The 144,179-nt window shown below is 40.8% G+C and overlaps 8 protein-coding genes and 1 long non-coding RNA gene across 16 annotated transcripts in view; 4 read left to right on the forward strand and 5 right to left on the reverse strand.

Annotated features, from left to right (window-relative positions):
• Positions 1 to 10,129: 10,129 nt before the first annotated feature.
• Positions 10,130 to 25,376, reverse strand: ercc5 (excision repair cross-complementation group 5). Of its 3 annotated transcripts, XM_048235383.1 has the most exons (17): positions 25,010 to 25,376; positions 24,683 to 24,788; positions 23,725 to 23,900; positions 23,412 to 23,527; positions 22,973 to 23,071; positions 22,759 to 22,819; positions 22,119 to 22,262; positions 21,154 to 21,349; positions 18,640 to 19,728; positions 18,013 to 18,269; positions 17,586 to 17,705; positions 14,722 to 14,935; positions 14,016 to 14,160; positions 11,938 to 12,138; positions 11,587 to 11,671; positions 10,765 to 11,139; positions 10,130 to 10,722 (listed from the first exon to the last, which is right to left on the reverse strand). In XM_048235383.1, exons 2-17 carry the CDS (start codon positions 24,768 to 24,770, stop codon positions 10,492 to 10,494), a joined length of 3,597 nt encoding a protein of 1,198 aa, XP_048091340.1. In that variant the 5' UTR covers positions 24,771 to 24,788; positions 25,010 to 25,376; the 3' UTR covers positions 10,130 to 10,491. The 3 variants fall into 3 exon arrangements, with proteins under 3 accessions (XP_048091340.1, XP_048091339.1, XP_048091338.1); XM_048235382.1 differs by having other exon boundaries at positions 10,130 to 11,139; positions 18,652 to 19,728; XM_048235381.1 differs by having other exon boundaries at positions 10,130 to 11,139; positions 25,010 to 25,375.
• A 3,242-nt stretch (positions 25,377 to 28,618) lies between these two features.
• Positions 28,619 to 33,759, forward strand: tmem19 (transmembrane protein 19). 2 transcript variants are annotated; one of them, XM_048234848.1, is made up of 7 exons: positions 28,619 to 28,782; positions 29,426 to 29,576; positions 30,318 to 30,431; positions 30,570 to 30,707; positions 31,771 to 32,043; positions 32,391 to 32,600; positions 32,921 to 33,759. In XM_048234848.1, the coding sequence occupies exons 2-7, from the start codon at positions 29,435 to 29,437 to the stop codon at positions 33,082 to 33,084; spliced, it is 1,041 nt and encodes a 346-aa protein (XP_048090805.1). In that variant the 5' UTR covers positions 28,619 to 28,782; positions 29,426 to 29,434; the 3' UTR covers positions 33,085 to 33,759. The 2 variants fall into 2 exon arrangements, with proteins under 2 accessions (XP_048090805.1, XP_048090806.1); XM_048234849.1 differs by having other exon boundaries at positions 28,629 to 28,782; positions 31,771 to 32,025.
• Positions 33,760 to 34,513: 754 nt separating this feature from the next.
• Positions 34,514 to 37,460, reverse strand: LOC125288154. Its single transcript, XR_007192459.1, has 2 exons — positions 37,273 to 37,460; positions 34,514 to 37,162 (listed from the first exon to the last, which is right to left on the reverse strand). It is a non-coding gene; the product is annotated as an uncharacterized LOC125288154 (long non-coding RNA).
• Positions 37,461 to 39,520: 2,060 nt separating this feature from the next.
• Positions 39,521 to 51,979, reverse strand: LOC125288153 (putative ATP-dependent RNA helicase an3). Of its 5 annotated transcripts, none has more exons than XM_048234275.1 (16): positions 51,601 to 51,978; positions 49,280 to 49,328; positions 49,083 to 49,130; positions 45,784 to 45,840; positions 44,715 to 44,885; positions 44,463 to 44,586; positions 44,220 to 44,327; positions 44,002 to 44,101; positions 43,734 to 43,869; positions 43,359 to 43,456; positions 43,076 to 43,174; positions 42,817 to 42,977; positions 42,545 to 42,689; positions 42,306 to 42,450; positions 41,780 to 41,830; positions 39,521 to 40,331 (listed from the first exon to the last, which is right to left on the reverse strand). In XM_048234275.1, exons 1-16 carry the CDS (start codon positions 51,643 to 51,645, stop codon positions 40,075 to 40,077), a joined length of 1,794 nt encoding a protein of 597 aa, XP_048090232.1. In that variant the 5' UTR covers positions 51,646 to 51,978; the 3' UTR covers positions 39,521 to 40,074. The 5 variants fall into 5 exon arrangements, with proteins under 5 accessions (XP_048090232.1, XP_048090231.1, XP_048090234.1 ...); XM_048234274.1 differs by having other exon boundaries at positions 45,784 to 45,843; XM_048234277.1 differs by lacking the exon at positions 41,780 to 41,830 and having other exon boundaries at positions 45,784 to 45,843; positions 51,601 to 51,979.
• A 1,789-nt stretch (positions 51,980 to 53,768) lies between these two features.
• Positions 53,769 to 60,642, reverse strand: LOC125288221 (dTDP-D-glucose 4,6-dehydratase-like). Its single transcript, XM_048234398.1, has 12 exons — positions 60,086 to 60,642; positions 59,933 to 59,999; positions 59,753 to 59,815; positions 58,889 to 58,979; positions 58,513 to 58,655; positions 57,961 to 58,059; positions 57,750 to 57,809; positions 57,435 to 57,478; positions 56,295 to 56,460; positions 55,599 to 55,654; positions 55,157 to 55,254; positions 53,769 to 54,205 (listed from the first exon to the last, which is right to left on the reverse strand). The coding sequence occupies exons 1-12, from the start codon at positions 60,127 to 60,129 to the stop codon at positions 54,099 to 54,101; spliced, it is 1,038 nt and encodes a 345-aa protein (XP_048090355.1). The 5' UTR covers positions 60,130 to 60,642; the 3' UTR covers positions 53,769 to 54,098.
• A 179-nt stretch (positions 60,643 to 60,821) lies between these two features.
• gpr180 (G protein-coupled receptor 180) lies at positions 60,822 to 64,560 on the forward strand. The gene is made up of 9 exons (XM_048234397.1): positions 60,822 to 61,029; positions 61,266 to 61,406; positions 61,767 to 61,967; positions 62,331 to 62,511; positions 62,619 to 62,668; positions 62,927 to 63,084; positions 63,324 to 63,515; positions 63,642 to 63,719; positions 63,812 to 64,560. Exons 1-9 carry the CDS (start codon positions 60,888 to 60,890, stop codon positions 63,962 to 63,964), a joined length of 1,296 nt encoding a protein of 431 aa, XP_048090354.1. The 5' UTR covers positions 60,822 to 60,887; the 3' UTR covers positions 63,965 to 64,560.
• abcc4 (ATP-binding cassette, sub-family C (CFTR/MRP), member 4) lies at positions 64,552 to 119,581 on the reverse strand. The gene is made up of 30 exons (XM_048234396.1): positions 119,317 to 119,581; positions 117,967 to 118,077; positions 111,044 to 111,164; positions 100,461 to 100,685; positions 98,233 to 98,322; positions 96,292 to 96,455; positions 90,767 to 90,892; positions 87,981 to 88,230; positions 85,853 to 85,954; positions 84,506 to 84,595; positions 83,937 to 84,128; positions 83,743 to 83,837; positions 83,067 to 83,153; positions 82,065 to 82,161; positions 81,729 to 81,950; positions 81,289 to 81,426; positions 79,717 to 79,754; positions 79,440 to 79,555; positions 77,580 to 77,726; positions 74,963 to 75,042; positions 74,225 to 74,375; positions 73,434 to 73,553; positions 72,845 to 72,955; positions 71,295 to 71,395; positions 70,876 to 71,067; positions 69,346 to 69,591; positions 68,730 to 68,902; positions 67,732 to 67,837; positions 67,375 to 67,509; positions 64,552 to 66,624 (listed from the first exon to the last, which is right to left on the reverse strand). Exons 1-30 carry the CDS (start codon positions 119,388 to 119,390, stop codon positions 66,541 to 66,543), a joined length of 3,984 nt encoding a protein of 1,327 aa, XP_048090353.1. The 5' UTR covers positions 119,391 to 119,581; the 3' UTR covers positions 64,552 to 66,540.
• A 17,831-nt stretch (positions 119,582 to 137,412) lies between these two features.
• Positions 137,413 to 140,362, forward strand: cldn10a (claudin 10a). Its single transcript, XM_048235016.1, has 5 exons — positions 137,413 to 138,022; positions 138,906 to 139,067; positions 139,197 to 139,278; positions 139,371 to 139,475; positions 139,906 to 140,362. The coding sequence occupies exons 1-5, from the start codon at positions 137,803 to 137,805 to the stop codon at positions 140,042 to 140,044; spliced, it is 708 nt and encodes a 235-aa protein (XP_048090973.1). The 5' UTR covers positions 137,413 to 137,802; the 3' UTR covers positions 140,045 to 140,362.
• Positions 140,363 to 142,880: 2,518 nt separating this feature from the next.
• cldn10e (claudin 10e) overlaps positions 142,881 to 144,179 on the forward strand; it is a 2,212-nt gene continuing 913 nt past the window's right edge. The window contains exons 1-4 of the mRNA XM_048235303.1: positions 142,881 to 143,202; positions 143,414 to 143,575; positions 143,696 to 143,777; positions 143,887 to 143,997. Of these exons, the coding sequence (XP_048091260.1) occupies positions 142,971 to 143,202; positions 143,414 to 143,575; positions 143,696 to 143,777; positions 143,887 to 143,997 (587 nt within the window). The 5' untranslated portion in view covers positions 142,881 to 142,970. The remainder of the gene's footprint in view (positions 143,203 to 143,413; positions 143,576 to 143,695; positions 143,778 to 143,886; positions 143,998 to 144,179) is intronic.

Below are 144,179 nucleotides of genomic sequence, written 5' to 3' on the forward strand. Positions count from 1 at the left end.
TTTTCCTTTCCTCTCCTCCCCTTTTCTCCTCCTCTCTCCCCTTCTCCTCTCCTCCATTTCAGCTCTTTCCTCTCCTCCCCTCTTCTCCTCCTCTCTCCCCTTCTCCTCTCCTCCATTTCAGCTCTTTCCTCTCCTCCCCTCTTCTCCTGTTTTGTACTCTCTCTTCCCTCTGGAAAGTCATCACAAGGATGCAGCCTGATTGGCCTGTGGAATCCTTTCCTCTTCTCCTCTTCCCTCTTCTCCTCTCTCCTCTCTCCTCCTATTCTCCTCTCCTGCCTGTGAAATACTGTTTGCATTCCATGCTGCCCTGCACTAGACTGGGTAAACCTAGCCTGATCTGCCGGCGATTTATTTTTTCGTCCTGGAAACTGGAAACCTGTGCATCTTTCTCTGCTGCTTCCGTTACAATTTTGCCGGGACCAATCACAAACTGGCTTATCCACCTGGCGCGCTATTGGTAGGTTTAAAACGATGACAATAGAGAAGCGACCTTTCTCTCTGTCAATCCAATTCCCTTTAACGGTTGTTTTATTGTCTTATTAACCGTCTTTTTTCGGTTAGCAAACAAATCGATCGAGTGGGTGGTAATACCATTCACTTTCATGTTTTTTTGCAAAACCTGCAAAAATCACTCGATGCCATTGTTGCTTCTGCAGACCGCTGATAAATGCTATGGAACGTCACCTATTTCGGCCCTTTTCCGTGTATGTGTCACTTAATATTCATTTCTATACAAACCAAGACGGCGATCTCTAAAGAAACACAAGCCCCCACCCCATAAGTGTATCTAAATGAGCTATGTACCAAAAATGACATTGTCATAGGTTTTGCCATCAGTGGCACAAACACGCTGGAAGAAGCCATGGCAGGTCCAGAAGCCTGAGAAGTAATTGTCACAGTAATCCTGAACAGAGAGAAGAGTGACATATCATACACATGCATATGCACGTATATGCATGTAACCTGCATTGTGTTTCCACTGCAGGTTTATCCCTGCATCTGCTCTGGCTCGAACCTGAACAATAACAAGGTTCGTGTCCGTCACTCACTGTACACATACCTCAAGGTGTGGAGAGCGAGGTTTATCTACTTATTCCAAAGCTACTACCCACTGGCTACCGTTACACATATACACACACATAAAAAGAAATATACACACAAACAGTATAATCACACTCACTGGAAAAACCAACCCTTTATCCATTCTCTGTTTTGACAACATAAATATGACCCATTACCAGATTTTATTTTTGAGTGGAAATCGTAAATTTGTGCCATTTTTAAATCCCCATTCTGCTGTAGTTTTTAACAGACATTAACACGGAGGATGCTACAGAATAGTGCAGAGGAACAGGTGATCAGAGGGAAAAAAAATCAAAATTAGTGGACATGTTGACTTCTCTTCCCGGCAGCCATGACTCCGCTGCCGCCACTGGTCCCGGTGATCCCGGGTTCAGTGGTAATACGGCGAAAGCAGGACCTGATTTGCAACAGAGAGAAAAATAAACAAGAGGAAAGGAGAGGAGTGTGGGTGAGAAAGAGAGTGAGAGAGAAAACTAGATGTACCGCAGAGCGGCACAAAATATGACCGCAGCCCAGTCCTGCACATTCTCTCGACAAAAATAAATCATCCTGTCAATCGAAATGACATCTCGTACTCCATCCCCTACTATGTGGATGTGTAAATGAGTGTGTGCATAGTGTGTGTTTGCTTCTGTGTATATGTGTGCTTCTGTGTGTGTGTGTGTGTGTGTGAGAGAGAGAGACAAAGAGAGCGCAAGAGTATTTACCAGCGAAGTAAAGTAGAGCACAGAGGGCGATGGTGATGCTGAGCTTCATGGTGCCTTCAGAAGGAACAGCAGTGTTGTGTCAACAGTATGGAAACTTTGTCCCCCAGCTGCCCTTAAATAGCCTCCTCATCTCTTACTTTCTGCTCACACCCCTCAGTGGACATCTTGTGTAAGTGTGAGTGTGGGTGTGTGTGGGTGTGTGTGTGTGTGTCTTGTCTGTATAGGAGGAACATCAGGGTTTAGCAATGCCTGCACTTTTGCACTTTCAGTGTTTCAAGAATTACACAACACACAACACCACACACACACACACACACACACACACACACTCACACACACACCACGCTCCTTCAGTGTTGCACCTGCAAGAATCACCTCCATGTGGCATTTTAGTTTTGATGGTTTCATGCTCTCATGTGCCAGCAATTCACTGCACACCACACACTGGGGTTTCTATCCAATTTTGTCCTCAATTTAAGTGAATCCATATCTTACTTCTAACATTCAGGGTCATAGCCTAGGCCTACATTTACCACTAAAATGATGTCTAACATGACCTGTCACATAGACATTGTCTACTTCTATGGCAATGACTGACATACAAATAAAGTCTATTAAAATAAAGGTCTGATATTAGATCTGATAAGGAAGCATTTTAAATGGGCGATTTTATTTTTCACCAAAAGCTCCGTGACCAACCCAGAACGATTCCGCGACCTACTTTTGGGTCCCGACCCACCAGTTAAGAAACATTTAAAGGAACCATATGTAAGATTGTGGCCATAAATGGTACTGCAATCACTTTCAAATTACTGTAGAGCGGTTTATCCCCTCCCCCTCCCCCCCTGACTCGAGGTTGCCAACCCGGATGGTGAAACACTACTGACTTTGTGATTAGTAGATAAGTGGAGGGTGGCGCATCAGGCCAAAACACAACATGACATGACAAAACACAACATCAACATCAGTTGAGGGCTGCAACTTCACTTTTTAAATGACAATATCCTGGCCAGACTACTGTACATTTGAAATGAACATGATTTCTTAAACGTCCCACATACTCGACGCACCCGACCTGTAGCGCGACAATGTGACGTCACAGAAGCGCCGTAACCATTTATACTCGCGCGTGGTGGTCGCAACACTAGTTGCAATATTCTCCTGAACAGAGGTGTCGCTGTTGTGAAAATATTAACGCTAACTACGTTACACAGCAGAAGAAGCTGCAGTAAGAAACACTAGTAGCTAGCCTCTGTGATGGTACTTCAGACTTTGGTTGCTACTATTCACAACTACCACCATCATTATCATCTAGTTTCCAAGGTGTGTGCACAGGTAGATAGATAGATAGATAGATGGATATATAGATAGATACTTTAGTCATCCTGAGGGAAATTTTAATCATTTAAACAGTTAGCTGGCTAGTTAGCAGCTGGCTGAGTTTGTGTTATTTCCTGAAGTGGAAAGATATTTTGTTCAGGCCTTAATAGATATCCTTTGTTTGAAAATAAATAATTTCTATTCTTTCCTCTTAATTCCATGTGTTGCAACTCTCGCTGGTAACTTTGTTAACTTATCCAGCAAACTATTAAAAATTTGCACATGATGGTGTGTTTTCACACTGCTCAGATGATAATCTCAGTGATGATTGGCAACTTTCAATGTGTGTGTGTGTGTGTGTGTGTGTGTGTGTGTGTGAGTGCATGCACACAAGAGACAGAAAGAGAGAGAGAGAGATGTCAATGTTGCTTGTTACCACAACCTCAAACACACACAAACACACACACTACAGTCTTCACACAAACCACCTAAAACATACACAAACACACCATAGCCTCACACACACACGCGCACACACACACGCACGCACACACACACACACGCACAGCATAGTCTGATACCACTCACAGTCTTACCACACACACCCCACCGCCTCACATAAGCCTGCCTGTTTCAACTGCCAGATGGTAACTGAGCTTGCACTTGGTCAGGATTTGCCTTCGCTTCGTATCTCTAACAGAGATGAAGCGGTGGTAGTGTAGTGGTTAAGGAGCTGCAGGGCTAGCGTGCAATAGCCTGAAAGCTGTGGAGTCAATTCCTGGCTTCCACCGTTGTGCCCTTGAGCAAGGCAATCCCTTAAACCCAATCCCTTGTATATTAGTTGACGTATGTAAATGACTTTAGACAGTGTCTGCTAAATGAATAAATATAAAAAAGAGACTCTGCTAATTCATATTCTCTTGGGATATATTCTGCTTTGGTTGGAAATTGTGTTTTTGTCCAATTCTCTAAATATACTTATTTTGCTTGATTCATTATTTTGTTGACTCTAATTAATGTTTGGGAAGCGAACTGAGCTTGATATTTGGGAGCTGGACTGAGCTTGATGTGTATTAGTTGTTGCTATTGAGTTAGTTAACTTCAGTACCAGCTGGCTCAGAGGACTTTTCTCAGGATTCAACTCCTCCTTATCAGTGCCTCAAACTGGAGTGTGTTCTTGGGATGTCTGTTTAGACCCAGAATTTTAAGATTCTTTTGAAAAGGTAAAGCCAATGACAAATGGCATAATTCTGCTGTTTGTAGAGAAGTGGTGCACACATCCAAAAAAGTGTTCACAGGTGGCAGATATGTGTCAGAGAGCGAGGGAGAAGGTCTGCTTGTATAGGCTTCAAAAATATACTTTATGTACCTCAATAGGGGTTGTAAACTCCTGAAGACCCAGCTCTTTAGAGAACATCTCCACATGGGGCAGCCGTGGCCTACTGGTTAGCGCTTCGGACTTGTAACATCGGTTCGAACCCCGACCAGTAGGAACGGCTGAAGTGCCCTTGAGCAAGGCACCTAACCTCTCACTGCTCCCCGAGCGCCGCTGTTGTTGCAGGCAGCTCACTGCGCCGGGATTAGTGTGTGCTTCACCTCACTGTGTGCTGAGTGTGTTTCACTAATTCACAGATTAGGATAAATGCAGAGACCAAATTTCCCTCACGGGATCAAAAGAGTATATATACTTATACTCATAGCACCACTTACAACAAGTCTTGCTGATCCTAGCACTTACCACCTGTCTTGAACGGACACTCAACTGTTTAAAAACAGCACTCACTGATGCACTTATTCTTACTCTACAGTTTTTAAATTGTCCTAAAATTGTTGAGAGAATTGCTTTAAAACTTAAACTGTTTACCATGTTGTTAGTCGCTTTGGTTAAAAATGCGTCAGCCAAATGTAATGTAATGTAATGTTTTAATTGATTTTTTTGCATTGGCAGAATTCTGCTTGTTGGGTTTAAGTTGGATGGTGGTGCCGCTTTGTGGTCAAACTTCACTTCCATATAGCACAATAGATAGATATTTTGCTAATTGCAATTGGGATGTTTATTTTGTGAATTTTTCTTTTTGTATGGTGTAGAGTGCTTTTTGCTTTGCTTTTGCTTTTAGTGTATTCACTGCCATGTTGAAACTTCCTGATGTGGTAATGCCAAAATAAGTATACTGCATTGTGAGCTCTAGGGCTGCCTCGGGTGAACATGTATCTCTCTCTTTACCACAACACACATGCACACACAAACACACATACATACCAGATCACATTACCACAACACACACACACATACACTATCGTCACACCACACACAGACACACCATATAGCCTTCTACACACACATACAACACACACAGCATAGTCTCACACACCAATACCTACACACACACATACCACAGTCTCAGACAAATTACAACAGACGTACACGCCATATCCTCACACTCACACACACAAACACACACCCACATGTGCAAATTCAACGAGACGACATGGACACACCTTTCAACAAGACAAGCACAACAGCAGAATCAAACGACAAGGAAGAACGACATGAACGACAGCAGAATCAAACAATACAATAAACAGATCATATCAAACAGAATAAACAGTTTATGGGTCCAAATGAGGTGGAATTAAAACTTGACTTGACACAGATGATAGTTTTGTAAGGTGAGTGATGACATACCCTTGAACATTTTATCATGTCGGTCATAAAGTGAGTGTTGCATAGACAGACAAATGTTAGGCCACATCTTCAGTGGACATAAGCAGTCAACAAAATAAATGATGATTGACATACCTTTGGGGTGTGCATGTGTCTGTCTGTGTGTCTGTGTGTGCAGTTTCTTAGGGCCTGTCCACACGGAGACGCTTTTTAGGTTAAACGCAGAGGTTTTGCTTCGTCTTGGCCGAGCGTCCAAACGAATTCTGTAAACGCACTGCCCGAAACCGCACTTTTCTGAAACCTGGTCCCAGAGTGGAAAAATCTGAAACCGTAGCCCGTTTGAATTCGTTTAGACAGCGAAACCGCACATCCTGCTTGCGTATCGATGATGTCATCGCCACACCTCAGCTGCCCTGGACAATACTAGTTTTCATACATGACATTACCTACGATTACACTCCGTAAGATAAATATCACAACTGGTGCTGCGCAGCGCCGATAGCTTATGACTTGGTGGACTGAACACTGTTTTTCCCTGTGTTTTTTTATGCATTCTAGCTGTCAGTGACGCGAGAGAACTTAAGTTATTAGGAAAGTGCGGTGTAAGTTTAGGCTACATTAATTTGTGCGTAGTGCCAGTGTCATTCATTTATTTTACATGTCTTACAACATATATACATGCATTCACAGTCAAGTGAAATCAGATATAAGCATTGCAGGGCTCTCAAGTTTTGAGGACAGGCAAGAGTGACATAACCTGACCCTAGCCAGATGAATTTCGTTCCGCTTAGCTGGGACCTCTTCCATTGAGAGTGATTTCTGCAACCGACTTTATGGTTCAGCCAATCAGGACGCAGGGCGGGAGTTTCATAGATGTGACATAGCGTAGAAGCGACTGTGAGACTGTTATTAGCGTCACGGGTTGGCTTCGATGTGAGTGGTTGAAGTAGCACGTCAATAGATGACGGACAAGTGGCTTATTCAATCATATGCAAGCATTTTTTGATTAGGCCCAGCCTTCTGAAGCAACACTTTAATGGATCGGTTCCAGATGGATGAGTGGAGCTAGGCGGAGCGAAATTCATCTGGCTAGGGTCAGGTTAAGAGTGACATTCCCCGTCGACAAATCCGTCCGGGGGATAAAGGGGTGGCTGGTCAGACGGGTTGCGAGAATGGGGGTGTTTCATTAATAATACTACAACTTTTTGTTGCTGTTATTAATATGCCTTCAGATGTTCCAGTGTAACAGAGGTCGTTTCGTCCGCCGCTCACGGCCCTCGAACCCGCCACCTCAACACACACCGGCATGGGAGTCGAGCGCTCTAACCACTGAGCTAAAAGCCCAAGCTTCCAACTCAGCGGTTAGAGCCGTTCTTAAGGTTAGGGGTGTGAGGAATTACACACACAACTAGCATCACCAGCTAGCATACACCAGCCCCAGGTCGGTTAACAGTTGATCCAATATTAGTTGTGCAGAAATATAGCCCATCTTATACACACCAATTGAATTGAAATAGAAATGGTAAAGATTTGTTTTTTTTGTAATTATTCCATATTTAGTGTAGTTATATCAGAACCTGAAGTAGCCTACAATCCAAATGCAAGCATGAAACTTCAGAGTATTACCTTTCATTTGAGGCCAAGATTATGCTTAAAAGGGGTTCATATGCAGAAAGCATTTGATTGCCAGTATACATTTTGGATAACCCAAAGTCCTATGGGGAGTTTTCATAGGGCATTTTACCAAATGCATGAGCATATCTTGGCAAATAATGGTCTAAAGTACTCATGTTGTCATTCTATATTGATCTACTTTTGCACACAGCATGACAAGACCTAATGCTAGGACTCAAGTCATATCAAGTCAAGACCTAGAGGGCTGAAATGTGGTCAGTTCAAAGATGCTTGTTATCCAGTAGAAAAAGATAATAATAATCTAGCCTTTGTAACTTTGTGTCAGTAGGCTACATCACGCAGTTATCCTATTTTTTCCCAACAGTGTCTTAGCTTTCCAAAAGAGAGCAGGCATTTGATTATTGGCTACAGTATGTAGGAGCAATGCCCTCCTAAGTCAAAATGGGGCAAAAGGAAACATTCTGGGAAACATTCTCTAGCAGCAGTCACGTTGACATTGTTTGTGTCAAACTAGTTGTGGATTTGTTGTAACATTAAAAGATGACTTACTCTGTGCTGAAACCATGAACTGATGCTCGAAGCTTCAAGGTGAACGAAACTTGGAAGAAGTAGGTAACAGGTTCGTGTTCAATAATTCACGTTCAACAATTCCAGGACACGCGTTTTTTCATTGGTTGTTGCGTTAAATCTTACCCAGATACAATAGTGCTATTTTCTGATTGGCTATTGTGTAGCCCCTCTCGTTATTTTTGATTGGCTGATAAGTGACAGGCTCAACTCCAGGGGAGACGCGCTTGATTCGGTTCCATAGTGAGAGCGGCGCGGCCAGACATTTTGGGCGCTACGGTCGCATAGCCTACTAAATATTGAAAAAGTTTTTCTGTGTGGGAAATACAATGTGTGGCGGGAGAGCGTGACAAAAGACTGAAATGAGTGACACTTGAGAGCCCTGAAGCATACAAAGACGCTTAGAACTGCAAATGAGCGATTTGATGTAGGCAAACGTATTGACTGTTACTAACGAAGGTTTTATAGCAATATTATAAATGTGGCGACAGAATAGCCAAGAACTTAGGTAAGCCTTGCGTTTAGTAGCTTAATTGCGGTGATAGCCAAAACTAATGTGAATCACGGACTATCCTACAACCAAAGAAAGTAAAGGTGATTAGTAGGCCTACCTGCGTTAGCCAAATAAAGGACGGGACTGCACCCTTCACAAACCGTAAAATAACGTTTATTAGTTTTACAGTTGACTACAGTTGACAGTTCACTATCAGTCCACACAAACAATTCTGGTTTCCTTGCACTAGCCATTTCGTCGTAGCCTATTCTGTCTGTTTGTAAAGCGCAAGTTTTGGTCAATTTCTGTAAAGAAACAGTGCCACCTATAGGCCTGGGGTATGAAGTAACGTGTTGAGTCGTGTTGAGATGGATCCGTTTGGACGCAAATATTCTTGATACGGTTCCAGAGAAGACGGAGGAAAAAAAGATCGGTTTGGTACGTGTGGACTAGGCCTTAAACACAATGTTCTCACACCGTGCATAGATGGCAATCTCTATGATGATTGGCACACGTTTGGTGTGTGTGTGTGTGTGTGCTAATTGTAATTGGGATGTTTATTTTGTGCATTGTGTGCTCTAGGGCTGCCTCGGGTGAACGTGTTATCACTTGTATATGGGAGAGACTGCTATTTATGGGGTATTTATTGTGCTTTTAAAATGCTGTGAGTGTAATTTATGTCATGACGGATGGCTGTGAATGTGTGCACTTTTTGTATTTTAGATGTTTTAGTACTATGTATAACATAAGTGCTGTGTCCTGTGATGTCTTTTGTATTTTATTGCAGCTTACCCTTTATCCAAAACAAATCTCTCCATTGGGAGACCTAATAAAGTAACCTTGAACCTTGAGCACTGTGTGCTACTGTACTGTAACAAAACAACAGTGAAACAACATACAGTATCTCTAAGAAAATGTAATTGTAGAAAATACATCCTTCAACTGACCCCACTTCAATGTCTCTGCTTGCGTTTTCCATTGTTTGTTAGAGGCAGGCAGGCAGGGAGGCATGTGGCAGGTGATCATATCCTTTCCATTGTCACGCTGAAAAGAATTCTTCAATAGGTTTTTGTGTGTGGGTATTTTTCCAATTACCAGATCTGTTTTGCATTTTCAATAGAAGTATTTTCCCCAAAGATTGCAAGAGATTTAAAGGAACCATATGTAAGATTGTGGCCAGAAATGGTACTGCAATCACTTTCAAATTACTGTAGAGCGGTGTATCCCCTCCCCCTGCCCCCTGACTCGAGGTTGCCAACCCGGATGGTGAAACACTACTGACTTTGTGATTAGTAGATAGGTGGAGGGTGGTGCATCAGGCCAAAACACAACACCAACATCAGTTGAGGGCTGCAACTTCACTTTTTAAATGACAATATCCTGGCCGGACTACTGTTGTCAGTGATATAAACATTTGAAATGAACATGATTTCTTAATGTCTAGTGACATATCAGGGCCATTTTATGATTAATTGAAATACATTTACATACGGTTCCTTTAAGTGTCTATTGTAAGAAACAGTATACTGTTTCGCAATAATTGTGTTGCAGAATTGCAAACAAAGTTCAAAGCAGAAAATGTGTTTATGGTTGGTATGGTTTAAGGTATGTTACACTGTGTTTAAGGTATCGTTGAAATAAAAGTTCAGGTTTTGATACTTTGGTCTAAGCATTCATTTTTAATGTGTAAGCAATGGGCAAAAATTGTAAAAGAACAAATCATTACAAAACTATTGTAACCTGGAGCTGGAGATACGTGATCATTCTGACAATATGGTGTAAACGAGTCTTATATACTAAATAAGGCCGCATTTACAGATGCAAAAGATGACAGACGAGGGGATTTTGACATACAAACACTTATGGGGCAGCATTGCTATCTCCATGAAACAAAATCTGACAACTTAAAGCAATGACAGTTGTAACATCTTAAGAAAGCCCTGAGATATTTTTTTTACAGATAGATGTCATGATGATCTAAATGTGGTGTGTGACTGTGTTGGTGTTTATTAATATAATTCTCAGTGCGCGGTCCTGCCTCTGCCACGGCCCCCTCTTCTCCCTCTCTTTTGTGGTTTGCTGTTGAAGACAGACTGTGCGGTGACCATGGCAACGGCCTGACCACTCTCACTATCTGAGTCCGAGCTGCTGCTGTTGCAGCAGTCTACCCGGACTGCCTCCCGAGCACAGTGTTTCGGTGGGGACTTGACCCGGACTGCCTCCCGAGCACAGTGTTTCGGTGCGGACTTGACCCGGACTGCCTCCCGAGCACAGTGTTTCGGTGCGGACTTGACCCGGACTGCCTCCCGAGCACAGTGTTTCGGTGGGGACTTGGGAGTTTCCACTTTCTTTTCCCTTTTACACTCCGTCGCCACCACTGGCTCTTCCTCAGGACCTCCCATGTAAGCAGCAGCCCCTGGTTCCTGAGACCCAAGAAAGCCTCCCTCAAATGCCCCGACAGGGCGGCTGACCGGCTCCTGCATCTGCTCTGACCGCCCGGTCCTCCCCTTTTTCGTGTCTTTCAGCTCATCTTCATCTTCATCTTCGTCGGGCGCTTCCCCACGCTCCTTCCTCTTCATGCAGGTGACGGCTCGGCGCAGGCGCTGGCTTTGGATCGTCTGCCTGTCCTGCTGCTCCAGACGGAAGAAGGAGTCGATGCGCAGCTGCGTCTTAAAAAGAGAAATGAGGAAAGAGAAGCCAAAGTCATCAGAGTGCTCTCGTCTAGAACAGTGGTTCTCAAATGAGGGTATGCGTACCCCTGGGGGTACATGAAGGCACTCCAGGGGGTACGATTTTGAAATATACATATCGTTTGCAAAATATACAATCATTTGCAATAAATTTAGTCATGGATTATTAAAATTTAAAATGCTCAAAATATTTTTGTATGTGTTTATCAGTTCCAAAGTTTAATAAATTAGACACTGATGGCACAGTGCTCTGTTTTAAGTATTTTTTTCTCAAGTAAAAATACTTTGTGCTGGTTAGGGGGTACTTGGCTGAAAAAATATTTCACAGGGGGTACATCACTGAAAAAAGGTTGAGAACCACTGGTCTAGAAGATGTGACTGTATGTATATGTGTACTATACATGTGTCCATATGTGCATGTAATACTTGTTGCGAGTTCAGCTGCTTCAGAACAGGCTGCAGAGTCTCCTCAGTCTTTCTACGGGTCCAACCGAAACGATTTTGACAAAATGTAGAGGCCTCAGTTAAAGATTTACAACGTGTGGTGACAAACAAACAGAACTCAACACCCACATCACATGTTATAAGGGAGGAGGCAAAAAACCTCAAAGAATCTTCCATAGAAATCTATGGGGTTAGGTCGTAACGGCAATATGGCAGTTGTCTACACAACAACTGCCATATTGGTAAGTAACCATGACGTTTTGCCTTCTGTTTACTTCCCCGTCACCATGGTAATATATATGCAAGTAACACACAAACACAGAGGAAGGATATTCCTTGAGGAGATCCAGGTGTGGGCGGCCCCAGCTGAAGGATCCTTCCGATGGGTCTACAGCTGGATGCAGGTACGCCTGAGCGACCGCTGGGTTTGGGAAGCCTGGATGAAGCTTCAGGCCTCTCAGCTTCCGTTTCACTTTGGTGTCTTTGGGGTTGGACACCAGCTTCTTATTCTGCTGAGCTTCTGCCCACCACTTGCTGAATTCAGAAGAAACAAGTTGAAAACAATACATCTGTTGTTTATGCTTTCAGACTAAGACATATTCTAATATAATTATGAAATCTCTCTATACAGTACAACCTCACTACAACCAATTACACTTGGGGGAGGAGGGGGGCTAACATTCTGTACATATCTGTCTTTATTTTTCATACTGAATATCCACATTTATTCTGTTTTCTTATTTTATATTCTGTTAATACACTGCATATATCTACATTATTATTACTACTATTATAATGTTACTGCTACTACATTGCACATATCTGTACATGTTGTGCATACATTGTTCATATTACATAGCTATATTTATTCTGCTCTTAAGGTAACTGCTAAAACATTGCGCATATTTATATTTAATTTATACTAGTCTGAACCACCTTCTGTAAATCAACTGTATACTACTGTCTACACTGCACTATATTTATTGTCCTGTCTATGCCCCACCTGTCTATACTGTGTACATCACATTGCACTTTTTTGCTTTTTTGCACTTCTGGTTAGACGCAAACTGCATTTCGTTGTCTCTGTACTTGTACTCTGCACAATGACAATAGAGTTGAATATAATCTAATCTAATTAGAGGGCCAGATAGAATGAACCAGATTGCTCATTTTAGCCAAGACACCAGACAACCCCCTACTCTTTGTGAGAAGTGCCATGGGATTTTTAATGACCTTGGTGAGGTCAGAACCTTCTCGTCTAAAGGTCGGCATCTCGTACAACAAGGTGTTTTCGTCATTGCACTGGAGTATTGGGATTGTTCTATGACCATGTTCCATGTTCAATGTTCTATGAGGGATGACTGCCCCAAACTAACCCACCAACACCACCTCCAGCAGCAACTGAATTTGCCAGGAGGTCTCCCACCCAGTACTAACCATACCCACACATGCACTTGTACAATACATGATGTATCAATACACTGTCTGAAAATGCATGGTATAGGCTACGAGCATGAAAGGCTCTGTGAGCTTGTTTGTTTCCGATGGAGCCAGGTTTGAACCTGCCGCTATTGTTAATGCAATTAGTGTCTACACGGATCCAGTTGGGTGTTGCACCTAGTGAATCAGCATGTTACGATAAAAAAGGATTTATGAGTTTTGTTAAAATTTATATTATTGGCCCCAGCCTGCACGTACACCCGTGACCCGGGTTCGTATCCCACCCCTATCTCTCTCCCGCTCGCTTCCTGTCATTCTCCACTGTCCTGTCTCATTAAAGGCATAAAAAGGCCAAACAAATATACTTTTTTTTTTTATTGGGCAAACAAGACATTCAGAGTGAAGATGTAAGGAGCCTATCCTACAAATCTAGACGCACCCTAGCGGCAGCAAATGTAATAGTCTAGCAACTAGGGCTAGTCTAGCAACTCTCCGTTGGCTTGCGAGTTCGAAAAATTAAACTTCTATCAGGCCAATATATAGAGTATGGAGTCGTTAGGTGGGCTTAACATAATGATTGATGGCAGAGTTGCAACGGTTTGGCTTGAATTCCCTGCTACTTGAAAACAAAGAAGATGGATGTTGCTGTTGGCGAACAGTCTGACACGAGTTAAGCTTTTTTTAAGTTGGCAAAAGTTTGAACTAGCCAACTGTCTCCGCTGGTGGGAAAACGCATGGGACTCATAGCGCTGTCCTATTGTGTGCAGAGGGTATTTGAAAGACAACCGATTATCCCGCCCCTCGGACAGAGCACTGTGAACGGTGAGTGCCTAGACCCTACATTTTAATGTGGGTCTGGCTCGTCAGGCTATAAGGAGCCGACTATAACAGCCAGGTTTGAACCTGTAACAGAAGATGCTGTAACAACACAGCTGAGGAGCCTTTCGTGCACGTAGTCTATTATGTCTGACCTGAACTGCATGAGTGGCTCCATTGCAGTGCCTGGAAATTCATTGAGGATCTCCATCCCTGTGACATAACCAACCCCAGGAATGCCTTCAGTATAGTCACTGCCCAGAAGATAAGCCAGGTGTATCAGCTTGGTCCGGTCTAAGCCTGTGTTCCAGCAATTAAAAAAAGAAGGGAAAAAAAAACATATCTCGTTCAAATGTTTTCTTCAGTTCATTGTCAGTTCAAAGTCAATTTTGCCAAATGACTAAATGGTACAGTATTTTTACATTGTGATTAAGCATTGACTGCATATTTGGGTTCTGAAAGTCATTGAATGACAACTCTGTTTCCAGTGTTTAATTGCTTTTGGATAGTGTCATCAATCAGTGCAACAACTTAAAATAGAACTGCGGCGATTTTTCACATAGATCTTCATTTCTCGAGGTCACCGAGTACTGTCAGTACGAAAAGAAAAAAAAAAACGAAAACAAACGGTTTTATCTAGTTCGAGTTGCTACAGCCAACAGTTAAAGTAGCCAGGCAGCTACAGCACTACACTCTGGGGGCCTGAACATGGGGGCTCATGAACATGCCCCCAGAGTGTAGCACTGTAGCATATATACTGACAGTACTTGGTGACCTCAAGAAACGGAGATCTGTGTGAATTATCAACAGAGTTCTCCTTCAAAAAGAAATAACAAAGGTATTCATTTGTTGTCAACTCACCTAGCTGGTTCTTAAGGTCCGTAAACTGGTAGTGTTCCACATACTTGTTCTGGCTGAAGAAGTTTTTGTAGACGTGGCGGCCGCCAAAGAGCCAGATATCACTGTCGTCTGTGATAGTGCCGTGGGTGAGGTCTGCGCGGTCCAGCGCAGCACACTGGGCCTCAGCCTCCATCGGTGCAACCAGGAAGGGAATTCCAAACAGTCGTAAGAGCTCCTATAAACGTGGAGACATATTGGGATGTGTCATTTGTTTGATATACAGCGGGGAAAATAAGTATTGAACACGTCAACATTTTTTTCAGTAAGTATACTTCCAATGAGGCTATTCGCATGAAACTTTCTCCAGACATTAGTATTAACTTAGGTAATCCACACATATTAAAAAATCCAAACATTAATGGCCAAGTAGAGTTATGAGTAAAAAAGTGGAATGACACAGGGAAAAAGTATTGAACACGCTAAGAAAAAGCAGTACACAAAGGCACGGAATGGCAAGGAACGAGCTGGAATCTATACGTAGTTAAAGAGTAATTATCCCTCTTATCTGTGCAAATTATTATAAGCTGGGTTAGTACATATTGATGGGCTATAAAAAGGTTTTTCGTTACCAAGATGTCACACAAGAAACATTTCATGATGGGTAAAAGCAAAGAGCTCTTCCAAGACCTTTGCAACATTATTGTTGGAAAACTTATCAATGTAACTGGTTACAGATGCATTTCAAAACTTCAGAATCATCCAGAAAGCAGTATTGGAGCCATTATCTGCAAGTGGAAGGAACATCACTGCATCATCAACTGGCCATGCACAGGATCTCCTTGCAAGATTTCTGACCAGGAAATCAGAAGGATAGTCAGAAGTGTAGACTAAGAGCCAAGGACCACTCGGAGAAAGCTCCAGAAAGACTTGGAGGCAGCAGGTTCAATTGTTAGAGAAAATAATCGGTAATGCACTCCACCGCCATGGCCTCTATGCACGCTCACCCCGAATGACTCTATTACTGAAGAAAAACATGTCGAAGCTCGTTGAAAGTTTGCGACACAACATTTGGACAAGCCTATGAAATACTGATAGAATGTATTCTGATCAGGCGAGAGCAAAATTTAACTTTTTGGATGTCATACTACACACCATATTTGGAGAAGAATTGGCACTGTGCATCACCCTAAAAATACCATATCAACTGTGAGGTTTGGAGGTGGAGGCATCACGGTGTGGGGCTGTTTTCCATCTCATGGTACTGGCAGACTTCATACAGTTGAAGGAATGATGAATGGAGCCATTTTTTCTGGGAGAATCTTGCCATCCACCAGGATGATGAGGATGAGACATGGCTAGACTTTCCAGCAGGACAATGATCCAAAGCATTCAGCAAAGGGAACTCTCAATTGGTTTCAGAGAAAGGAAATCAAGGCCCTGACCTTGAATCCAATTGAACAGTTTTGGAAGTTAACTAAAGATCAGGATTTACAAGAGGGATCCCTGGAATCTTCAATATTAAAAGACTATCTGTTTGAAAGAATGGGCCAAAATCACACCTGAATACTGCAACTGATTAGTTTCGTAATACAGGAAATGCCTTGAAGCTCTCATTACAAATAAAGGCTTTTCCACAAAGTATTTAAGAAATTTCAATAGTTCAATACTTTTTTCCTGTGGCATTCCACTTTTTTACTCATAACTCTACTTATGTACATTAATGTTTGGATTTTATATGTGTGGGTTACCTAAGTTAATACTATTGTCTGGTGAAAATTTCATGCAAATAGCCTCACTGGAAGTATACTTACTGAAAACAATGTTGACGTGTTCAATACATATTTTCCCCGCTGTACACAGGAAGGGTATTACATTGCTGTAAGTAGGGGATTTCCCACCGTGACCAATCAATAACCAAGCATATGTACCATCAAAATCACCAGCGTGTGTATCTCTGGTGTGTGTGTGTGTGTGCGTGTGTGTGTGTGTGTGTGTGTATCTTTTGTGGATGTGTGTGTGTTGGGTTTGGGTGGGTTGTTAATATTTTATATATATTGTAATTGTTTTATTTTTGTTTTGCTTGCTTTTTTGCTGTAATTTATTCTTATAATGAATAGGTAATGTTGCCATGTTCCTTCTGGCAGGGGGACCGATGGAAACTAGCCTTTTGGCTATAACTGGGTGCATTTACATTTTCTTTGTAAAATGTCAATTAGTGTACACTGTCCCTCTATAACAAATAGCGTTAATAATAATAATAATAATAATAATAATAATAATAATAATAATAATAGTAAATAAAGGCAAGAAAATAAAGTATTTTGGACTGTTTCAAAAAAGAGAGTGCCTTGGAGTTTTACTTGTTTTGGATATTCTGTCTTCAGGTCTTTCTTAGTGGAGGGTAATATATGTATCTTACCTGGCTTAGTGGAGGACAACGTATGACTTACCTGGCTTGGGTGAGGATAACATATGTTTTTTATCTGGCTTAGGTGAGGATAACGTATGTGTTTTACCTGGCTTAGTGGAGGATAACGTAAGTGTTTTACCTGGCTTAGGTGAGGATAACGTATGTGTTTTAGGTGAGGATAACGTATGTGTTTTACCTGGCTTAGTGGAGGATAACGTATGTGTTTTAGGTGAGGATAACGTATGTGTTTTACCTGGCTTAGTGGAGGATAACATATGTGTGCAGAATAACGTATGTGTTTTACCTGGCTTAGTGGAGGATAACGTATGTGTGCAGAATAACGTATGTGTTTTACCTGGCTTAGTGGAGGATAACGTATGTGTGCAGGATAACGTATGTGTGCAGGATAACGTATGTGTTTTACCTGGCTTAGTGGAGGATAACGTATGTGTGCAGGATAACGTATGTGTTTTACCTGGCTCTCCTGACACATCTGACCAGTAACGGAGGCGGCTATTCTCTCTTGTTGCTGCTGCTGCCCTCTCAGGCTGTGCTGCTCCTCCTCCAGGGAGCTCTCCAACTGCCTCAGCTCCGTCTGTAGGAATACACACAAAGACAATAAAACAAACCAGTAAGCAAACATTCTCATAACATGGAGACAAATGGACTGACACTGAATGTTGCTTTCTCTTTTTCTGCTGGTTTGTCAACAATTTTGAATTGTTGCTTTACGTTTCAAGTGAGCACACAATGTACATGATTTTGACAGGTCATTGACAGGTATTCTTTTATACTATGGAAGTCTTCTCTTACACTTAGGCATTTATTCACAGATTTCATGCGTCTCCCATATCATATATCCAACTAGTAAAAATGTTTATATAATTGCGAGGAGGTTTTACCAGGTCTATGTGGTCCCACTCGTTAGCTGCAGGTGTCGAGCTCAGTCCTTTCTCATCTTCATCCTCTCCGCTCTCTTGTGACGGGCCTTCTTCAGGCTCGTTAATCATCGCTTCCTCCATCTTGTTGGCTTCCTCCTTATGGATCAGGTCCTCAGGTTGAGCCACAACAGACAGGGAAACGTCTTGCTTGAGTTCAGACTCATCAGGGTCAAGCTCCTCACTCTCCTCCTCTCCCTCGGACACTTCAATAAAGTTCTCTGAAACAGGCCGTTACGGTTCGTTATACATTGCAGGAAAGTACAAAACATTCCATTGCTTGAAGAATATGTGATCCGATAAAATGTTGTCAAATTCAAAAGCAATTAAAAAAAACGTTATGGACTTTGTCAATAATTATCTATTTGTATATAATTATCTATTTCTGATCGAATTTGTTTCTTTCAAAGTTACTTTCTACAACGCCTTTTTAAAAAAGCTGTTGAAAACCAGCAAGATTTTTATGATCTTTATTACTACTTTTACATTATTATTGAGAATAATAATAATATTAAGACAATAATATTAATACTATTATTAAACCAAGTCATCTCACGCCAGCAGCACAAAGAATTGTAAAATCAGTCTTACGTTCTGTGCTACCTTCATCGCTAGTCTCACTCTTATAGTCATCTTCGGAAGGTCTTTTCTCCTTCTCCTCAAATTTGATTCCTTGTCCATTCCCTTGGGGGACATTAGAAAGAAAGCTCTGCTTCCCAGGATTTTCCTCAGGGGTGGTTTGTACTGTGGAGATCACTTTATGTCTTTCAGATGCAGTGCAGGGCTGCAGTGATTTTGACAGAGTAGTTGATTCTAGTTCACTAGATTCGCTTTCTGATGACGTGGTGCTTGTATCTCCTGCATCTGAAGGGATTCTGATGACTGATGCATTTGTGCTCACCACTTCCCCCTGCTGGGCAGCCTTAGCAAGCACACCCTTATCCTCACCCACCCTGTCATCGTGGTCCTCTGCCACAGGTGAACTTCTCTGGGCTGTACACAGTGTTTTCAGAGACAGACCCTCACCCTGCTCCTGACTCTGCATGTTCTTGTTGAGCTGCTCCTGAGTGTGCAAATTCTTGTTCCCATTTAAGATGTGAGAGTCATCGGCTCCAGCATCCTCCTTCTCCTCTTCTGAACTGCTGATGACTACAGCGCCACCGTGTGGTAAAAGACTGCCATGACGCTTTTCTGTGCAGAGACTGCTCCATTCAAGGGAAGGCTCCGTGTTTAAACACTGAGGTTGCTTGGAGGTGCATTGTGGGAAGTCCATCGAGAGCCCTTTGCGATCTGGCTCTAGCATGGCGTTCTGCACAGCCAACAGTGTACGAGGAGACATGTCACCCCAGGCACCTCCTGGGAAGTCTCTTCGCTCCGCATCGCCCTCCTCCTCCGAACTGCTGCCCATCATAGCAGCCTCTATGGCCTTGAGGGTCCGCGGCGAAGGGGGTTGAAAGTCTGATGTGGAGGCCCGGTCAGGCATGGGGGGTTTCAGAGAGGAGGGACAGTCAGACACGGAAGGTTTTGGAGAGGAGGGATGGTCCTCTTCAGGGCTCTCCTCTGATATGGGCGTCCAGAGAATGTCGGGTCGCCTGCCCTTGTGCTTCCCATAGTGGCCCAGAGGGACTGAGGAGGAGACTGCTGGCTGGCTCTCAGCAGGCTTGGTGCTCCTCTCAGACCCTAGGAGCATAGGTGACAATGTATTATAAATGTGTTATATATAAAAGTATTACACTGCTCAAAAAAATGAACAGTTACAGTTTTTCACATTTTTTTCAAGCTGTCCACCCTTTCCTTCTTTCTCAAACTACATTTCACAGAACGTCTGACAGACAGTTCTTGCAAAATCAAACAATCGGCACATAAAATGCAGGTTTGTACTTACTTAAAAGTCCAATGTGTGATTGAAGTGTTCCCTTCATTTTTTTGACCGGTGTATTATTACATATTAAAGGTCAATTTTAGTAGCAATGTTAGGAGTTGGAGTCTCAATTCACAAACCTAGAAGAAACTGGATGTGCGTCACATGTCCCTTGTGAGACGTTTCCAAGTCTCATGACACTAAGTCAGTGTGAATGCATGAAATTGCATTTTCTCCAACAGCCACAAATCTGTCATGCACATCCACAACATATACCCGTATGCATATGGGACAGCAGCGCGTAGAGAAAGGTTACTGCAATAAATAATATATGATATTTTCCAGAAATCAAGAGTTGAGTTTTATAACGATTTTAAACTCAGCAGTCTTTGGTGCGCTCCATTCTGCCCGTCACTGGACAGAACTAAAAAAAAAAAAAAACAGAAATTCTGAGGCTGAAATTCTCAAGTTCTAGAAGCAGTCATATATAATTATCCATTTTCAGACATGAACTGGCACAGCACCTGAAAACTTTAAAGTGTGTGTCCACATATAGACACCGACATGAGTGGGATGACACTTTCCGTCTCGCGCACACCAGTGGCGAAATGTTCAACTGACAAGCTCTCGATAAACGATGGATTTTATTGAGAGACGCCGACAAAAAAAGAACCGAATCATAACGTACACAGTAGCAACGTGAACCAAATCCAAATGAATTTCATGATCTAAATGAAACCAAATGACAGTCCCCTTGGAGTAATAGGGTTCTATGTACATTTAGAGTAGTTCTGAGATATAGAGCTTCAGAGTTTTAAGATTCCATAGAGTTATACTGATAAGCGGAACAAACCTCTTTAGATATAATGTTAAAAAAAGCATCTACAAGAAACACCTCACCTCACCTTCTTAAGTCGTCACAGAATAAGAATATGTAAATAACTCAATTTGGCCAAAGATGTCAGATAGAACCTTATAATTCTAAGGGGACACATTGGAAAAAATAGGGCTCCACACACTGTAGATGGCAGACACACCACACAGTACACACTATCTTTCCCTCTTTCTAATATGAGTCTGCAGTGTGTGTGTGTGTGTGTGTGTTGCACCATTTTGGTGTGTTGCACCATTTTTAATGAGGACTCTATCTAGTATTGCAGTGTGTTTGCAATACTAGACACCAATATTTAAGTATGTATACTATACTAAATATAGGTATAACAGCCACATGCATGAGGGCTCACCCTTGATGAGGATATAGTGTGAGGAGTCTTCTGAAGCAAGGCGCCGCGTCTCCACGCTTTGCTGAGAGTCTTGGGGGAGCTCGAGGCCTGCGGAGGCCTGCTGATTCATTTCCTGCTCCACACCCTCCAGGCGCTGGTTCAGACGCCGTCGCTGCAGCAGCCCAGCCAGCTGGTACTGGGAGAAGTCACCTGCTTTCTGCAGGAAGTAAGACGGAGTCACAACACTGTGTGTGTGTGTGTGTGTGTGTGTGTGTGTGTGTGTGTGTACATATGTACACATTTATGCAGGTTTGTATAGTGCAACTGAAAAAATGCAAAATGCTGCCTTCTGCAGGAAGTAGGGCAGGGTCACAACAACACTGTGTGTGTGTGTGTGTGTGTGACCTGAAAGTGAGTGTGAAACATCTCCCTCAACACATACCACAGAGCCGTGGCCAGCGGAGTGGCGTGAGTACCACAGGCTACCCCTGAGGAAGAGCCAGGGGCTCGAAACGTTGCACGCAAAATAAAAAACCTTTCGAGGGAGCTATATGGTGTGCAGATCACTCTCTCTTATTTTACTTTTGGAGGGATAGTTCAAAGCCTCTGAAAACTTTATCTGTATCCTAACCTGTGTCTTTCCACAACTTTATCCCAAAGCTGCTTTGACGCCACCTTTCCAACCATCTGGTGTGCTGTGGGGAATGATTTCACCCGAGCAAGTTTGAAATCAGTGCTCTAAACAGCATGCTTCAGAAATGAAAAGTAATATATTTTTTTCTTGTTATTTTAACTTTGATTTTGGGGGGATATAATGAATTATGTATCAATACTGGTAGGGGTTGGTTTCAATTTAATTTATTATGCTCAAAAGCCAAGGTATGATGATGACATACTACTGTAAAGGTGTAAATGTTTGGCTAGATGGACAGATACCCAGTCAGCCCTAATGCGTATTTGTGTAACAAGGTGAGTGCTTGAGCTACCTCTGGTGGTTTCTGGTACATGGTCCGGCGTCTCTTGGCAAACTCCTTCATGTCTTTGAGAATTTCATGTTTCATCTCCGGGGGTAACTGCGAGAACTGCTCAGAGTTTATGTCCACTGAACTAGGGTCTTCATAAATGTTCTCCTGTCACAAATACAACCATTCAAATCAATAAAAGTCATAGTAACAAATCTAATACACTTACAAATGAATCATTTGACTGAGATATACTGCTCCATCCAGGAAATTCTAGAAAATCTAGCAAATAATTTAATTTTTACATTACACAAATAACTTCATTCAAATTATGAGTTTCATCCTACATTAGACAACTAAATAGTGCATGTACTGTAACTTAACACTTGCAAAAGAACACAATGTGAAGCAGGCTGGATTCTTTCTAGGAAACAAAGTCTTATGGTACAGATTGAAAAGCATGATTATTGGACTGGCCACAATAAAAGAATTTTGAGAAAAGGTTGAAGAAAATCTCTCATAGTTCATTATGAGTGTCAAAAACCTCTAGGGATCAACAAATCAACAGTATTAAATGCATTTAACTAAACATACATTTTTGTCCATATCACCTACTGTAACTAACTACTCATCAATAACAAAGCAGCTGACAGACTGAACTTACTTGCCAGCTGTTAAGGGCCTGTGTAGACTCCTCCCAGTCTAGTGCCTCTTCTTCATCAAGGCTGGTAGGCCAAACAAAATGAATGAAATCAACATGTAAGCAAGTAGTGAGTTATCCTTAAGAGATACGCACAATGTATAACATATGAAATATACAGTAGTACAACAGGCAGAGCACAGTCATTTACTGCAGGAAGACTGTTTCCAATGCACACCTGTTCTCCATCTCAACTGGTGCCGGTAACGCTGGAAGGACGTACATGTCATCAGCTTCATCTCTCCTCAGAGTAGAGATGCTGGGCATGGGTTCCTGACTGATGGGAATAAATCATGTAAACATGTAAGAACAGCTTTTCCGGCATGTCATGGTGATTCTATATTTGAATGTTTTTTTAATGTATTTTGAATGTTATATCTTGAATTTTATTCCTCATCTTTGAATGTAATTTCTCATTTTGTAAGTCACTTTGGATAACAGCATCTACTAAATGAATAAATGTATTTCCCTGCCATACCCAACTTGAGGGTGTGACTACCTGATGATCTCTGGTACCGTAACAAAGCTCTCTGTTAAATTCGATACATCACCAAACAACTGCTGTAGTAGTCATTTGGTACATCATAAGTAGCTTTGGATTTCCCTGACGTCCCCACCTGGTTTCTCCCAGTGCGGCTTTAATGGCGTGTCTCTTAAGAAGCGTCCTCAGCATTTTCTCATGTGTTTGTTTAGACTCCTTGCTCATCTCCTCTTTCCGTTGTCTTCTGATGGCCTGAACAACACACAACAAACATAAATCAATCAATCGGCAGTTTCTAAAATAAAAATGAATATATCGCAGAAAACAGGAGCACATGCGCATTGTTGAGCAAGGGGGAATGTGGGTACAAATGGGATCCTTTGTTTGTAAATGATTATCTAACTCAAGATCTTTTTTAAACACAGAACATCTACAAAGATAATACAGACCAGAGTCTGCTTCTTGAGCAGAGGTGCATCTCCGTCGAACACAAAGACAGGTCTAACGCGAAAAAAGAGAAGTTTGCAGAGACGATGGAACAGAGTGAGGAGATGTGCATTCTGTACTGTGTTGCCATCACGATCCCTGACGCCCTTTAGCGCCTGGTTCAGCCAGATGCTGATGTCTGGGAGGAGGTTGTAAAGGCATTTCAACTCGAAATAATACATTACAACTGACTTGGCCAAATGATCATTCTGAGTCGTATAACAGCATGGAAATGAACTATCAAACCGCCTTCAGATGCTACAGCAGCTCAACATCAACTAATGCAAAGATCTTCAACCGGCCTGTGACCACCATAGAGGGACCAAGGAGTTGCTTCAGGGGTTCCACCAAATTATTTGAGTCTGATTTTTTTGTTCTAAAAAAGAGCATATTCTATACACCAATGGCAATAACTAATATTTTAATGACGCTGTCACAAAGTGCTTCCATACACATTATTGTTGGTCCCAATTCAATAAGCAAAACAATTTTGTACGATAAGGGGTTCCCTCTCTCTTCCCTCTGAACTAATGTATGGTCCTTTTCTGTGGTCAGAGTAAGCTGTTTACAACTAACTTTGATATTCATATTGTCAATAATTTAGGATATGGCTTTCCAAGCTTGCATGCATGGTTTTGTAGCAGTCAGAGTTGTGGACTGGGGTGTGCTACTTCGGCCATGGAAGGCAGATGGACCCCCAAGGCAGTTCAAACCCATGGTGCTGTCTGTCGGTCCACCATATCTGATGTCTTTGCTTCCATAAAAGTGATAAAAAATAAATGCAAATAAATTACCCTCAGTTGATAAAAAGCACACGTTTCATCCAATAACCATGTCAAAATGTCAAAAATGCAAGCAGAGACACATTCTGTATTGTCCCCTTCAATACGGTACCCTATTCAATTGATGCCAAAAGGATACCAACAGCCAATATTTTCCCCTCCAGCGTCTCGGGGTTGATGGGCTTCCCGGTGCTCTCCAGCAACTTCCAAAGTCCGTGTACTCCCATGGCGCTGGTCTACAACACCTGTTCAGACACATAGCCTACACAATTACACTATCAACTTACAACTACTACGAATTACTACGCACATGTGTTTAGAAGAGCAACGTGATGTAAAGTTATAAAACGAGGCTACAGCCTAGTAATAAACTGATTAGGTAACGACAGCCGGTGGTGGATGTTTTGACTATAACGTTACCAACATAGGTTAGGCTACAGCAGAAAAGTAGAAATACGAGTCGTGCCTTTGATTGAGAAGACAATGGGCTCAACGGGAAGATGGTGGCAGAGCCGCTCATCTCACAATACCACATTTCTGAAGAAGAAAGGCAAAGCTGTCATGTGCTATAAGCATATACAGTAAGCCTAGTCTGTTACCCTCGGCGTAAAACTTTTCCTGTTGGTGCGTTCGGTAGGGTACAGTTCGGATAATGTTCGGACCACATGCGTGGTTCATCAGTGAATTTTCTGTTCAATTGTTGGCCACCAACGGTTATGTTGCTCGTTTTGAAACACTGCCTCCTCATCCGTTAAAACGCAATCTCAGATGTCAAGGTTAATCGAATTCCCTCAGGTTTTAAAGTTGGAGCTCCCACTTCATAGTGGCTCTAGCAGTTTTCCCCATATAGGCTACATGTAGGGGTTTTCCCAATTTGGACCAAGGAAAATTAACTAAACCTGAGTTTTCTCGAACAAACCAAATTACCACGTGATTGGAGACGTCATTGGAAGAAAGGGGTGCGTTCGACTTGACGCAATCCTGCGCGGATCCAACACCGCCAGACTTGACATAATGGTCAAAGTTTAGACATTATTGTTGATTCCTGAAGTCGGTTGGTCCAGAGTAAGTGACATTGACCAAAGCTATGTAGGCCTACACTACATACGATCTGATTCTGTTTTACGTTCAAGTAATAACTAATACAACTAATAACTAACAACTAATAAGTGCAACTTAGATAGATAGATAGAAGTATCTATCTATCTATCTAAGTGGCACTTATTAGGCTGTCAATTGCAAGCATAACAATTGGGGGAAACAAAAAGGAGACATCCCAGAAAAATTGGGAAACACTTTTTATAACATAAATCAAAGAAAGAGTCAAAGAGGCTTTTATTTCAGTTCCTTTAAGCACTTTTTGCCTTGCACATGATTGCTAAGGCTGATGACACAAATGGCAGGCCGCAATTTGGACGTAAAAAATGCTTCAAGCTATGCGTGCCACTGTTTGAATCATTTCGTTCATTGAAAATGGGCAATGAATGGAGTCACAAGATCAAAATCAGCTTGGAAGATGTGGGTGAAAGCCTCGAAAGCCTGTTTCTAGGTGATTTTTCTTCATCCTACTAGTTTTCTCATACTGTCTAAGAGAAACATGGAGATAACATATTACAGCCTAGAAGCAAATAGAACATAAAGTACAACTCTGCACACTGTACATCCGAGGAGTGTATCCCAAAGTTAACGGCTGTACCAATCAAGATCAAGTGCCCACCCACTGCCACATGTGACTATGAATGGAGTGACTGTGGTGAAGTGGGAGTTAATAGAGTTCTGTGTTAGAAAGGCCCACAAGGAGGATTTACCAAAACCTGACACGGGTCTCTATAACAGCCACATCAGATTTTACAAAGAATTACCCTATACTTTTTATGTTTCTTGGGATATTCTTTCTCTGAAAGGTTGATTAAGCTACTCTAGAGAAACACTGTGAAAATGCCCTCAGAAATAAACAGAAATCACCATTCCTAATCGTGGGTGGACAAAAAACAACTTGCGTCATGTGAATTGATAGAAAACTGGAATTTCCCTAATAATATGCAATGGATTTAAAGTGACTTGATTTCAAGACCGGTGTTCATATTAGTCAAACAGCAAAAATAACAAGGATTAACAGGATCTGCACAGAATACAAGTAAGATCAAGGTCTGTTTTACTTATTTTAATTGTCAATGATTCATTGTAGAGGATAGGATGCACTGACTATTCAAGCAACTGGGAGACTTTTCAAATAAGAAATCTTAATTCTCCTTTTGTGATATTCTTTCACGACAAGTTATGAGAACAGCTGTAGAAAAAAGGCCTAAAGCAAATCACTGGCTGGCTAGATGGGCATATTGCCATCACAAGAGGTTTGGAAGGGCCAGTGCAGTTTTAATTTTATAACGCAATATTACCGGGAACTAACAGTGCTGTAATGCAGTCACTATTCCACCATGCCACTTGCAAATGTTGAGAACAGAAAACCATTCAGAACCATTTAACCACCATAAATCAAGCATGCTGGAGAGCAGCTTATAGACCCATTCAGAACCATTTAACCACCATAAATCAAGCATGCTGGAGAGCAGCTTATAGACCGACTTTCATGGAATGTTCATGTGTTCTATTATTGATGTCAGCTAACTTAGCCAACTGTAGCTGAGCTGCCAAAGATATGCACAATTTGAGTCAAAGTCTTTGGATCCTTAAGCATGATAAACAAATTCCATAAACAACTCAGCTCAGGTGAGAATTAAAATGTCATATCAAATACTGTTGAATTTAATGAACTTCTGCTTCACGGTCCTTAAGCTGGCTGTCTGTGTGTGCATGCCAAATAAAACTGGTGCTAGATAGTAAGGCGGCTTGGACCAAATAGTCTAATTGTATTGAGTTTAACAAGTACTAAGTGAGTAAGCAATAATGTAGTACGGAACCCTGGAGGGGTCATTGCAAGATATTGTTTGGTATATATCCAGAAAACGTGCACTTACTTTGCTAAATTGTGTGCACGTTTTAATAAATAGTGTGCACGATTTAGTAAATAGTGTGCTCATTTTATTAAATCATGCTCTCAATTTAGTAAATCATGCGCACGTTTTACTATTATTTTACTAAATTGTGCTCTCATTTTAATTGTAGTAAATTGAGTGCACAATTTATTAAAATGTGCGCACAATATAGTAAAACGTGTACACAATTTAGTAAAAAAAATGTTTTCAATTTACTAAATTGAAAGCACTATTTAGTAAAATGAACACACTATTTAATAAAACGTGCACACGATTTAGTAAAATGAGCAATATACTAAATTGTGCACACAATCTAGTAAAATGAGACCACAATTTAGTAAAACGAGTGCACAATTTACTAAAATGAGTGCACATTCTCTCAAAACACAAAAATATCTTGCAATTCCACCTTCTGGGCTCCATAATAAATGGGCACACTATATATACTAAATGAGACCACAATTTAGTAAAATGACTGCAATTTAGTAAAATGAGCAGACTATTTAGTAAAACGTGCGCAAAATTTACTAAATCGTGCACACAATTTACTAAATTGAGAACACAATAAGCGCACTATTTAGTAAAGCATGTCAATTTAGTAATATGAGCACACAATTTCACAACTTCACACGTTTTCTGGATATAATATAATATCTTGCAATGGCCCCTCCAGAGTTCCGTAGGTGACAGTATGATAGTTGGCACCATTTGCCAAATCTGCCTTTACCACTTGAACCATAAGAGGGGAAAGAACGTGTCTGTAAAGGCAGTGTAAAGGCACTGCAAATAGACTGATTCGACTCCATGTTGCACAGATTTGGCTGCTGCGGGAGTCCGGACTTCTTTGCGTTGCGTAAAAGTCCAGTATGCACCGCGTTCAGCCAGACCACGCAGCTTAATCAAAATAAAGGTTTGCAAAAAAAGTAAACCTAAAGCATTAGGTTATTTTTTTTTGCAGTTGGCCTACATAGAAATAGCATGCATAGTCTATCGGCCTTAGCCTATAGCGCTAACTCCACCTTGTTAGGGCTACGTGTTCAAGAAACCAAGAACGCAGGGCTTTTCTTTTGACGAATATTGCTAGCTGCTACCGTCGTAAGGATTGTAATTGCGCTGTCTACTCGCAGCCAGGAAGAAGCTGGACGTGTATAGATCTGTACAGAATTTCAGATTGGGAAGACATTTATAGTAGAAATCAAGATGGACAGGCCAACATCTAAATATCACAACTTCATATTTGGAGGTAAAGAACGTTATTGACCAGCCATCTTAGCCGCCAATATTGTCAGCTGAAAGTGACAAAACAACCCCAACCCGATTAGGCAAACAAAACTAATTGTGGATAGCTGCCTACTACTATTTAGACCAGTCAAATAGCAAACTACAGCCTTGTTGGGAAGGCAAAGGTCTTGGGGTGTAGTTCTAATCAGAGATGGGGAAACTTGCTTCAGTAACGCTAAGCCATGTAAGCCTAGGACTAGGGTGTAGCGGTGCACTTTAACCAGTGTCTGTTTAGCCCATCAAGTGAGCCAGACACGCTATATTTTAGCTCTTATTTAAGGTTATGAGTATGGTGTAGTGTTCTGTGTTTAACCCTCCTTAGTTCTGCCTTTCGTGTAACCCTCGTGTCGGCGTAAGTGTTACTACCCTGTCCCTGTGCGTGTATTGTGTGAGTGTTAGAAACTACCCCTGTGTGTTCCTTGTAATGCTTTTAAGTGCTCCCTGCTTCTGACATGATTAAAGTTGCTTGAATGATCCACGTGTCTCGGGACATCATCACTATATAATGCCATAACCTACTCCCCTCTATTTCTTAGGCCTCCCCTCTTCTTAGTCACGCAACATGACGTGAATTAAAATCCCTAACACAATTACTTGTTTTACAGGTGTTTACCATGTCAGGGATAATTCTGAATGAAGATGAGCTGTTAATCAAAGAATATTCCAAAATGTTGACGGATATGATACTACTGTGTTTTACCCTGGGCCTCTCCCTGATGTTCTGGATCATTTCCATAATTACCAATTCATACTCAGGTAATTATTGACGGGTAAGGTATAGTAAATCGTTATAGGATATGTAAAAACAATATCATCCAAAGTACTGTACTGAGGGATACAGTAGTGAAGTAGGTTACAAATCTCAGTGCTCCCAGTCTTTTTCTCTCAAATTGAATATTACATTTGTCGTTTTTCTTAGCCTTTTGTGGGATGAAACAAATCCTTGTTTAAAAGTTTTTTTTATTTTATTTTAATATATGTCATTAATAGTGTGGGGGCAGTTCCATGCAAAACTGTCACGTCCATAACGGCAACTAAATGCCATGGTATTTATATGATGCGAATGATTATGTGAAGAGTTTTCTATGTTCTACAACTAAGAAGAATGAATTATGCTAAAATTCAAGTAATCATCATTCACATCATACCATACCATGGTATTGTGTTGGCATTATGGACGAGACAGGTTTGCATGGAATTGCCCTGGGATTTCCCATGTCAGCCCTCATCATGATGGTGATTATCTTTAATAAAATTATTGAGCATTATTATTAATAAAAAAGAATTGCAGCATCACAGAAGGAACTGTAACCAGCACCACATTATTCATGTTGGAACCACAATTATGCTGATATATTTCCCATTGTAAATATATGCAAGTCAATGCTTGCCTAATATTATAAGTATCATAGCATCATCAATCATAATAGCCCCAGGTATTCCTAAACTCTTCAAAACACGACCTGGGCAATGCCTTTGCTTTACTTTTGTCTTTAGGTACTGGGTACCCTGTTTCAGCATGGAGATGGCTCTTCTCTGTGTTACTCCCTCTCACGCTTACTTTGCGAGCCGTGAAAAAGCGAAGCCTCGATTACACAGGGGCCCTTGGAGGTAAGTGCGTGCATCACTGGACTCCCTTGCTACCTTAAAGGTATAAAGATAATCTATTTGCTAATACTGTCCCATTCCTTTCTCTGAGGGGTTGGTTTGTTGTTGCATTAAGGTTTGATTTTGTCTTTTTCTCCACAGCGATGGTTGTTGGCGTCATTCTCACCGTGGCCAACTGGAGTTTCCTTTCCGCACTGTTTGCTTTTTTCATCACTTCATCCAAGCTGACAAAATGGAAGGGTGACATTAAAAAGCGTCTGGACTCAGAATATAAAGAAGGTAATTGTAAGCTAAGGTTCACTGCAAATAAAAGCTTCTGTATAATTTTATGCAAATTAAGATTTTTTTCACTGAGAGAGGCACCTACGAGTACTGGGGGAGCTGAGCTACAATAGCCACTGCTGTGCCTTTGTTTTCTTTTAGTAAAATAGCATTGAAATACAGGGCCTCAAACAGGTGTATAACAAGCACTGAAGGCAGGTAAGATGAGGCAAAAGACAATTTAGGCTGAAAACCTCTCTAGTTTTATCAGGTGGTATGAAATCAAGCTTAAGTAGCAATTTCAGCATCTTGTCAATATCCACGTCTCATCTTAAAATGTTGCTCTATGAAATTGCCTTTGGTTCAGAAATGCATGCAACTTTTAAGTTTTTAAAAGCCACAAAAGTTGTTGTAAAAGATTCTAACAGGGAGGTTACACAGGGCCTGCCTCAGCAATTCGCTTCCACTGTAATCAATGGGACTGGCTACACCAGACATGATAGCGGTGTGTACGTTAAATAAAAAAACAGACCAATCTTCTAAAACTATTTTTATGCCATGTGAATGGAGCGCCTCAGCTGTGGACCTGGTGTAGCGCGGGCTTAATAGATTAGGGAACCACTAATACATTGATTCATGTATATTTGAGGTTTCATGACTTATCTTGCATCTGTACATCACATTTCAAGACCAACCTCTGGTGGCCTGTGCCTGTGGATGACCTATACCTGTTCCTCTCTTCCATTGCCTGTTGCATAATCTCTTGTTTTACTATCTATTCTTTAATTTTCATCTTCAACCCATGAAGAGCAAGCAAAACAATCTGTTTGTTTCATGTGATCCCCACTTGGGTTGTGCCAAAGATCCTTTGAATACCAACCTCAGTTGATGTTTTCGGGTTGAAGTAATTACAATGTCAAAATGACTGGTCTAACACTGTTAACAAATGAGCATTGAGTCTTCAAATGATGTCGATGGATTCTGTTTGTCTTGTCTCTTAATGCTGGCCAATCATTTATTTTGCGGACACATCACATTGAAACCAACCAATAGCGTCAACCGTCTCTGGTTGTGCTTACAGGTGGGCAGAGAAACTGGATTCAGGTGCTCTGCAATGGTGGCATTCCCACGGAGTTAGCCCTGCTCTACATGATCGAGGTGGGGTCGGGGGAGATTCCCGTGGACTTTGGGAAGCAGTACTCGGCATCCTGGATATGCTTGTCCCTTCTGGGAGCGTTGTCCTGCAGTGCAGGGGACACCTGGGCATCAGAGGTGGGGCCCGTCCTCAGTCAGACCAAGCCCAGGCTCATCACGACCTGGAAGGAGGTGCCAACAGGTGTGCATCGACCCCAAGGTCATATTCATCTCTACGGTTTTTCATTTTCTATGGCCTTTTTTTTTTTTTTTTTCAAATAAGGCCGGGTTCAGCGTAAGGTTTTGTCTCAGGTTAAAATGAAAGTTGAAATAAAAAATGAATGAGACCTTGTAAGATGAAGGACAATATAGTTTCTATATAAAATATAGAATATAAACTACATTATGGGTAAATTAAGATCTAGTCATGGCCATGTTCTACAGCTATAAGCAGTACAATTGCATGTGACTCATTGACAGATGAAGGAGCCACGGGGGGTGGGGGGGTGTTGGATTATGGCTAGCAACATAATGCCACTAGTACTAACTAATGTCTCTTTACTGCAGGAACAAATGGAGGAGTCACTCCGGTGGGATTAGTGGCCAGCTTCCTGGGGGGATTAACAGTGGGCGCATCTTACTTCATCTCCCAGATTCTGTTTGTAAGTGACTTGCACCTGGCTGTTCCCCAGTGGCCAGTCATCGTCTATGGAGGAGTGGCGGGCCTTCTTGGATCAGGGTTGGACTCTCTTCTGGGAGCCGAAATGCAATATTCAGGTAAGCCTAGTACTAACATATCAGCCAGAATGTTGGCAATATACTAAATGACGAAGTGACTGCGTCAACAGGATCTGTATAAAGAGGCTCATCTCAGTTTGAGAAACATGAGGAGAGCAGCCAGGGGGAAAAAAAAACTCTAGATAATTTTAACATCAGCGAAATGCGGTTGGACACCAGTTATAATCATTTAGGCATCCCACGAGTCAACAGGTGCATAGAACTGTCCAGTTCATCTGTAATATATTGATATGACAATATGTCGTTGATGTTGTCAACATTGTAACACTAGGTAAACAAATGTTCTTACATCCTCACAGGCTATGACGAGAGTACTGGCAAAGTTGTGAACTATGAGTCCAAAACCACCAAAAGAATATGTGGGAAACCAATCCTGGACAACAATGCTGTAAACCTCTTCTCCTCGCTTCTCATTGCCCTATTCCTGCCTGGGCTCGCCTGGGGGGTTTGGCCCCGACTATAAACGTTTTGGAAACAGTTGTCAGGATGTTTGTTATAGTTGGAAAATGGTATCAACTTGGAAATAATCCCACCATGTGTATTTGTGTGTGAAGTAAGAATGAGTATAATGGTGATGGCAGGGTGTTAATAGATTGAGATAAATGGATTTTAAATCTGGAATGTAGGCTCTGTGTGATCGTACTGTTTGCGGTTATGCAAATCTTAATGACAGTTTCACATAAGATGTTTGAAGTCCAGAGAGTTTCAATTTAATCATGAATTGCATTGAACACAATGTTATAAATATTGTAATTTTCTTGTGCCGTTTATGAAGTGTTTTCATTATGTATTCAGGGAAGAGTGAGCGCTACACTGGTATGCAACCTGTACCTGTTAACACATCTCAAATTACACCTGGTAGCAGTATTCTATACAGATAGATTGGTCATTTTTCTGTTATTGTCATTGTGATGTCAAATGAGTGCGCTCCACTAAATGTTCTTATGTCTGCTTGCTGCCCACCTACCCATGTCACTGGAGCCTTACCGTGTTTACCGTTGCTGATCAGGAACAACCACACCCTTTGCAGTTGTCAGTGCTCTGGCATGTTGACCACAACAAACTATATTGCTGAATTGTTAGTCACCCATGTATATTGCCATTGTAGGCATTGCAAAATACAAGACTTATAGGTTTAGTCAGATTTTTTCTTCTTTTTCGCATGTCCAAATGTCCGTCAAGGATTCCCGGGACACTGAAAGACCGGGGTACACAAAACTTGGTGGGCATGTAACCCCACATGGATAGCATGGAACCATCGCTTTTCGTTTTGATCTGTAGCCCCCCCGCTGGACTGGACCCCCCGAAAGGAGGGTAGGGCAGACACAGTTTTCTGTGAATATCTTGTGAACCGTAGGGCCTAGGATGACCAATTTTTTCCGTATGTTTGCCTCCAGGGGTCATGTTAACCCATTCCATGTGCACACGTGCATAAACAGATACACACGCACACACATACATTCACAGTGATCATACGTGACACATACTCACACAGTAGACATATGTACGCATGCATGCACACGCACACACACATTTCAAGAATTTCTCAGAATTATGAACAGGCAAGATGGGGGTGGGGTTGTATAAAATGATTTTTACATGTGAAATCTATGAACTAATCATGTTTTGGTACTTGTTATCTAGCAGATACCAGTGAGAATTGAGTGTGGATAATGCAATTTAGTGAGACAGTTAGAATCATAGGCCTTTCAGCGTGATTTATTTTTGTGGAAAAAATGTGCTGGACAGGGCGGCGGTCATATTTTGTACCGCTCTGCGGTACATCTAGTTTCCAAATGTATTATGCTTTGTGTGTGTGTGATGAATTAGTACATTAATGTGGAATTTGTGGAGACAAATGAGTCAGGAGGAAAAGAAACACTTCAACAGTATGCATTTGCAATGTCAAAATTTAATTTGGTAAAATCTTACAATTGACAGTTGTCTTCATGTAGTGCATAGTATCTACACTATTCCGTAAAGCAAATACTAACCTCTACAGGGAGTGAGAAGCCCAATAAAAAGTCTCACTTGGCTGCTAGAGTAGCACACACATCAAAGAGGGCCTCCTCCTCAGGATGCCCAAATAATCCATCTGAACATTATAATACACCACATGTAGGATGCTTTCTTTTATAAATTTCTCATGTGCCAGTTATAAAGGGTGGGGTGGGGGAAAAGGGGCTAAAAAAACAAAACAAAACACTATTTACTGACAACAATGTACTGTTATTTTTTTTTTCTTTCCAAACCTTGGCATGGTGGTAAGCTTTCAAATTTTGACAGCCAAATTGAATTGATCCAAATGCACACGAGGCCGATAGTTGACACTAACAACCTCACACTATCCCAATAAACAACTTTCACTCAGGTGACAAACATTCAAGTGCCAGTGTTTTTACCGTCTTTTGGTCAAGTTAATTGAAAGTATCACTTTTTAGGCATATAAAAATAAATACTTTTCAAAAATGCTTAATAAATTACAGTCTAGCAGCAAAAGTAGAATCTAGTAATCTGTGCAAATGGCTAAATTCTCCACTGCCAATTTCCTGGTCCCAAATAAACCCAGGTAAAATACTGAGAACCCTTTCCCCTTTTGTAAACAAGCTGCGTTTTAACAATCTTTACACATAAGGACATGTACGAGACATCTATAAAACTGCACACGTGCAATCAATAAAATAACTTTAATAAAACTTGATGGGTGTAATGTAAGAGAATCTAGACCCAACTTGTAGCACCACACAACTTCTGTTACCACAACACTGTCAGTGCATTGGTATTGGGCTAAGAATTTGAAATATATCAAGGCACAACACAGTTGAAAGTGAATATATTGCACTTCAGTCAAAAGACTTCTCATGCCCACTCCCAAATGACTTTCTCCTTGAGAAAAAATTATGCCGCCTGCCTAGGGGGGGACACCCCTCGACGACTCGGCCACGAACCACTGATATAGTCTCCACAGTACACTAACAGCAACCCAAACTCTAGATTTCCTCACATTAGCTGCCAAAATACACAGTCAGAATGGAACAAGCATCGAACAGCACCCAATCAGATGGTAACATTAGTTGTATCAAAGAATGACTACAACAAAAACAAAAAAAAGTAATTATGCTTCAAAAGCCACACCTTGTGAAGCTCCTATGTTTTTTGATATCCTACCATATTCTACAGTTAGCCTCAGCTGACCGCTTAGCTTCCAAAGGGGAACAACACCCAGCCGTGAGTTTAATGGCGGGTGGAACTGTGCCTCAAACGAGTTACGCCTTACGTCTGTATGTCTTTTTTAACGCAGCTTGAAAGAAAAAAAAAGAGACCAAGAAAATTAAGTGAAAAAAAAAAAGATTGTTTTATGATTTGCGTGAAAAAAAAAAAAAAAAAGCCTTCTGTAGATTTTGTCTCCTTGACCAAAACAAAAAACACTAGCATGGGACCATTGCAGTGGTAGCATTAACACACACTCTACTCCTGTGGTAATAATGTAGCCATTCCACTTTTGCAAATGCTGCTTTTGTACAATTCCAATCTCACATTATGATTAAGATAGACATTTACTCGATATCCATCCTGTTTCCATACAGTTCAAGTAAGAATGCGCTAACATACCATTCACATGCTAGTCTCTCAAAATCAACTAGCTGCCTTTGCAGATAAGCTAAAATGAATGGCCTTTAAGTTGAAGCACCAAGTGCCTTTGCAGCTCTGTAAACACATTCTGAGAAAATTAAATAATGACTGAATATTAAGATTATGCACTGGAATGGCTTGATCAACAAAATCCAAAGGGTACCTTTAAAGAACTAGTGAACAGATCACGTTTTCATTTGAAATGCATTTTTTGCCAGATCATTGCTTCCAATAAAGGAACGCAACCTATGATCAGGTCACAGGATGGCTGGTGACAAAATTTGAAAAGTTCAAAATGGAATAATGACTGACAAGTCATTATTTCTCAAGACATTTGCCAAGGTTTGATTTAATCTGAGCTCAATTATTTGCCTTTTAAGAAAATATAAAACTTGAAGTTCATGGCCTGGTGTCAGTAAGTACATTGCTTTTTAAAAAAAGCAAATGTAAAAGGAAAAAAAACAAAAACAAAAAAAAGACAGTACATTATCAAGTGATTCTTTGTTCTGCAAAAGATAAGTAAGATGCAAATAACATAGTCTTTGACTTGGTCATTCATCTTTGTGTCACAGAACAAGCAGTAGACAGTAGATGTTTTCTTTCTGTCACGTAAACTGTGGATATGTTCTTGTGATGCGTGCCACAATTTTTTTCCCCCCAACCAAGTCATCACAAAGAATCACAACTTATAATGTACGGATAGGGTCCTCAAGCTACATATGGTTATTCAAACTGGCTAACATGTGGTTCTCATTCAGCAAATAGGGCTGTATGAGCCCATCAACATGTATCGAGTGGAGGTCTGAAAAATTCGGGGCATTTGAATTATTAATTGCCCCACCAGTCCACTTGCGAGTGAGAGTAGCTTCCTCCATATCCGTCATTGCCGTAGAAATTCCCAAAGCCACCTGAAAATGAAGACGACAGTCTGAGGCCTTGCGCCGACATAACTGAACAGTGCGGTCTCTTCAGACGCAACAAAAGAGGATTTGATTTGTACAGTGAGACCGACACTTACCACCACCACCACCAAATCCACGATTTCCTCCGTGGCCCCCGGTGCTGCGGCCGCCTCGGCCTCCAAAGCCGCCGCCGCTGCCGGCGCTGCTGCCTCCGGTGCCGCTCGTCTGCCTGTAGTCCCGGGCTCCGAACCCTCCAGAGAACCTACTGTAGAAGCCAATCAGAAGCTGTTAAAATGCACTCCAGAGAACCTACTGTAGAAGCCAATCAGAAGCTGTTAAAATACACTCTAGAGAACCCAGAGAACCTACTGTAGAAGCCAATCAGAAGCTGTTAAAATGCACTCCAGAGAACCTACTGTAGAAGCCAATCAGAAGCTGTTAAAATGCACTCCAGAGAACCTACTGTAGAAGCCAATCAGAAGCTGTTAAAATGCACTCCAGAGAACCTACTGTAGAAGCCAATCAGAAGCTGTTAAAATGCACTCCAGAGAACCTACTGTAGAAGCCAATCAGAAGCTGTTAAAATGCACTCCAGAGAACCTACTGTAGAAGCCAATCAGAAGCTGTTAAAATGCACTCCAGAGAACCTACTGTAGAAGCCAATCAGAAGCTGTTAAAATGCACTCCAGAGAACCTACTGTAGAAGCCAATCAGAAGCTGTTAAAATGCACTCCAGAGAACCTACTGTAGAAGCCAATCAGAAGCTGTTAAAATGCACTCCAGAGAACCTACTGTAGAAGCCAATCAGAAGCTGTTAAAATGCACTCCAGAGAACCTACTGTAGAAGCCAATCAGAAGCTGTTAAAATGCACTCCAGAGAACCTACTGTAGAAGCCAATCAGAAGCTGTTAAAATGCACTCCAGAGAACCTACTGTAGAAGCCAATCAGAAGCTGTTAAAATGCACTCCAGAGAACCTACTGTAGAAGCCAATCAGAAGCTGTTAAAATGCACTCCAGAGAACCTACTGTAGAAGCCAATCAGAAGCTGTTAAAATGCACTCCAGAGAACCTACTGTAGAAGCCAATCAGAAGCTGTTAAAATGCACTCCAGAGAACCTACTGTAGAAGCCAATCAGAAGCTGTTAAAATGCACTCCAGAGAACCTACTGTAGAAGCCAATCAGAAGCTGTTAAAATGCACTCCAGAGAACCTACTGTAGAAGCCAATCAGAAGCTGTTAAAATGCACTCCAGAGAACCTACTGTAGAAGCCAATCAGAAGCTGTTAAAATGCACTCCAGAGAACCTACTGTAGAAGCCAATCAGAAGCTGTTAAAATGCACTCCAGAGAACCTACTGTAGAAGCCAATCAGAAGCTGTTAAAATGCACTCCAGAGAACCTACTGTAGAAGCCAATCAGAAGCTGTTAAAATGCACTCCAGAGAACCTACTGTAGAAGCCAATCAGAAGCTGTTAAAATGCACTCCAGAGAACCTACTGTAGAAGCCAATCAGAAGCTGTTAAAATGCACTCCAGAGAACCTACTGTAGAAGCCAATCAGAAGCTGTTAAAATGCACTCCAGAGAACCTACTGTAGAAGCCAATCAGAAGCTGTTAAAATGCACTCCAGAGAACCTACTGTAGAAGCCAATCAGAAGCTGTTAAAATGCACTCCAGAGAACCTACTGTAGAAGCCAATCAGAAGCTGTTAAAATGCACTCCAGAGAACCTACTGTAGAAGCCAATCAGAAGCTGTTAAAATGCACTCCAGAGAACCTACTGTAGAAGCCAATCAGAAGCTGTTAAAATGCACTCCAGAGAACCTACTGTAGAAGCCAATCAGAAGCTGTTAAAATGCACTCCAGAGAACCTACTGTAGAAGCCAATCAGAAGCTGTTAAAATGCACTCCAGAGAACCTACTGTAGAAGCCAATCAGAAGCTGTTAAAATGCACTCCAGAGAACCTACTGTAGAAGCCAATCAGAAGCTGTTAAAATGCACTCCAGAGAACCTACTGTAGAAGCCAATCAGAAGCTGTTAAAATGCACTCCAGAGAACCTACTGTAGAAGCCAATCAGAAGCTGTTAAAATGCACTCCAGAGAACCTACTGTAGAAGCCAATCAGAAGCTGTTAAAATGCACTCCAGAGAACCTACTGTAGAAGCCAATCAGAAGCTGTTAAAATGCACTCCAGAGAACCTACTGTAGAAGCCAATCAGAAGCTGTTAAAATGCACTCCAGAGAACCTACTGTAGAAGCCAATCAGAAGCTGTTAAAATGCACTCCAGAGAACCTACTGTAGAAGCCAATCAGAAGCTGTTAAAATGCACTCCAGAGAACCTACTGTAGAAGCCAATCAAGCCTTATGCTGCTTGCACATTTTAAATCTAAAATAAGGAGGAATATGAGGAGCCCTGAAAGGCTGCTTTTAACTGTAAAGAACGCATCTGCAATCAAACCTGACTCAAATCAAATAGCCTGCATAATGTCCTTTCTGTGGATGTCTGATTTATTTGTTGACAGAGCGGTCTTTGAGATCTAAAATGATGCATTTTAATTGGCCAAGCTGAGGAGTGATGTCTGTTATCGTTCATGTAAATATAGGCCGATTCATGTCCATTGCATTATCAACGGCAAAGTCCATGGCATGCGCCCCACAGAAATATTGTTTCATTATGCGAGTGAGATGTCCGCGCTCTCGCGTCCCACTCACAACATGTTCCCGCCCCAGCAGGGGGCGCACCCCCCAGTTTGAGAACCACTGGCCTAAATAATACAAAAATACCAATATTAGTAACATACTAAAATGTTTACAGAAAATTATTATTTTTTAATACCAATAATTCTTTTTTTTTTATAGATTTTCTTAATGAGCATACAAATAATAACCTTAAGGGAAATACCAATAGTAATAAAATGTTATTTATAAAATATAGAATAAAATAAAAAATATAATATATTAAATAAGATTTTTTTTAAAAAAAAAGAACATACAGCTGTGGCCACCAGAATGGGGCATCTTCCGGAGCGGAACTGGTGAAGTGCCTCCTCGCGGTCTCTCTGTGAGCGGTCACCGTGAATGCTGGTGCAGCCGTAGCCCTCCCGGTACAGGAAGTCTTCCAGGGCATCAGCACCCTTCTTGGTCTCCACAAACACCAAAGTGAGGGATTCCTTGCCTGAGACAACACAAACAAGTAGTTTGGAAAGAGGCACCAGGTGAAATTAGCAAAGAAGGACAAAAAAGGCCACAGGAAAAAACGGTAAGGGGTGGGTGGGGTGCACAACCAGCCTAATCTTGGACAGGAACACAAAACAACTCCAAAATTAACATGAAGCCAATGGCACACATACTTCTAGTATACCCAATGGCACATTCCCCGTGACCAAACATGGGCTCAGAAGACCATGTTTGCAAATTCCTGAGAAAGATTGGTTAATGAAATCGGTAAATACTAATAAAGATTAATGATTAATGGACGTCATAGCTGACAATGAAGAATGTGATTGCTTCAAACTAAACAAGTTTTCTGATACGCAGTGACTTCATTCCCACGTGGTCGTCACAACTGCCTCAAAGTAAATTTTGCGGAAAAGACAAGAAAATGGTTTGAAAACAAGACATCAATTGTTATACACTGGAGTATGGACCCATAGTTCATAACAACAAGGGTGTCACGATTCTCAATTTCATTTTCAATTTTAAAGTCATGATTCAATTAAATTTTTGATATTTTTTAAATTATATTATTAATGCATTTCTTGTTGTTTACTTTTCTTGCCGTATTTCCAGTTCTGTTTTGGAGGCTTTTATTTTGAAACCACGTTTTTATTTTGAAACCGCTCCTACAGCAAGCTACTAAACAGAACAGACAAACATGAACATAGTGAAATTAAATAACACTGAATAATAATTTGATTGTTATAGCACACTCCGAAGAGACACAAGGTTAATGTTCACGGAATATTACACTGATAATGTGCATTTTATACCTTAAAGTAATTTTGGACTATCTAGAACTTCACTTGCAAAGTTGAGTAGCCCAAGTTAGTGTTAACTGACATGAACGAATGAACCTCAAAATACGTCCACATTGGTGAGTTCAGAGAAGCAGGAGGGGGTTGCAGTTTGATTGATATGCTTCATAACTGGCTATATCTTCAAATTGAGGAGAATGTTGACAGGCCGCACTTCAACACGTGTGTTTTTCCCTCTTGGCATCCATGCTGGACGTGACATTGGTGGTGTGGCTGCATCGTCAATTCTACCTATGATTTTGACGCTCGAGATTGTGATGTCATATCAATAGATTTTCAACTTAAAACCGAGATCGTGACACTCTTAAACAACAATAATAATGATAATAATGGTTCCTACAAGGGATGGTATGGGTTGAGAGGAAGAAAGAGGGATGGATATGAATAAACATTCATCATGTGACAAAAAAAGGCCAAAATACATAAAGCTTTACATATACAATAGATCACCACAACCAAAAATTGCATAAGAGTAGGCACTAATCTAAACTGGTTGGTACAATGTTCACAGAAAATGAAATGAAAACAGGGTATGACTATGGGCTGGGAATTCTGTGTCCACAGGGTAAGGAGAAATATTTCAACTCACCAGGCTTCCCGAGGTTTTCAGCAGTTGGTTCCTGACCCTCGCTAGGCATAACTTTGAATAAAACCAAACCTTGCAATAAACTTTTGAATTTTTAGCCGCCATCATTCCCCACAACACAATTAAGACACATTTACAGCAAGTGGACAATTGTTTGTCACTGTATTATTGGTGTTTTATATAGTAGGCATGCCCTTCAGACTAATTTTGAGAAACTTAAAGTCTATTTAACGATAAATCTGATATTCTACAAACTAGGGTGTATTTTTAGATGGTCTAAATTTTCATCGGGGACCAAAAAGACCTTGATGGAGCAGTTTTGCCTAAGACAGAACCTCTGTCTTTGCCTCACAGGCATGCTATATGCCATCTTGTTGTAAATGCATATTCTGGTCTTACTGCTTTGATTAACATAATTTGGTCTCAAACAAAAATGTACACTTTATCATCCAAAAATACACCTGCCCATCTTGTAGAATACTGGATTTGGCCTTGAAACAAAGGGTCAGAACAGGTCATGACTGCTCACCTGTAGCGTTAAGAAGATCCAGCAGGAAAGACCTCTTATCACTCTCTTCAACCCAAACCACCTTCTGTGTAATGTTCTCTGAAGTTGAGCCCACACGGCCCACGGCAAGGAAGATGTAGTCCTCCAGGAAGTCACGAGCCAATATCTGGGGAAAATCAGTTAAAGGTTGTATTAGCGATAGCTAATACAACCTTTGTTCGCTACTCCCTCACCCTCCCTCCCGTGCAATAAAACCTCACCTGGATCTCTTTGGGGAACGTGGCACTGAACATCATGGTCTGGCGCACGCCTTTGGGTGGCATAGTGTCCTGCTCAACGATACGACGAATCTGGGGCTCGAAACCCATGTCCAACATACGGTCAGCCTCGTCCAGGATCAGGTAACTGCAAGCAGGACAATGCAGCATTTATCCAACAACATATTGGTGATGAGTTATCTTTTTACTCTAGTTTTTACTCTTTATTTTTAGTATGAGTTTTTTTTAGTATGTAAGGGCCATCTTTTTAGTACCAGCAGTGGTCCATGCCAATCTTGCCCCTCTCCATCATGTCTACCAAACGTCCAGGCGTTGCCACCAGAAGGTGACAACCGCGCTCCAATTCACGAATTTGTTGGCCGATGTCAGCTCCTCCATACACTACACATGGACGCACACGGGATCGATATGCGAACTGAGGACAAAAAAAAATAAATATTCAAGACAACAGAAAATGAATAAGCTTCCAACACATAACATAAATAACATAACAAATAACTTCAGCTTAGTTACCTTCCTGGCTTCATCATAGATCTGCAATGCCAACTCTCTTGTTGGGGCCAAGACCAGAGCGAGGGGATACTGCTTACGGCGGCCATATCTACCATTGTCCTGTCAACACAACATTTTCATGTTACTGAAACAACTATTGCTTCTTAAAGTAAAAGTTTTTCATTTAGCAGACGCCTTTATCCAAAGAGACATGGCCGTGTAGTGACGTGTTCGTGAATTGAACCCGAGTCAACATATACCAGTTACCACTGCTAACTCCTAATACATGCTCATTCGGCAGTACCTGGGCATTGTTCTTAGCGGCCTGTAGGGCCTCTCCCGGTCCCTCTGTGTAGATTTGGCTGAGCACAGGCAGCAAAAATGCGGCTGTTTTCCCAGAACCTGTAACGAAATTCACATGGCAAACAAATTATAGCATATTACAACAACTTGTTTTATTGCTTTAGAGAGTGTAACAGGCAGGCTACACTAGCCACATAACTGAAGTGTTTGGTTCGCAAAAAATTAGACCAGTCTTCTAAAACTATTTTTACGCTCCTCGAATAGAGCGCTTCAATTGTGGACCTGGTGTAGCCCGTTTGTAAAGGTGGCTGTGCAAGGGGCATGCGTCTAGAGGTGTGTGGGTTTACAGGTGTTTGGGTGTACAGGTGTGACTCACCTGTCTGAGCACAGGCCATTAGGTCTCTCTTGGATTTAATGATGGGAATGGCATGCTTCTGCACCGGAGTGGGACGTGTGTAACGACTCAGTGCGATGTTGCCCATGATGATCTCCCCCATATCAATATCTTGAAACTGCCAGAGGATGAAAAAATGTCCATAAGTATCAACCCTTTCAAATAAGAGTTCAAGCACACACAAAAAGGGACTAAATGGCATTTCAAATTGTATACTGTTGTTTAAAACAAAATAATGCAGTCAACTTACCATATCAATGGGAGAAGGGCTGTCGTGTCCTGTTGCCTCCACAGGAATGTCATCATAATTATCAAAATTGATTCCTGTGTTGCACCCGGCAAACAGTTCGCTGGAAACAAAAAGAACATTTTAAGTCTCCCAACTAAGAATGGTCACAGACTTGTTAAAAGAGTAGAACAGAGCTCTGTTCTTTTTTTTTTGTTAAGTTTTGGGTGATGTGAACTCACTTCTCTGTTCGCTCATTGCGGGACAGAGGTTTGGACCAATCTTCCTCCTCTCTCGAGTCGTCCAGCCAACGACCATTTCCTCCACCTCCAAAACCTCCACGTTCATATCTACCAATCACATCACAAGCGAATATGTAACTGATCTTATACAAATACTAAGACTTGTTCCAGTAATACCAACCTACAGAATAGGAACATGATTATTGTATCTGGCCAGTAAGTCATGTCATGCAGGTAGCTCACCTTCCCCTTGTAGAGGTACGATCATAGGCAGATTTGCCTCGGTCGTTACGGCTGCCAAAGCTTGTGTAAGCATCTTTCTGAACATTCCAACCACCGCCATTGTCCTTGGCTTCATACCCAAATCCTATAAACAAAAAAATGTAAAAGTAAAAAAATAAATAAATACCAGATAGGTATTTCTTGAAGCATGAGGAGTTCATCCTGTACTACAATATAACAAACAAAAAATTAAAAAAAAAATAATATCCTCACCTGGATTCTGCATAGGCTGGGCAGGGTTATAGGAACTTCCACCTCTACCACGGAATCCTCCGCGACCACCACCACGGTCCTGGCGAATGCCGCCACGTCCGTTCATGCCATTCGCATCATTGTATCCATTCACAAAGCCATTATTGCGCCCACCATCCCATCCTCCAGCATCTGTGGAGAAGCATGTGAATAACACAATTGAGACATTTTTATTTACCAGCAAGGCTGCTTGTAGGCCTAGGAAGCTTGAAGACTGCTCCCAAGTATAGCATCATGGTGTAATAGTATAGTCACATAGTATAGTCACACAAATGAACCTCTGCCTACCAAACCTGTTCTTAGCAACTTCAAGCAACAATTTGGTTGGGACACTTGCGCTTGGTCGTACTGGTCAAAACCATTTTCAGTGGTAGTGGGAGCCACTGTTGGTTCGCCCAAGTTCGTTCATCTTTAAAATGAGTGAGAACAGGTTACATTTACACGCTTCTCCTTTTAACATTAGCCCTCACAAGCAGAGGCGCAACGCCACAAAATAGACCAATCAGAAGCAAGAGATTCATTTCTAGCTTATTTTCAATGATTAAATTAGTCACAACACAAATCTCAGGGGTAGGATGGTGATCAGGTTTGTACCATGTATTTGCATATGTCACCCAACACATAAGCAGAAGGCTACATTTACACTGGCCAAAAGACTAATAATCATTCAACCTCCAAGTTAAGATTGCTCCACTGCTTACTTGAAATTTAGAAAGTTGGAAAACAAAGGTTCTGTTTAGAAATGGGTTGAAAACATTGCCACCAAATGGTAACATTATCTGTAGAAGTTACAAAAATACAATGCTGGAGTGGTGGTCAATTAGAAGGAGTGTTGTATTTGGGGAATGAAAAAAAAAGTGTGATTGTATCCAACAGCAAGACTCTGTATTGACACACAAGGGATTTCACAACTCTGACTGGACGTGTCTTGGAAATAGTGGATAATCATGCATTAACATGAACATACACCTAACAAAGTATATCTCTCTCTCAAAAAAAAAAAAAAAAAAAAAGGCTGTGATACACTTACAGCTGTTCCCAGGCCCAACTGAGTACCCGCTCTGTCTACCAGAGGTAAATGCATTTCCTGCTAAGAGAAGAAATATGTAATCAGGAAATATCAGAGCAATCAGCAATGATGCAATGATGATTAAATGCAGCTGAGACTGTAGAAACGTCAGACCTGCTCTAGAAGGGTGATGGTCAAAATTCTATGCCATGATAGAGCCTGTCTCGACCTGCCCGAGCTAAGAGAGGGCGTCATGTTCTTATTTGGTAATGACGTCTCTTTCTTTTGTTGTGTTCTAAGAAGCCGAAGCAGCAGCAGTAGTAGCAGTTATGCAGCGTCAATACTAGGTTGGCAGTGGCTGCCTCTAACAGCAGCCGCAGAATCATAAGCAGCCCTAATCCACCAAGACTAAGTATACTGCTTTGCATTTACATAAATAAGTCATGTACTAAATGTCTTAAACCTATTCTGAGGGTTTCCTGTCTGAAGTTCAATCCCTTCCATTTTAGGCAAGTATTGCCTTTCCTTGGCTTTGAACACTAGATGCCATATTGTGCGTCATCACAGACACCAGGCACACCAGGGCAGGAATCCATATTATGAAAAAGTAGCAAAAGCGAAACCACATCTCTTGCGATCGCCCATGAGTTGGACCTGCTCCAAAATGGAATGCGTTCATCATTAGACTCTTTCCAGAAGTCTCACGAAAATTGAGGTAGCAGCTTACCACACTGAAAACATAACCTACATGGCCAAAGTGACCATCAAACTCATACCAAAGGATGAAGCTGCACAAGCACCATGAGTGTTTCTAGCTTTTCTCACTAGAATTGTATAAATTAAAGGATCTCAGTTAAATTCTGTAAGATTCAAGTCGTTTTCAATGCACCACTACAGTGTCAACAGTGCTATTTGACTTGTACTGTAGAGTGATGCCTGATTACTAGTAATCGGGTTTTTCAGCAACAGAAGACCCAAGTCCGCCTAAGATGGCAGACGGGGCAGATGACAGAGCTAGACAGAGCCATAGATACAGTAGCAGCATCAAAGACCTGTAGCTGGAGAGAGAAAAGTGCATATCGAACATTGTGTCTACATTACATTAGCCTGATGCATTTTTAGCCAAAGCGACTTAACATGGCAAACAGTTTAAGCTTTTTAAAGCAATTCTCGCAACAATTCTAGGACAATAAAAAAAGGTAGAGTTCAACATGAATAAGTGCATCAATGAGTGCCGTTTTTAAACAGTCATGTGTCAGTTCTAGTCAGGTGGTAAGTGCTAGAATCAGCAAGACTAGTTGTAAGTAGTGCTACGAGGAGATGTTCTCTGAAGAGCTGGGTCTTTTTGAAGATGGAGAGGGATGTCCCTGTTCTAGTAGGAACTGGTGACGCGTTTTACCAACGAGGAACAGATGAAAAAAAAGTTTGGATTGGCCTGAGTGTACCGGTGGCAGAGCTAGACATTGTCTGTCTGAGGAGCGCAACGGTCTGGAGGTAGCATATGCCTGTATGAGGGCATTCAAGTAGGTGGGAGCAGAACCAGAGACTACTTTGTAGGCAAGCGTTAAGAGATTTGAATTTGATGCGGGCAGCCATAGATAGCCAATGTAGCTAGATGAGGAGTAGGGTAACATGTGCCCTTTTGGGTTGGTTAGACCAGACGCGCCGCCGCATTCTGGATCATCTTTAGGGGTTTTACTGTGCAGGCTGGGAGACCTGTCAGAAGGGCGTTACAGTAGTCAAGTCGTGAGATAACTATTGCCTGTACCAGGAGTTAAGTAGCATCTTAAGTCCGAAATGGCGCGACCAAGGCAACATGATCAGAGAAGGTTAGTTGGTTGACGAGAACGACTCCTAAATTTCTTGCAGCCCTGGTAGGTGCAACAGAGAGTCCATTTTGATGTTGATGTCATGATGTATGGTAGGTTTAGCTGGGAGGACCAGCAGTTCAGTCTTTCAGAGGTTTAGTTTGAGGTGGTGTGCCTTCATCCATGTAGATATGTCTAAGAGGCAATCTGAGATCCATGCCGAGATCAAGGGGTCATCAGGTGGAAAGGACAGATAGAGCTGTGTGTCGTCTGCATAGCAGTGATATGAGAAGCCATGCGAACGGATAATCCGTCCCAAAGAGGTGGTGTAGATAGCAAAGAGAAGGGGGCCCAGCACTGAGCCCTGGGGGACCCTTGTGGTGAGATAGTGAGTTGTCTAAGCCATGATACATTAAACAAGTCTCTACTGCCAACTGAGTTTGGTACGAGGCTAACGTTAGATTGCAGAATTGCACCGTACCCACACCATATTCAAGTACTGAATGGGTAACTATGCTAACAGAAATCCAGTCTACTTGTTAGACCAGTTTGAAGAACACTAGTGCCTGTTAAAAGAGTTGTGAATCACTCATTGCTGTATATATGAACCTGCCGTATATTTCTTATGTTTATCAGCCATTTCAGTGTTTCCTCTAGATTTTTTCAGTGGCGGCAGGCCATTCGCTCTTGATAGCGCATGCCACTAACGTCTATAAAAACAATATATTTATGGAATAAAACTAGACGTGTATCTCGGATTAGCATTGCTGTTTATTGTTAAACTGCAATTTTCTGCAGCCAGCGGAGGGCATTTAGCCTACTATGCGGCCGGACAATATTGTGCATCTCCCCTAATTCTGAAGCAGTGGCACCACTAAATGAAGAGGAAACACTGAGAAGAAAGTTAATGTTTTAAATAGGCTACATCAATACAATACAATACGTACACTTATTGTTAAATTAGTAATGTGAGTGGCAGCCAGCAGGGGAGGATACGTCTGCAGGATTATTTAAAAAGCAACTGCAACTACATTGTGCGTCTGCCCTGATTCTGATACCGTGGCGGTATTAATTTAAACCGTGGCGGGCCGCCATGCTAAAATAAACGTAGAGGAAACACTGGCCATTTATTTCTCTTGTCTATAACTTCCTTTAGATATAGGATTGAAAGGAAGACTTCTTGAGCACCTCTGCTTACTCCCAGGTGTGACCTTTTGTCTATAGAAACTAGGTGTGCAGGGATGGGTGGGCTTTCACACCTCCCATTGTCCCTTATGACTGCTCGAAGTACTCACACTACTAAGACTGGAATTGGGAACAGGTCAATTATGCATTTATTATATTAAAAATTACCTTACACGCAAAACAATGATAAACTATCAAAACATTACAGAGCAATTGGAAGGGGTATTTCTTGATGCATTATTATTTCATTTGTTTTAATTAAATAGAAATTGTTTCCAAGTCACCTGCACTATTGACCTAGAAGGCCAAAGCTAGAGAACTCCTTACCATTTTTGGAGACTTCTTTGTTCCTTAGATGAGGTGGAATGTAACGTCCTGGTGGTGGTACAGTTAAGTCAAAACATTAACGGCATGTCAATTACCAATTATTATAATCATAATTATTATCAGTTCTTAAAATATAACAACTTTTCTGGCAGACTGGTAATATGTGTGAAAAAAAAAAAAAAAAATCAAATACTTACGGCCAGTACCTCCGCCCTGCAGGTCTGGGTTCAAGTCTAGAGCAGCCAACTATAAAAAAAAAAAATAATAATAATAATGAATTAAGAGAGGAATAAATGGGTTCTTCGACAAGTATTACAAGACTTACAGAGCAGAATAAAAAAAATGTTGATGCAAGGAACGATTCTCTAAATAAGTGGGCCTCTGCCATGAACACATTGCCTGCGGCAAATTGTGATGTGATCCCATAGACAAGTGGGTAAGTCAAAACATGGCTTAGAACAGAAAACCTGCTTAGGTTACTTTAGCCAGATTTGGATGAGATTTGTTTAGCTGTGCTAAAAGGTGCCGCTTCAGAGAGGCTTTAGTGTGTCAACACTGATTTCTTAGCAAAAAATACACTACAAAGGCTAGATGCACAGATTAGGTAGTACTCTACTTCATAGGGTCAAAGGTCAAGGTCACATGGTCCTTCATGTCATATCTATCAAGTTGCTTGACAGATATTCATCAAAACTTGCATAGTTAACTACTGAGATCTAGCACTAATTACATGTTATTCAATACAATATTTAGATAAAACAATGTTGCCATGTCAATTTCTACAAGGGCCAGTAGAAAGTACTGAACAGTAGCTACAGTGAGTGAGACAGATCAGCAGCACAACTGCAACACACTAAACTGCCCTCATCTCAAAGATCTTAAACCATCTCTCCACTAGTTTAAATTAGCTAGTTACACCTGTGACTGCATGCAACAGTCAGGCAGAAGTCACAGAATTCACTCTCCTCCATGTCAAGTAACAAACACTCACATGCTAAAAAGTGGTAATACAATAAAGGCAAAAACTCTTAATTTTGAGACTAGGTCACTGTCTTCATTAGCACAACCCTTAGCACTTACACCACACTGTGCTATTGCATTAACATCTACTCTGCTGGTTTTTGTAGAGGAGTCTCTTTAGAAATAATTCATAGCTTGTATAACAATTTATCCTCAAGATTTGTTTTATGACCACAGCCTATTTTCTGGTTTATGGAATCATAAACTTTCAAAGTCCCCTCTAAAACGTAGACACCAAAATGTAAACAAAATGAAATCACAATTTTAATTTAAACATGGCTTCATCCAATATTCAGATTTCAAGTTTTAACATGCGTGTATGTTTAGGTAGATATAGACCCATTTGCTAATTTAAACATAAAATAAAAAAACAAAGTTTCATTATAGAATCTATTTATTAGTATTATAATTATTTTTTTTACAAAATGCACCACTGTTCCTGCTTACTTTATTTACCTGGTGCCTAAAACTCAAAAAAAAAAAAAAAAAAAAAAAATCATGCTCAAATACAGTGGAACCTATCTCCGTTTGGATCTTTAGGACCCAATGTGATACCAAAAAAAGGTGTCCACCCCAAAAAGCTGTAACCCGACTTAAGACCTTGGGATTCTATGGAGAATGTACCTTTATGAGATCTGACTGCAAGAATCCTCTGCATCTGGTTAGCTAACGTTAATCCAACCTTCATTAACAGATGCATGCTCTGCTAAGTTAGTAACTGATCCAACGTTTGAGGCAACAGACTGTCAACAGTCTGTAGATTAAACAGTTACATCAGAGATCTTCTCATGTTAACATCGTGTTAGAAGCTATCTGGAGTTCTCAAAACGTGCAATCCTTCTCAAGTGTTGGTCGGCCCGTTTTTCAAGTTTAAAGTACATCTACGTTGGCAGGCAAGCGCTTCACTGCGATCGAGTTTAACAATCACCAACAAGATTGTTTTCTTACCATGATACATGGCTATATCGACACTCGTTATATGTTAATTAACTCATACAAGTCAAACTATTTGAAAAGTTTGTGTAATTTAAAACGTTTCGTAACATCGTAACGTTAAGTCGTCAATGATAAATCCAATAGCACGTGAAGGCAGCACAAGACTAACGTTAGGCCAGCTAACCTACGCAGCTAGCCTTGCTAGCTAATTTTACAAGTCGTTACCCGGCTTTATACGTGGCTAGCATTTTGGTGACATGTGACCTGAAAATTAGACAATTTACTTGTTTTTGTTGAAGAGTCGTGAATAACCTAAACATCTACACGCTGTAAAAGTACAAAACATGGGAGTTCAGCCATCGTCGCCATTAGAAACCATAACTAGCTTCCACCACCAACCTCCATTTTAACCAGCAGATTACGACGACACGCAATAAGCTAGCATAGCTAGTTAGCAAGATGACTGAACAGACTGAACAATCCAACGCTTAATACTTTGTAACTCGGCTTCCCGAGGAAATAGTACATCCAAAATAACAATGAGGACCATAAGTAAACCCACCTGCTGATCTAGACCGTGTACATTTTCAACGGCCACATGACTCATAGCTAACTAAAGAGAAGAGAGAAATTATCTGAAGGAAGGGTTCTTTGTTTGCCGGTATGCAGTCGTCCTCTTGGTCGTCGACGTCGTTTTCAATCTCCTCAAACACTTCCAAAACCTGGTGAAACTACACGAGTAATAAGAGTTTCTTGAATTAATTGGTTAATTTTAAACATATATCTATTGATGAGTTGTCTACAAAAGAAAAATCCGTCCAGAGTCAAGTTCTAAGCTTCGACGGCTTTAGTCGTGGCGGAAAAATAATCTAGGCCGACAGGAAGGAAATGTATTGGTACGAACGTCCAAGTGAATGTATCGTGTCGGCGTCACAGGAGTAGGCCTACCTTTGCAGCGTGGCCACACATAAAATGGGTGGACCTATCAAGTGGGAGGAGTTATATTGTGAAACAGTGAAAACGTACAGCGCTTCAGAAAATAAAGGGCAAGAGGTTCTGTGAATAGTCTTCCAGATCATAGCACAGGTCTTCTGTGTGAAATCGTGTGTTATACGACATAGGCCTACAAAACATAGTCTGTGCATGACATACCACTGTGCATGACATGATGTCTCAAAACATGAATTTTCAAACATGAAGACTGACCAGCAGAGTCAGAGACAGGCCTGACGATTATCACACAACACAACACGCAGCACAATGGAATCTTGGAAATATAAGGTCATCTGGACTCCTTTGACCAATTTTATTGGACATCATATGAATTGCAAACTGCGTTCTCTGAAATCCACTGTGCACTGTGAGAATGGTTGTTGCTAGAAAAGAAATTAATTTTGGGCCCCCCACATGCTAGGGAGGTCTGGGGGCATGCCTCCCCGTTATAACATTTTGAAAAATAACCCATTATATGGTGACTTCTGTGGAAACTAACTGATAAATTGAGATAAATATCATACATTATAGCATATTGCAATACAGTCTATTGTAGGCTAAAACAAAACTAATTTATAGAAGAGCAAGTATAGGCCTACGCAAGAGTAAATGATAGAAAGGGCTGAAATATAAAGGCTATCAGTTCATTTAGCTAACAATGATGTAGAACCATGGATTTGTTCAGTTTGTAAATGTTTTGTTTCTAACTTAAACCAACACAAAGTTATAAAGTTGACTACATTATTTAGCGTACTTGATGATAATAAATGCTCTCTGGGGCTCCCTGTTAGTACTGCATCCTTCTACATCCCCCACCCCCCATGTGACATTCTGGGCAGTCCTGGTATGTTGGCATTTACGTGTGTGTTAATTTGCAATGTGCCAACAACCACTATCCCACGCAACACACTCACATTGTTTGGGAATGGGTCATGGAAAATGATGGAAAGTTCAAGGTGCTCCCCCTGCCCACCAAATGCCCTAGAATTAAAACATGATATGTTACAAACAAATATGTTAGACCTCAAACTGAAATTAAAGTATACATTAGCTATAGAGGTGACAAAACATCTGCCCAGAACATTAGGTTATTTTCAACGATTCTCATCTACATGTAAAGCCATACTTACACCAGAAGACTTTGACAAGATTCTTGAAAGATTGTAGTCTTTTGAGTAAAGCTTAAATGGGGGGCATAGTTGAAAAACTCTAATCTTTCAAGAATCTTTCCCAAATCTTGTCAAAGTCTTCTGATGTATGGGTAGGATTAGACATTCTCTATCCCCCTTGGTAGGACTCAAAAACAAAAATTTCACTTGGAGACTTGGACAGATGGACTGTTTCTTTGAAAGTAATGGTAAATAACTTAAAGGTACACATCAGTAACTGTAAGGAAAGGTTTCCTAGTTTTTTAATGCTGTAATGCTGAATAATTTGGTTAACAAATGAGTGGACAGTAGACACAATACACTTGTATAACTAATATTCAATCAATTTACTGTCAGTTGTAGCAGACTTTCTAATGTCTCTAATAACTGCCCAAAGTGCATTGCAATATGGCCGCCAAGTGTGTGTGTGTGTGTGTGTGTGTGTGTGTGTGTGTGTGTGTGTGTGTGGGGGTTGCCTAAAAGGACTTTGGTTGTAGTGACTTCGATAAAATTCTCATCAAATTTTAATAGATGTTTTAAGAAATCCCCTGCATCACCACATATCAAAGTAGGCTGACAGAACAAAAATTCATGCCTCATAGCCTTAGAGGTTTGTGAAGAAAATGAATGATGAGCACTATTTTTGGTTACATTTTATTGCATTAAGAGAACACTAAGAGCAAAAGACAAGACTGAATAGAGTTTTTTAAATTTAAAAAAAAAATCAGTAGAAGAGTACAAAAGGTTTTGGACAGTAAAAAACATTTTGGACAGCTTGGCACAGTTCTATCTGGTCTCCTAAGCACAAAACCTCATAACCTATATGTTATATTCATTCTTGATTTGCTGAAGAAATGTTTCAAGATATCAAGATTTGTTTTTTGCTACATTCGTTCCCATTTCTTTGATTTGCATGGTCCTAGAGTGTCTTTAAATTCAGCACACTGGTCTGAGATGAATTCTGCAGAGTGGTCTGGAAACTCTGCGATGTTGGCCACATATCGGGGTTGGCTTCATACCACTGGACTGAAAGAGAACAAATATCTCAGTTTCTAATTTCTAGAATGAACTACTTCCTGAAATGGAAATGGTCATTCATTTATTTAGTGAGATGTTATGATATAAATTCATCGGCTCATCTGGCTACCTCCTGCTATTCAATAGATGGATAGATAGATAGATACTTTATTGATCCCCAAGGGGAAATTCAAGGTCTCAGTAGCATACAGACATCACAAACAACATGCACTTACAGCAGAAATGGTAAATATAAGTATAAACATATAACAAAACTCCACTGCACTCCATTTACTATGTATTGTGGAAACATATAATGGCAAAGTGGCAATAGTCAGAATACAATTAAAGAATTGGCCAGCAATCCACACATGCAATGGCAAAAAAATCTCTTAGACTAAAATCTCGGCACACAGGTTTTCCTTCCAATAAGGAAATTGGACATTTATTTGGCTGCTAAAATTGTATCATTAGATTACGTGACAACATAAAACATTGGATGTAAATGGCTGATTCTGCCGGCATGCCTGAAAAAAGGAATCTACCTCCTACTTTTCCACCCTCCTATTTCATTCTTGGAAAACTCTTCCAACTTCAACAGGCTACCCGAAATAAAGGGGGGTTTATATCAGAATACTATGCAAGCCAAAGCAGTTTTTTTCCCTAAAGCACATTTCACATACAAGGCAACTCAATGTGCTTTACTGTGTGAAAAACTTAAAAAAAGTTAGTAGGCCCCAGCCGTGGCGCAACTGGCTGGGGCACCCGCACCGTACGCCAGCGATCCTTTCCGGATCCCACCCCGACTCTCTCTCCCACTCGCTTCCTGTCATTCTCCACTGTCCTATTGAATTAAAGGCATAAAAAGCCCCCAAAAAATATACTTAAAAAAAAGTTAGTAAAGTAAAAGTAAAGACTTTAAGAAGTTACAAGGTAAATAAGAATAGATCAGGAACTTACTTGTCCTGCAGATTCCTTCCCTCCAAGACACCTTGGGCTTCCATCCGAGTTTGTGCAGCTTCTCTGAGCTGATGGGGTACCTCAAGTCATTGTGTGGCCTAGCAAAGGAAAAGAAAGATAAACATATCTGTGTGCAGATGTCATTTTTGTTAATTACCACCAGTTGAGTTTCTGTCCCATGTGCAAAAACCAAAACAAGACTACTTTATGCTACTTCAATTGATCCATTAGGTCATCTAAAATCAGACTATCCCCTGGGGTAGTGTTTCCCAAACTTGTTTTATCTCATGGCAACAGGTAAATCTCACAGCACACCACCATGACATTAAACATAGTCACAAGTCACATACAATAAAAGTCACACACTGCCAAAAAACTCCAGTATTTTGACGTGTAATACTGGCAGGTTATGGGTCAACCCATAATAATGAGTTCTACTAACCTGTCCTTCACAAACAACAGCCAATCATCAAGCTCACCATCTGAAGAGTGTTTCATCTGTCAGAGGCAAGACAAACATTACCTAAACTGAAAATTATGACTTAAAGCTGCAGTTGGCAAGTCTGCCAGATTGAGGGGACATAGCAAAGATTTTGAATGTCTACAACTCTCATGCCCCTCCCCCACTACCACCGAGCACCCTCTCATCGAGTTTGTGCTCGTCAGTGCGCACCAGACTGCGATTGACAGTCAGATCTCACACAGCCTTGCTCTGATTGGACCAGAAAAACTGGGAGCTGTGTATTCTTGCAAAACAAATAACAGGCTCTAGATGGAGGTAGAAGTGTGTTTTTTTTTTTCTAAAACCAGCTGATTTATGTTGTTCTGTCCTAGCATAGTGTCAGTTTCAGTGAATATGATAAAAAAAATCTTGCCAACTGCAGCTTTAACAAAGCAAATACAGCAGAGATCACTCCTGTCCTTAAATTCTGGTTCTAATAACAGAATCATAGGATTCCTGAGGTCTATTACATTCCCTCTCACAAGATGGTCTCTGGCTTTTGTTTTTTAACTTGAGAGAACAGCTGAGTGTAGCTGAGTGTTAAATAAACTATGAAAAAAACAAAAATAATGTGCATTAGCATTCTATTTTAATTGCCACTACCCAGTGAAGATATTTAAAAATAAAAATACAGACCATCCTCACGAGTTCTCTGGCCAGTTGTATGACAGGAATCTCAAAATTGGTCCCAATGTTGTAAATCTCTCCCAAGATGCCTTGCTCCATCACAGTCAGGAAGGCCTCTATGACATCCTCCACGAACAGAAAATGGCGTGACTGGAGGCCTGAACCTTGAATTGTGCTATATGGAACATAACAGCATAACAGTAATCTTCCACTGTGCACATGACAATTTTGGCTTTATTTTTAAGTGAGCTAAAATGTAATAGTGAACTAAAATGTAATGTAATGTCGACTGGGAATGCTTGACTAGCTCCGACTCCTCAATGTCCAGTATGGTATAAAAGAATGGAGTGGCATCAGAGAAATTACATGAAAACACTTTACTTCCTTAATTTCTTTTTCAGAGGATGCCTTAACAATTTAATGTCAATTTAATGTGTGCTGAAAAACAGATTACTGTGTTAACGTATGTTCTGGCTGCCAGAACTTACTATGGAATTGACCCATATAGCTATGTTTTATTAGACTCCATATCATGGTGCAATAATAAACTGCACCATAAAGCATTTGAACTATCATAAAGTCTATAGTCTATAGACTATCATCAACTACCATTGGCCACTTTGTCTTTTCACACGTGTCTGGAGATATGTTCTTAGTTCAATAGAAAACCAGTCCAACTTCTTGACCGATCAAAAAATAATTACAAAATGTATGTAGGAAGAGCAGATTAATGACATTATCATAAAGAGAATGGTGGGGGCTATTACATTCATTATCAGCATGAAATGTAAAGACTAAACTGCAGCAATGTAAGCGTGGCTGGCCCAGGCCAAAGCTTGAAGAAATCTGCACAGAGTCAAGATCCTAAAAGATCTGCAGGACAAAACTAAAGAAACACACATTGACCACATTTTTTTCCATGTCACTACAGGTAGTCTAAGGGAAAAAGCTGGCAATATATGCTTTAGACTTAGAGACTACCACTACCACTACCGGTACTTAGGATCAGTTAGGGTCACCTAGCCTTTGTGAAACAATTTTCAGTGAATGTGCGCAACTGTAATGCAAAATGTAATGTAATGTAATGTAATGTAATGTAATGTAATGTATGTGTTGAAAATATAATGTGCCATTACATTAGGAACTCACCATTTTTTGTCTTCAGAGAGGAGGGATATGAACCTTGGGATAACCTGATAGACATACATAGATCATGATTATTCAAATATGACTTTACAACCTGATCTAAAAGCCAGTTCTATTTTTATCTTTCAGAATTGCAAATACTTTGCTGATCAAAAATGTGACTATTAACGTTGTGACTTTTAATAACACTATAAAGGCTAGACTATAGGCTAGGCTATAGCCTAGAGAACACCAATACATTTATGCAATATTTAAAATAATCCACTCGAATAACAACATTAATACAAAAGCCAAAACTTACTAATTAAACGAATTTACCTTTTCATAATGCTGTCGTGGTCCATAAATATTGTTGCTCCTTGTTATGATGATGGGCAACTAGAAAAATTTAATGACATTTCAACATTGATCATGGAGCACAAAACTCAATCTATTTGTATTTTTAAACAGAATCCCTGGGTAACATTGAGAACATATCAAATGGGTTTAGGGCTAGAATTTATGATACACTACAGTAAAGGGAACTTACATGGTAATTTTCCCAAAACGACAACACAATGTTTTCTGCTGCAGCTTTGGATGTAGCATAGGGATTTGTTGGTCTTTTAAGACATGATTCATCAAAGGCCTGAGAAGCAAATTTCAGCATAATCATTTTTTGCATTCAATTTTTTTTTTTTTGCATTCATTAAACATTTTTTCTATGCAGAGGGACACAGCGGATAAAAGTCCAAACACACACACACACACACACGCACACACACACACAATTAATGGCAAGTTTCTGTAAATCTACAATAAAAAAATAAAAAATGAACAAGAATGTTGGGCATCATCCCAAAACAATTTTCACCACATCATAATCACATTGATAATCCTGAAGAAGTTTAATGTGGTTCATCTAGAAACGTCGGGATCTTAGCCTTGAAGAGAGATGCTAGACACCTGAAAATGTCTCATTTTACACATGGGCCTGGGCTTTAGATGCTACTAGCCAGCCATCTTTAAAGACTTCCAATAAGTCACACACATTAGCTTTTGGTGTAAAATAATTTCATCATTATCCAAAGCAACTACTCACCTCATCCCTGCTGGTTCCATAAACCTCGTCCGTGCTCACGTAAATGAATCTCTCAATGCCGGAGTTCAGCGCAGCCGACAGTAACACACGGGTCCCCTCCGCATTCACAGACATAAATTTGGATGGAAACAGGAAAGAGTTCTCTGAAGGAGAGGAAATGGTATTTACAAAATGTCAATGCCACACATAAAATACGTTGAATAACAGTCTATTACATATTGATAGTAACCTTATATCTGAATGAATGAAACAGCAATTCTTCTGTTGCTTACGCACTATTATGCTATAGTGTGCTTGGTACAGTGACTCGTGTCTTCGCTATTAAAACAGGAAAATAGTTAGTAAAGCTAATAGCTAGCAGTTAAAGTGAGCTTACCCACATGAGTTTCAGCAGCAAAATGAAAGACAATGTCAATATTTTCAGTAGCAAACAGATGGTTGATGAGGTGCTGGTCACAAATATCCCCCTGCATGGTACATAAATAGAACTTCAAGTCATGTAATGCTGATATTATGTTCACCCATTGCTATGGCTGCTAGATTAAAGGTGATTTGTGTGCTGTGGTAAGTAACATCATTGCATGTACCAACTACATATAACTATCACACAGTGGTACAGGTAATATGATATATTTGAGAGAAGTTTCCATTCCCATTTGCTCTATTACGTCTGCGGCCTCAGTGCAGCCACCCACCACATCCGCAAATCATTGTTCACTTAATTCTTGCTCAAACTCACACTTAACAACAAACTATACTTGTGTAAATACAGTCTGCATGTAATGCAAGTAATGTAAGATTTCATCATCCACAGTCCCCTTTCACCACCAACATTGTGTGTTCATCCAGAGTTGTGTCCAAGACCTCTAAAACCTCTAACAACCCATAAACAAAAACAATAGAACCATTGATCTATAACCTGTATTGGGGAAAATATAGCAGACATGACAGTCCCCTCCCTTATTAGTTTAAATTGCATTAGTCCAGATCTCCTTTATTGATCCCAGACACAATTTCAGTCCATTGGTTTCTCGTAAACAAAAGTTTCATTGAAATCTGTGACGATGCAGTCCAAAAGTGTAATGATTTGACACAGATTTACCCCAATACTGAACAAGAGTCATTGCATTTTGAACAATAAGTAAAAGGTTGAGTAGTACATAATCGTATAACATCAGGAGTTATACTTTTGCCTCGGACGTGCAATAAAAGGCAAAAGTAGGCTATATAAAGAGCCTACCTCAATAAATCTGTAGTTGTCATCAGTCATCACAAGATTCTGTAAACTCGAGCAGTACTCCAACTATGACGGTCAAAAGGCAAAACAATAAAACAAAGGAATCAACACATCAGAGGAGAAACAGCTAAAAAGTGTGCCATCATGAAATGTCAAACTGACATTTCACCAAAAAAGTCTTACCTTGTCCAAGTTGATGATCTTCCATTCTGGGTACTGCACTTTTAGGGAGATAATTAGATGAGACCCGCTGAGTGGAAAGAATTGGAATATGAAAGTCTGTCATGATGATGACACGAATAAGATAATACTCCAACAGTAACTAGGGTTACTTACATAAAGCCAGCACCTCCGGTGACCAAAACAGTCTTAGATTCCATTTTACTCTTTATCAGAGAACAGACAGCCTGCTATCTAACTATGTCTTGAGCCATTCCGCCACTTGTAGCATGGGTGAAAAGCTTCTTAGGCCTATTCAAGAAGAAATTGTGTAGGCCAGCCGTGCATCAGTAACATCATTGACCGTTTAAGTCAGCATGGCCTGCTTTTACTTAACTTTCTCATGAAAGTAAGCAGTAGGTTAGAGGTTGTTGTTTCCTGTTGTTAAGTAAGCTCATTGCATCTCCCAGTTGACGTTACAGGAGGCTACTAAAGTAGGCTACTGCGAGCAACAAACTGCAGGTTAGATCAAGATGGCTATGGCTACTTGCCCTTACTGCACACGTTTCCGACAATATGGCGAAACCTTTCTCCAATGACAGGTTGAAGAAAATAATTGAAACTCATTCAAGTTATTCCACAATCATTCGATAAGCAAGAACCCAATCCAACCCATAGACAGTAAACCAGTCCAACACAACTAAATGTCAGTTTCAGTTCACATCCACGACAGTTTAACCACTTTACGGCAACGTTGACACGTTTCATGTCAGATGCCAGCGTTGCTTGATTTTGTGTCCCCGCCTCTTTTTAGTTTTTATTGGTTGCACCGCCGTACAAGTCATGACCTCTTCGTTGATGATTGGCTAGAACGTGGATCCATCAAATTTTCAGCTAAAGGAGTGCTGCCTGAAGTGTATTCCATTCATTGTCGTAATAAGAGGTTGAAAACATTTAACACGCAGCTTGCTGTGCAACAATGTATCAGTTCGCTATAACAACAGTTACATTCTTGCTACAATGTGTTTTCTCTGTAAGCGGAAAAACTATATTTGGGGTTTTCAGAAGCGACTTGGCGAGGGAGCAGAAAGGTCAATACATCACCAATTTTTTCTATCAGGGTAGGTGCTATACTGATTTTCAGAATTACATTTTGCATGGCAAACTACGCCATTAGCCAATGTGTTTTTTCTGTTATGCAGTCTGTGACTGCATAATCCTGTGTTATGATTGATGAACACAGCATTCAAAATGTAGTGAACAGAAAGAGTTTTCTTACTACCAGTATGATTGGTTTAAAACGCATGATGTAAAGATCAAATGAGTGAGTGTTTAAAATCCTTTGTGTGTTATGTAGTTGGAAATGGGCTGATGGTATATAGGCTGGAGAATGTGCCTCTGGCTGTGCAGAAGGAGTCGAAGCTGCTGATGTTCCACAATACGCAAGGCTTTGACAACCTGAGCTGCTTGGACCGGGTCTCCCGAGCCCAGATGTCTAGTGAGTGACACCATTATATCATATTGGCAATGGTAATTGCCAGGCTGTGATTACATTTCGTCAGATTGATTAAGTGGCCTATTAGGCTTATAACAAATACAGAAGCACCTGAATGCATATCATTTTTATTTGTTCTAAGGTGTATGGTTCTTTCCATTTTAGGATAACTGGTTTTCACTGCTTGGTTTAATGCAAAATCCTGAGTGCATGGCATGCTGTTATTCTTTGTCTCTGATCTTGCAGTTCTTTCAGTTGATAAGTCTCATGCATGAGTCCTAAACTCTTCTACAGTACCTCTCTAATTGCCTCATCCTCTGGCGTTAAATCACAGGAAGTGATGTGTCTCTTTTTCCCCCCCAGTATCACTGAGTACAGAGGAGCACAATCAGACTATTCCTCAACAACTGTATCCCCAGGCCTGGCACATCTTGTATGTGGACCGCTACACTTGTACAGAGCAGGACATCTCGAGTCCTCTGGAGGATGTCAAGTTTCAGATCATTCTGCTGAATCCGGATGTTGCAGGAAACCCAATGGACCACTTCAGTGCTGAGGAGGGGGGTAAGTGGAGGGCACATGCTCCCGATCTACCCATAACCTTAAAGTGGACATGCAACACTGGATGTTTTTATCATAATTTACGAGATTGGTTCCCACTCCATAAATCCTAAGAGGTTTAACACTATCAAAGACCCTGGATTACAAAAGTTATCTAAGGTTACATTTTTTTCAAATAAGCATAGTGCCATCTTGAAATAGAATAGAAGATGACGTCATGATGCTTGCACAAGATGCACAAAATACTAATGAAGCTGCACTTGGCACCATGATCTTTTAGTCCTACATGATCACTCCCAAAACTATAATATATTGAATGATGGTATTGTTATGGCAATATGGTTGACATGAATCTTATCCCGTCAGGTCTCCACAGCTTCTATTTCCTGCTGATTCTGGCCTACTTTATTGCATCCTGCATCTACATGCAACCACTGTGGCAGGCTCTACAAAAGGGAGGCCCTATGCACACAGTGCTCAAAGTGCTCTCTATCGCCCTCTTGCTGCAGGGGATGTCGGTGCTCTTTAATTACATCCACATGGCCAGGTGGTGGCAACAATGTTTCGCATGCATAATCCATCAACAATTCACTTCATTATAAATCCATTAAACGTTTTATATGTTTTTCAACTTGTTCCTTCTTTTTAACCTAGGTATGCCAGAGATGGCGTAGGGACCCCTTTGATGGGTAGTCTAGCTGAGTGTGAGTCATATTTATACACATTATTCAACATAATATTGATTGCCCTGTACCAGAAGGTTCCAATCACTTACAGCCAAGGAGTCCCTTGGTTCCCGCCTATTACATGCTATTTCTTAACAAATGTGTGTAATTTTTCAAAAACTTAAATTATTGTGAAAGAATAAATTAACAATCATTGAAAGTATCAGTGCAGTATAAGGATTAATGGTTTAATTGATAAAATCTTGATAATCCCTGCTTGTGTGTATGTGTGTGTAGTTTGTGACATGGTGGCACAGGTGCAGATGCTGTATATGCTGCTGAGTCTTTGTATGGGTTGGACTCTGAGTCGCAGCAGAAAGTCCCAGAGCAAGCCTCTCCAGTGGGACTCCTCTCCAACCTCCACCTCCCTTGCTGCAGGGGCTGTGTTCACACAGGTTCAGATGGAATATTTTTGTTTGTATATAATATTTCTATTCTATTTTATTTCTGATAACACAATTACAACCTGTCCAGCACCTCTATTCCAACATATGTTGCTCTCCAGTCCTAACAGTTTTCATTTGAAAAAAGTACACCTCCATACTGAATATAATACGTTTTAAAATTATACCTCCATGCCGAATATAATACCTTTTAAAAGTCCATTTGGTGCTGATGCTGTTCTTGTTTCCAGGGGATCTTACTCATCTGGGAGCAGTTTGAGGACACAGAGCACCACAGTTTCCATGCACAGCGCAGTGTGCCAGGTGTCTTACTCCTGCTGCTACGTGTGGTGCTAGCACTGCTACTGGCCTCGGTGCTCTACCAGATCACCTCCTCGGAGAGGAGTGCTCTCAAGAGGGACTTCTACCTTCGCTTTGCAAAGGTGGCACAACCGTAATAGACCCGCAACCAGAAATAACACACCAGTTTTCAATTCAGCTTTGGGATTTGTCTGCAATTCTGAAATATATGTTTACTAATCAACTTCTTTATTTTTATAAATTTGAAGGGGTGCTTTTTGTGGTTTCTGTGCCATCCTGTGCTTGTTCTACTCTCAGGGATTTTTAATGAACACCAGCAAGAGAAGGTGAGATGAGACAAGATAGTTTAGAGCATAGAACAAAATACTCAAATACAAAACACACTAATCAGTCACTGTTGCTTATCTTTTGTGCCTAGGTCATTGCTATTGGAGTGATTTTGTGCCAGTCCATATCGGTCATCATACTCTACCAACTCTTCCTGTCGAGGAGTCTTTATTGGGAGGTGTCCTCTCTATCCTCGGTTACCTTGCCTCTGAGCATGTCCAGAGGGCCTCGGGATCGCTTCTAATTCCCTGATGTGGCTTTGGCATGTTACCATGGATACATGGAGCTGTAGTCAGACTGCTCAAGTCACAGAAGAGAGAAAGTCTGTTTTGAAAGCAGACAGTAACGGTTAGCGTTTGTGCAGAGCCGCAGACAAAAAGGACAAGCAACTGGAATGTCTAAACTGAGACTGAAGCTGGCGAAAACGCAGGACATGGATGTTGGTGAATGCTGGAATACAGGACTATTTGTGCCCATACGGAGCAGAAACTAAGGATTCTACAGCCTCAAACTGCACGTGCACTGATGGGCGATTTCCTGAACTTAAACAAGTTATAAATGTATGTACAAAGTAAGCATATGATTACTGTTTTGTTGTCTCTTTTGCCATATTTATCTGAATTTGTATATGGTATGATTGACATGCATGTCTCCCCTCTCAACAACTTGACAAAGGGCAAAACTCATCCACATAGCTTTTTCTTTTAAAAAACATGATCTCATGGGTGAAACATAGCACACAGGCAGTTGTTACTATGCTGTGGTGAAGTTCAAAATCATTTCTATGCACTGAAGGTGATGTATGGTAATAATTATTTTTAATAAAGGTGCAATTTAGAATTTCTTTTTTATTGAGATGTATGATTTCAATGATTGAAACAGAGTGGGTAAACATATTTATCAGATAGCTATTTTAATGGTGAACTTACAGTAGTCACACAAACACTTATACATCATGATGTAACTGATTGCCAAAACAACTCTCAAAATAAACTAGACAATAGGGGAGTTTAAAATTGCCTAATAAATACCCAAATCAAGACTTAATCTAAGACCATGAAATGTTTCTGTGAAGTTAGAAAACAATGATTTTGATCTATTTTTTTATTTTTGGTAACAGCTGAAGTAGTCTTCGTGTTACTTGAAAAGAAAATAATGATAAGACACAGGTCATTATATAATAACAAATTATATAGACAGCAAACCCATGGGGCCCTTCATAGCCTGGTAGCATGTAGAGATTCCATTTTCCACAGAAATCACCATTTTGATTTCTCTCGGAATAAAATTCAGTAATATTCAAGTAAGGCGCTACAGTGGTTTAGACACGCACATATTCAGTCTGATCTATGCTTGAAGTGTAAGTGTAGGCACTTTGGTATCTGTCCCTTCCTTGCATCCTTTTCAGTCAGCATCTAAACATTTCGCAATAAACTCAACATATTCTAGACATTATACACAACAGACTAACAAACTGGCCTGAAATATACTCCGAACAAAAACTTGGTGGTTTCAAAGGGCTTCAATCTGACCACCTACCATAGAGATCAATTGCTGTTGTTCCACATGAAGCAATGTAAAAGAACAGGCACTTGACTTTACAATAAAAATAAAATAAAAATAATAATCTGAAGTCATGGACTTATCCATTTTCATCAGTTATACTCCATAATATAGTGAAAATATATATTTGATGAATGACATCTTAAATAGAAAATGATTGCAGCTATGTCTACTGAGGTGATTCCTCTGTGGACTCAAGGGCTTGTGAAACCTTAGTGCTATAAGTAAGAGCTGGAGTGAAATACTAGAACAGTGAAGGCAACAATTACAAATGCCACATCAGCATCAGCCATCACAACACTGTGGTGATGCTTGGTCTTCATTAAAGAACCATCATTTACATGATGTATAAAAATGGTATTACTACAAAACAGTCATACATAATACAAAACATAAACATTCAAATACAGACATGAAGAATATAGGCAAACATTTTATTTTAGTTGCCCTGGACATCAAACTGAGTCCAGGAGGCATATTTCACAAGCCTCTTGGTCAGCCTAACATGCCTCTTTACCTTATAAACCACCTGTCCAACTAACAAGTCTCTCAGAAGCTTTAAATTATCCATCCTTGACATGGATCAATAGCTTGTTCAGAGTGCACTCAAGCTTGATAGGATAGTCAGCTTTAGCGTATACCTGCACAACATATTGAAAAAGGGCCACTCCAGTCAAAATAGACTTTTTAAAACTTGTTTCTGTGCAACAGTTCCTCTGTTGTTACACACATATTATATAGTTGGTCAGGCACATATGTTGAGCAAGTGCATAGCTTTTGAGCACAGCAGCTTGTTTCTACCCTCTTACAATAGCCCTTTAATCACCCCACAGCATGACTATCTTTAAGCACTTTCTTGGACTGGCAGCATCCTGGGGACAAATGAGAGCAAGAGAGCACCATTATCATGTAAGCGACTCGAGTGCGTCCTTGGTCCAAACTGGCCATGCTGTGTTGCGGAGTGGACACGTGATGCATTATGGGTCACGAGTGATTTTATGAGCTGGGCTTCTAGTCTGAGGAAGAGCTGTGGGGCTCGAAACGTCCCTGCAAATAAAAAAAAAAAAAAAAAAAAAAAAAAAAAAAAAAAACTTTAAATGGGAGCTCCCTGTTGTGCAAATCATCTCTTACTTCCTCTACACTATTATGCTTTAGATCCTGCAGCCATCCAAATGGCCGTTGGGATGGGGTGTGCTAGGCCTCTCACTGGTCCTCCGCTCTCACTGGCTTCTGCTGACCCATGCGCGCAGTCCACAGTTACAGTGCTGTTTCAAAGATGATCAGACTGCCATCTCCACTAGGTCCTTTAGAGGTCAGGCTGGTTTGACTCTTGTTATATGCCTGTATAGAAGGGATAGAAGTGAGTCATCATAAGTAAGTAACATGGCACATTGATATGCCAGTGGACTTCTGCCGTTTAAAAGTTTATAATTTAAAGTATTCAGGCGAAGCTTCGGCTATTTGCTAAAAAAAAAAAAACTGCTTAAGTTTTTAGCAGACCCTGGAGCAGCTGTATGAATATAAACTCCACTCTGTACGGAGCAGTTAGTGTAAAACAGAAAAGCAGGCTGGGACATGCTTAGGAGAGCCTCGCAGCCCCCATACACTCCGTTGCCGTGGTTACGGACACAATGAGCCTCGTCAGTCAGTGGTGGGGAAAAAAATGGTTTAACTTTGGCTGCTCGTATCCTACATCACTCCTTTCAACTTCCCACTGAAAGTCTTTGTGCTAATGTGCTGAAGACTTTATGCAGAGATTCTGGTCTCCTGTCATTGATACAAGATGACATCCACTGCAGTGGACAGTTACAGTCTTCAGTCTTTTACCAGATTCATCGCTGTATTTATAGTTAAATAAAATTATTTTGTATTTTTGCAACGTGTTTAACACCAAGACAAGATCTTCATTTTGACCTTGTTTTTAATCAATTAAAGTGTGTTTTCAATTTATTAGAACAAGCATTGCCTAATTGATGACTCAAAAAGGTATAACTGTTCAAAGTAGCTGTGCAGTGAGTTGTGAATTTTCTGCAAAATCTAGGATCAATGGATGTCCAATACATTGATGTGTGTGTTGTCTGACAGACAAACCTGTTTGGCCATTTGCATCAGATGTGAGGCCTCTGCTTTGCCCGTCTGCTGGACCATCTTCAGGAAAAGGCTCTCAGGGTTCTGCAGGAGAGTGTAGGGCTCATCATATTCATGGATGTGACCTGCATCCAAAACCTGCCAACACATACAACAAACAGAAAATTAAATAAGTTCAGTTGTACACAGCTTTCCTTTGTCTAATGGACTAATGGAAACTTATTACGTTTGAGTACCCAGAAGAGTTTATGGGAGTATCAGTATTTCCACCATGAGTTTTCCTGTGATTCTGAAGCCAAGGAAAAAAACAATCATACACGTCAATGAGGGAAACCAGGATGCTACAGAAAGCTGCCTCACCAGGATGCGGTCGCTGTCGATGATCGTGTTGAGCCTGTGAGCGATAGTGAGCACTGTGCACTCTCGGAATTTCTCTCGGATGGTCTTCTGGATCAGTTCATCTGTCCTGCAAGCCAAAATCAAACCACATTAAAGGAAAACTCAGACGATTTTTCACATAGATCCCTCAGTTTCTCGTTAAATAAATAAATAAATAAATAAATAAATAAATAAATAAATAAATAAATAAATAAATAAATAAAATAAAATAAAATAAAATAAAAAAAAAAAAAAACAGTGCTATCTGGCTCAAGTTGCTACAGCCAACAGCTGTAAAGGCCAAGCAGCCGATATTAAAGATGCCGCAAGAGCTACATATCAACAGCCATACTAATAGCTACATATCAAGAGCCATAAAAATAGCTACATATCAAGAGCCATAAAAATAGCTACATATCAAGAGCCATAAAAATAGCTACATATCAAGAGCCATACTAGTAGCTACATATCAAGAGCCCTCCGTTTCTTGTAAAGATAGATAGAGATAGAGATAGATAGATAAATAGATAGATAAATAAATAAATAAATAAATAAATAAATAAATAAATAAATAAATAAAATAAAATAAAATAAAATAAAATAAATTGGTGCTACCAAGCTTGAGTTGCTGCAGCCAACAGCTGTAGAGGCCAAGCAGCCGATATTAAAGATGCCGCAAGAGTGTAGCACTGTAACTGCCCCAAGAGTGAAGCACTAACTGCCCCAAGAGTGTAGCACTGTAACTGCCCCAAGAGTGAAGCACTGTAACTGCCCCAAGAGTGAAGCACTGTAACTGCCTGGCTGCTTTATTTTCCTTTTAGCCCCCGTTTATAAAAAACTCCTAAGAGCAATAAGCCACACTGTATTCTCCACTGTTTCACCACCATTAGTGGTGAAGTGGCGAGTGACCCGACGGTGTCCAGCCTCACCTGGGGTTGACGTTTGCCGCCTCACCTGGGGTCGATGGTGTCCAGCCTCACCTGGGGTCGACGTTTGCCGTGGCCTCGTCGATGATGAGAATGTTGTTCCTGCGGAGGATGGCACGTGCCAAACACACCAGCTGTCTCTGGCCAATGCTGAAGTTGGAGCCCGACTCTGAGAGCACCGTCTCCAGGCGCGCCGGTAACTCATCCACCGCCGATTTCAGCTGGACCTGTGTGGGTCATTAGAGATTATTGCATTTGAGGGTCAGCTGGACCTGTGTGGGTCATTAGAGATTATTGCATTTGGGGGTCAAAGATCAAAATGCCTGCGTAACAAACGGAAATCATATTTTTTGTCGTCATGCCTACACATCTTGTTAGACTGCTACTTCAAGTAGGGTACTCGTACTCTGCATTTCACCTTTACAAGGTCCTGTTTCCCCAAGAGCATCATTTGCCGAAATAGTTTAACAAACACAAATCATATTTTTTGTCATGCCTACACATCTAGCCATATCCCATCTAAATGAGTTTCTGTTTCAGTGTGTGTGTGTGTGTGTGTGTGTGTGTGTGTGTGTGTGTGTGTGTGTGTGCGCATATGTGTGGTGTGTGCGTACGTGCGCGTGTGTATATGTGTATGCGTGTTTATGTGTGTGCGTGCGTGCGTGTGTACCTCCTCCAAAGCTTTCCAGAGCTCCTCGTCAGAATGCTGGCTAAAAGGGTCCAGGTTCTTCCTCATGGTTCCGGTGAAGAGCACGGGGTCCTGGGGAATGATGGACATCTTCTGCCTCAGATCGTGCAGTCCCAGCTCAGAGATCCGGAGGCCGTCCACCTTGATCTGCCCCTCCGGTTCTGCGAGCCGGAAGAGCGCGGAAACTAAAGAGCTCTTCCCTGCACCCGTCCTACCAACGATGCCCACCTGTAAAAAAGCAACATAAAAACAGTAAAGTTACATTTTAATTTAGGATATACAGAGGAGAGGTGAGAAGTTACATTTTAATTTAGGATATATACATCAGAGTTTCCGCTAGAAAAAAATGGTGCCGAGGTTTCGTTTTCTGGACATTTTGATGATATGCCGGTCAAATATCCTATTATCGCTTCTTAATTAGTCAAGTTGAGGAAAACTGGAAACAGGCTATGTAGCTTAAAGAATGACATAATCAGGCTGAATCGAATGCAACATGTTCATTAGCCTAACTTACGTAAACATGCCTAACAAGATCTAGCCAGTATCTATGTTTTCCATGGACAGCAAGAGTCCGCTTCGTTCATTGTTTTAAAAAGGCTACGTTGTTTATTGCTGCCCACGTTATCTCCAGTGGTTCCACTGTTTAACTTGCACAGATGCGCCACACAAGAATGAGCGCTCACACCACTACCCCCTAATGCTATGCCTCTTTATTTGATAACACCACTACCCCCTAAGGCTATGCCTCTTTATTTGATAACAATAAATGAAGAAATGTTTCCTATTCTGGGAAATGTTTAGTTTCTTTTTCTTTCGGTCCGCAGTTCAATGATACTGTTTAATTGTGCCTGAAATTATCCGCAGACCAGCAATCTCCTCGTCGAGGAGGCCCTAACCCTGCAGATCATAGACAGAGAAAGCATAGGCCTACTGTATGCTTTGGGTACAGAACACAGTTGCATGTCCAGTGTACACGGAGAATGACAGTGTCTTGAGCTGCCGCAACCCCATAACTCCACTTCCAACGTCATCATTCCGACAGATACGCCCGACACTTCTGCTTTTTATCTGGTGGTGGTGGAGTTGACCGGACATCTGAGGCTTCAGACGTTACCAATTTATCATCCATCGCGTCTTCCTATTAGAAATGCAGCATAGGCTATGCGTGTTGTTTAATAGCTTTCAAATGGTAGAGCCTGTACATTTAAAAACATAGCCAGAGGACGTATTGCTTTAATATAGGCTTACATTTTAAGGCTTATTCTCAAATTCAGATTGCGTTAGCGGGACAGGATTATTAGCCAATTTCAATTGGACAATTTGACCGGAGAGATTTCATTTTGTCGGACATTTAATTTTTTCTTCCCGGCCAATGTCCGGTAATTACCGGACAACGGAAACCCTGATATACATGAGAGGTGTTAAATTCCTTGTGCTATAGGAAGGGGATTATACACAGCGGCCAATCAACAACTAAACCTATTTCTGAATCAGAATATCAGAGAATCTTACCTTTTCTTTGGGCTTGAAGGTAGCGGTCATGTTTTTCAGAACAATAGGTCCATCCGGGTAATATGAGAAGTTGACCTGGTCGAATGTGATCAGCCCTTTGCTTGGCCACGAAGGGGGCGGACGCTTTTGTGTTTCCCATGGTGCTTCAGTCTCTAGTTCAGTATACTCCATAACCCTCTCCACGGATGTCATCTGATCGCAAAAAAGTCAATATGAGAACACATGCAGACTTAGAGAGAGAGAGAGAGAGAGACTAATAGCTACATATCAAGAGAGAGACTAATAGCTACATATCAAGAGCCATACTAATAGCTACATATCAAGATATTCTATTCTTGTTTCGTCCTGCGATGACATAGTTCCAAAGAACAAAGCACAAAGCACTTGAAATTAGGTTCTCAAGTTCTAGGTTCTCTTACCATATTCTCCACTTCTGCACTCTGCCGGACCCCCCACTGGAACATTCCCATTAGAGTCACTGCATTGGAGAGAGCCAAGCCTACTGATCCCGCATCCAAACCTGTCAAGAATAGGGCCCAAATTAACCCTAGAACCAGTTAAAGGAAGGCTATTGTGTTATGGTGGACAAATTAACTCTTAAGTTAAAGGAGGGGCCAAGAATAGGGTCCAGTAAGAAGATACTTCTGTGTAATGGTGGACAACAAATTAACTCTAGAACCAGTTAAAGTACTATTAAGAGACCAGGAGTGTCATGTTGAAATTTGCTCATACCTCCATATAGAATGACCTCTGTCAGACATATAGAAGGACCTCTGTCAGACATCCGAAAGCAAAAGATGCTCATCTACTACATCTTCAGTATCACAAATCATAAGCAATACAATTCTGTCACATGGTCACAGTTTTTCAATATTTTCTGTGTGGAAGCGAGGCTGTGGTGGGAGAAGAAAGTTGCTGCGAGTGAAGGGAGTAATAGCTTACTGCTTTGTACTGCTTTGTACTAGCCTGGCTAGCGCCACCACTTCTCAATGAGACGTGGTCTGGGAACCAAACGTTCATTTTCTCGTATTTGAAAAAAAATGCCCAGATCCGTTTATTGGGCGCCACGTATGTCTATCAAATGCGTCTGTGCATAGCTCCTCATCGTCTTGCTTTCCCCCTTGTTCTGTGATTGGTTCCCTATCTCAGGCGAAAATTTGCTCCATGGTCTCCAGGCTGCCTTAGCAGCGTGAATCAAATCGCCCGCAAGGCAGCATGGGAACACCCAGGCTAGCTTTGTACTGCTTTGTACTGCTTTTTACTTTGTTCTGTTCTTTCCAACGACAGAACCAAGAACTCTCTTTTCGTTACTTCACAAGAGACACAGACATCCATCGGCAATGGATTGCCAAAACAAAGCAAGATGTTGGGCCATATTTTGACGTTTTGCTGAGATAGCACACCAATTGTTCTCTTATATGGGTGATGATGTACTGTAGCCCTCTATGCTATTAATATATCCTTTTATACTGATCTCAGGATCTGATTTCCTTCATTAACCCACTTTTCGACATCCATCATTGTGAACATTACTGGTAAAGACTCAAGGTTTTTTGTCCAAGCCATCAGGATCGTTATGAAAGCAGCTCAAATTGAAAGTGACACTAATAGAATGCAGCGCTACAGTGGGTTTTCCATTGTAGCCTCGTTTTCGCACAAAGGTTCAAAGTGGCGACCATGTGACATAATTAAGGTATTCATAATCGAGGTATTCAATTTACATCAGAAATGCTGTTAAAAATAAATGAGGAAATATTAGTAACTTTTTAACGGAGCATGGAATGGCAGTGATGTCGCAGTAGCAGCAGGGCTTAGAACAAAATAAATGTCTGTATCTGAAGTTAGACATTTTTGCAGATGTCATAGGCCTATTTCAAATCTTTAACAGCCCGGTCCACACCTGAATTCAGGCACAGTGCCTGAACACTAAGCCCTGCCTGCAGCAGCCTGATATGAACATTTATCTTACTGCTTTGAAGTAGTAAACTCCCAAATGCAGTGATGGTGACGAACACGGAGCAGATGCCGTCCAGCCTCACGGCAAACCAACGTGAAGTGGTCAGGAACAGGAACCAGGACTCTGCAAGCAAGAACACATCCACAGTTCACTGGATATAATGAAACCACATGTTTCAAAAAACAGCTTCTTCCCTTCCGCAATTAAACTCCTGATCTAAACAATTTACTTATTTTTCTTTTTGTTTTGCTTTCTTTTTTCTTTTACTGGATTGAGCAACCTCCTTCTGTAATGACAATTACCATGAACATTCTTGTGTGGCAATAAATAGATCAAGAAAGAAAGAAAAGACAGATGTGCACTGTGGCCAGAGTGAAGTCAGACGCACAAAGTCAGGCTGAAGTTAATTCATAAAAGCTAGATAGATAGGTCAGAATTTAACACTGGCTGCATGTGATTGGTTTATTCAAATTCACTTCACCGGAGAGGTCCCGCCCATTTCGGAGTCCCCCTTGACATAGCCCCCCGCTACCCATTTCACCGCCAAACTCAAAGGCCCAAAGACTTTGAGCACTCAAACTGATCAAGAAGAACAGCACACCTGAGTGCAGATCCTGATGGGCATCGAACACCTGCTGAAAGCGCTGCTCAGCTTTAAAGGCCCGGATGGTGCAGAGACCCTGCAGTGATGACGACAGGTGGGAGAACACAGGGCTCCGGGCTGCAGAACAACAGAGAACACACACATATATACACACTCTGGCTCATAGAACAGGGAACACACATAAACAGCCTGGCTCATAGAACACAATAGAACACAAAAAGTACACAACCTAGACCGTAGAACAGAGAACACACACATATACACACTCAGGCTCGTACAACAGAGAACACACACATATACACACTCAGGCTCATTCAACAGAGAACACACAAATATACACACTCAGGCTCATACAACAGAGTACACACACATATACACACTCAAGCTCATATACAACAGAGAACACACACATATACACGCTCATACAACAGAGAACACACACATATACACGCTCATACAACAGACAACACACACATACACACTCAGGCTCATACAACAGAGAACCTATATGTTGATCTCCCATTGGCAGACTCTATCTATGATGATCAAATGAGCATGCTGGTCTTAAATGGACAATGAAAGCAACACAAACACTTGGAATTACATAACACACAAAAATGAACAAATAACATAACATGACTTATACCATTTCTTATTCACCTGCAATGCCACTAAACTCATGACGATAGGTAATAACTAGCTAGTGACAAGTACATAGCTTAGCAGACAAACACGTAACTCAGTGCTAGTGACAGGTAAACCTCTTAGCAGTCAAACATGTAACTCACTGGTTGCTTCAAGGCGTTTTACATCTCTAGAGGTCTTCAGGAAGTAGCGACGTAGGAAAATGAACCCAATCAGCAGAGGGATCACTGGCAGAAGGATCCAGAAAATCACGGATGCCGCTACTGCAATCGAGCCAATGATTTGCAAAAACACCTAGCAACAGACACAGGCAAGTGGTGTTATCCCAACATGAAGCAGGTTAGTGCAGATTAGTTACCCACACTACTCACTGTCACAATGGAAAACCTTTTCACTGTCAACATACATTAATTACTAACAAAACTTGGAGGTAGCCGGATTGGATTAATCCTTTGAAATTAGGCATCAACATTAAAACTGAAATTTAAGTGACAACGGCATTCAACATTCTATTGTTTCAGGAAAAGTGTCAAGGTGGTGACGCACGGAGGGAACTTTTTGAGCAATGTTGGCCGGTAATCACTTCCTAGTGTTCTGATTGGATGATAATGAAAAGTTCAGGGGTGTGATTGGCAAAGGTTAAAAAAAAGGAAAATATACGGAGCACGGAGTGACTTTGTTTCAGAAGGTGTTAAGCGCATTTATCTACACTTCTGTTGTACCCAAGGCATATGTGTGTGTGTATGTGTGTGTGTCTGGCAAATCAACATCTGTAATAGTCAGATGTGCTTACAACACCTCTCAGCAGAATAATATAAACTAGATTCTAATTATTTTCATAACTGAGAAGCAACACACAACATGCAAATACTATAGGTCACCTGAATGAAATCTACAAAAGTCCACGGTAGCAATGAATCCAGTTGGCCAATATCTTTGGAGAATCGATTCAAGATTCTTCCTGTAAAAAAAAAGAAAAAAAGAAATTACATTTCCCACTGGCAACTTTAACAAGCAAAGTGTGAGAGACCTGCTGGCTATTGTTTAATTCATACCACAATTAACACAAACATATCTCTGTGCATATATGCCCATTTAGGTGTTTACAGTTTTTTTTTCTGAGATTGTTAAAACGAAGACAGAGAATGCCTTTTGGTCATAATGACAGTTGGAGTACTCGACAGAGAAAACAAGCGAGTGTCCAAGAGCTCATATTACAGTGTTGGGGAAGGGGAGAAACTGGACAACAAGCCACATCAGGGTCTTTAGCCAGCTCATATATATCCAGAGTTTCCACTGTAAGTCAAATGTAAAATTCCACGACTGTTCTCTGACAAAGAAACTGAATTTCCATGACCTACTATATTAAAGAATGATACAATATACCGGCCAAAGATTTCTGAGCAGCCGTGTAGCGTTCAAGACTCTGACTTTTTTAGAGCGGGAGATGACTAAATGGACATTGACTAAAGAAAGTTGGGCTAACCACAACTACTCAAGCAGGCAGTAAAACTAAAATCCAAAATATAACCAAATATATTTGTATTAATGTATTTTGGCAAGTATGTTTTAAACTGCTACAACAAAATTCCCTGATATTCCATGACTTTGCCCCGAAATGATAAAATTCCCTGACTTTCCATGTCTGGAATAGACTTTCCAAAATTCCATGATATTCCAGAATTCCATGACCCGTGGGAACCCTGTATATCCGGTGGAGCGTCAGCTGTGCTGTAGCGGCATCTTCTGTTATATTCTGCCCCTTTCGTGCTCACGTGGATAATGCATATTTTATTTATACCCAACAGGGCAACTCTTCATTCAACACTGACACAAGCAAAAATCCTTAATCCTTATATTTGCTCATTCACTAGGGGCAACACCCAACCCGGTCACTAGGGGCAATACCCAACCCGGTCCGTGTAAACAGGTACGCTAACAAAATAGTCGTTACAACAAAGGTGACGTTCCACTGGAAATATATGACCTGGCTAAAGAGCATTCAAGGAAGCGCCTGGCATATAAGCAATTGACATCAGAAGTGTAAGAAAATCTCTAGTAAACAATGTTATTTGTCTAGTATCTTCATTGTTTGCTTGACACTTTGTTTTTAAATGTGAGGTGACTGACTACAAGTAGTAGTGAATGCAAGATGATTTGTATATATTAGATATATCTATCTAAATAATATATCTAGTAATTGTATTAGATATATCTATCTTAATTTTCATCTTCAGGTGTTTCATGTACAGTTTTTTGTCGTCTTTATCGGCAAATACAATATCCTCCACAATTATTGCCACCAATGGCAAATAACGGTAAATTATCTTAATCTCACTCTGCAAACTCATCTGGAATGAAAAGTGTGATTTTTCTAAAGAACAGAAACAACTTAAATAGATATTACTGGCATAGAGTATATATACACACGATATATCGGCGGCCGATATATTATTAGCCGATAAGTGAAAAAATGAAAATATTATTATCGGTCCGATAGAATTCTGGCCGATGATTTGCGCCAATATTTTTTACCGTCTGGCTACACTGAGCTAGCCTACTTGAGCTTGGTTGGCTATACTTTTTCCTCAATATAATGTCAGCGGTGTGAATGTATTTCACCTCTCTAACAAAATCTGTGGATATGCGTTCATTTGGGAATCTGTGCATCTCAAAATCCTCTCGTGAATGATCCGCCATTTAACCTTAACAGCGGAGCTCAGCCCTATCTAGAGCCGTCTTGTGCTGGTGTGTTTGCACTTTACCGCGCTGGTCGGGGAAACAAATAAACAAACTCGTTAGTGGGACGAGTACGTATGTAGGCTTAGTTCTAAGTTGTGTTTTAGTATTATATTTGCATTACTTTAGCTTGGGTTTTGTATTATTACCTAGAAATATGCTAACCATTCGTGCTTCAGTTCCAGACAGGTCATCATAATAAGTTATTAAAACCTTCTAGGCTAACCCCTTTAATTTCTGCTGCAGCAGGTTGTGCGCAACAGAGTAGACGGACATAAGATACAGTCTGAGGAGTTGCAGCTTTATTCAGTTACCTGCAGTTGAAACTAAACCTAAGTTTTCCTCACAAACTCTGATTACTGTAGCTTATTCCAAGCTGAGCCGTTTATGAGCGTTTAGTCCTAAATGAACTCAAACTCTCTAGCCACTCACTCGCAATTCACTGACGTCAGGTTCACTTAAAGGAGCCACACATACTGTAGGGCTAGGCTACTGTTATGTTGTTGACTGCTGTACTATTGAGGACTATTATGAGTTCTGTCCATCATTTGGTAGTAGGTAAAATTACTGCAATAAAATTATGCTTATTAAATGCTTTCCCCAAATCACTTTTCACAATTTTTTTTCAAGAGTAATATTATCGGTTATCGTATCGGTCACAACAAACCAATAAATATCGGTTATCGTTATCGGCCCTAAAATTACATATCATAGATAGATAGATAGATAGATAGATAGATAGATATCATACAGACTTACCAACTGGGTTGACATCAAAGAAGCGAACAGGCGTGCGCAGAATGCAGTTGAACATGCGATTATGCAGCGTCTGAGTTGCACGTACAAGTACTGTGAACGTCATCAGACTCCGCATTAATCCAAACAGTAGTGTAGCTCCCGTCAAACCTGACACCCAGAGAGGAAATACATTTAAATGGACAAGGGAAAAACGTCATATCTGCTCATTAAAAAGTAATACTGAACCCATCTACAATACAAATGCATTTAAATCAGTGTGTGATGTTTTGGGCTTTCAAATTTCAAATATACAATAACAATAAATAAATTCTACTCCATTCTATTAGTTGTTTTGCTAATGCCTCTTTCAATTATAGGTCCTGTAGATTACAGGGACATCCTTTCAGGAATTATCTGTGATTTTTGATATTCACAAATTAAGTTAAATTCTGGAACATTTCCCTCTTGTGCCTGTTCATACATAACGTTTTTAAAATCAAGGACAGCACTTAAAAGTACCCTACCTTTTACAAGGTTTCCACTCTCCAAGAAAATAAACTGTTGCCCATTATCAATGAGGAACATTGCCCCGCGACATTGCTAAAAAAGCTAATGATATTCCGGAAATTCAATGACCCGTGGGAACCAATCAAATCGGCGTATCTGATGTATGCGGGCCAGAGGCGAGCTAAACTGATGACGACAGCGCTGCAACGTTGGAGGTCAGTAAACATCGGTCGTAGTGTTATCCAATTGTGTCGAAGTCCGGAATCATTCAAAGTAAACATTGGTCTAGTGTTATCCAATTGCATGCAGTGAGATTTTCAAATGCATGCTTGGTGCCACCCCTCGAGTTGGGCCATTACATTGTTCGTGGCCAGACCCTTAATCTTTCTAGATTACCAGAGTCTGGATTTTCCAGGCTAAAAGTGCCAGCATTTTTATGAAAATATAGTGCACCTCGCGTTTTTAAGCAACAAAGCGCATCATGTCTGATCCTCCGCTAAATCAGCATGCACTGGCAAAGTTTTTTTTTTTTTTTTTTTTAACTTTATTGCCCATAGACCCACACACACATTAAACACACTCTCAAAGAGAGGTTAAAAACAACCAAAAAGAAAAGGAGGAAACACTGGCAAAGTTTAAAAGGTGCTGTTGAGTGCGGTCTTTGATTTAAAATTACCTGAAGGATTCAGCACCCAGTAAAGGTGTTGAACGCCTTTGTTTTACTGCCTGTTCATACATGCCATGAGAATAGCAAATAGATGGAAGATGGCCACTCCAGCAGTAATACTGTAATGCTGTTTATGAATGCAAATCATATGAATTATATGGCATCATATGCTATGCACAGTTTTTATGTCAAATTGTGATTTGTTGGCTTGCTCCACAAGGACAATGTCCCAGCAATGTTACTGCTTGCATTCACAACACAGCCATACAGGCATTTGTCCGGAAATGCTACTAGGCTAATGCCTTAGGCCTTGTGGTACTGATCACACCACTTTACTTTGTCCCCTTTATATTTAGCTTCAGTTTTCCATTTTCTACATTTGCTGTGTTCCAATTCCATACTTCTGTACTTATAATATCTAATATGAGTGCTAATATTAGTGTTGGAATACAGTCACTGTATTCACATTGGCTACGAAATTGCAGCGTTCTGTTCGCAAACCATAAAAATAGTTTTGATTTTTTTGTAGCAGGAATAGGAATGCTTCAGTTTTGTGTCTGGTGTGGCCTATGACAGGTCAATAAAGACCTGTAAGCATTTTATGGAATAGGTTAGTCTTATTCATATCACTTTGACAACCAAAAGCATTCATTACAGTGAGTGAGTGAGTGAGTGTGTGCGTGTATAAGCAAAGAACACATTGTCACCTGCATATATGCCAAGATAAAAGCCTAAGTCCAGTTCTTGATGTGTTGATATGTTGTTGTGAGAGAAGCCATCAGTAATAGCCACCGTGCTGTTCAGCTCTGCCTGCTTGGTAGCCCTGTCAATTACAAATAATAACAATAACAATAATAATAATAATAATAATAATAATAATAATAATAATAATAATAATAATAATAATAAAAAAAAACAAGAATGCTGAGGAAAAACAAAATACAGGTTATTCTAAAAGGGGACCATTGAAATAAATATTCTTACCAGTATGCTAACCACCAGTCCTGAAGAATATAGGTGACCTTCAAAGACAAATACATGACATTAACAATATACACAAATATCGATCTAGTCTACCTTCATTTGATCTCGGCATCACTAAAAATGAATGAATGAATGAATGAATGAATGAATGAATGAATGAATGAATGGCAATCAAAGAGGCTTAACGTGAGGATACATGGGCCAAATTTTTGCTGCTGGGCAACCACATAACCAGTTCCAGTGTTCTGACTGGATGATCCTGAAAATGTGGCTACTGATGATTAAAGTTCTTTAGAAAAAAAATGTTGGCCAATATTGTTGGAAACATGCCAGAACCACAAGGTTAGGAACATTGGAACACTTAGGAACATTGCCTTGCAATATTGCTCATAAAGGTGCCTTGTGTATCATCAGCTTAAAGAGTAACCTGCAGAACCTGTACCAGAAGGGCATGTAGCAGAGTGTGCAGACAAGCCGTTATTTAATCTCCCTCTCGTTTGTTAGTGTGCAGTGGAGTTTGGGAAGAGTAGTGAATCAAAGATTTAATCATGCGTTCCATTTGTACGTGGTGGCTTGTGACCAGAGCTAGTGAGCGGAGCAGATGGAATTTTGTTGGAGCGCGGAGCGCTTTTTAATTTAGAGGCTGGCGCAGCCACTCTGTTCCGCTCCAATTTCGCTCCGATACCGCTCACACCACGAGTCTGAGGCATGCCCAAATCCACCCTGAACTCACGTCTTCCTAATAAAACTAAGACCGTTAAATTTCAAAGATTGGCCATTGTAAGTTTGTTGATGGGGATGGAGTTTGTTAAATATTTTAGAAAGGAAACAGAGAAGTCATCCAACTGTACTATTTCTACAAAACAACTAGATACTAACAATGTAGAGCAAGAACAACCATGTGGTGACACCGTTTCAGTGAATAAAGATTCATTTTGGAATCTAAGAAGGCACATTTCGCGAAAACATGAGTGTGTGCAACAGAGAGCAAAGAAAAACGTGAGCAATTTGAATATGCTTCATATAAAGTAGAAGGCTAAAACTTGGATGCTAAGCCTGTATTCTTCAGGCAATTAATCCGACTGATCCCTTTAGTTTTAGGCTTATGTGTATTGATGTTGCCAAGCTTGTTCGTTGTTGCCTTTTAAAATAAATGTTCTATGAGTAAAATATATTGCCGTTGCTCTTAGTTCTTTGGGACTGAAGTTTTCTCCTTCTTTTAAATTGGAGAGAGCGTGGAGCAAGGAGCGAAATTGAGTGGAGTGACCTGACGCGAATTTGAGCGGAGGAGCGGCCAAGAGAACAGCCACCTGAGCAAGGAGCGGGATATTCGCACCGGTCAGCTCCGCTCAAAAGCTCTGCTTGTGACAACCCGTAACTTGTGAAGTGAACTGGGGCTCGCCGTGAACTAGGGGTCCATTGATTTGTATGAGACAGCTCCTCGTCAGACTTCTTGTTTTTTGGTCATCTTAGTACTCGTAAGAAGAGCCCTTTGTACAAATGGAACGCACGATAAGACTGGTAGTTTGGTAGTCAATTTACAACCAAACCCTAACCCATGCTTTGACCTACCTGAGCAAGAAGACTGAGCAGAATAAGCCCGAGCAAAACCAAGACATTCGCTCCTGCTCGCAGATACTTCACATACAGGCCGACTGCTATTGTGCCCTCAGAACGAGATTCCTCGGCCATGGTCTGAACTTGCTCTGCCTGTCAAGAGAAAAAAAGTCATACATCTCAACATTCACATTTTACCACAGAAAAGCAGCCCAGCCAGGCATACAGGTAAATGTTATGCACTGTTATATTTGTCTACATTGATTTAGAACAGAACGGATTACGTTTCACAAATGATTGCCTGAAGCCATCAAGTTAGCTGGAACAAAGCACACTATATCCATGAAAAAAGGAGTGTAAAAGTATGCCTTTCCTGTTTAAAGTTCACTATGTATATTCACAGAGATATTATTGCCCCCAATTCACACACCAGACTGCATTGGTGTTGGGCTTACCGGCAGGCTGTCTGATGCATCTTGAACAGACTGGAGTGACGATGCCTGTGAGCGCACAGAGTTCTGAGAAATGGTTCGGCTGCGAGCAGACCTTAGTGTGGCGCCCTGCGAAGCATCCACACCAGGGGTCGTCTCCTCCTCTTCCTCACTCTTAAGCAAAGACGTGAAATCTAGCCCCGAGTTTTGCAACTCTAAAAAGGTCCCTTTAGTCACCATGTGACCCTGCAACACATCCAAAAGAAAAGAAATTGGAACGATTTCATTTTGTAACTGGTAGCTTGTGTAGAGGTGTGTGTTTTTGAAAAGGGAACCTGAAAATGAATTAAAGGAACACACCTCTTTCAAAACCAGGATCTGATCTGCAGCTTTAAGGTACTGTAGCTGATGGGTCACCAGTATGCGAGGCTTCTTCTTTAGTAGACCACAAATACACCTGGTTAAAAGCAGATGAACGTGTAAACAAACTTCCCCTCAAAAGTAGTTGTTCTGTATGAACGGTTTTAATTTCAATAGAAGTTGCTAAATTAAATGTTTAAAAAGCGCCTCACTCTTGCCTAGTCTCAGTAGCTTTAGTCTCATCATATCAGTGTTATCATATAGTATGTTTATTTTCAATAAGGCCCTCACTCTCAATGTTGACCTTTTTCTCTCTGTCTCAGTAAAAATGAAACGGTTTACCTTGAAAGATCAAGGTAAAAAATGAATGACTGGGCAGGTTATCTATCGGCTGGCGATAAATCACCACTCCGGGGTCCTTAACATCGCTAATTGACAGGGAACGTAGCAACAGGACAAACATTCTAATTGACAGGGAAAGTGACCAGAGCCTTATAGATAGAGAGTTGCGACAACCTCAACCCCATCTATAAAGATCTGAAAGTGACCAGAGCCTTATAGATAGAGAGTTGCGACAACCTCAACCCCATCTATAAGCATCTGAAAGTGACAAGAGCCTTATAGATAGAGAGTTGCGACAACCTCAACCCCATCTATAAGGATCTGAAAGTGACAAGGGACAAACATTCCAAATTGACAGGGAACATGAATGCAGAAAGCATAAAATATGGGAGGTTGCGAGTAATATTTATGTTCTATATGTTCAATACTTATCAATCTAAACATCTGGACGAGCCTGAGGGCAATCTGTTCCATAGCAGCTAGGAGTTGTTAAAGTGCTCATTGTTTTTACCAAAGTGTATATTTTTTTCCATGCATCCGAATTTTAGGCTTGTATGTTGTACAGACCAACCCAGAGAACACACATGAAAACTCAATCTTCTGAGGTGAAGTCAACTTACTGCTCAAACAAATGCAATCTCTGAGATGAAGTCAACTTACTGCTCAAACAAATGTCTCCCGACTTCAGAGTCCACAGCACTCAGGGGATCATCCAGCAAATAGATGTCAGCATCCTGATACACAGCTCTAAAGCACACATGGAGCACAAAGCACAAACACTTTAATTAACATCAATCCTGCAGAGCCGAATGAATGTATTTAGTTCATTGCATCCCAAACTTTGTTTTAAGACACTTTGTTTTTGTTAGCTGAAGGGCTAGTTTCAGTATAAAGGATATAGGATATAGGATATAGGTTACGCAGAATGTAAAGCCATGGGTCTATTTGGTCCACTCACATTTTGCCAAAACAGAACTAGATGTACATCTTAAAAGGTATCAAAGGGACCACCGCATGTTGCTGCCTCCTACTATATGTGGAAAATAAAGCACACCTTCAAAGTCCCCACAAACTAGCTAACGGCTTAGAGAGGGTAGAGAAGTGCCGCACACTCTTTCTCTATAGACACTTTCAACAATAAAAACAAAAACAATGCTTGAACGTTCTATTTGGGCCCCAATCTACTTCCTTTGCATTAAGATAACATATGGAATGTTAAAAAGGAAGTCTTGTGGGGCCAACTATGATGCTGATAATGGAACTCTTGAAAGGGTCCATATCAATGCTTTTATTTAAATCAGTAACGTTTCGGCCTGGGGCCTTCTTCAGATCATACCTGGCAAGGTTAACACGAGCTTTCTGTCCTCCACTGAGGGTCGCCCCCCTGTCACCTATTATAGTGAGGTCCCCCTGAGGGAGCAGCTCCATGTCCTGCGGGCAGAATAAACATATCAGTCAACAATGGGACAAACAATTAAGGAATTGAGTTATAAATAGTATCACTTAGACAACAGTACGTAAAGTAAGTACCCTCTTCAAAGCACAGGCTCTCAAGACCCTCTCATAATTCTGCGTCTGCAAGTCTTTGCCAAACAAGATGTTGCTGCGGATGGTCCCTGGAAACACCCAGGGCTGCTGAGAGGCATAGGTCAGTTCGCCGTTAACCTCGACCACGCCTTTATCTGGTGGCAGCTCTCCCAAGATGGCACTGAGCAGGGAGGACTGTGGAGGCCACAGGAAGATGATATTTGGTGTGAAAACTTTCACTGTGAATAATATGTATTTATATATAACTAATATTAGTATAAGAGTATGCATCTATTTTCTGTAAATCGCTTTGGAGAAAAGTGTCTTTATAACTATATCAACGATGTATAAATCTTTTTAAGGAAAAGTTCGACCAGAATGTGAGTGACAAACATTAAGAAATCACAAGAGAGTAGTCGCACTTCGCAAGGCAAAGCATGTTACTGAGTGACCACACATTCTTTTTAGAACTTTCCTTGGTATTCATATTTGGATGAATATCCATCCTGTTTTTTCATGCATGCTCTGGGTCTGAGACTGAGGACAAATTAAGTTTAAGACATAAATCTCACCTTTCCTGCTCCAACTGGTCCGATAACAGCCAGCAGTTCACCTGGCTTTACAGTGAAGGACACGCGCTGCAGTGTTGGTGCATCAATTGTCTAAGTAAAGAACAGACACATCCATTTCATATCCATTCATATTATTTATTCACCAATCCAAATGTATTGATTTATATGGCGCCCAGAGGTGAAAGGAGGACGCTACGGTCCAGCGCTGCGTACCAGCAGGTCCAGTGACGGTACACAGTACTGGAAAGAGACGAGAGCAGCTGCGGCCCAGAAGCAGGTCTGCCAACTATAACATGCTGAGCGCGAATCTCACGTAACAGACACATCTCACTCCTGCACGTCACACATCCCTTTCCTCACATCCCTTCTCTCACGCTTTCTTTCTTTCCTTGAATTTCCCCTGTGGATAAATAAAGTATCTATATATCTATCTATCTATCTATGCTAACTTGTGTTTGTGATTTTTAAATGAAACTGACAATACGATCCGTGCATTAAAGCAGACGTAATGTGGGCCTAAAACACTGTACATACTGTATTTATTAGGCTATTGTCTAGGAGTACATCTGACTGTCTCAAAACGACAGTGTCATATTTATCAACCAATCACCGAACAACTAAACTAAATCAACACAGCACAGTAATATTATCTTCTGTCCGATGTATTGGTAGACTATCTTCGTTCACATAAAGAAATTTCAGTGACAGCCTGAAACAAACCAACTTTATATAACGTTAGAAGAAGGTTGTGGTCATAGTACCGGCAATAATTTAAAACTACTTTCACCCCTGATAGCGCCATTAACAATAGACATTGACTAAAGTGAGGATTGATCTGTGGACAGTCAAACGGTGCAAACGATATTGATGACGACAAGGTGACGGGCTTAATCACTGTGGGGGATTCAATTTTGTTTTTAGTTATAAGTATATATACTCTTTTGATCCCGTGAGGGAAATTTGGTCTCTGCATTTATCCCAATTAGTGAATTAGTGAAACACACTCAGCACACAGTGTACACACAGTGAGGTGAAGCACACACTAATCCCGGCGCAGTGAGCTGCCTGCAACAACAGCGGCGCTCGGAGAGCAGTGAGGAGTTAGGTGCCTTGCTCAAGGGCACTTCAGCCGTGCCTACTGGTCGGGGTTCGAACCGGCAACCCTCCGGTTTCAAGTCCCAAGCGCTAACCAGTAGGCCACGGCTGCCCAAACAAGCTACGCATAAATCATGCAAAAAGTGTGTGTGTGTATGCGTGCGTGCGTGCCTGCGTGCGTGCATGTATGTGTGCGCGTCTGCCTGTTCTTGTGTTTGTGCATATACTGTGTGTGGTGTGAGTGGACCAGACCTTGTCCCAGTAGCACATGAGATCCCGTATCTCCATAGAACTCGCTTTTGTCTTCATCACAGGTAGGGGTGACTTTTCAATCTCATCAAGCAACAGGAACGTCTACAGAGATTAAGCACAAAGAGCACTGCTAGAATGGCTTTAAAGTACCGTTCGGAACAGTTCACTGTTGTTTGTTTGGTTCTATTGTTTGATGACCATTTACAGTGTGTTGTCACAGCTGCTGTAGACTTCACTGAAAGAAATGTCTGTCACACCAATGGGTTGAGTAACAGGACCTAAGGCTACTAGTTGGCTGTAGCATTCGCCACCTCAGTGGAAAGGCACTACAAGGAGCTAAAATTAACACAAGGAGCTAAAATTAACACAAGGAGTTAACACAAGGAGCTAAAATTAACACAAGGAGCTAAAATTAACACAAGGAGCTAAAATTAACACAAGGAGCTAAAATTAACACAAGGAGCTAAAATTAACACAAGGAGCTAAAATTAACACAAGGAGCTAAAATTAACACAAGGAGCTAAAATTAACACAAGGAGCTAAAATTAACACAAGGAGCTAAAATTAACACAAGGAGCTAAAATTAACACAAGGAGCTAAAATTAACACAAGGAGCTAAAATTAACACAAGGAGCTAAAATTAACACAAGGAGCTAAAATTAACACAAGGAGCTAAAATTAACACAAGGAGCTAAAATTAACACAAGGAGCTAAAATTAACACAAGGAGCTAAAATTAACACAAGGAGCTAAAATTAACACAAGGAGCTAAAATTAACACAAGGAGCTAAAATTAACACAAGGAGCTAAAATTAACACAAGGAGCTAAAATTAACACAAGGAGCTAAAATTAACACAAGGAGCTAAAATTAACACAAGGAGCTAAAATTAACACAAGGAGCTAAAATTAACACAAGGAGCTAAAATTAACACAAGGAGCTAAAATTAACACAAGGAGCTAAAATTAACACAAGGAGCTAAAATTAACACAAGGAGCTAAAATTAACACAAGGAGCTAAAATTAACACAAGGAGCTAAAATTAACACAAGGAGCTAAAATTAACACAAGGAGCTAAAATTAACACAAGGAGCTAAAATTAACACAAGGAGCTAAAATTAACACAAGGAGCTAAAATTAACACAAGGAGCTAAAATTAACACAAGGAGCTAAAATTAACACAAGGAGCTAAAATTAACACAAGGAGCTAAAATTAACACAAGGAGCTAAAATTAACACAAGGAGCTAAAATTAACACAAGGAGCTAAAATTAACACAAGGAGCTAAAATTAACACAAGGAGCTAAAATTAACACAAGGAGCTAAAATTAACACAAGGAGCTAAAATTAACACAAGGAGCTAAAATTAACACAAGGAGCTAAAATTAACACAAGGAGCTAAAATTAACACAAGGAGCTAAAATTAACACAAGGAGCTAAAATTAACACAAGGAGCTAAAATTAACACAAGGAGCTAAAATTAACACAAGGAGCTAAAATTAACACAAGGAGCTAAAATTAACACAAGGAGCTAAAATTAACACAAGGAGCTAAAATTAACACAAGGAGCTAAAATTAACACAAGGAGCTAAAATTAACACAAGGAGCTAAAATTAACACAAGGAGCTAAAATTAACACAAGGAGCTAAAATTAACACAAGGAGCTAAAATTAACACAAGGAGCTAAAATTAACACAAGGAGCTAAAATTAACACAAGGAGCTAAAATTAACACAAGGAGCTAAAATTAACACAAGGAGCTAAAATTAACACAAGGAGCTAAAATTAACACAAGGAGCTAAAATTAACACAAGGAGCTAAAATTAACACAAGGAGCTAAAATTAACACAAGGAGCTAAAATTAACACAAGGAGCTAAAGTGTGAACGGACCTGTATATGTTTGTCTTGTACCACAAAGCAGTTTTAAAGTGATCCATGGCATGACTATTTAGGTTTCACTGTTTGTTTAATCCCATGTATCTATTCTACATCCATAGATTAAACACCCAAAGGCGCAAATACTCAACATTAGCATAAGCAATCTGTTCTATTTAATCTTCAATCTTGTATGAGTCTTTGAGTGTCTTGAAAAGCGCTATTTAAATTCAAAGTATTATTATCAATATTATTACCTTGATCCTGTGGATGCTGACCATAGATTCAGAGAGCTTCTCGATAGCCGCCGGAAAAAAAAGAGTAACGGTGAGGCGTACTGCAGTGTACAGGGAGACCGTCTTGAACACACGACTGGCTGTGATGGGGTTTCCCAGCAACACGTACACCGTGAAGGTCACAAACAATATGACTTTGCTGGCTGAGAAGAAGAAGCCCATGTTGAGGCCCCGAAGATACGAGCTGGACATTATCTTGGATATTTCTTTCCTGAAAGTACAAATCAGAGCATCTTGTCAAACAGTCACTCTTAAAGAATTGGTATTAAAAAAAAAAAAAAAAAAAAAAATGGAATGTACCGTTATGTACTGGTACACAAAGAAATGGGCTGCTGTAAGTGCTTCCAAGGCAAGCATCCTGACTGCTACCTAGCTTGGGCTGCTAGCAATTTTGTGGTTGCGTTGTCTGAAAATCTGCATGAGGCGGTGGTAGTGTAGTGGCTAAAGAGCTTGGCTAATAAGCAGCAGCCTGAAAGATTGTGGGTTCAATACCCAGCGTCCACCGTTGTATCCATGAGAAAGACACTTAACCCCAACGGGATTAAAATGGCCCTTGTAATAATATAATTGACATACAGTATAAGTTGCTTTGGATAAAAAGTGTCAGCTAAATGAATACATGTAAATGTGAAATATGTGGTAAAAATGTTTTGTAGAACAAGTTTTAGAAAAGCCATGAGCCTGGAGGGGTGTGGGTGTAAGACACCAGACACCACTGTTAAGCCCTCTGAAGGTGTCGTGGGTCTAATTCAAAGGAAGACAAACGGAGGAAGGTGCCTGCTTGATATACCCACTGAAGTACCCATGAAGGCTGCTCTGTTAGTGGGGCTTTTGACGCATATGATCTCCTGTGTATATCTGAAATTAGGTATGCTAATACAACAATCCCTCTACTCTCCACTCAACTTTTAGCTGTGTGTACATAAAGCACATACATTCTAGTTATATTTTAATGTTTTTCAATGCCTGCTTCATAAACTAAAGTATCAAAAACATACACAATTTCTGTGTGATTGTTTTCAACACGAACACTAGTGCAGTGATTTTCAACCACAGTTCCGCAGCACACAGGTGTGCCGTGGGGTACTTGTCCAATTTAACTTAATCGGTCCAAAGACATGTATTATTTAGTTGTTGCAAATATTAGCCTAGGCTATGTCACTGTTGAGCATCTGTGCCATCTGAGCATGTAGTGACTTGCTAAGTAAATAAATACTCTTTCATGTCAGTGGGTGGCACTAGGTAGCGCCTGATGACCTTGTTAATTAAGTGACGCGCACGAGAAGTGGCTGTGAAAAATAGATATTAGAAAGCTAGATACCGCATTGGGCTCTAGAATATGTAAGCTACGCAAATAGTGCTGCCATCATGGTGGGGGCAACAATCACTGGAGGCCAATGGAGGAACAGGCGTCTCTGATTGGACATCAGACGGGCGTCTCCGATTGGACATCAGACGGGCGTCTCCGATTGGACATCAGACGGGCGTCTCCGATTGGACATCAGACGGGCGTCTCTGATTGTCGGCAAGTGTTGCCCATAGGTGTTTGACCCCAGCAATATGTCGTCTGCGTTCACGCAGCCTACAGTATGCCACTTAATAGAACTTCACAGACAATGCGGTCTCTAGCTTTCTAATATCTATGGGTAAAACAGCGATGGATAAATAGGCCTAGCCTACTTGAAAAGGAAAAAATGCAGACATTGACCTGAACTGTAAACAAATGGAGAGACTAAATTGTCATTATTTTGCTTTAGGCTTATTAGGCTACAGTGTGTAATTCTGTTACATTTTTGGTTGGTGGTGTACCGTGGGATTTCTTTTTAATGTAAAAAATGTACCGTGGTTCAAAAAAGGTTGAAAAACACTGCACTAATGTAACATAACAATGTTATGAACTTGAACTGAATGAACTTGACTTGAGTTTAAAGTAATTGTTCAATGTTGCATAACATCAAACACAACGCTGCTAAATCAGAGTCACAATAGGAATTCTTTTGGAACTGGACTGAACTGGCAAAAAAATGATTCATTGCAGTGCAGAGGTTAACAACAGAGGTCAATCATTTGCCAAAGGTTTGTATGGGTGTTCCCAGAGAGTCATGCATGGTCATATAAGGAGAAACCTGCATTGTCATAATGATTTGTGAGTTCCTATTTTATTTTTCTACCACATTCTATAAATCACACCAACAGGCAATTGTGTAATCATGTGTACATGTGACAGAACAGAGCTCATAAAAGTAAATAAACACACAAGGAGGACTACACTACGGGGATTCTACAGACAACTGAGCTGTGCAAACATGCCAAAGTCAGGGTGACTGTTCATTTATTAAAACGCCACCTAAACCTCTCTTTTTGTCCCTGTTTATATTATTTATTTTTATAACCTATTCATTTCTTTTAACTCTTTTGCTCAGACTGTAAATGGTCATGTATTTCAATTTTCTTGGTAAAACCGCCATGTGAGTTTTAAATAAAACTTGATTATTACACACACACTCATTTGCACAATCTTGAATTTCCCCTGGGGATCAATAAAGTATCTATCTATCTATCTATCTATAATCATTATTCTGCTGTTAAGGAACCTGAGGGCCAGAAATAGATAATATCTTCCACTCCAGCAGCCAGAGTCTTGCGGTATTAATAGTATAGTCATGTGGAACAGGACTGCTCTGAGATGCAGTTTGACAGTCAGAGGTTGTAAACGATTTCAGCAGAGTAAAGCAACATTTCGTTACCTTCGGACATCAGTGACAAGCGCTGAAAAGGGCTTTTCCCAGGCATACATCTTTATGATTCGGATACCAGAAACGACTTCATTCATAATACGGATCCTGGTATCAGTGTGCACCGCTGTCTTACTCCTGAGGAAGAGATACAGAGAGAGAAGGGGAGACAGAGTGGTATAGGAGACAAAAAGATGGTTGGTCGGCTGTTATTGCATGATCACTCACAACATATAGACCCTTTCAACAATAAAAACAAAAACAATGCTTGAACGTTCTATTTGGTTCCCAATCTACTTCCTCTGCATTAACATATGGAATGTTAAAATGGAAGCCTTGTGGGGCCAACTATGATGCTGATAATGGAACTCTCTTGAAAGGGCCGAATGTCACACCAAAGATTCTATAGTTAAGCTTTATCAACCGTCTCTGGTCACACCACATAGTGGCAAGATGGGCCCAGTGACAGGGAGCGGGACAGGGACAGGGAGTTTGTCAACAAATAAACAAATTTTCACTGTTCAACTCATATCTTTTAGAATATCAAGTTGGCATTTCACAGTAAGTCTGTCCAAGTTCACCTGAACAATAGCACTAACCACATACAGCCACATACACAGGTACAGTAATTTCCTGTGTATTAGTCGCATTGTGTATAACCCGCAGGACAGTGTTTTATGCAAGTTAAAAGAAACAAAACCATATTAATACCATATTAATTGCTCCCGTGAATTAACCTCATAGCTGAAGAAATTTAGCAAAATCAATATATAAGCTGCGGCTAATAGTTGGGAAATTATGGTAGACTACAACCAGAGTCAATGTTATATAGTTACTTTCATTAAATAGGTATAGTAATAGCATTTACATTTTACATTTAGGGCTGTATTTTGGGTCACCAGCGCATGGCGTAATACTCGTTATTCACCCGCGCAAAGTTGAATTCGGTATTTTGCACGTTTATTTTTTGAAGCATTGCGCCCAGTGGTGTAGCAATTAACAACCTAGGGAGGGGCCTAGCGCGTTGTCTAAAAATCGCTATCATACACCACCTAAACCCTGGTCAGAAGTCAATGGCGAGTTGTTCATATGCTATTTTAAGAGCGCATGTCACCAGTCATATTGGCAGGTGCACGCACCATCCTTCTATCATTCATGAACGCACACCAGCGCACGTCCATGCAAAGCATTACAAATTGCACGATTTATGGGAAACATAATTAGAACAAAGATATTATGAAATACTGTAGGCCTACATCTCATAATGAGTAGTTATTCACCATCATTTGCAAATTGGTAATGACGGTTAAAAGTGATTAGGGGAGAGGCGAGAGACACGTATGGAGCACAGCTGAAGACGCACTGTCACAAGATATAAGCAACTCCTGCAGGATAAACGTTGTTTTATTCAGTCATTTGAGCAATATTAGGGTAAGTGTTGCTTTTTCCAGCCTATGTTTTCGGTGGTAACCCATTGTCAGTCAATAGTGAAAGTAACTGCATATAACTGTCTTGTCGTTGACTGACTCCTTGGTGAAGTTAGTTTCACTTTGCCAATGAGTTCAAATAGACGAGTGCAAATGCGTGAAGGCTATGCTAGGTTTTAGTAAAGCATGGTTTAAGAATGACTATTCTATACGGTCTCCATAAGCAGCCTCATTCAAATCGCCTTTGAATGCCAAAATACCGATGCATTTATTTGACATATCGTATCGTTAGCCCGTTAAAGGAATGACAGATGTCATTCTCATTGGTTTAAAATGATGTTACGCCCCAAACACACCCATATGACTGATTAAAAGACCTAGGAACACCTTGTTACGCCATGCGCTCCACTTTTGATAGCGAAACCACTCCCAATGTGAACTGGACATCCTACTAAATTTGAATAGACTTTTGACGAGTGACGATGCACTTTAGAATGTCATGATAGGGCCCTTAGTCATTTAGCTGACGCTAATAGCATATGACATATGATACAAGTTTGGCTCCCATCTGCCTTTTTAACGCAAATTTAACTTTCTATTCACATCAAATCACATTTGCTGTGATTCTTTTATGTGTTGCTGTTACAGTTACCTTGATAACTTTTGAACCCACAGATGGTCATAGCCAGGGAATTTATGTGGGGGGGGGCTCTTTTTTGAAATATAAACCATTAAATGTCACTTTCTAGAGAGTTTTGTGCAAAGAAATGGAGAAATCGAGTTGTACATGATAGGCCTACAGTATGTGCAAAACTACAAGGTTAAGAGCTTATACTTAGCATTGTTGTAGTATCAACAGGTATTAGGGCATTTAGCATTTACATTACTGTTAATCAGTCATCACTTGATTACACATTGTATTACCTTGTTATGATATAAGAAGTGACCCATACAATGTGGCAAACATAATGTGCCACATGTTGTGAAAAAGGTCTGGAAAAGTGAGATGCTTCATAAACCATTTAGAAGAGACCACCTCAAAACACCTCACAGAGGTCCACCTCACAAAAACAAATTCAATCTATCCTTGTGGAAAGGTTGCTTGGTAGCTCGAAGTAGGTCTAGCAAGTCTGATATTTCTGTAATTCACAAAGATCAAACACAAATAGATTGCTAGTTTATTTTGAGTAGCCAGCTAGCAGTTCTCATGGCAGTTCGCTGATAATCCGGTGAAGTAAAATGCTCAATACATCTCCTGACAAAAATCACACGGTCAACCTAGTCTTGGTTATTTAATTGAGATTTTCCTTACTTTGTCATCATTCAAGGCCAGGGCAATTTTAGTATGATTTACGTTTGTGCTCTCGGATGAACTTGGCAAAGTCCAGCTGCAGCAGTGGTAGCCCGCAGCTCGTGAGATTTTTTTTTCAAGGCAGTGGATCTTCTTGAACTTTTGCGATTCCACATCACGTGCAACTAAAGATCTCCCAGGAACCTTCCTCAAAAAATACATAGCCTAAAACAAATATTGTCATTATGCAAAGTTTATGATCATAATTCATGGCATTGTATTTGGGCCAGCAGTTGTTTGCAGATGCACCCTATAAATAAAGTGAAAATGTCCCTGCAACAGGTCTGTGAAATTAGGCTAATTAAAATAAATGGCCCGCCAGTACAAATTAGTCTAAAATCACGATGGTCGACTGACAACGAGATTAAGCAGCTGATCAAGAATACGGCTGTGTTCCGATTGTTCTCATCTCAGCTCCGCCGACACAAAATAGTCTTTCCTTTATTGTCAGAAATATCATGTTTTCAATAGCATTGCTTTTATCAAATTTGATGTGACATATTTCCAGTAGCCAACTGACTACAAGCAGGCACATCCGAACACAAACGAGTAGGCAGTATTTATTATAGTGGATGGAATCCACTATCTTGAAATCTCCTGACTTATTCTTCTTATAACCTTTTCTTTTTACCTTTTCAAGAATGAATGCGACTCTAACCGCTTAACATACAGACATGTTGAAATGACCGTTGTGTAGGTCTGGAGTTGGACAAGAGAGGTATTTTTTAAATCTTATCTTAAAAGTTTATACTTTTTGAGAAATAGGGGGATTAAAAATGTCAAAAAGCTAATTTTCCCCCCATAGACTTGTATGGCTGTGGTGTCATAATGGCCTAAAGGCAGCTGCGCTTGTTAAGCTCCCAAAGTAGTTCCCGGGCTAATTAGAACACTGGCACAGGTGTCACCTGTGAATTCAACGGTCTCAGCTTCTAATGCATACAATCGGGCACTCCCTATAACTACAGATCCTGTTTGAGTGTTTCCCGTCTGTCAAAATAAAAGTCACAGCCATATCTCATGCTTTGCGCATTATATCTCCAGAACGGCTTGACGCATATGCTTCAAACTTGGTACAAGTGTTTGTATGGACTCAAAGATTAAGTGAGTTGATGTTGGAGGTCAACGGTCAAAGGTCAAGTCCATGAATACTCTGAGCGTGATCTCAAAAATGCCTTGACATACATGCCTAAAATTTGGTATGAGTGTTTGTATGGACTCAAAGATGAAGTGAATTGATGTTGGAGGTCAAATGTCAATGTGAAAAACACTTTGAGTGTTATAGCTCAAGAACGCCTTGACACACAAGGTTTTTTTGTACGAGGGTTTGTATTATTAACCCAAAGATTAAGTGATTCAATGTTTTTTTTCCAGGAATCTCCCTACCAACATTAAGGCAGCAGCTTTCCATCCACTATTGTAATTCCTCTGGCAAAATACAAAATAGTATTTTGTAATTTGCATTTTTTTGGGTTGAAGAAAATGGCTGCATATTTTGTAGTCTACCTGTTTCATAGGTGTGTATTTTTGTAATTTAAAAATACTGCCAAGTATTTTTGGTAAAACTATTACTTTTGGTGATGTGATAAAACAATAAAAGTGCAAAACAATGAATGTAGCTTTTGACTGGTGTCAAGTAATTTGCGCAGACTTCTTGTGATCAGAGTATAGACCTCTGAAGTTCGCCTACAAAAAAGCTGCAATCTTTGACATCCGGTATCTGGCGAATTTTCCTATGGGAAAATAACATGGGGATTTTGAATTATCGCACCTGTTAAACTCTTGCAGGGATGAAAGTCTGAAATGCAGACGTTTTCCTGAACACACTTTTGTCCTCTGCCTTTGAGTGGATACTGTGATCTCCGGTAAGTGTAGACGGCACACTTTGATTTTTGCTACGCCAGAGCTAACTTGCAATGAATCTTGCCATAGGTAGTTAGCTTCAATTAACAACCGGATCTCCTTATATGGGCAAAGATGGCCGTTTTGGTTCTTTTTTGTAGGCGAACTTCAGAGGTCTATTGAGATTCAGGAAGATGATCCAGTTCAAGATGTGTAACGTGTAGGTTGCTTACACACACACACACACACACACACACAAACAATACACCCCCCCACTCTCACCAAACCCACTCACTCAACCACATGGTTACTTGCTCACCCACACTTAAAGGTTTGCCTGTTTTTAACTGTGATGTGTATGTCATTCAGTGCTAATGATACACAAGGCACCTTTCTGAGCAATGTTGCTGGGCAGCTTTCCTTAGTATTGTTGTTCTGGCACATTTCCTTTGATATTGGGCTACTTATATACCACTTGACAAGTTCAGTTGTGATTTTTTGAGCACATCTCTGATACAGTATTAGGCTATGAGATGTAACAGGCAGGTCAGCATAGTTGATCTGTTGACAGATTTATGGCATGTCTCCTAGGCAGAGAAAAACTCTCAAACATTGTCCACTTAATCAGCAGTGTCAGTGTACTGATGAAGGAATAGATTAAATAGACAGATATGGAAAGTTTGCACACTGATTTCATGTTACCTTTAAGTAGTATTTTCAAAATACAAAAACACAGTATTTTATTTTGATACATGGTGTGGCTACTGTATTTTGTAGTTTATTTTGATACACTTCAAATTAAGGTATTTGATATTTTATTTTTAAATATATTTTGATGTATTTTTTCCCCATCCCTGTGTGGGTGAATACATGAATACTGAAGGGAAAGGTTGTGAATTTTAAGAGTGACAATGTTTCACCTGAAAGATGAAAACAGGCGGCCAAACACAGTCTGTAAAGGCATGAGGAACACAAGGACTGCCATTCCTGCCAGGCATGATGGTCCAATCTCCTGCCACAGCAGTCCAATGACGGCAGCAGCTTGCAGCGGCCCAACCCACAGGAAGTGTAGGAAGATAGTCACCTGCGGTGAACGCAACGGGGTGAGTTAGGCGGGAATAACACCGAAAATACCAAGCGGCAGCAGCAAAGCATAGGGCAAAACATAACGATTAAAATCATTCAAATACAGTTCTATTTTGTTACTATGATATGAGATTTCTGTACAACGCAAATAAACACCCCTACAAAAACGTTTACTGCTCCGATTGTCAAAATATCTGTAGTGTTCCTAGGATACATCAAACTGACACTAATGAACGTTTCGTTCTGAGAGTCAAGGGTAAAGAGCAAGTGTAACGCTGGCGGTACCAACTATCCCCTGACGAAAGTTACAGATCGGTGTTATGTATCAGGGAAGCAGCTCTCTTGAAACATTGCATCAAGCTTAAACTAAGGTATGCATTTGTTTTGTTCCCTTACGGTCGCTCCATGTTTATCTTCCTGGCCACACACTCAGCACCAGTTCATCCTCGGAGCCAGCTGCTCCCTTTCATCACAATAGGCCCGTTGACTTGCAGCTCACCTGCTTCTCATACACTCTGACTATTTATATCCTGATAGTTCATTCAGGACAGCTTCCTGTTGTGCGTTGTGAGGTCATTTTGATCTTGATTTTATTATGTGATCAACTGCCAAGAAAGTTGTTTTTAATGTGATCGTGCGCTCATGTAAGCTCCCTGGTGAGATGAGAATACACATTTTTCCAAGTGCTTCATGCTGATAGCTAGTTGCTTTTGTTCTCTTACGCTGTGCTTCATGCTGATAGCTAGTTGCTTTTGTTCTCTTACGCTGACTGGGTCCTGATCTAAATCCTGGTCTACTTCTTTATTAATAGACATTTATAGACCGAGCAGGGCACAGATACAAATATGTTATAATAAGGATTATACTTTACACAATCAAGCAATAATACATCATCCCTTGAAGCTCAGTATTTAGGCTCAATGATCTTAAGCCTAAAACAACTGGCAGTCTGTTTACCAATACTGATGGCACATACTAGACATATTTATTTGTCTAGTATGTATGCACATACTATGACATATTTATTTGTCTAGTCTAGACATATTTATTTGTACAAGTAATACTACCAAGACTTTCATATTAATAGCGTTTCCACTATCCATTCCGTTTCCTAAATGCATTTCCAAAAGGCTGAATAATCCATGAGGCATTATCCCTGTTGGGAGCTAAACTTAGGAGTGTAACTATCACACTACCTTTATCAACTGTGTCACATGACTCATTCAATGTACTTTGGCATTTGTTATGCTCTTTGTACTTTTCATGTTTTCATAACATTAGTGTTTCCCATACATTGACTTATTTGTGGCAGCCCACCACAATATCAACACTGGCCACCACACAATGATTTTCAATGTACTAAATTTAATGAAATCCTTTCACTGTAGAGCTATGTGCACCTTTGTACAGCCTCTCCTTGAGTCTCTGTCCCTCAACAAACCTGCATGCATGTTTCAAGAAAAATTACAAATCCTGCAAGGATTATTGTTGGCATAGAAGACGACTGGCTAAATCGTGGTTAAATCCGTTAGCATCATAACCACGTCACCTACCACCACAAATATAATTAAATTCTGTATTAAACACTGCATTATATACAACGATGTGCTACTAAAAGCCAATTCGGTCATCTTACACACAATGTTGCCTTCTTCTAAACTCTGTAGTGCACTGTGCAAGACTGCGCGTAGAGCCTGGTAGAGCATTTTGTGATTTTGGGGAAGATCTATAGGAGACACATGCATGTTTCATGCTTCCATAGATGGTAACATTACCTCATCAAACTTGTTGACATCATTTGAGAGCAAGTTGACAATTTGCCCTGTGGTTGTCTGGGCCATAGCTGCACTGCTGAGGCTCAGAGACTGGGAATACACATTAGGCAAGGCAAGCTTATTTACATAGCATATATGGGGAATTACACATTAGACAAGGCAAGCTTATTTACATAACATATATGGGTAATTACACATTAGGCAAGGCAAGCTTATTTACATAGCATATATGGGGAATTCCACATTAGACAAGGCAAGCTTATTTACATAACATATATGGGTAATTACACATTAGGCAAGGCAAGCTTATTTACATAGCATATATGGGGAATACACATTGGGCAAGGCAAGCTTATTTACATAACATATATGGGTAATTACACATTAGGCAAGGCAAGCTTATTTACATAGCATATATGGGGAATACACATTAGGCAAGGCAAGCTTATTTACATAGCATATATGGGTAATTATACATTAGGCAAGGCAAGCTTATTTACAAAGCATATATGGGGAATACACATTAGGCAAGGCAAGCTTATTTACATATATGGGTAATTACACATTAGTAGGGTTGGGTATCGTTTGGGTTTTATCCGATACCGGTGCTAAATCAATACTTTTAAAACTGTGCCGGTGCTGAAACGGTACTTTGTTTTTAAAATGTTTTAAATTAAAATTATCTAAAAGCATGAATTGCTTTTTTTTTAATTGATAAGACAAATTTGAACATGAAATTGAACTGTTATATTCAATTTACTATAAATATGTCATTGCTCCTACAAATAATACATTTAAATGTTAAAACAGCTTGCCATACATGCAAACACAATGGTAAGCTCTGCTTTCAAGTTTACCCAGTGTAGGCGGTTTTTCATAGGGTATGTTAAAACCGCTTGCCATAGAACATGGACAACTGCATTTGCAAGCAAGCTAATCTAACAGGGACTCTACTTTCCAGTTAATTCAGTGTGTCCCCAAATGCTTCAAGAAATTTCATGTCTTTCTTAACCCATAACACGCAATAGTTTTGAACATGTCGGTGTTGAAGTGTTTAGATTCCCAGCGCTAGCCTAGTAGGCATTTTAACAGCAACTATGGCTATGCGCTAACACCAGTCAGCGGAGTTTAATTAGCGATAACGTAGGCTACAGAGATGGTTTCGTAGCCTCTTTGACAGCTCAGTGACATCAGGTATGTAACCTACATATTTATGTTTTTGCCAGCCAACTTTTAACATGATAGTCATATTCATTGTGATGCTATATGGGCCTCATGTACATGAAAGATTAATATCATGCCATTATGTTGTTTCGACACACCGTGAAATAAAGTTGTTTTCACCTTACAACTTTGCTGATAACATTTCAAATAAATGCCAGTTAGCGCATTAGCAAGGACATTGTGTAAGGTATTAGGCTGCTGTTAGCCTACTGTTGATGTTGTTTCATAGCCTTTTGCTTGTGTGTAGTTAGGCCCACTGCTAGATTTTGACAGGAGCTCACGATATCGCTTTAAAGTAAGCTACTTGGGCTCACGCAAGCTGTCAAACACTGTCCACTCGCCTATGTGGTGCACCCCTCTGGTTTATACATCCACTTATGTTAGCTAACTGTATCTGGATGTGTTGCTATCAGAGCAAGACATTAGAGATGGCGCATGACATGCAGTGATGCCTCGTATAAAATAAATAAATAAAACGCTATTTAAGCAGCGAAATGAGGCACCGAAATCCACGTTGTTATTCGATGCAGTTACTACTGTTTGTGTCGGCTCCGGTGCCATATTAGAACCATGTTTCGGTGCCCAACCCTACACATTAGGCAAGGCAAGATTATTTATATAGCATATTTCATACATAGGGGAAATTACACATTAGGCAAGGCAAGATTATTTAGAATAGTACCGGTAAATAAAAGCATAAAAGTGCAATAGTTAAAAATAGTTTAAAAAGTATTAAACATAATAATTGAAAAACATAAAAGACACACACATTTACTGGACACTAGCCTATACGTGTTCACATTTACTGGACACTAGCCTATAAGTGCTCACATTTACTGGACACTAGCCTATAAGTGCTCACATTTACTGGACACTAGCCTATACGTGTTCACATTTACTGGACACTAGCCTATAAGTGCTCACATTTACTGGACACTAGCCTATAAGTGCTGCTGTACTTCGTTATTAGTAAAGCAATTAGGTGGTGAACGTTATGTACTTACCTTTTTATAAATAAGATGACACATAGCAACTCGTATCTTCATGCCTGCTCTCTGGACGTGGTAAAAGTAGAGATGGTGTAGAACAGTTAGGCCAAAAGTAGCCAGGGACATGCCTGCCGCATACCCATAAGCCTCATACAGTGCGGCTGAGTCCGGTGGTCCCACGTGCTCAAAGTACTCGATGAGTTTTCCCAGAAACACTGGCTGGATGACCTTAATGGCTTCCTGGTGAGAGGTGAATTAAAGAACACACAGGGCCTACTGTTACAATATTACCTGGACCAGGAGGGTGCTTTGGCCCAAGTGCCCCCGGGAAGTCAGGTTGGAGTCCAACCCGGGTCATTTTCCAATCCCACTACATCTCTCTCTCCCACTCGCAATAAATTAAAAAAAACCTCAAAAAAATTATACTTTTAAAAAAACAAAAACACAAAACAATATTACTTGGACAAGTACTTGTGAAAAAATAAACATGTTGAACCATAATAAACTGCTAAGCTCACTGGAGATGAATTTCCAAAAGTCCTGGCTATGTTAAGCACAAGTGTTTTAGCCACTGAATTCATATCAACAATTAAATGACCAAAAAAGTGCCCATCACAGTGAGCAAGGACTGGAGTAATGACCTTTCTATGCAGAGTGTGCCAAGTTCCCCCTTCTCCTCACATTTACTGTATATTACTATACAACAAAATTCACATCCTTTACGAGACACTCTACTACGAAGTGATGCAGTAGACTAAAAAATTATGAAAGATGGATATACCATGAAGTGAATTATATTATTTTAAACACTGCCGCCACGTATATGCCTTTTTGACCATAAAATACAACCCCAAAACAGAAAAAGTTGAGACGTTGTGTAAAATGCAAATAAAAACAGAATGTCATAATATAAAAGTCTTGTAAACCCATATTTAGCAGCAAAAATGACAGACAACATATCAAATGTTTAAAATGAAAATTTGGACTATTTCATGGAAAGTATTTGTTAATTTTGAATTTGATGCCAGCAACATGTTTCAAAAAAAGTTGGGACGGGAGCATGTTTACCACTGTGCTGATTCACCTCTTCATTTAACACAATTCTGTAAATGTTTAGGAACTGAGGAGACCTTTTGCTACAGTTTTGATAATTGTGGGCAGCGTGGCCTACTGGTTAGCACTTCGGACCTGTAACCGGACGGTTGCCGGTTCGAACCCCGACCAGTAGGCACGACTGAAGTGCCCTTGAGCAAGGCACCTAACCCATCACTGCTCCACGAGCGCCGCTGTTGATGCAGGCAGCTCACTGCGCCGGGATTAGTGTGTGCTTCCCCTCACTGTGTGTAGACTGTGTGCTGTGTGTGTTTCACTAATTCACGGATTGGGATAAATGCAGACCACATTTCCCTCACGGGATCAAAAGAGTATACTTACTTATACTTAATGAAATGTTGTCCCATTACTCCCCGATATAGGATTTCAGTTGCTAAACAGTATGGGGTATTCTTAGTCATGCTTTCCATTCCATTATGCACCTAATTTGACAAATCTGGACTGCAGACAGGCCATCTTAGCACCTGGACTCTTCCTCTATGGAGAAATACTATTTAAATATATGTGCAGAATTCATTTTGGCATTGTTTTCCTGAAATATTCAAGGTAGTCCCTGGAAAAGACATTGCCTGGATGGTAGTGTATGTTGCTCAAACCTGTATACATCATTCAGAATTGATTGTGCTTTGCCAAATGTGCAAAATGCCAATGCTGTAGGCATTAATGCTCCTCCACACAGTCATAGATGTTGGGTTTCGAACTGAGCACTAAAACAAGTTGGATACATGGATAGGCCCTCTCCTCTTTAGCCCAGATGAGTCCATGATTTCCAAAAAGAATGACAAACTTTGATTGGTCTTACCACAGGACCTTTTTCCATGTTACCGCAGTCCATTTTAAACAAGCTCAGGCCCAGGGTCTGAGGGTGGTATTTTCTGTATCATGTCTCAATACAATTTTAGCTGTTACAATTTTGGCTGCAGTTTTTGAATTTAGTATCAAACTGGGCACATAGACAATGGTTATCAGAGGTTTTCCTGAGCCCATACAATGACTGGTCTGGAAACAGGTCTTGATGCAGTGCCATCTGAGGTCCAAAAGACCACGGCCATCCAATTTGTTTTTCAGCTATTTCCCCTGTTTGCAAAGATTTCTCTGAACGTTTTAATAATATTATGTCTTGTAGATCAGGGGTTCTCAAACTTTTTCAAGCTGGGCCCCCCCTAAGCGGGTCAGCTGAACTTGGATGAGGTCATGCCAGAGGGCGTTTTTGAACGAACGCATCCACTCTGTCTGCAAGGAGCAAGACATTCGAATCTCGGCCTTACAAGGACAGGTTCAAGCTATTCAGTCGCTCAAATATATCGACCAAATACGACAGAGAAGCTAACCACAGATTGTCTTCAAGGTGCTTCGCCAGTTCTGATTTCATTTCAGTTAAAAACCATTTGACCTCTTTGTGCAGCTCATACAAGCGCTGTAACACTCTCCCTCTGGAAAGCCAGCGCACCTCTGTGTGCAAAAGGAGTTGGTCATGGCCCGAGCCCATCTCTTGACAGAGGACACCGAACAATCGTGAGTTCAATGGACGGGACTTAATGAAATTTATGATCTGAACTGCTTGATGGAGGACAGACTCAAAGGGCTTTGGCATTTTTTTTGCAGCAAGAGCCTCACGATGGATCATACAGTGAGTCCATCTGGCAAGTGGAGCTACCTGCTTGACACGCGCAGCTAGGCCACGCTCACGCCCGGTCATTGATCGTGCCCCATCGGTGCAAATACCTACACACTTGTCCCAGCACAGTCCAACATCTCAGACAAATGAGTCAACATGAAAAATTGCTTCCCCAGTTGCACGGGTTTGAAGAGGACGACAAAACAGAACATCCTCTTCAATCCCCTGGCCTCTCACAAACCTTACATAGGTAAGCATCTGAGCCTGCCCAGCAATATCTGTTGACTCATCTAATTGCAATGCATAATATGGACTCAGTTTAATATGGGTTATTAATTGCTCTTTGACATCGCTGGCCAGATCGGAAATTCTCCGTGCTACTGTATCATTTGACCATGGGATGGCACTCAGTTTGGAGGCAGCACTTTCACCCAGCATGATTTTACACGTCTTGTGCCGCAGGCAAAATCAGTGTTTCGGCGATGGTGTGTGGTTTTCCAAGTTTTGCAGTTATTTGGGAAACCACATACGAAGCTTCGAGACACTGACTTGACACAGTGGTGTGTTGGACAATGGTGGCCTTTTGGAGATAGAGGGCATTGCGTTTTCTTTTTAAAAAATCCACTGGTTGTCTGGTTGGACACCTCCCTTGTCAGTCAACCAAAAGCCAAGGCAGAAGGAAAACCCGGACCGGAGCAGCAAAGGCATCTCGTCACAGGCTAGGAAAGGAGGCTTCTGGACCGGGTTGTGACACTGGTTTGTCTTATTTCAAAGTGCTTGGTCTCCAAATGTCTCTTTAATTTGCATGGTTTCATGCTGTCATTAGCTAGCACCTCCACACAAATAACACACTGTGGACGTGGTTCTAATGTGCCAGTTACAGAAAAACCAAACTGCAAACTCTCGTCATATTTGCGGAGCTTAGCCTTTTTAGGAGCTTGTGCATCAGTTGGTTTATCTTTTTTTTGTCGAACGAGGAATTTGTCCATTCTGTTTTGATGAGGTGAATTCAAAATGAATAACGTTCTAAATATTAAAGGTGTGTGTATTGTGTATGTTAATTTAATGAACAAATTACAGAGGCTATTCCAGATTATATACAGAAATTCTTAAGTTTAATTTAATTCCTTCACAATATTTTTGAATACCAACACGACTTCGAGCTGCAACTAGCGGCAACCTTTCGAAATTCAGTGTTGGGAGTAACTAATTATAAAGTAACGGATTACTGTCATTTTGTTACTTAAAGAAGCCCAATGCAACCATTTTGGCAAAAATGACCTTAATTATGCAGGTTGAGAGTCGTTCTGATGGTTCTACAACACTTTTTGGGGTCCTTTGGTGGGTGCTTCTTCTCCCCCTAGTGCTTCTCCGCAGAAAAAACGAATATGCAACTTTCTGGTCCCGTCCCGAACAAATCCGGATGTGACTCAGCGGAAGTATCCAATCGAGTCTTGAAAATGTAGTCAGATTGTAGTTTCTAAGAAGACTGCAAAACGAACTCCGACTTGGCTTTGTTGCTGTTGAAATTGTAAGTAGCCTACCCTTGGGTGAGCTTCGTTTTTGTAATATGGTTTGATAGTCTCTTGAACAATGTGTTTGCTCGACCGTTTTATTGTCAGCCCTGTATGTATTTAGCTTGGTTTCTTGATGGCTAGCTCGCTACCTAGTGGGGGTTTCGCGTAGCAGTCACTTGCTACCGAAGCTGCAGGGAGAGCTATGTCGTGAAAAATGCGAGCCCAAATCAGGCGAAAACCCAGAAACAGCGAAGGAATAACCAGACCTGCATAGGGCTTCTTTAACTTTCTGAGTAAATGTAGCAATGCTTACAATTCAAATCAAGTATCTATTATTACAATTACTGGATACTTTGTTTGCTTCAATAAAAACACCGGCCTAGACACAATTATTTGTTATTTAATCCTAACCCAAGATAAAAAGTTTTCATTGTTATGTGTGGGAAGAGCACTACACTCTTTCACCATCATTCTATCTCAATCAAGACAAAATGAAAATCAGAAAAGGTTTACTGGACTTTCTTCCAAATAGGCCCACGACCATATGCAGCACACACACACACACACACACACACACACCCTTGCTGTCTCATATACTTTGCCAGTCAAGGTATCACATTCAAATATAGGTGGTCACGTTTTACAAAAATACTAATTATTGATTGGTTGCTGCTGGAGAATGTGGGCCCCATGTGATAAAATACTTTTGGGCCTGCATGCTCCCGTCTGCACATTCTTGTTTGCTGGCTAGTAGACTCCATACAGTACATTCACTCCCATCCAGGTGACATTTATTGTCTTTTTACAGACGTGCCAGTCTTTGAATCTCGAGTCTTCTAACCAGATGTCCGAAAAATTACATTTCCCCATGACTTGGTCAATAGTAGCAAACTTTTGGCAACAAGTTTGGCAGCAAGCTAGCAGTATATACAGTGAGTTTGAGGGGGCGCTAAAAGTTTTTTACCGCGAACGCACACACATATAATTAATATAATATCAATAAATTCACACAAATTTTAGGAGATAAGCCTGCACTTAACACAAATGGAAAACCTCATAGTTAGTGGTTCGAAATTTTAATACCTCATCAGATGACATTTATGACCTTTTACGATGCGCTTTTGACTGTCATGATAGGGCCCGGAGAATGAAGTCTCTGACACTACCGAAGCATGACAAACATTTCTTCATTACATCACATCACATCACGTTACAGAACATCATTTGCCTCTTTTACACTGACGAAATTCCCACAAATTTATGTACCAGAATCGCGGAACGGAACGCCAAAGCGGAACGGCGGGACGAAGGGTACCACCAGGCAGGGTCGGCATTTTGCCGAGTCGATTCGTTCCAGCACCAGTGTGAAAGCGTTACGGTGGAAAGGGGGGGGGGGGGCAGGGGTGTCTAGGATTAGGTGATGTAACCTATGTAACCCACCACAGGGAGCATGACACAAACATGAACAGCTGATCAGAAGGGGCTACAACAACAACAAAGGAGAAAGAAGACATGGCACACTGCGGAGACCAGGAAATTCGAGTGCTCCTTGCCCTCAGGGCAGAAGAAGAGGCATCACATGAACGGGACAGGAAATGGTCCTGTTATTGGAAAGACTTTGGATAAATAAAGGCCGGTCTCAAATAGAGGCCTGGTCTGTTTTAACTTCCCTTCCAAATTACTTTTTATTGTTCGAAGACGTTGATCGCAAGAATCCGACATTTTAAGCAGACACATAGCCTAGTACTGCACTATGATGCAAAGCCTACAGTAGGTAGCATAGAATAGCCTATCCTAGCCTAGCACCGCAGTATGATGCACTTTACTTGCATTTATAGGGTACTAAAAATGTGGCAGCTAACCAAAGTGCAGTCAGTTCTCCCGTGGTTTTGAAAATCACACAGCCTGCTGCATCTGAAGGCCCACGCATAATAAGGCCTACGCTTTTCACTCTACACGCCCCCATGTTGCACGTGAGGTTTTATTTTGCTAGCTGGTCCTGCCTCCTGGCTCCCAAAAATGCCGGATCATGTGAACTGACAAAGCAGGCCGGCAAAATTTCACCTTGTTTTTAGACACACAATGCGGCAAAAAGACGTCTCTTCCCACAAATTTTATGTGATCTCTGTATAAAAGGGGCTATAGATTGGGTAGAATCATGACTCTTTTAGACATTTGTTATTGCACCATGTAACATCATTGACTGGGTAGAATCATGACTCTTTTAGATGTTTTTTGACAAACTGGGTGCCATCTAAGCAAACCCAGATTATATATGGTATAGTTATAGATTAAAGGACCCTATGGTGAAATTACTCCTAACCATCACTTTAACTTGGCAATAAAAGCTGTGGACTGTGGAATTTGACCATTACAATCATTCATTTTACAACTAGCAGAGGGGGCTGTACCACCATGTCCTGACTGCAAGTGATTCCTCTGTGAGCAAGGCAGTATCATATTAAACCAGAGACCTTAGAGTTCATAGACCATAGAGTTCATCAACAAAGAGCCCATTAAAGGAAGACAATAGAATAAGTGATATATCTATGGTCCTTTGTGTCAATATTCTATAGTTTTTATAGTTTTCCAATGAATCTTTCTTTGAATATTATTCAAAAGTCCATAGGCTTGGAAAGTGACCTGCAAACGCAGTGTTCCCCAGACCCCTTATAGGATGAATTTAGTCAGATTTTATGGATCAGTGTCTCCCCTGTGTAACAGGCTAGACCTACTAGCTGATAAAAAGTATTTTCATATTCAACACTATTTAACTGCTTTTTCCAAATATGTAGCTTAAGTTTAAGTTTAAGTATACTCTTTTGATCCCATGAGGGAAATTTGGTCTCTGCATTTATCCCAATCCGTGAATTAGTGAAACACACTCAGCACACAGTGAACACACAGTGAGGTGAAGCACACACTAATCCCGGTGCAGTGAGCTGCCTGCAACAACAGCGGCGCTCGGGGAGCAGTGAGGGGTTAGGTGCCTTGCTCAAGGGCACCTCAGCCGTGCCTACTGGTCGGGGTCGAACCAGCAACCCTCCGGTTACAAGTCCGAAGCGCTAACCAGTAGGCCACGGCTTACTGAAACACTAGGAAAATATCTATAGGCCTATCATGGAGTTGGTAGCACCAGGGCTTAATGCAAGGACATTTTCTGTGCCTGAAGTTAGGCCATCAGACATTTAAGATTTGTTTTATCAAGTTAGCCTTGATATCTAATGTGCTTTGATTTAAGCTTTAAAGTGGTTGCGCAAAAAAGCCTATGGTATCGTGCCGTCGGCCATAAATCAATTTGTAAAGGCAATGTAATTTTTACAGGAACGTTATTAGCTGTTCTTCTGTAACATTCTGACAGGTTACCATTAGAGGAGAGGCCTTGGAACACTGGAACAGGAATGAAAAAAATATATATTTTTGCTCAGAACGAACCGAAAATATTTCAGTCCCTGACAATAACACAATAACAAATTAAGCGATTTCATTATACGTCAGTTATTGTATATTAGGGATTCGTACAGAAAATCATCATTTGAATTGCTGGATTTTTAACAAAGAAACATTAGGCCTACACATTCTATTTAACAAAACAACAAAAAATAACACTATTGATACTGTTACTTACAGATATTGTTACACATTTTTATGAAGTTTATAAAAAACAATTTTCACTTAACATAGGCTCTATCTTCAAACCTCCCAAAGGACTGTCAAATGATTATATAAACTGGCCAGACACTGTTCCCAGACACTGTGGTCTAGTTCTTTTCGTAGAAGCTAAATCAGGATGAGATCTGGAAACCGGGGACGCCATGATGGACAACACACTGACCACACGGAATGGCATGTCATGAAAACATGCTGTGGTATCCAATTATTTTTTACTGTTCAAACCTTACACCGTCCTCTTTATGTTTCACAGTGGATCTGATAGTCATACCACATCAGCTCACAAATCTAACATCTCGTATACAGTCAACTTCAGAGACTCTTTCCAAAGCACCTTCATTCAATCGTCCTCTGTGGGGCACTTCTAAATGCAAAATACTTCTGATTATTTATAACTTTGCCATAACTCTGCTTCCCTGCTAATTTGACTCGACCTTACCCATCCGCAATCCGCAATATTATCTGGGAAGTTTACCCGTGAACAAGCTGGGCCTGCAGGTCATACAGTAGGATGACCCGCATATCACTACAGAGATTCTATTTCTGTAGCGTACAAGCGCTGGCCGCAGCAGTTTTGAACCTCTCAGCTGAAGAGCGAACCATAACCCCCAGGACTGCCTTAATGCCGGTGGCTCCCTGTACAACAGACACTGGCTTACGCCTGCCGATTTTGCAACACGCACGAATTTAAGGACATTTCAGAATGCCTCACAGCTACAGAAAACGAGTGGCAGACAGAGTGGGATGTCACTTATACTACCAGGGGCAAATTTGATATGATTATGCATCATTCCACAAAATGGTTTATCTACTATATCAAGTTCGCTTTGGACAAAGGCGTCTGCTAAATCCATAACCATAAGTTATTCAATAGGCTAAACATATAGCCTTACTGTAACTCAAAGCTGATAGACTGATAGTCATTTTGATCAGCTACAGACGAGTGGCACTTATAGGCTACCAGAGATTGTTTTTGAGTTCAATCATTGCAAATTTCTTATAATCTTTAAAGCAGACCTATCTGCGGGCATGTAATTGGGCTACAGGTTTTCTACAGGAAAAGCATGTTTGAACGGGTACTGCTCTAGTTTGTTACAAAGTACAAAATGGAGTGAAATGCTTAGTAATAAAGTTAAATCTAATCTAATCTACTGGATCCAAGATTAAATGGATGGGACTGAGGTTAGTTAAGACCCCACCCGCCCTGCACCATAAAGAAAAATAAGAGAAGTCCATTGTCAAAAGCACCATATCCAAACTAACCAAAACAACCTCAGTGTTTCCCATACATTGACTTATTTGTGGCGGCCCACCACAATATCAAAATTGGCCACCACACAATGATTTTTCCTGTTGCACTAAATTGTACTTAAATCTGGTTCATCTGCGCTAATTTGTTAAAAACTGTTGCATTCAAGTTAATTCTGCAAACCTACCACCACAAATAGAATTCCATTCTGTGGGAAACACTGAACCTCCTCTCTTCCAAGAAAAAATAAAATGTTGTGACCAGTTGGCACATTTTGAAAGACAATGGCTGACTAATCAAAAGTCGGATATTTTCTGCTTACAAATTTCCCAACAGCATTTCAGACAAACTCTTACTAGAAAAAAGCATAATGGAACGCCACTCAAAACTGGAGTTCCTACTTCTAAACCCAGGGCAATCCATCTATTCTAGTGCTACTTTAAAGGGGAACTTGGCAACTATTTCAACTTAATAAACCCTTTTAGAAATCATTTGGATGGTTAAATGACCTGTTCCAGTGAAAATGGTGACTTTCCCCGCTCCCCCTAGCGTCCCCAGGCGGAAAACCAACCTTGCAACTTTGGGACTACCGTCCCGGTAAGAGAAGTGAGAAACAAAAAACTCCTTTTCAATTTTTTTGTTTCTTACATTGTATTATCCACATTGTTCTGCTGAACTTATGCTAACTGTTTTGCTAGCTTGGAAACAAATCCATGTGCTTTATCGTTACTTTTTTCCAGTTTGAAATAGCATAATGCACAGCTTCTCCAGCAGAGGGAAATATAGCTAACCCTACCAAGGGGGGCTTTAAAGGTCAAAACTGAAGGCCGACCTCGGACGAATACAGCATAAAAATCTATTGGTCCGGTGCACTACCATCTCAATGTATTTTGGTAACAGTCTAAAAATACTGCAAACAGTGAAGCAAACGGTATTACAGCTAATTATAAATAGGCAGTGGGCCATTAATTGACCATAATTCATATAATAAATTATGCTGATAATCCTACAATATGCCTCCTTTTTGTGTCCTCATCTAAAGTAAGCGGTAAAACTACATGTCTTCCATCTTGACAATCTAAGAAAACCAATGCTGTCTACACTGCACAGACATAAAATAGACTCAACATTTTAGGACTTATATAAATACTTTCTTGACTCTAATCAGTGTTTCCCATACATTGACTAATTTGTGGCGGCCCACCACAATATCAAAATTGACCACCACACAATGATTTTCCAGGATGTACTAAATTGTGCTTAAATCTGGTTAGCATCATAACCACGCTGCGCTAATTTGTTGAAAACTGTTGCATTCAAGTTAATTCTGCAAACCTACCACCATAAATAGAATTAAATTATGTGGGAAACACTGCTAATGTAAGTATTCTATGCAAAATCTATACAAGACTGTTGGTTGTTTGCGTACCTCTATGAAAGTAAATATTCCCAAGACTGCGTAAGGTTTCCAGTAGCATCTGATGACTGCTTTGGCCAGGTTCGGATCTCGCAGCTCCTTGGCAGCTTTCCGTACCTCCGCATCCCAGTAGCTACAGAGAAAGAGATCTTAATAATTAAAAAGTCTTTTGGCCTCATCATGTTGACCCAACATCACTTTAAGTAGGCCATTGTCAGTAATGAGCGATGAATCAAAATGTTTGACAGGAATAACATTTCACATTCCCTCTACTGGAGAGCTAGGTGAACTGCTATCAGTTGTTTGCATAGAGTTTGACTGTCTTATTATATCAGGGGATCTAAACTTGCATGTGGATAATCCTGAAAACAATTATGCCAAGGAATTTATTGCACTAATCGATACTTTCTCCCTAACACAGCATGTACAGGGGCCAACACACTCTCTCGGCCATACCCTCGACCTTGTTATCACAAAGGGGTCTCGATGTCTCTACAGCTGTTAAAGACCTGGCCTTATCTGATAATTTCTGCGTGTTCTTTGATGTGTCTATGTCCCCACACACTCAAAACACAGCCATGATGGTAAAAAGGAGAATCATAAATGATCAGACAAGTGCTCTCTTTGAGCAAGCACTTTCACTAAAGTCAAGTCAGCTGTCAGACTTTGAAGACTTATTTGATCACTTTAATGCAAAAATGGCAAACATTATGGATGACATTGCTCCATTACAATTCAAGAAAGTTAAGGACAAACAGAAAGCACCATGGAAGCAAAATCCAGCAGTTAAACTTCTAAAAAGAGAGTGTAGGAAGACTGAAAGAAAATGGCGTAAATACAAACTTCAGATCCACTATGAAATAAATAAAGAGATGCTCCGCACATATAACTCTGAAATATGCAAAGCAAGACAGTCTTTCTTTTCTAACATTATCACTAGAAGTTCAAATAACACTCGTATTCTATTTTCAACTGTTGATAAGTTAACAAATCCCCCCACACAATTAGCGCCTGAACTTCTCTCAACTAATAAATGCAATGAGTTTTCATCTTTTTTTAAAGGTAAAATTGACAAAATCAGACTCAACATATCTGCTCAATTACAAATTCAACAACCTGAACTTCCAGCAACAAACAGAGGGAAACTAAACTTGATGTCAGAGTTCAGCTTGATAGACTCTGAAACACTTGAAAAAGCGGTACAGAATCTCAGCTCTTCCACATGTGTCTTAGACACTCTGCCTACCAATTTCTTCAAAACTGTTTTTCACCTCATAGCGGTGGAGGTCCTTCAAATTGTAAATGTATCACTGCTGTCTGGCACCTTTCCTAAGTCACTGAAAACAGCTGTTGTAAAGCCACTTCTCAAGAAGAATAACCTGGATGCCTCCATGCTAAACAATTACAGGCCCATATCCAATCTACCTTTTATTGGCAAAATTATTGAAAAAGTAGTCTTTAATCAATTAACCACCTTCCTAACATCAAATGGGTATTTTGATTACTTTCAGTCTGGTTTTCGGGCAAATCACAGCACTGAAACAGCTCTCATTAAAGTTTCCAATGACATACGCCTCAACACAGATTCAGGTAAAACATCAGTCCTAGTGCTACTGGACCTTAGTGCAGCATTTGACACTGTTGATCACAATATTTTACTACACAGACTAGAACACTGGGTTGGATTTGCAGGCATAGTTATCAGCTGGCTAAAATCATATCTGCCATCGGAAACAGTACCTCAACACCAACGTCCTTGACCTGTGGTGTTCCCCAGGGGTCGATCTTGGGGCCACTATTATTCAACCTCTATATGCTCCCACTTGGACAAATTATTCAAAATAATTTGATTTCATATCATAGCTATGCAGATGACACACAAATTTATTTAGCTCTATCACCAAACGACTATGGTCCTCTTGAATCTATGTGTCAGTGTATAGAACAAAGCAACACCTGGATGTCTCAAAATTTTCTTCAGCTGAACAAAGAAAAAACTGAAGTAATTATATTTGGTAAAAATGAGGAAAGACTTAGGGTTGCCACTCTCCTTGACACAAAAGGGTTGAAGGCAAAGGATACTGTTAAAAATCTTGGTGTATTAATTGACAGTGATCTAAATTTGAACAGCCACATGAAAGCGATAACTAAATCAGCTTTTTACCACCTCAAAAATATTGCCAAACTCAGAGGGCTGATGTCAAAACATGACTTAGAAAAACTCATTCATGCATTTATCTCCAGCAGGGTTGATTACTGCAATGGACTGTTCACAGGCCTTCCTAAAAAGACTATTAAACAGCTTCAGGTGATACAAAATGCAGCAGCTAGGACTCTAACAAAAACTAAAAGAACTGACCACATAACTCCAATTCTTAAGTCCTTGCACTGGCTTCCAGTAAGTCACAGAATTGACTTTAAAGCACTATTGCTTGTTTATAAATCAGTAAATGGAGCAGGACCTAAGTACTTGTCAGACATGCTTCAGCAGTATACACCTTCTCGTCCTCTCAGGTCCCAGGTGAAAAACCTCCTAGTAAAACCTACAGTTAGAACTAAACATGGTGAAGCAGCTTTTAGCTGCTATGCGGCTCAGCTGTGGAACCAACTTTTGGATGACATTAAAAAGGCCCCAACTGTAGCCAGTTTTAAATCTAGACTGAAGACCAAACTGTTCTCAGATGCTTTCTGCTAACTGTGCCGAGTTACAAATTCTGAATCTGCCTTGATAATTATTCTACTTTGTCTTTTATTACTTTTTTTACTACTTTTGCCTCTGTTTTTGCTTACTAATTATTCTTTATTTTTAAATGATTTTACCTTGTGTTTTAGGTTTTCTTTTTCTTTTTACCTTTTAACTATTCTTTGACTATATTGCCCTTCTATGCTTTTATTTGTTATTATTGTTTGGTTTTGTTTATGTAAAGCACATTGAATGACCTCTGTGTATGAAATGTGCTATATAAATAAACTTGACTTGACTTGAACAGAGCTCACTCACCATCACTAATAACAGCACCACTAATAACAGGTTATTTACATTATTTGTTGTAGCAGTAGTAGGCAGCTACATTTTCGACACATCAGGGACACACACACACACACAAACATTTTATCTAGCCCATCCTATTATGAACAAAAACATAAAAGCAACATATAAGAAGCTCAACAATTTTACTGAGCTACAGTTAATGCAGGAAATCATACACTATGTATTCCACATGACTTATAGCACATATGAAAACTCACACTGATACAGAAATAAACCTGTGCAAAATATTTAAGAGAAATAATGTTTTTTCTTTTGTGAGAAATTTGTTGACATGTACTATGTGCTGTTGAAAAAACAAAATTGCAATTCATTTCTTTAGTGTAATGACATACTATGATGATGTGATGCTATAAAAGATGTGTGATCTTTGCTGGTATGGGTCTTTAACTCTGAAGAACAAAAAATGTCTCCATCATATAGTTAACGAATGTAGCAAGATTGCTAAGGATACGTCTACACGATACGTCTACACGAAACCAACCAATGTTACACTGGAGAAAACAGGCATAGGTTGTAGTAAGCTAATGTTTAACTAAGTTAAAGGAACCATATGTAAGATAGTGGCAAAAACTGGTACTGCAATCACTTTCAAATTACTGTAGTGCGGTGTATCCCCTCCCCCTCCCCTGACTCAAGGTTGCCAACCCGGATGCCAAAACACTACTGACTTTTTGATTACTAGATAGGTGGAGGGTGGCTCGTCAGGCCAAAACACAACATGACATGACAAAACACATCAACATCAGTTGAGGGCTGCAACTTCACTTTTTAAATGACAATATCATGGCCGGACTACTGTTATCAGTGATATAAGTATTTGAAATGAACATGATTTCTTAATGTCTAGTGACTCATCAGGGCCATTTTATGATGAATTGAAATACATTTCTTACATACGGTTCCTTTAAGCTAACGGTATGCTTCTAACTTAGCCACAAAACACTGATACCGTGTGCACATAAATCATGACGGAAAAGAAAAACATTTTAATATGGCAAACAAATGGTTTGGTTTGTTCTGACAAGCAGAGTGTCAGGTCAAGTGCGGTGGCTGAGTTGAGGGGTGGGGCTATGTAGTCATTAAAATTGCCGGCTTTGCTGTCTACACGGCAAAAGTTAACCGGCGGTTTAAAACAAAATCCCACTTCGGAACCCGGTTTCAAAAATAGTTAACATTCCTTCACTCCATAAGAACAGAGCACAAAAAAAGCCTGGTCGATCCCAGTCAGTCCTTGTTTTCAGAGTTCACATTGCTTCTGTTTGTTGTCCAAGAAATGTAAGACAAATAGATACAAGAACTCTTATATACCCACTGTCACCAGCTTTTTAAACACTCTCACTTGAGTGTTTTTTTGTGAGCGGGAGAGAGAGAGTTGGGGTGGGATCCGGAAAGGACCACAGGGCGGGAATCGAACCCGGATTGCCGGCGTACGGTGCAGGTGCCCCAGCCAGTCGCGCCACGGCCGGGGCCCACTTGAGTGTTTTTATATAGTTTACTTATGTTTTTATGTTGCATTCATGTCCACTGTTTTGGTGAGCCCTCATGTTGTATTCATGTCTATTTATGAATATGCTCTCTCAGCCTGCTGCATAATAAATTACCCCTTGGGCATAATAAAGACGCCTTGAACCTTGCTATTAAGCTTGACTATAAAATATAGATCATAAATAATACATACATATATATATATATATATATATATATATATATATATATATATATATATATATATATATATATAAATACACATATATATATACATATATATAAATACATATATATACATACATACATATATATATATATATATATATACATATACATATAAATACATATATAATACATATATATACATATATATATATATATATATATATATATATATATATATATATATATATATATATATATATATATATATATATATATATAAATACACATACATATATATATTATAATATAAATATATATATATATATATACATATATATATATATATATAATAATATGATACGTATTAAAACGTAATATAATAATATTGTTAATAATAATAATAATAATAATAATACATAATAATAAAACGCCGTCATATTACATGCATATTTATTATATGTATATCATTATTATGCGTAATAATAATAACTTGCATGTATATCATATATATATATTAATATCAAATGCATTTATTAATAATTACAAAACGTAATATTGATGCATACGTAATAATAATATTATTAATATTATTATTATTGTTGTTACAAAATCATCATAATATTGTAATAATCAACATACGTATTATTTAATAAATGCATTGGTTGTTGGCTGTAATAATAATAATATGGAAATACGTAATAATAATATGTAATAATATTAAAATTACGTAAACAATAATAATAATAATATGAAATTGATCTTCATCACATTAATAATATTATTATAAAAACACATTAATAATAATAATAATATCATCAAATTTTTGTTCATATTATATATGTATATTACAAAAATTATTATTATTATTATTATTATTAAAATATTATTATTATTAATATTAATATAAATGCAGTAATAATGTGAGTATGTAAATCTTTGATATTGCATGTGGTATTGCGTAAAAGACGACGTCTTGCATAATACGACGCGACGCGACGCGACGCGACGACGACGCGACGACGCGACGCGACGCGACGCGACGCGACGCGACGCACGCACGCACGCACGACGCATACACGCACACACACACACACACACACACACACACACACACACACACATACATACATACATACATACATATATACATATATATATATATAAATACATACATACATACATATATATATATATATATATATATATATATATATATATATATATAAACTTTTTTTAAATATCTCTAAACTACCTGAACATACAAACCACAAAAGGCACCTGGTCATGTAATACAGTCCCACAATAAAAAAGCTATTTTGTTAGATTAGATAAGATTCAAACATTCCTAGTCAGCTTGAGCAATTTCACTTCCGAAAGGAATGACCGTTTAAAGGTTTACTGAAGTGCAATTGTTTTTATGCTATCTTACTTGCCAACTTCTCATTCAAACTTCACAATGTGACCATATTGCCATCAGTTTTAAAAGAAAAAGAAAAATAGAGATGATTGAAATAGAGCCTTTTTGAGTGGCTAATTTAAAATGCCACTACCTGGCTTTTACAACCTCGGGGTTCAAAACTACACTAGACAAATGTGCAGATTTGCTACAAAATAGAAATTCCGGTTCAAAACACGTTTAGCACTTTTCCATAAAAAGACAACAGATTTATACCTCAACAAATGGACTACAAATATAAACCTATGAAGATGAGGATCATCAGAGTGCATCATTATAATTCTCTTGAAATGATTAGGATGGAACATTTTTCTACCGCTGATCTAATTTCAACTGTTCATCTGTTAACCCAGAAGTCCTTATCAGGATTAATTTAAAATGACTGTGTGAACGCTCCTACGCACAAGTAATTCAGGGTTCCCATCCATTTTCACTGACAAATTTCAAAACCTTTCCACTACCTTACTAGGTTTTCCATGACTGTGGGAACCCCATTTATTCAACTCTGCTGACACTTCCTGAGTGTTTTTTTTATTTTTTTTATCATATACATAAATCAAGCCATTGTATACATTACATTTAGTGACATACCTGACACTTTTATCCAAAGCAACTTACAAAAAAGGGAACTATCAAGGTACTGAGAAGGACATAGCACTACTCAAGAGAATCAGGTGACATGCATAATCCCTTAAAAAATGCCCCACACAAACCTGTTATGTTAGAGTGCATGTACAATGGTTAGCTGTGTGTGTGGTTGCTGGTGCTACTCACCTCCCTAGCTCCTCTCCTAGTCTCTCTGACCCATCCTCGGGAAGGACACGGTACATGTCACCCTCCTCTAGTCTCCTCTTGTAGCCGACAGAAAATATGGGATTCAGCCACCTGGTGAGCAAGATTAGAGAGACACAAGTAAGGTGAACAGCATACAGATCTCGATTACACAGTTGTTTTGAAATAGTATTTCCTCTTTCTCTGTCTTGCAATTTAAAAGATAGTTTACCATGCTAACATGAGAAAAGAATATGGTAAAAATAAAGAGGATGTTCCCCGTAATCACAGGACCATTACACAGTTATGCAAACTATTTGAAGACAGCACGGAACATTTTTTCATTATGTAGTACTTGATGGTATGAAAAAAGAAAATGTCACAGATTTTTTTTTTTTTTTTAACCATGTAGGCCCATTTCAGACTAACCTTACAGCTTGACATACAGAAAATTATTGATACTGAACCATACAGTTCACCTGTCACCTGAAACTAAATAAGTAAAACATGTCTGTATGTGGACTGCTCAATTGCACTTTAAATACCACATCAGAGCAAGCTGCTTTTGTGTTGCATGTGATCTGGCTGTGCATGTTACACGTGGCATGTGTATGTTACATATGGTTTATGTTTATTTAAAAGACATTTATTGTTATTGTTTTAATGTCTTTAGCACTGACAGAAACAGCATTCGGTTTTCATGTATGCAAATATACATAAAGAATTTACAAATATTTAATATGAATGACTATACTTGTTCCAGATTTTAAAAGATGTGGCCAGTTGAAAACATAAGCCAATTAAAGCCAGTATGTTGATATAATGGTACACTAGTGTGAACTGGGCCCATAGCCATTTGCAATTCCTCTTGAGATATTCTCCAGACTTAAAATATAGCCTTCCATTATTCACAAACACAAAACATTACAGGGGGGGAAAACAATTAACTAACTGCCACAAATCAGGAGCTTACTCAAGGTGAGAAACTGAGGGACATAGTGTGCGAAAGTAAACGCTGCTAGGAGGCTAATGGCCAACCCAACATCCCAAATCATCTAATCAAGTTACCTATTCATCTCTATCTTGTTCATTGTTTAGGTTAAAGTGTAACAGCGAGTTACGTTCATTTCCAACAGAGACGCGTTAACCATAAGCCAATACATAGACTAACAGATGATGACAGTCTCTCGTTATGGTTAAAGTTGTGTAGCCAGACGCTAGAGAAAACAAAAATCGAGGAAGTGATTAGCCACCCCTAGAACACAAAAAATGTTTGTTACGGCACAAAGAAATGGACTCATTTTTACGTTTTTCGACTAGGCTATGATGCCTAAAACAAGACAGATAACTTACCAGAAAAATATCTTGGATATAACATTAGCTTTTGCAGATGGATTGTTCTTCGGATCTTTACTTCGTGGCTCCATAGTGTTTGTGGACGTCCTAAGATCCTCGCTAATGCAAACCACCACGCCGTTTCCCCTCAGGTAAGTGGGCTACTTCCCACAGCTCATGCGGATATGTTGTGCACAGTTGTGTAATTTCGCCGCACGCACATGTTGGTCAGGCGAGTGGTTCGTTCGGAAGTTACTTCTCCTCAGCTGATGAAGTTGGAAAAGAGTTTTAGGTGCTCTTTGGCACCGCCTATTACCCCTCTGATTGGACTTTGCCGCAATTCTCGTGAATTCAATTGGTTGACACCCTTTAGTCTTAAAACAACAGGAAATTAACGCGTTTGTTTTTGTGTTTGCTTTAAATAGAGATAGATCACTGATTCTGTCCTGTCCTGTCCTGTCCTGTGATTTTGGCACTGTGGTGCTCTGATAAACTACCTCCAACTCAACATTGACAAGACAAAATAACTGATCACTCATGCATCAAAATCACCCCCTGGACTCACTCACATCACCATCCATGGCCAACCAGTTGCACAGGTCAGGACTTTCAAATAATATCTTGGTCTCACCATTGACAATAAGCTTAACTTCAATGAACATGTCACCATCACACAGAAACGTGCACAACAGAGGCTGTATGCCACACGCAAACTAAGATCACTGTATGTTGCCCCCCATCTCCTGCTAGGCTACTCTAAGCATCATCCAACCCCTTCTATTGCTCCCCCGTTTCTTCACCATACTAAATGTCACCAGCAAGAACAAACTCATTAAAATCTCACACTTAACATCCAAGATAATACAGCTTCCCACCCCCAGCCTCACTGATGCAAATGACACAGCCACCACACGCCTTGCACGCACCATAGTAGCCCTGACCATCCCCTGAACCGGTTCTTCACCCTACTCCCATCTGGCCGCAGATACAGAGCTCTGGACTGGAAAAAAGCACACAAAAGTTTTGTACCCTCAGCTATCACTGCACTAAACAAACTCCTGTGACAATCATCCATCCCCCCTATTAGTTTGTGTTTATGTTTGTCTGCACTGTCCACCTTTTTGCTTGTATTGTGTTGAGGAGGGAGGGAAACTAGGGGGTATGGGGTGTGTTATGTAATATGTTATATGTGATATGTATGAGGCTGTGTATATCCTGCATGGAATGAAATGATGTGTGTGATGTGTATTCTTATAGGACAATAAAGACTCTGTACTCTATATTCTGATCTATAAAGAACAGTGTTCTTTATAGATAGATAGATAGATAGATAGATAGATAGATAGATAGATAGATAAATAGATACTTTATTCATCCCGATGGCATCTACAACCATAACACAGCACACATATCTCACATAGGCCTACATAAAAATCACTCACAGAAATGTAAAAATATATATGTATACTTTAAGAACAATATGTAACAGGGAATAAGTTATAAGGTGTAGATGTTATGACCACAGTCCAGATTGTGTAGAAGGGCTAATATAGTCAGGTGGACAGCAGGTGAAGTGATGGTAGGGGCTGAGAGAGACAGGCTCATGCTGAACAGTCCATTTATCCCCTCCCCTTTTGTGTGTCATTAAAAAGTTGGATGGTCCTGTGGACAAAGGACCTCCTCAACCTGTCTGTTGAGCATGACAGTGACAGAAGTCTGCCACTGAACATGCTCCTCTGTTTATTCGATGTTTGTTTGATCGTCAGCATCCTACTCATGGTCTGTTTTTTCTGCTGTTGTTGTATGTATAATCATTAAATATACATCATTTAATAATTAATAAATGATAATCATTAATATTACTGTAGAAAACAAGATAAATGGGAATAAGAGAATCATTGAAAAGCTGCTTACTACCAGGGTAATCGTTTGTCTTGACATTATTCACATAAAAAAGTAAGTGTGTGTGTGTGTGTGTGTGTGTGTGTGAGTGACAAGTATTTCTTATCTTATTTTATGTTACAAGAAACTATTGAGTTGTGCAAGCATTTTGATAGCTCCTAAACTCAAACATATTTACGCTCAAACTAGATGTAATTTATGTGCTCTCCTGCAATCGGCTTCTGGCCTATATTCATTTTTTACATCCATTAAAGCCAGAACTTATTCATGCCCATGACACATTTTTATTTTAATTGTAAATATTATATATTTCATCATATTACTTCAGTATAAATCTGATATTTACAGCTCTGGAAAAGATGCACATTTTTCTGATTTCATCCTGTTGCTGAGTGACCTTTGAATGAGTTGACGGTCAAATTTGCAGTGGTCTCTTAATTTTGAATATGTCCGTCAATGCATTTTAATGTCACTCAGCAACTGTAGGATGACATCAGAATAATGTGCAGTGGTGGTCTTTTAATCTTTTTCTGCAGTATATTCTGATATATCAAATTATATAGTTTAACTATTTTTTTGTGATTGTTTAGGATTTATTTTTTTTAACTCAACTTTCTCTTCTGATTATGGCATAATAAATATGAGCAATCACAATTTTTAGTTTTGTCATGTGTATAGCCACTTAGCTCAAGATACCACACCACACCGATTATGCCCTGTGTCTCTGTGGAAGTGCTTTGAGTTGCATAGAAAAGCCTATATAAATAACAAAAAAATACTCACCACATTTCATGTTACAGAAAAAAAACTGTGGGGCTTTTCCTTAAAATGCCATTTTTAGTCTTAAGTCACAACTTACAAAAAACTGTAATCTAAGTTATCTTTCAATCTGTGTAAGGTTTTTAGTATTGATTAATACCTCTAAACAAGTAGGTATTAAGCAACATTTTCCAATCAGCCAAGCATTGCAGTCAGCAATCTGATTCGCACTTGATGAATGCAGCTGACCTTGGAAAAAACTGTGTATTTGCAAAACTGCATGATCAACTGCCACTTAGGCCTATTTGTTGCTGATAAATACGGTGTCTTGTGATGGATCTTCTCATAAACCTAATGCATCTAGCTGTATTAAGGCAGGTGTCTTTTTTAAATTATTTTTTTTCATGTAAACAACATGTCCTGAAGGACACTGTTGTCATGACAGCATGGTAGGCTACCAGCCGTGACTATGTGGAGCGCTCATTAAAGTCTCCTGACAATGACTCATCTGAGAAACCTCTTCTACTGACAGTGATACTGTCATAACCATGTATTTCAGTCCACTATTTATTAAGCCACTTTTAAACATGAAATATAAAAAAATGAATAAAATTCTGAATTTAGTTGAAAAGGCACGCATCTCAACTTCTTTCTGCTGTGTTTTCATGTTTTAACTTAAGTTAGTTTGTAAATTGAAGTTGTATCTCTTGAATTAATTGAAAACAGCATTTTTACACTAGTATTTTTCAGCAATGTTCTCCTTGAAAATTTTGTTTTTTTCATCCAGGTTAACATAAATGGCTTTTCTTCCCGCAGAGTAAACAACCAAACGGTACATAAATATTTAGGCTCTTAGTGGTTACAACGATTTCCAACAGACTCAATTTACCACTGAGTTGCAGTATAATGTACAATGAGCTCTTGCATGTAAATATTTTGTCCTGATGTTCTCCCAGACTGTAAAAAATAGTGTTCTCCATACATGGAGAACTGTTGTAGGAGAGGTTGGTCGGTTAAACCAGTTTGTCTTCGGTGCTCTGTCTGGACATCACTACAGACGTACTGCCACATTTCCGACGTGGCAAAAAAAGACACCTGCCATTAATTGTAAACAACATGTCCAGAAGGACAGATCAAATCATCTGAGTCACAAAAGACAAACACAATATGCTTCAGTTAATGACACAAAAAACCCTTTCATGAATATACCCATAAAAAAACATTCCCAGCACTGATGGAAAAATAAGTGAACTCTGGTTAAAAACTGATTGTCAAGTCAAGTCAAGTTTATTTATATAGCGCATTTCATACACAGAGGTCATTCAATGTGCTTTACATATAGGATTAGGAGGAATTTTAATCTTATCTTCCTCACAGAACTGTTCCAGTTCAGGACATCTGGTGTAAAACCCTCTCTTGAGAATATTCCTCTTTTGGTTAAGGCCTGGGCTCTACTTGGGAAACTCCAAACTTTCTATTCTGTGTAGATTTGCTTCTATGAATCATTGTTCAACTTGTCTTATCATCAGCTGGAAGACAGCCAGCATTCTTAGCCACTGCACAGCTTAGACCTACAGTAGTAGGCTACTGTGCAAAAGTTTTAGGCACCCATTAGATTTGTTGCTTTAGCAATGTTATGATGACCATATATGTTGATTTCTCATTGTCTTTATTAGAATTCAACCAGAAGATGGAATATAAAAAAACAAAAAACAAAAACGTTATGCCTGGTTCAGGTTCTAATCTTCTGCACCCATTTTATTGGTTGTTTTTGTAGTGTGCAAAGTGTTTTGCAGTGTTTTGCAAGGGGGAAGCTGATGCCGGTTGATAATGGTTCTGGTACTAACACATTGCATCAGAAGTGGGAAGAAGATGATGACACTTTGACAGATCGAAGAACTCATTGAAAAGCTACAGGAAGAGTTCATTGCTCACCCAAAGTGGAAAAAGCATGGAAAAAGCAAAGAGCTTTAGAGACAATTCTGACACTGTGTTCCCACCTATACAACACCTATACAAGTCACCAGCGATGTATGTTTCAGGTGGCTCGTCCACTTTGTGCCAAAATGCTCTTGACACAGCAACGTCAGTTTTAGGTGAGCCACGGCCATGGCAGCAGCTGATCTCGACACCCCCATCGTAGCAACGGTACTGTATGCCGTCTACCACAGAGTTAGCAAAGAGCTACATATCCTACTTGTCTCTGTGTGTGTAACCAAGTCCGACACCAGGGGTTACACCAGTTAGCCTATAGTCTAGGCCTATAGGTAAAAAGGATCTGTTAACCGATCAAACCCATTTCCAGTGAATCATGCTAGGCAAACAGTGTCAGACTGGTTATTGCAAATACAGAGAAAAGAAAGATATGTAGCCTCTTATCTAATAAGCAAATTTCTCAAGACGTTGGCGTGTTCCTTTAATGATGGCAAGCTGCCCAGTCCCTGAGAGCGTAAATCAGCCCTAAATCATGCGATGCCATTTAGGAGAGCGGTGTTTACTCCACAGAGGACACCCTGCCTGTTCAGTGTTTTACATGTGGTGGACTCCATTAACATGTTTACCTACAACTCCTCCTTGATGTGTTTAGCTGTTACTCCAGGGATATTTGGGGATCTTTAATTTAGGGATTTTATTTGGCTTGGTCATCTTGGTTAGGTATCCACTTCTAAGGAGACTAATCCATAGGCCTAGAAAATCAAATGTATAGACAATTTGCTGATGTAGGCTGATGAATATTTAATATTTGTAACATTACTTTGTAGCCTTTTCCAGTTTTATAGCAGATCAACTAATCTTTGTTGCTGGTCTTCTGAAATCTCTCTCTTGCCAGCCATGGTTCACATCAGAGGATGCTTCTCATCAACAGCAAACTGAGAAGTCTTTTATGTTAAAGCAGCTCAAACCCACACGTCCAAACTCATAATTGATTGAAGTTGTGGAATTCTGGGGTATTCTGTCTGTATTCTGATGTGTTCCTACAGTATGTTACTCCTGTGTGTAGTATATAATAGGCTCCATGGATACCATTGTACACAGCAAGGTCATGCTGCCATGCTGCTCGGAGACGTCTCCGAGGCCTCAGCCATAGCATGAGCCAAGTGAGATAGCGCTGCCTTGTTGTTTTGGGCCAGGGTCAGTGTTTTTCCAATCTGGTTGTGCCCGGTTTTGTGCAATAGTCTGGGGGCAGCCATAGCCTACTGGTTAGCGCTTCGGACTTGTAACCGGAGGGTTGCCGGTTACCCCGACCAGTAGGCACGGCTGAAGTGCCCTTGAGCAAGGCACCTAACCCCTCACTGCTCCCCGAGCGCCACTGTTGTTGCAGGCACCGGGACCGGGATTAGTGTGTGCTTCACCTCACTGTGTGCTGAGTGTGTTTCACTAATTCACAGATTGGGATAAATGCAGTGACCAAATTTCCCTCACGGGAAATATATATATATATATATATATATATATATATATATATATTTGGTACCTGGCATGATTTGCATTTGTAAGGTTTTAGTATAACAGGCTTTCTCTCAGGATTTGAATCTGAGACGGATCGAGGAACTGACTCGGGGAGCTTCTTCTGTCAGGACGCTCAGTATTCCGCTTCCACATCACTTCTGACCCACAGTAGCTTTTCTTGAAGCCACTGGCATTGGGGTTCACTTACTTTTCCAACCAACATTGTTGAAATGTTTGAATTATGTATTCAATATGAACAAGAAAATGCAAGAACTTTTGTGCTATGAGTGAAAACAGATTTTGTTTTGTTGTTGTTTGTTCAGTATTGCAATTCAGATGAAGATCCCCATCAGACAGACCACATCTTAAAGGGACCAGGCAACGTTTTTGTGTTAATTACTCATCTTCGTAAGCCGGTATATGGTTAAATGACTCAGGGCGAATGAAGACTCTCTCGCCCGCCCCTACTGCCTGTAGGAAGAATATCCCGCTAGCAAGTGTGGTGATTTTATCTAGACATAATAACTTGTGTGTGTGCATACTGGTTTATTGGAAGCATGCTGGTTTATTAGAAACATTCCATCTTATATAAGGATATTGTTTATGCAACTGTTATGCAACATTTACTGGAAGTCATGAGACTGAGCGGTCAGAGACTAAGAGTGAAACTGAGGAGGAATGACAGAATACACATACACACACGCCTAGTAACACACATTTTTTAATGTTTAGATGAGAAGGGTTTTCCACCAATATCTCAAGTCCCAAAACGTTCTGATTGGCTAAAAAGTGCCTGGTGACGTTCCTGAGGATAGGAACGCCTCCCAGGCCCCTGAGAGCATAAAAGAAAGAGCTCAGGCACACTCAGATCAGATCTCATCGGGGTAGCAGCTGCCACTCATCACTCTATTGCCTGACGGTCCAGTCCTGACGCTGTTTGGATTGTATTATCACTGCAATACGGTGAATAAAGGATCAACAGTCTTCAGCTTCTCTCGTCTTGGTGTTCTCCTTCGGGTCTTTGACATCAGAGTGCTAGTTGGATTGGAGGTTCGGGAAAGTGGATAGTTTTTCCACAACACAAGTTCAGTGTATCGTACCCGCCGACCGAAGCAGGATCAGTTTTCATCCTGCATCCACAGCACAGAGGCAGACTAACGAAATTCTAGAGATTGTTGCAAACGTGTGTATAATGGCAGAGCCGGCGAAGAAGCAGCGAAAAGCAGGTAGACGCCCGATAGAAATATTGTTTAATTTTGCGATTGAGATATCCACGCACTGGTGCCCCCTCTGTGACGTTCGCCCCCCGGTTTCAGAGCTATTCTAAATGCAAAAATGCATAGAGGGAGTTATAACAAAACCGTGACTGTTAAACTATAAGCTATATAAGGTAGGCCCTATGCTAGGCTTATTCATGGGCGGATTATGAACTTTCGGGCCCCTGGGCCCAGATGTATTAAGGGCCCCCTACGTATTGTTGTATATGTGGAAGGGGGGGGTTTGGGGGTCCTCCCCCAAATTTTTTTTTATTTTTTTGATGTGATTTCCTGTATTCTGGTGCATTTTGGGGATGGCCAATACTAAATTCAATCAGATTCATAGCCTACATCCTGATTTGTTGATATTGAGGCAATGATTCCATACAAAGGCTTGGGCTTCAGGGCCCCCTGACCCCTTGGGCCCCTGGGCCTGGGCCCTGTAGGCCCGTGCAGTAATCCATCCCTGGGCCTATTACACAACATATATTGTCACTAGGCTATGCTGGCGACCCAAATAAAATCTCCTTTGGGAACCAACAGTATCAAGCGGACTTAAGCTGCCACCTCTTGGCGAAAAGTTAATAGTTTTGCATATCAGTAGTATTTCACGCAGCTGCGTGAACCACGGAAAGTGGACACTTCTAAATGGGACCCACTGTACAGTAGCTGAAGGTCTGTGGCTAAAGCAGCCATAATGAAGAAAGTGTTATCATTGTTTGGATACTTCACACACACGTGGTTTTTAATTGCATAGACTACAACTACCAAGCTGGAATCAAAGCACATCGACTCCCCTCTCACACCCTAAACACGCACTTCGAACAAACAAAAAGCGTCTCAGTCTCACGGTAGGCTAGGGTTAGGGTTAGGGTTAGGCAAAACTAGGCAAAACTGTATCGGACCGGTGTAGCGTTGGTACTAAATCGTCCATCGCAAAAAATGATTTTTGTAGCACGTGCAACAAATATGTGTAGGTACAGCCCTGTCCTGGATACATCTCTCAACGTGCGCTCTAAAACATTTGGTTTAAATGGAGATGTAGATCATCACGTGTGCGTTAATAAATCTATATTGCGGCGAGTTGACACATATTATTCACTTTGACGAATTTATGTTTCAGTCCTAGTTACTTTACTTTGAGCCTTGCTCTTCCTTACTTGAATTAGCCTAGCCTACCTTTGAAAATAGAGGAAGTAGCCTAGTGGGTGTTTGGGAATGAACGTTGACTCCGATGCTTTTTGAGACTTTGAGCAGAAATGTCCCAGTCCGGTGTTTAGGATGCATCATAGACAGGTTATCTTTCAGGTAGCCTATATTTTTCATAAGAAAACCATCACGTTAGTGAACGTGTTGTGGCTAACTCACTTAGCTCCTGCTAGTCCTCCTAGGTTATGGTCATAAGAGAATGGAATGACAGTCGAAAGATAGAATTAGTGCTGTTATCAGTTTGCTTGGTAGCCTATAACCGCATTTATGGTTTTCTACAAATACATAATCAAATTGGCCTCCATCACTCAACCAATGCTAACGGTAACATTATTTTACCTACCTCCTAGGCTATAACTTACAAGATTAACATAGCCTACCTGCAGTAAAAACCAAGCATGTCCGATAAACATTCTCAGATTTATTTCGGCTTCAAGAAGAAATGGGAATTACATTTAATGTGGAAATCATCCTACCGTTATTAGACGTTCTCTGCAGTAAACTACAGTGTTGTCCTTGTCTTTCCAATCCACTTTAAATTAACTTCCAACAAAATTACGTCTCACTGCAACGATGCGCCATCTGGTGGGCAAACGACTACTAACGCCAATACTGGAAATGCAGTCAAATGATGATGAATATTTGGTTTTCCTTTAATCCTGCTGAATTTGTAATTATGTATCGGCTGTTCTAATTGCCGATACCGATAGTATGTGCGTGCCTGTGTGTGTGTGTGCGTGTGTATATGTGTGCACCACCATCTACAGGCCAATGAGTGTACAGTCACTAAATGTACACATAACTTAATTTTTTTAGACCCCCCCATAAATGAAATTCTACAAAACTTGGCATACCCCCAGAGAATGTCAGGTTAATCATACACATAAAATTTGGTGCAGTTCTGAACATCTTAACTGAACTTGGGGCGATTAAAGCAGAATGATATTGCATTTTCAGTTTTACAGGGGGGGGGTGCAAAACACAAATGAGTGATTATGGGCTAGGTTGATGTGGGCCCTTGAGACCAACATACCATAAAAATTTCTTCGGGGACCAAACTAAATTTTTCCGTAAAAGTCTAGTAGGGCTACATACCCACCAAATTTCATGTGCCCCGGTGTTTCGGTGTCCCGGGTATCGTTGACCAAAATTTCAGGAAGTAGATGTGAAAAAAAAAAAAAAAAAAAGAATTAAAAAAACGTTGACAATCCCTATATGACTGCTTCACTTCGCCGGTCATAATAATTCGTTCTAAAGCAGTTTTTCCCAAACTTTTTTTCTGGGGACCCACTTTTTAAAAATGACAGACCATCGCGACCCATTTCACTTCAGATCTAACATGCAACCACCAATATTGTTTTAGGCCACAGGTTCTCAAACTTTTATATGCCCCCCCTAACCATTCTACACTGCCATATGTAGCCTATACGTAATAGCGTCTGGCCTACTACCACTACTATTACAGGGATTGGTGATGCACTGACTCAGTTTCCCACAACTCTCAATTACACATTAAACAATGTTAAATATTGTCAAAGCTATAAAATTCTCGCTCAGTTTTGTACAAACACACAACCTCAGGTTTTCCTCATCCTGCTTTGAACACAGTTGTGTTGCATTTTGAGCACCATCAGCGTGGAAAGTTACCTAAAAGATAACGTTTTAATGCGCACCTTAGATTGTGAGCCGCGCACCAAGCACTGAAAAGCTTTCACCTGCTAGCATACATTACCCTCGTGGACTGAGCACGAGCATTTAGAACAGTGTGTCGAACCCCTTCTGAACAATCCATGATGCTCTGGTTCCCCTTAGTGGCCAGACCCAAAGTTTTAGCCTGTCCGGGCAGGGGTGCCACAGAGAACCCTCCATCTGAGACAATAAGTCCTTCCTCAAGGGTAGAGGACTCGGTGGTCCCATTGTTAACTTTTGCAACAAGTGAAACCATGGCATGCTCGGCCACCTGGGAGCTATCAAAAGCACCCTGTGGCCTGTTTCCTGGACACGACTCAACACTGCCCAGATCAGTGGTATCGGAGGGAAGGCATAAAGCAGGAGGTTAGCCATTTTTCGTGGGGCCAGAGCATCCCTGCCTAGAGACTCTAATTGTTCCCCATACCACAGGGGACAGTGTGTGGTCTGTTTCGAGGCGAACAGGTCCACTGCTGCTGCACCGTAAGTGTTCCAGATCATTTTCACCACCCCTTTGTGTAAACACCAATCCGCTGGCCTCGGGCCCCCCCGGGACAGAGTGTCTGCCACAGTGTTGAGGCGGCCGGGAAGGTGTCTCGCACGCAGAGAGAGAAATCGTGTCTCCGCCCAAGTCAGAAGTGCCAGTGTCAGCTGAAGGGAGGGGAGGGACCTCGTGCCGCCCTGATGATTTATATGAAACACCACTGAGATGTTGTCGGTCCTGACCAATACATGCTTTCCCACCAGAACATGCTCGAAATGTTTCAGAGTCAGGAAGACTGCCTGTAATTCCAGAAAGTTGACATGGCATCGTTTCATGTGAGGACCCCACTGACCGCTCACTCCTCGATGCTGCCACACGGCGCCCCAGCCCATGAGGGGTCCGTCGTGATTACCTCCCTGCGTGCAGGAGATGGGCCCATAGTCACTCCGGACAGCAGGAAGTCCTCCCGACGCCAGCGGATTAGACATGAGCTGCAACTTTCTGTCACTTCGTGCCAAGGTCTGCTTGAACATTGCATGCAGACAGGCGTGGCATAATCAGCCACCGTTGAAAGGTCGTAAGTGCAGTAGTCCCAGCTGAATGACTGCGTTTTGCTGCTGTGAGCAGTCCTGCCAGTCTCAGTAGTTGAAGGATAAGGTATCCTGCATCCTGTCTGCGGATTCTTGTAAGGGCATGTTGAATTGAATCAGTCTGGTTCTGGTGAGCCCACCGCATTGTCCTGGAATCCAGGTGCATGCCCACAAAATTCACCAATTGGGAAGGAACGAGGCAACTTTTTCTCCCAATTGACCCTGAGGCCTAGGGCTGTGACATGGCGTAAAAGGCGATTGGCATTGGCTGTCGCCTGCTCTGAGGTTGCTGCACACAGTAGCCAGTCGTCCCATGCGGGTAGCACTAAGATGCCTTCCTGTTGTAAGGGTTCTAGAGCCACCTGGATGAACTTTTGTAAGAGACGGGGCAAGAGAAAGCTCCTCAAGGGGAGTACTCTCTGAACTGATCGTTTTTTTGCAGAAAACTGAACCGAAGAAACTGCCGGTGCTTCACCCCAATGGGCACATGAATATAGGCCTCCTCTAAATCTATTGTGATGAACCATGCACCTGGTTCTATGGCTCGAATCACATCTGCTGTGCGCAAGCGCTTGTCATGAACCTGAGGGTCTACTTCCTCTAAATCTATTGTGATGAACCATGCCCCTGGTTCTATGGCTCGAATCACATCTGCTGTGCGCAAGCGCTTGTCATGAACCTGAGGGTCTACTTCCTCTAAATCTATTGTGATGAACCATGCCCCTGGTTCTATGGATCGAATCACATCTGCTGTGCGCAAGCGCTTGAGGAACATGTTCAAGCGTCTCAAATCCAGGATGGGTCTGAACCCCCCATCCTTTTTTGGAGTAGAATCCTTCCACATGAACCTGAGGGTCTACTTCCTCTAAATCTATTGTGATGAACCATGCACCTGGTTCTATGGCTCGAATCACATCTGCTGTGCGCAAGCGCTTGAGGAACATGTTCAAGCGTCTCAAATCAGGATGGGTCTGAACCCCCATCCTTTTTTGGAGTAGAATCCTTCCCACATGAACCTGAGGGTCTACTTCCTCTAAATCTATTGCGATGAACCATGCACCTGGTTCTATGGCTCGAATCACATCTGCTGTTCGCAACATGCGGAATGGCAAGCGCTTGAGGAACATGTTCAAGCGTCTCAAATCCAGGATGGGTCTGAACCCCCCATCCTTTTTTGGAGTAGAATCCTTCCACATGAACCTGAGGGTCTACTTCCTCTAAATCTATTGTGATGAACCATGCACCTTGTTCTATGGCTCGAATCACATCTGCTGTTCGCAAGCGCTTGAGGAACATGTTCAAGCGTCTCAAATCCAGGATGGGTCTGAACCCCCCATCCTTTTTTGGAGTAGAATCCTTCCACATGAACCTGAGGGTCTACTTCCTCTAAAATCTATTAAGCGATGAACCATGCACCTGGTTCTATGGCTCGAATCACATCTGCTGCTGTGCCAAGCTTGAGGAACATGTTCAAGCTGTCTCAAATCCAGGATGGGTCTGAACCCCCCATCCTTTTTTGGAGTAGAATCCTTCCACATGAACCTGAGGGTCTACTTCCTCTAAATCTATTGCGATGAACCATGCACCTGGTTCTATGGCTCGAATCACATCTGCTGTTCGCAACATGCGGAACGGCAAGCGCTTGAGGAACATGTTCAAGCGTCTCAAATCCAGGATGGGTCTGAACCCCCCATCCTTTTTTGGAGTAGAATCCTTCCACATGAACCTGAGGGTCTACTTCCTCTAAATCTATTGTGATGAACCATGCACCTTGTTCTATGGCTCGAATCACATCTGCTGTTATAGCGTTTTGAGGAACATGTTCAAGCTGCTCAAATCCAGGATGGGTCTGAACCCCCCATCCTTTTTTGGAGTAGAATCCTTCCACATGAACCTGAGGGTCTACTTCCTCTAAATCTATTGCGATGAACCATGCACCTGGTTCTATGGCTCGAATCACATCTGCTGTTCGCAATACGCGGAACGCAAGCTTTGAGGAACATGTTCAAGCTGTCTCAAATCCAGGATGGGTCTGAACCCCCATCCTTTTTGGAGTAGAATCCTTCCACATGAACCTGAGGGTCTACTTCCTCTAAAATCTATTGCGATGAACCATGCACCTGGTTCTATGGCTCGAATCACATCTGCTGTTCGCAACATCTTGAACGGCAAGCTTTGAGGAACATGTTCAAGCGTCTCAAATCCAGGATGGGTCTGAACCCCCCATCCTTTTTTGGAGTAGAATCCTTCCACATGAACCTGAGGGTCTACTTCCTCTAAATCTATTGCGATGAACCATGCACCTGGTTCTATGGCTCGAATCACATCTGCTGTTCGCAACATGCGGAACGGCAAGTTTTGAGGAACATGTTCAAGCTGTCTCAAATCCAGGATGGGTCTGAACCCCCATCCTTTTTGGAGTAGAATCCTTCCACATGAACCTGAGGGTCTACTTCCCTCTAAATCTATTCATGATGAACCATGCACCTGGTTCTATGCTTTTGCGAATCACATCTGCTGTTCGCGAACATGCGGAACGGCAAGCTTGAGGAACATGTTCAAGTTCTCAAATCCAGGATGGGTCTGAACCCCCATCCTTTTTTTTGGAGTAGAATCCTTCCACATGAACCTGAGGGTCTACTTCCTCTAAATCTATTGCGATGAACCATGCCCCTGGTTCTATGGCTCGAATCACATCTGCTGTGCGCAAGCGCTTGAGGAACATGTTCAAGCGTCTCAAATCCAGGATGGGTCTGAACCCCCCATCCTTTTTTGGAGTAGAATCCTTCCACATGAACCTGAGGGTCTACTTCCTCTAAATCTATTGCGATGAACCATGCACCTGGTTCTATGGCTCGAATCACACCTGCTGTTCGCAACATGCGGAACGGCAAGCGCTTGAGGAACATGTTCAAGCGTCTCAAATCCAGGATGGGTCTGAACCCCCCATCCTTTTTTGGAGTAGAATCCTTCCACATGAACCTGAGGGTCTACTTCCTCTAAATCTATTGCGATGAACCATGCACCTGGTTCTATGGCTCGAATCACATCTGCTGTTCGCGAACATGCGAACGGCAAGCTTTGAGGAACATGTTCAAGCGCCTCAAATCCAGGATGGGTCTGAACCCCCATCTTTTTTTTGGAACCAGAAAATAATGGGAGTAGAATCCTTCCACATGAACCTGAGGGTCTACTTCTCTATCACACCCTTCTGCAACAGCTGCTGAACTTCCCGCAGTAAGGGCAAGAACTGAAGAGGGTCCTTCACTATAGTGGGACTTAACATGAACACCGCGGTGTAGGTCGGGCGGGCTAAAACTGCAGGCGTAGCCCTTCTTGAGAGTCTCGAGAAGCCAACTGTTTGTTGTTATTGCCCTCCAGCGTTGCAGCTGAAGTGTTGAAAAACAAACCACCACCGACCTTGAGCAGTCAGTAGCGTCTACCTATGGATTCATTGGCCTTGGGGGGGGCGCCGAAAAGGCGGCTGCCTTGCAGGCGGTGGTTGTGGTTGTGCGCCCATAGCTGCACGGGGTGGCGGCAGGGCGGACCTGCGGTGTTGGCCATAGGGGTGCCGGCCAAGATTGTGCATTGGTGCACGCCGCTTAGTAGGCATCTGGTGGGGTGCTGATATGGCTACCTGTGGCTCCTTGAAGGGCGGCCAGCGCTGAACATGTTGCGAACGCGACTCGCGTCCTCCTTTCCAATGCCTCCTGCACAGCTGGCCCAAACAGGTGGCCAGGCAACAGCGGTAACTGGCGCAAGTTGTTCTGACACACTTCTGGCAAGGGTGACTGTGCTAGCCAGACCTGTCGTCTCGCATGGACAAGGAGACCCAGAGCTCACCCGCATTCACTGGCCATTGCACCAAGTGCCTGTAGAGAGACATCAAGCAGACCAGACGTAGCAACGTCTGGAGTGGCTGTGTCCAAAGTAGAATGTAAGGCCAGGAGCAAATGCCCCATTGAGTTGCCCACATGTCCATGTCTTGCAACCGTGTTGTAGGTTTTAACCAGCATGCCATCAGTGCGCCTGCATTCCTTGTTGGGGCATCGCACATCCTGGCGTAGGGCTTCATCGGGTGACACGATGAGAGAGGCTACACAGGGCTCCAATGCCGGCATTGATCCAAGACCGATGGTATCTGGCGCGCTCATGGCCGCCAACGTGCGAGCAGCACGATCAAAGCTGACTGAAATGCTGAAGACACAACTTCAGTGAAGTCTTTGCAGTGAGGCACGTGCACGTCCTTTGGCCCTGGCACTGAGCGGCACAGGAGGTTGGTAGGGCCCACTGGGGCCTGAGGCAAGTCCAGTTTCAACCTGGCAAGCGCCATTTTGATGTTGTCACGGATTGATAAGTGTACAGAAGATGTGTCACTTTCATACTCACTGCCACTCGCTGAGTGCAATGAGGACCGCTGTGATGGTGTTAGAGGTGTGTCAGTGGGTGGCTGACCATTGGGATCAATAAAGAGAGATTCTGAGGCTGCCACCGACATAACATCCACTTCTTGTGGCTGCCGGTGAAAGGAATCATTAAGCAATGGGAGAGTGTGGGTACTATGCTGTGCTACACCGCCAGTCTGATCGGTGTGGTCCTCAGTGGCTTTGATGACACGATAGGAGTGCCTGCAATTTCAGAACAGTAGTAGCAAGCTCATCCATTCGCTTTTCTAACTTAGCAGATGAAGATCTGCGCTTGGATGTCGATTGTTCCAGGTCTTCATGAATGTTTACGTTTGACACCATGCATATTGCCTGCAGCTTTAAGCGAAATCTCCGATGCCTTTGGATAGGCAACCGACAACCGGATTTGCCATTGTTCAAGGGGCATCATGCTACACTCATAGCCATCCAACATGTCCATTCCGGCAAAGCATTGTGTGCAAAAAGCAGAGTGCTCCATGTCACGGAGGTTCAACGCTGACACGGCGGGTAATCAAGAGTCGAGCTAACGTTAATTCACAATATCCACTGTAGCTAGGCGGGGCTAGCAACGAATAGCAGATGTAAATAGCTGCGAGCTATTATCTACACCAACAAAGGAACCCTGGAAACCAAGGGTGTTCGTTGGAATAGAAGTAATTGTTGGCTTGCCCGATAATGTAGCTTACTCACCTTCGTAGCAGCTAGCACTGGTCGTAAGTTAGCTACTACTGTCAACAAACGAAGTGACCCTGGACACCAAGGGTATTCGTTGGGAATAGCAGTGAAATACCAAGCGAGGGAACTCTGGATACCAATAGGTACTCGCTGGCAGAAATAGTGTACTTACCAGAGAAGAGTTCAGTCACTGCTATATCCACAAGCCAGTAACGTTAATGTCTCCGACCAGATCCTGGAAGCCGAGGGTAGGCTATCGGTCGGGAGACGCGAAGATTCCGAATCCGATTGTGTTGACAAACAACAGCTAATGGGGGAGCATGTACTACTCAACCCAAGTTCAAGTAAAAAAAACAGTTCTCAGCCAGGCTAGAATGAAAAAGAGAAAGATCATGACGAATCTGTAGGCTTATATATTGTAGCGTCATGATGTCACCAGATGACAACCAATCAATAAGTTCTCGTAGCCAATGCGCGAGCGCATGATATCTTCCACTATGTTTTCATCGCCTCTGGCGGTCTGTAACTATGAAATAGAACTGATAGCTTTCCTGGTTAAATGGTATAAGCTAGGCCTATTACACAACACAAATTGTGCTGGCGACCCAAATAAAATCTCCTGCGGCGCACCCGTGGGTCGCGACCCAGTCTTTGGGAACCAATGTTCTAAAGAGCACATCCCAATAGGAAGCTCAACCTAGCAGTGGTGTATGTCCAAATCACTAGCCTTTGACTACTATCACTTAATGAAAAATTCTAAACAGGAATTTTAAACTAGGCTACAACATGTCAAGAATCAAGAAACTCCAAGGCAGTCTCTATTGAAAAAGTTAAAAAGCCTTTATTATCATGACTTGGTCAAGTTAACCTTCTAAAAAACTCCAACGCGTTTCGGCTACATGCCTTCTTCTGGGAGTTAAGCAGATATCAAACAAGAACAGTTTCTTATGAACTAGCAGTCCACCAATCAAAAGCCTCCATCTGGCAACTAAGGTGTTGAGGTTACAAGTGCTAGTACACAAAAGAGACAGTAGGTGTCATCATTTCCACTTCTTAACAAATAAATTTCGTATATACACAAAATGAATTCATGAAAAGAACATACACAAAAAAAAGGGTGACAGGTAAAAGTTAAAATAATAAATGTACGAATTTCCAACAAACTATAAGACTACAGTTTAGGCTACAACATGTCTTGGGGGCTCTAATTTTCAACACCAAAGCTCCATTACCAGAAATGAATGTGTTCCAACATGACTAATGACTAAAACTGCGCCAGTCTCTACCACAGTCTATCACATGTGAGGCAACCTCTCCTCAGGGATGGATTACTGCACGGGCCTACTGGGCCCAGGCCCAGGGGCCCAAGGGGTCAGGGGGCCCTGAAGCCCAAGCCTTTGCATAGAATCATTGCCTCAATATCAACAAATCAGGATGTAGGCTATGAATCTGATTGAATTTAGTATTGACCATCCCCAAAATGCACCAGAATACAGGAAATCACATCAAACAAATTAAAAATCCCCCACACACACACACATATACGACAATAAATGGGGGGCCCTTAATACATCTGGGCCCAGGGGCCCCAAAGTTCATAATCCGCCCATGTCTCTCCTATGAATTTTGACCAATAGGTGGAGCTCTCATCTAACTTTAATGGCATAATTTACCTCCACCTTGGCCTCTTTTCTCTGCACATCTTCTTCTCCGCTAGTGAGACTCTTCACTTCTCCATGACGTCCCGCTCTCTAACTCGCCAGATCGTCTTGATAAGACTCATCGCCCCCGAGCGTCATTCATAATCCCTGCAGAGTGATGTGGTCAGTCTGTGTGTGTGGGTGTATATGTGTGATAGAGCAATGAGTTGATGGCTATTCAGTGTGGAATAAAAGACCATTGGTCAGCCAAGAGTGCTGCCAGGGGCTCTCCCTCCCCCTCCTGCAGATAAGACACGGCAGCTCCATATCCTGTGCAACAGTGCCACTCTTTTGCTATAACTTAACTAAGTCAGGTGAAGTCAGCACACTGAGAATATTTGCCAACGTTTGAGCCTGAACAAAATGAGTAATATGATGACCGAGATCATGGCCTTTCTGTTGACTATATCTGGATGGGTACTCACAGCCTCTACTGTTGCTACAGACTACTGGAAAGTTTCCTCCGTGGATGGGACGGTCATCACAACTGCAACGTTCTGGTCAAATCTGTGGAAGACATGCGTGACTGACTCAACAGGGGTCTCCAACTGCAAAGACTTCCCTTCCATGCTTGCATTAGACGGTCTGTTAATTTATTTTTTATTTATTATGGCTGCCATTGAATGTCTACAGTAGATTTGCAATTGAGTGTGAATTTATAGTTTGCAGTATTTTAGCAAGCAGATTCCAGATCATTATATTTCTTTTTATGGGCTAATGACGAATCAAAACAACAAATAGTCTTTATTTTACTGAATAATCAGAGTAGGAAGGAAAAACCTGAACAACTCAATAAATAAATCATTTGATTGTTTCCACAGTGACATAACAGTATCTTTTGAGAAACATATTTAGACACATGCTCCAGTTTAGATAATGAAATATTGACTTTGATAAGACTAAACTTTTTAGGCTATTTAGTGTCAGGCAATATTCATAGACTTCAATTGGTACACTATAATTTAATGTACACCATTCTATTACTTTAAAATATTGCATGAAAATAAATGCACAATTTTACATATATTGGCAATTAAAAAGGCCTTGAAAAGCAAACGTTTTGGAAGTACACAGAGGTAAAATATGAGAATGTTGTATTCATTATTGTAAATTGAAAGCTCACTGAAAAGAAATCATCCATATAAACCAGTACATATTTCTCATGAAGACTGTTGTTGTATTGTTTATTTGTTTGTTTATTTTTTACATGAAGTTGTGTAAACAGTATGGAGCATGTGGCATTGAGTAATAGGCCTGATGATTAATCTCCTTCATATGTGACTGCTACGGAGGGACATGTGTATTCTATGTCCTCATTATCCCATGTCTTGGAGAAATTAATGTAGGCCTATCCTGAAGCTATACACACCTTTGAAATGAATTACATGAGTGTCCTTAAACTTTGAAACCTTAAAACTGAACAAGCTTTTTTGTCTTTTCTGTCTTTCTCTCTCTGATTACTGCAGGGTACATACAGGTGTGTCGTGGTTTGATGATAGCTGCCGTGTGTTTGGGTTTCTTTGGGGCTACTCTGGCCTTGGTGGGGATGAAATGCACCAAGATCGGAGGATCTGAAACAACAAAGGCCCGGATAGCCAGTGTGGCCGGCTTCAATTTCATCCTGAATGGTGGTATTTGTAAATTGGCTTTGAATGATTGTAGGAGTCTGTGAACCCTTCACTTAACTCATCCCAAGTTTATTAAAGGATGTGAAAAGTAACATTAGATTTTGCCTCTGATGACCTTCTTCTGGGCAGGGCTCTGCTCCTTGGCCGCATGTTCTCTCTACGCACACAGGATAACATCTGAATTTTTTGATCCCTTGTTTGTCGCCCAAAAGTTAGTATTTTTCTATAATAACATCAACCCAACACACAAAATAAACCTCACTGTGCTCACAATGGTGTTAACATTTGTCTCAATCCCACCAGATTCGAGCTGGGTGCTGCATTGTTCATTGGCTGGGGGGGGTCTGTTCTCTGCATATTAGGAGGCCTAATCTTCTGCCTGTCTCTAACAGAGGGCCTCAGTCTGAGGTAAGTCACTCAGACACTGATTTCTGCAGTCTGACGCATGTTCCAACTCTATGCCAAACTGAATAGCTCTTGTGCAATATATCATACAAGGTCCACTGTAAGAATGCTATACTATTATTGTTATTGTTGCTGCTGCTGTTGCTCTCTACTGCTTTAATAGTAATGATGATGATTTAATATCGATCCTTTTTATTTCAACTTATGCTGCATCATTACATTTGAGAATCATGACCACTATGACCAGTTAGTAATTAATTGATAATTAATTCTACACTAATGATTGTAGCATATAAAGCAAGTAAACAGTTCCTTCCTGAATCTAGTATATGCAAATATAAATATATTTTCCATATTTTCATGTCAAATATCCACATAGGCCTATTTGTTTTAGTTGGTAAGAACACTGATGCACATTCTTCTTCTCTCCCAGACACGCTGAGCGCTCCTACAACAGAGATGCCTCCTTCATCTCCATACACCAAAGGCACAACCCCTCCACCAACCTCCAAAAGGACCCCCAGGACCAGGGTGGCACATCCAGACAGTTTGGGAGAAACGCCTACGTTTGATGGCTGCCTAGTATACACAGCCATACTGCTATAGCAGGCTGAGAGCTATTCCTGCAACGTCTGCTTTGGAGTTCTCCTGTTTCACAAATGAGTACAGAACAATTGAGCCTCTCCATTGTCCGAAGTCAGAGATGAGAGAGAACAAATGCTATCTTGCTATCATAGGGGTGCTGCAACGCTGCATGCTGGACTGACACCATTTCAGCTTTTATAAGAAAGGATTCAGCAACATGCTGTCCGTGATAGTGTGATTCATGATAGACTTTGTGATATTTGGAGGTGAAATATAGCATGTATCAGTTTCAGTCCCATCACTACACTAGGAACACAATAGTCTATCTGATATTAAAGTGATTTTCATTGAAAATAAAAAAAAGTTGTAAAAGTTTGGCAGCAAAAACAACAAACTTAACCACATTGATCTCAATAAAAATGTCAAGTTTTTGCCTGAAATTGCACTGTGCCATAGCACCAGGTCTTGTGAAGTTGTGTGCAAAAGTAGATCAATATAGAATGAAAATATGAGTGCTTTAGATCATTATTTGCCAAGGTATGCTCATGCGTTTTGTAAAATGCCTATGGAAACTCCCCATAAGACTTTTTGTTATCCAAAATGCATACTGACAATCAAATGCCTACTGCACATTAACATGAAGTGATTCTGTAGCAAGCCGAATAAACATGTTGCCAATGACAATTCAGTTAATGTGTGAACAAATATCTGTCCACAAGCTGACTAAATGAGCATCAGTAGGCCTAGGATAATAATGCAGATTCTGTAGCCTAAGTCTTACTCCTTATAATGAAATTCATGTTTTTGTTTTCATAAATGTTTGCTGAAATCTACCTTAATGTAGGCTATGACCTAAGATCTGAGATGAGAACTGATTTGGAAGCTCTAATCAGTGAAGGGGTTTTAAACAAGTGTCCAAGTCCACGCACCCTGAGTGAAAGACGGGAGGAAAGATCTATAGCCTAGGCTATTTACCCAGGGAAACTGATGACAGATGTGTAGCCACATCACCCCCAATGTATGTTTAAAATCTCGTGCTGCAGCCAATCCATTGCCTAGGCTACTCGAAAACTGACTCGGAAATTACTGAAGTCCCAAGAGCAGCCGTCCATCTCCACCTGGTGATAAGTGGAAACCCAATACGCATTTCCGTTTCACTCCCTCCGGCTGATCACTTACGGCGCTGAAACATTCCCTCACAACACTTCCGTAAACAAGTATTGTGTGCCCCGCCGTTGCTGTTCAAGGATAATTTGATAACAATCTAGCCTCTTCCCAATATATATATTTTTCTTTCGTTTCAGCGCTACCCGGTAAATAAGTTAGGCTGGCCGCCAGATGGCGATGTTGCTACAAACTAGCTGGGATTGAGGTCTGTCATTCAATTTTAGAGGCCTTGTTTTGCCATGATGCCATGGTTTCTGCTTTTTTTCTCTTTTTTGTTTATGGGAGGCCTACCAATTTATTAAAACCAGGTATCAGCAAAGATGATATGTTTTGTTAAAAGGAGATTACTAGCTGTGTCCCCTTGTGTGTCAATCTCCTAATGACCAGTCCTATTGTTTATCAAAGAGATTGCAGACAATGCATTATCTTGGGAGAATTTTGCCTTGTCTGTAGTTGTTTAGGCCTTGATAGCCTTTACCGGTGGTAAAAATGTAATTTCTTCTGAAGTGAGTTTGTAAAAACCTTTAGGCCTAGCTTATTATTATTATTACGACTACTTAAGCCTCTGCACTTACTTACCCATCTTATTGGCCTTCTGATGTTATTAGTTGACGTGCTGCCCTCCAACACACTGAGATGCTTCTTTGTAGCATCAAAGTCCACCTTGCTGTGATTAATGAAAGTTGTGACACAGACTTCCCCTCTTTCTGCACTCCCTAAGATCAGGTCAGATCAAAAAGGGGAGTCTTTCATCACATTAGACCCTCATTTGTTTTCATTAATAACACTGACATGGATTTATTTCTAATAATGTTAGAGGAAAACTAAGAGTAGAAGATAAAAGACAGCATTGGCATCTTCATAATATAATTAATAAGCGAGGTACGCCTGGGGCATGCAAAAATAAGGCCTCTTTGTAATATGTCTAAAACCAGCACGACCTTGGCTCTGCATTTGACCCACATATTTTGCATCAGTGGAGAATGAGAGGTCGTTGGTTGAGTAATGTCAGGGCTCTGCATGTGGCCTAGTCTCACTGTGAACAGCCCACTGAGTGAGGTAGAGAGGAAAGGAAAGCTGTTTCTCAGGTGTTCAAATACAAACAAAAAGGGCAAAATCTTATGTTGATGTTAAATTGAGCTCAAATATTAAATAGAATTGGCAAAGGGGAGATCTTGTTTTGAAATTTCCTTTCAGATAGGTAGACCATTACAACATACTTCTTCTCTTGCCATCCAGGCCCATCCAGGCACAACGGACTATAAAGAGGCTCACTGGAACTGGTTGTGTTAACTTGGTTTGACTTGCGCTCCCCTGTCCCAGGTGAGGTGATCCAGTGTTGATGCAGTATGTTGGTGCAGTGATGCCGACATAAGCATTTCCTCAGGCCATCAGTGGCTAATGTGACTCTGGGAAACTGCCTGGTCTCAGGTTCACACCAGCTAGCATGTTTTTCTTTGTTTTCTCCATGTCTTCTTATCGCACACACACATAAACACACACAAACGCACACATAGGCTCTCATGTCTATCATACTCATCATACACACATGTGGGAGAACAAGTTTAGGTGTGAAACCCAACCCTTCCTTCACTTAGTGGAACTTGCCATTAAGGGAAACTCTCATTTATGTGATGAACAGGCAAGGTGCAGGAATTCAGGGAGAAGTGTAGAAAAGGTCTATGAAGGTGATAACAACATTTCGTTTGTAGTGTGAGTGTGTATCTCAAACGGTTTCCAGAGAGGATGAAGATCCGCGTGGTGCAAATCTGGGGCTTCCTGTTGACGGTCCTGGGCTGGATCTTCATAGCCTGCTCCATGGCCATGGAGGGCTGGAAGGTGACCTCCATCGGCGGCCAGGGTGGAATGTCAGTCATGGACGTAGCCTGGTACTGGTCCAGTCTCTGGAGGACTTGCTTCACAGACTCTACCGCGGTCACTAATTGCTATGACTTCCCTGTGCTCTGGTCAGTAGAAAGTGAGTTGGAAAAAGCCTCAGGCCGTCACCTATGGTGCCTATAGTGCTAATGACAGAGGTATTCTCAGTCATTTAGTAATTCTCAGTATCACTGTATTCTGTCTTCCAAAGTCCAGCAGACAGTAGTGATTTGCAAGATAAAATGTAAGAATGAAGTGAAGTTAAGGCATGCTTTACTGTAGTGATGATATTACTGCTCTCTCATATTCAGACAACATACAGATTGTCCGGGCCCTTCTCATGGGAGGGCTCACGACCGGAATGCTGGGGTTCATTCTGAGTCTTCTGGGGATGGAGTGTACCTACATTGGCGGCAAAGACAAGGAGAAGAACAGAACTCTCTTTGTTGGTGGAATCAGCCATTGTATTGCTGGCAAGTATTCTACTTCTAATTTGGGGAACAAGGAATCCTAGAATGTGTTCTATACAAGTGTGTGACAGTACCAGGATGAGAGCCAGTACAAGCGGGTCTGACTTTATCCCTCCTGTGCAGGAATTGCAGCGGCCTCTGGTTACGCAGTGTATGCAGTGTATGTCTCAGCTGAATTCTTCAATCCTAATTTTGATGGGCTAAAGTAAGATTAAATCATTTACACTGACATGTTTAAATAAGCATGGCCAGCTACCAGTGCCAAATATTTCTCTGAGCATGAAAACGTCTGTATTTTCCCCCAATGATTCCAGGTTTGACCTTGGCACGCCACTCTTCCTTGGGTGGGCTGGCTCTGCTTTCCACGTGGCTGGTGGTATATTCCACCTGGTCTCAGTCTATAAGATTTGGGCTCTGGCATACAGGTGAGCACACACTACTCATTCACCTGTGGACTCAGTCTTTAAGATTTAGGCTTTGGCACACAGGTGAGCACAAACTACTCATTCACCTGTGGACTCAGTCTTTAAGATTTAGGCTTTGGCACACAGGTGAGCACAAACTACTCATTCACCTGTGGACTCAGTCTTTAAGATTTAGGCTCTGG

This window comes from Alosa alosa, chromosome 23 (genome assembly GCF_017589495.1).
Source record: "Alosa alosa isolate M-15738 ecotype Scorff River chromosome 23, AALO_Geno_1.1, whole genome shotgun sequence".
NCBI lineage: Eukaryota > Metazoa > Chordata > Actinopteri > Clupeiformes > Clupeidae > Alosa > Alosa alosa.

Bases quoted from the DNA above. Each gene is read 5' to 3' on its own strand.
- ercc5 (XM_048235381.1), bottom strand. From the start codon at position 24,770: ATGGGAGTACACGGACTTTGGAAGTTGCTGGAGAGCACCGGGAAGCCC. The intron at 23,901-24,682 runs GTATCCTTTTGG...ACCTCCTCCCAG, and splicing joins GGGGAAAATATTGGCTGTTG to ACATCAGCATCTGGCTGAAC. The intron at 14,161-14,721 runs GTGAGTTGACAA...GCTGGAACACAG, and splicing joins GGACCTTAAGAACCAGCTAG to GCTTAGACCGGACCAAGCTG.
- tmem19 (XM_048234848.1), top strand. From the start codon at position 29,435: ATGTCAGGGATAATTCTGAATGAAGATGAGCTGTTAATCAAAGAATAT. The intron at 29,577-30,317 runs GTAATTATTGAC...TTTTGTCTTTAG, and splicing joins AATTACCAATTCATACTCAG to GTACTGGGTACCCTGTTTCA. The intron at 32,044-32,390 runs GTCATATTCATC...TCTTTACTGCAG, and splicing joins AGGTGTGCATCGACCCCAAG to GAACAAATGGAGGAGTCACT.
- LOC125288153 (XM_048234274.1), bottom strand. From the start codon at position 51,645: ATGAGTCATGTGGCCGTTGAAAATGTACACGGTCTAGATCAGCAG. The intron at 44,886-45,783 runs GTAAGTGTATCA...GCTTCTCCACAG, and splicing joins AGTTGGGCCTGGGAACAGCT to ATGCTGGAGGATGGGATGGT. The intron at 42,451-42,544 runs GTGAGGTTTTAT...GATTTTCCCCAG, and splicing joins CGTTCCCCAAAGAGATCCAG to ATATTGGCTCGTGACTTCCT.
- LOC125288221 (XM_048234398.1), bottom strand. From the start codon at position 60,129: ATGGAATCTAAGACTGTTTTGGTCACCGGAGGTGCTGGCTTTAT. The intron at 58,656-58,888 runs GTAAGCTCACTT...CCTCTCCTTCAG, and splicing joins TGCTGCTGAAACTCATGTGG to AGAACTCTTTCCTGTTTCCA. The intron at 55,655-56,294 runs GTCTGTATTTTT...TGCCTCTGACAG, and splicing joins CCAGAGAACTCGTGAGGATG to ATGAAACACTCTTCAGATGG.
- gpr180 (XM_048234397.1), top strand. From the start codon at position 60,888: ATGTATCAGTTCGCTATAACAACAGTTACATTCTTGCTACAATGTGTT. The intron at 61,030-61,265 runs GTAGGTGCTATA...TGTGTTATGTAG, and splicing joins CACCAATTTTTTCTATCAGG to TTGGAAATGGGCTGATGGTA. The intron at 63,516-63,641 runs GTGGCACAACCG...ATAAATTTGAAG, and splicing joins TCTACCTTCGCTTTGCAAAG to GGGTGCTTTTTGTGGTTTCT.
- abcc4 (XM_048234396.1), bottom strand. From the start codon at position 119,390: ATGGAGCCACGAAGTAAAGATCCGAAGAACAATCCATCTGCAAAAGCT. The intron at 98,323-100,460 runs GTAAGTACATAA...GTGTATTCCCAG, and splicing joins GTCATCTTATTTATAAAAAG to TCTCTGAGCCTCAGCAGTGC. The intron at 77,727-79,439 runs GTGACAATGTGT...TCTGGGTGTCAG, and splicing joins TTATCTTGGCATATATGCAG to GTTTGACGGGAGCTACACTA.
- cldn10a (XM_048235016.1), top strand. From the start codon at position 137,803: ATGAGTAATATGATGACCGAGATCATGGCCTTTCTGTTGACTATATCT. The intron at 139,068-139,196 runs GTGGTATTTGTA...TCTTCTGGGCAG, and splicing joins CTTCAATTTCATCCTGAATG to GGCTCTGCTCCTTGGCCGCA. The intron at 139,476-139,905 runs GTAAGTCACTCA...CTTCTCTCCCAG, and splicing joins ACAGAGGGCCTCAGTCTGAG to ACACGCTGAGCGCTCCTACA.